General features: G+C 54.6%; 1 protein-coding gene across 4 annotated transcripts; it reads right to left on the bottom strand.

Annotated features, from left to right (window-relative positions):
* Positions 1-32,222: 32,222 nt before the first annotated feature.
* On the bottom strand, positions 32,223-129,160 carry DNMT3A (DNA methyltransferase 3 alpha). Of its 4 annotated transcripts, none has more exons than XM_059660405.1 (23): positions 129,011-129,160; positions 102,064-102,324; positions 93,633-93,737; positions 79,182-79,452; positions 72,787-72,830; positions 72,238-72,384; positions 50,707-50,922; positions 50,284-50,442; positions 49,808-49,915; positions 49,409-49,565; positions 48,948-49,097; positions 48,798-48,842; positions 48,017-48,096; positions 47,438-47,550; positions 47,147-47,330; positions 46,817-46,901; positions 44,713-44,858; positions 43,859-43,949; positions 43,524-43,708; positions 42,443-42,528; positions 40,643-40,712; positions 39,215-39,333; positions 32,223-38,482 (listed from the first exon to the last, which is right to left on the bottom strand). In XM_059660405.1, the coding sequence occupies exons 2-23, from the start codon at positions 102,124-102,126 to the stop codon at positions 38,341-38,343; spliced, it is 2,766 nt and encodes a 921-aa protein (XP_059516388.1). In that variant the 5' UTR covers positions 102,127-102,324; positions 129,011-129,160; the 3' UTR covers positions 32,223-38,340. The 4 variants fall into 4 exon arrangements, with proteins under 4 accessions (XP_059516388.1, XP_059516387.1, XP_059516389.1 ...); XM_059660404.1 differs by lacking the exon at positions 129,011-129,160 and adding an exon at positions 128,472-128,625; XM_059660406.1 differs by lacking the exon at positions 129,011-129,160 and adding an exon at positions 128,472-128,625 and having other exon boundaries at positions 43,524-43,672.
* Positions 129,161-134,304: the final 5,144 nt, after the last annotated feature.

The raw sequence follows: 134,304 nt of genomic DNA, 5'->3' as shown, positions 1-134,304 counted from the left end.
AAGATCTAATGTAATAATAGAGGAATATGCAAATTAGCCAGGATGCCGTAACCTCACGACCAATCTACAAGCCATGGAGAGCTACAGGAGGGCGGGGCATCGAGCTATGAGCGGCAGAGAGCTACCAGCAGCGGTGGGCAGGGTGGCCAGCTGAGGGAAGCGGCAACGAGCTACTCACGCACGGATTCGTGCGCAGGGCCACTAGCATAATTATAGAAAGTATGATAAAGCCATACAAGGAAAGACTTTGCAGCCCATTCAAAATAATGAAGTATATATTCATTGCTAGACATAAAAGATGACCACTATATGTTGTTAGGTGGAGGAAGTGTGACAAGGTATAGATATAAATATAGGTCATGGTGGAGCTAGAAATAGAGATGAAATGGTTATCTACTGCTGTATCACAAATCGCCCACCACACGTGTGTTTGAAACAACAACATTTCTTTTGGTCACGATTCTGCAGTGTGGTCAGGGCTCAGCAGAGCCAGCATGTCCCCAGCTTGGCATTGGCTTGGCCAGCTCACAGGGTGGACAGTTCCCTCCAGCCAGTCACTCGCATGACTGGTTCCCGGGCTGGGGAGACTCAAACAGCCAGGGGGCTCCTCAGACACCTGCTCCATGTGTGTAGCCCTGTGGTGTGATGTTGTCAGCGCAGCAGCCCTAGAGCAGCTGGACTCCCACGGGGGCTCGGGCCTCCCAAGCTTGCATCTGGCAGTGATTGTCCTGCCAGGCAGAGCGGGTGGCTGGTCAGCAAAGGCTTCCCAGAGAACGGGATGCTGAGCTGGGCTGAGCCTTGATACCAGGTCACCAGGATGAAGAGCGGAAAGGCACTCCAAGCAGAGGGAACAGCACATACGAAGGGCTCAAAGCAGAAGAAACCCCATAGGTTCATGAATACCACACCAGCATGCGGTGGAGGGAGAGAGAGAGAAGACTGGGGCAGTCAGAGATAAGAGGGGAGAAGGTGGGGACCGTTTAGGGATTGAGTCAGAGGAGCAATAGGCCCATGTTTCTATGGCAGTGAGGTGGATGATCAGGGGGAGGGAACCTGAGACAGCAAGGGACGACCAGAGGCCCAGCGCTCTGCCCCAGACCGTCCAGCCAGAGTGGGAGCAGTGAGGGGAAGATGAGGCAGAGGCAGGGTCATGAAACACTACAGAGGCGGCGTCAGTGCTGGGGAAGGAGTCACGGACACTCCCTGTCTGAGGTTGACGTGTCTGTGGGTGCTGCAGTGCAGTTTGTGGGTGAGAGCACAGCTCTTGGAGCCAGAGTGCCTGGTCCTCACCCCGATCAACCACTGCCTGGCCATGCGGCTCTAAGTGAACTCCCAACTTCTCTACACTTAGCTGTCCATCTGGGAAATGAGGGAGTGATGGCACCGACCCCTGTGGCTGCCATATGGATGAAATTATGTAATACTTGTAAAACTTAGAGCAGGCCTGGCCCTCGTTAGCCCTATAGAGTGCTAACCCTCATCTTATTATTACGAAAGTGCTGGCCCCAAGGGCATCCAGCCTAGAGAGGAAGGAAGGAAGGAAGGAAGGAAGGAAGGAAGGAAGGAAGGAAGGAAGGAAGGAAGGGGAGGGGGAAAGGAAGGAAGGAGACATGAGCACACACAGGGTGGGCAGGGTGGCTGAGGACTTCACTTGGAGACCTTGAGTGGGAGGATTCCTGGGGCTGGGGCGATGCACCTACACCTGGCCGCGGGCTCAGGGCCAAGGCTGCTCTCGTCATCCCTGCTTTTCACCTTTGCGTGTTTAATTGGAAAAGCGATGTCACCAGGGTGTGAGTGCGTTACCACAGCAGGTGGAGCGGTGGCCTCCTGCGAGGGGCAGAAGGAAGGGCTGGTAGGACAGCAACAAGGGTGGGGTGGCCAAGAGCGCAGCCTGGGGAGGAGGGCCACCTGGAGGGTGCCTTGCCCTCAGCCTCCAGGCACTGGGGCCGGGCGACAGGGGACATCTCACCAGGAGAAGAGAAGACTGAGGGGCCAGGCTGCCCTATGCCTGCCTTTGGTCAACCGGGCTGAAACCAGCACCAGATCACGCCTTGGAGGTCAGGTGAAGGGATGGGCGGGAAGGAATCCCAGCTCCATCCTGGCCTGCCCTTCTTCACTCTCCAAGTCTCCAAGCCAGAGGGCTGCCAGCTCTGACAAGTCAGAACTGTCCTTTCTCAGGTGTCCTGGGGCCGAGCTGCGACCTCTGTTGGGGGGAGCACTCCATTCCTGCTCTTGTCTGGGTCAGAGCAGCCCAGGCCTGCTCAGCTGGTGCCCCTACCTGCAAGGGTGCAGTTCCCATAGTCAGTGTATGGAAGGCCCCTGGCAAGGTCCCTGGTACAGAATTGGAGCTCAAGTAATGTTTGCAGAGAGAGGGTGGGAGGGAGGGAGTGAAGAAGGGAGCCCCTCTTAAGCCTCAGTTTACAGAAGCTCATGATTCTCTAAAACTCTCCCCAAACTTCCTCTGTAGGATATATGAACCCAAAGCAGAGAGGTATCCCCTGATTACGTTGTATCTGAATTAGAAATAGCCCAGCATCATCTGCCCCTGTGTGTGTGTGTGTGTGTGTGTGTGTGTGTGTGATGGGATGGTGGGGATGAGAAGGGTTGAAGGTCAGCCCTCCCTAGTTGCAGTGGCCCAGGAACCAGGGGCAGCTTTGGGGTGGCTCTGGCTCCCCATGATCCCAACCTAAGTCACTGCAGGCTTCTTGCCTTCCATTCACCTCCTTTCAAAGATAAGGAGGGCGGACACTGTGTCATTCCACAGGTAGGCACAGAGATGGCTGCTACCTGCCCAGGGTACGTGGATGCCGAGGAGTGCTTCCTGAAGGGGCCAGAGCAGATGTGGAATCTCCAAGGGACAGGACAGGGACCCCGCCCCAGGCAGACCAGCCCGATGTGGCAGAGAGGAGGGTCCATGGGAAGCGTTCAGTTGGGCAAATGAGGAGACCAAGGCTTTGGGCAGGGGCTTTCTCTCCAGGAGTGGAGGGGATAGAGGGCAAAGGAGGGAGAGAGCCTGGAGAGGAAGGAACGAGCTGAGTGACCCTAGCGGGGGCAGGGGGGGAGCAGGAGGAGGTCAGAAAGGGCCATGGCCAGGCCTAGGGGTCTTCCTGATGCTGGGAAGAGAGGGAGAGGGAAAGAAGTCGGCTAGGATTTAGGTGTGGGGCTGGGGAACAGACTGGGAGGACTAGAAAGCGGGGGGGCGGGGGGGGGGAACCGCTGCACATGTTGACTTTGAAGCAGCTACTGTTCAATCTGCTTTCTGCCCAGTGCAGGCCCCAGCGGGCGCTCACACAGTGACAGCTCAGATGTTATGCCCAGAACAGAGGGAAACCGTCGCTGGGTTCTGTGCAAGGGGGTGATGGGACCCAGGACGATCCTCTGAGAGGTGGCTCTGGGTACCTCCTCTGCAAGGCAGCATCGATGGGACTCGGAGCGGATGTGGCCGTGAAGCAAAGGGAGGGTGTAAAGACGGCTCTGGATTTCTGGTTTGAGCAACTGGACAGTGGGTGGTGCCACTTAAAGACATGGGCAAAGACTGAGGGGCCACAGGTTTGGAGAGGGAAGCGTGAGCTCTGTGACCTTGGGCAAGTTGCTGAACTTCTCCGAGTCTCTCTGGGGACATTCAAAGCTCCACCTCACAATGCTTAGGAGGGCTCTTGCAAGACTCGTGGGCAGGTGAGGAATCCTAACTGCGGTTAGAGTCTTGACAATAGAAACACTCAGAATTCCTCTGAGGGGAGCCTGATGGGATTGGGGGACAGCTGTTCAGCTTGTCTCCAAAAAGGGACCTGAAGCCTGCAGCATGGCAGAGGAGAGGGTCCTGGCGCCCCAGGTGGCCCGGGAAATGGGGGTGCCACTGCCCGCCTGTGACACACACACTCCGAACGGTGGATCCTTTCGCCCAGCTTCCCATTCAGTCTGCAGCTGGGCCCCTTCGCTGACCTTCAGTTTGACCCCAAGGGCAATGAGGAATCAATTTGTGCAAAGAATGAGAATGAAAGCGATTACAATTGACCTTTGAATGGGGTTTTAATTTGCTTTACTGCAGCCAAAGGGGCCTCATGAAGAGACCCTTGAGGCTTCTTTTATCCACGAAGCGAATGCGCGCATTAGTGCAAGCACCAGGGCAGAGCAGGGAAGGCCGGGGAGGGGGGGGGGGGGAGGGGGGGGCCCAGAGTCCACGCCCCTCGCAGGAAGCAGCTTTCAGCCCCTTAGGGTCCACGGCAGAGTCAGGAGTGGAGGAAGGGGCAATGGGATACAGCCGACCTGGGCGCCAGCCCAGCTCTGTTGACAGAGGGCCTTGGGACCTGGGCTGGCACCCTAGACCCTGGCCGAGCCCCCCGCCCTCAGTCTCCTCTGAGCACTGGCAGGGAGGGGCATTGTGGACTAGCTGGTCGCTTGGTCCCTTCCAGGCCTGACTGCCTATGGTGGTGAGCTCAGTTCTAGAGTCAAGCTCTATGGTAGAGCATGTGCCTTAAAGTAGGGACAGCACAGCCTGCTGTGCTGAGGACCTGAGCTCTGGCCCCGGTCTCTTGGGCCTCTTTCGTGCCCTGTTTTACTCTCAACTCCTGCTCTAGGCCCCTCACTGCCAGGTCTCTGTTCTTTCCAATTCCCCGAGGAAGCCATGGGCTCACTTCATGAGTTACCTTTTCTTCTACTGGGCAGAGCCCTGCGGGCAGCTACATGGGGGGCCCAGGTGGCCTGCGGATGGCCCGCCCCCTGCAATTGCTTCTCTCCACGGGGCCAACTTCAGTATGATACCCTGTGAGTTTATATTTATAGTCCTGCATTAACGTCAGGTTCTCTTCCCCTGCGTTCAATACACGAGTGTGAGGTCACATGGAACCACTTGTTTTCTCTCAAAACCACTCCCTTATCCTAATTCCCTTCTTCAAAGTGAGGGCTTGTTCCTGTGCAATCAGAGTGGACCTCCTGGAGGTGGGGTCTTGGTGAAGATGTCAGAGACATTAAGGGTACAGTAGGCTCTCCTATGAGATGTCCCCGCAGCCACTCGTTCCAGACAGAACTCTGGGACCAGCAGCCACCGTTCAGATGCAGTGGTGGCCATAACATCCTTTTGTGGAGAAATGCCTTTGTTCGGGCCTCCGGCATGGCAGCTGCTTTTCCAGAAGAATGAGAGCTCTCCAGTTAGGGTAGAGACGGGGAGCGTGACGCGGTGGCCAGGAAGGACTGGTCATGTACATCCATTAGTGATCACGGGAGAGGCATTCAGAGGCCCTGGAACTGCCCTCCTTCCTCCAGACCCAACAATGGCTGCGTGGAGGGGCTTGAAGTGGCCTTTTTACCGAGCACTTAGCTCAGTCCCTACCTCTGAGCCCCGCCCGTTGGGTGCCCATCTTCCTGTTCAAAGGCATGGAGCAGCCAAGACAGTGGGTCCAATCAGCCGGCCTGAGGCCCAGAGAGCCCACACCTGCCCTCACTCCCGTTGCCCCAGGAGAGTGACGCCAGGTCCAGGCAGAGCTGGTGCGCAGTGACCTGCTCCCCGGCAGCTCCGAGAGCTCATTTCTCCCATAAGCACCCAAACCTGTGCACGTGTGTGTGTGTGTGTGTGTGTGTGTGTGTGTGTGTGTGTGAGAGAGAGAGAGTGACTGCTCCACAAGGAAAGGGAAACTTTTAAAATATATTTTTGTTGATTTCAGAGAGGAAGGGAGAAGGAGAGATAGAAACATCAACGATGAGAGAGAATCATTGATCCACTGCCTCCTGCACACACCCCACTGGGGCTGGAGCCCACAATCTGGGCATGTGCCCTGACCGGAAATCGAACTGTGACCTCCTGGTTCATAGGTCGATGCTCAACCACTGAGCCATGCTGGCTGAGCTAGGAAAGGGAAACTTTATTGAGGCCCCAGGGTCACGGTGTTCAGGCAGGAAGCCACCCAGTGGGCCCAGGAGGTGGTGGAGGGGCCCTGTTTACCCCTTTTCTTGGGGCTCAAGTTGTTGGTGGGGCCACACGTGTTGTAGCAGTTGATGGAGGGGGAAGGGGGGTTTGCAAGTGGGTTTCACACGCGGCAGATGGTCTAGTCCCAGTTGTAGCTCTGACGGAGGGAGGGATCGATGATGCCACCCAGCAGGAGGAGACACCAGGTGCAGGGTGGGCTCTTTTTTCTGAATATTGCTGCCTGAGAGGTGCGGCCATCCTCCGGCCAAAAAATCAGGCACTGCTGGTCAAGCGGGATGCCCTCCTCGTCTTGGATTTTAGCTTTGACATTCTAGGTGGTGTCACTGTGATCCACCTTGAGGGCCATGGTCCTGCCAGTCAGGGTCTTCCCAAAGATCTGCATCTCTGCGTCTGCTGCGGATGCCAGCGGATCACCCCTCTTTGAAGAGCTTTCCAGCAATATTTCATTTGAAGCAACATTCTCGTGGAAAATGGTCAACCAAGGATTTAATCTTTAGCCAGACTATCTTTCAAGAATAAAGATGCCTGGCCGGTGTAGCTCAGTTGGTTGGGCATCATCCCATGCACAGGGAGGTTGCCAATTCAATTCCAGATCAGGCACATGCCTGAGTTTCTGGCTCTGTCCAGTAGGGGGCGCGCTGGAGACAGCCGATCAATGTTTGTCTCATTGGTGTTTCTATCCCTCTCACTTCCTCTATAAAATCAATAAAAACATTTTTTAAAGGTATTTGTTGGTGTTAATCACTAGAACAATAACATACAACTTCCTAAATGCCACAGAATGAGAAAGAAATAATACATCTAGTGGAAAATTTATTGGGTATGTATAACATGTATTTATGCAATGTATGAACTATAAAGTAATATGACAAGCCAAAATAAAATAAATATATTCATATATGTAAATGGACTCGAATCATCTTTAAAGAAAAATATTTTTAGACAGGTTTAAATACTTCAATTCAGTGCTGTATAAATAAACACAAAATGGGGAGATTTGGGAGGAAAATTGATTTTTAAAATTGTGGTATATTCACAGAATGGAGTACTACCCAGCAATACAAAGGAATGAATTCCTAATACATACAGCAGCATGGCTGAATCTCCAAAACATTTTATTGAGTGAAAGAAGTCAGGAGATATCGTACGTACCATATGGTTCCATTTAAATATGTTTTTATTAATTTTTTTTAGAGAGAGAGAAAGGGAGAGGGAGAGAGAGATAGAAACATCAATGAGAGAGAAGCATCAACATCAGTCAGTGCCTACTGCACGCCCCTCCTGGGATCAAGCCCACAACCCTGGCCTGTGCCCTGACTGGGAATCGAACCTACAACCTCTTGGTGCATAGGTCGATGCTAACTGAGCCACACCAGCTGAGTCCATAAGGTCCCATTTATGTTAGATCCTTGAATGGGCAAAACTCATCTAGGGTGAGAGAAGTCGGGTGAGTGGCTGCTCCTGGGATGGTGAGGGAGTTGACTGGGAAGAAACGTGAGGAACTTTCTGGGGTTCGGGACATGTTCTGATCTAGATGGGGGGTGGGGGGTGGGTTACACAGGTGGGTGCATTTGTCCAAAGCCAACAAAGGCGCACTTACCATGTGTACCATCCACTCTGCACCCCCATGTTAAAGGGAAGGGTGGCCACGTTTGCCCCAGAATCTGAAGTGTAGCCCCAGCAGAGCAGGGCAGCCTCCCCTGCACCAGCCACCCCAGCAGCACCCACCTTCCGTCTGTGGGATGGGACCCAGGGCTGCTGGTGGCCTGGCCTGAGATGGGCATGGAGAGGACAATGTCCTCAAGGGGCCCCGTCTTCAGCGGAAGCCAGTGGGAGAGAGGCCTGCGGCTCTCTCTCCCTGACAAAGCCATGGCCTGTGTCGGGCAGTTGCTGGCTCCATTCCGCAGGCCTCAGGGGGAAGGGGACGGGGAGGGAGGGCGAAACAAAGGGGGTGGTCACGTCTCCATCTTCTCGCTCAGCTTTGAGCTTTGAACAAGCTTGAGGAGCGGAGAGGGCAAGTGTTTTGCTCTGCCCCGGGTTGAAGAGGCAGATTTCCCAGATGGAGCGGCGGGGGGATGAACTCGGGGCGGGAGAAGCTTTCAGAGAGCGCAGGCAGGGGAGCCATTTGCCATTGTGCCGGCCGGCCTTCAGCCCACGGCTCTCCAAGTGAAGTGGATGGAGACAAAGGCCCGGAGCCCAGTGACTCACAGCCCCACGTGTTTTAGACACGGATGATGGCCAGGCCAGGGTAATGGATGGGAAGGTCGCCTGGGGATGGAGGGAGCAAAGAGGGAAGCTGGAGGTGGGGGTGCCGCTCTGAAGTTCTCAGGGGACCTGGGGTCCCTTTCACAACCGGCCTGAGGGACCTGCTTGACTATCTGGAATGACAGACTCAAAACCCCAAGGCTCGCATGTGGTTGGCAAGGTTGCACCCTTCATAGTCAGGGGAGGGTAAAGGATGGTCACCGTCCCGCAACCCTGAGTCTGGGCAGAGCATGTGGCCGAGAGAGTTCAGCTGGGACCAAGGCCAAGAGGGGGTTCTCTTACCCACACCCACCCCTGGGGACAAGGCAGGGCCAGCAAACACACCGACACATGCCTCCGTGTGGGCCGTTATGCCTCCGGTAACAGTTTATTCTGTTCACCATGTGCACATATAACTTCGGTGGGTTTTTACATTTTTTAATATATTTTTATTGATTTCAGAGAAGAAGGGAGAGGGAGAGATAGAAGCATCAGGGAGAGGGAGAGATAGAAGCATCGATGAGAGAATCACTGATCGGTTGCCTCCTGCACGCCCCCTACTGGGGATTGAGCCGGCAACCTGGGCACGTGCCCCTGACCAGAATCGAACCCGGGACCCTTCAGTCCCCAGGCCAACACTCTATCCACTGAGCCAAACCAGCCAGGGCAACTTTGGTTTATTTTTTTTGAGAATTTATTTTAAAGAAAGAACTCTGCAAAAGAGTAGATTGTAGGAAGCAAGCATGGAGGCAGGGACCCCAACAGGAGACTACAGAGGCGTTTGGTGGTGGCCAGTGTTGGCCCTGCAGGTGGAGAGGCTGACGGGTTTGAGGTTTATTTGGGAGGCAGAACTGAGGGGACTTCTGATGTGCTGAGGGGCCAGGAGGTAAGTGCGTTAGAGAACCGTCCCCAAGGTCAGGCTTGAACAATTATGTGCCAATTACCAAGACAAAGGCTCCTGACACACTGGGTGTGAGAGCCCTTCGAGGCGCCCCCCTCGGGGGAGCCTGCAGAGGCCACGGTGAGAACCCGCAGAGGCTGCTGGGGTCGTGAAGTAAAGCGCAGACTCGCCGAAGGGCCCCGCCATCCAGTCCCGCGTGCACATGCAGAACTGAGAACATACCACACAGACACTGCGCAGATGCTCACAGCCACACTGTTCACAACAGCCGAACCGTGGAAATAACCGTGTCCGTTCACTGGCGAATGGATAATCAAAATAGGATTTATGTTTATGGTGCACAGTGCGACTTTATTTGCACACAAAGGAACAGGCTACAGTATGGATGAACTGAAAGCCGCTGTGCTCAGGGAAAAATCTGACGCACAAAAGGATCTGTCACATGATTTCCTTTCCAGGAAACATACAGAATAGAAAATTCCATCAACAAAATGGATTGGCAATTCTTTTTGTTGTTGTTGCTAATCCTCACTCAAGGATATTTTTCCATTGAATTTTAGAGAGAGTGGAAGGGAGGGAGAGAGAGAGAGAGAGAGAGACATCAATGTGAGAGAGACATATTGATTGTTTGCCTCCTGGACACAGGATTGAACCTGCAACCCAGGTGCGTGCCCTTGACTGGGAGTCGAACCCATAACCCTTTGGTATGCGGGCCAACGCTCTAACCACTGAGTCACACCAGCCAGGGCTAGATGGCACTTCTTTAGACCTGAGGGGAAGGGGTGACGCGGAGTGGCCGCTCATGGGCACAGGGTTTCTGTTCAGGATGATGGAAATGTTCTGATTATACAGTGGTGATAGTTGCACAACCCTGTGAATCTACCAAAAACCACTGAAATACACACTTAAAGTGGAGAATTTTATGGGCTGTGAATTGCATCTAAAAACAAAAAGCCAGCTGGCTGACTGAGACTGGAGCGGTCAGAACCAGAGAGTGAACCGAGGGAGAGTCAGCACAGAGGTGACATTTAAAACCAAGGGACGGAGAGGCACACCAAGTTAGCACGCCGAGCGAGCGGGAGGCAGCGGGAGCCTCGCGCCCAGAGAGGCGGCCACACTGAGAGCTTGGGAGGCAGAAGCGGGGCCCAGGAGGGGCGCGGAGAAGGGGAGGCCGCAGCGGGGGTGCGGGGACGAGGGGCGCGTGGAGTCGCGGGCTGCAGGCTACACTTCCGATCCCGCTCTTTGGAATTCTGGAAAGCTGCTGAACTCAAAGCGAGCCGGCGGTTCCTCTTGTTTGCACAGGAGGCTGTTTTTTTTTTGAATACAACGATGTGCGCAGTTCCGTTAGGAAAAAACAGACTGTCATCGACGATGCGCTGGCCAAGATGCTGGGAAACGCACACGCGCCCCGGAGGCCGCAGTAAACGTCACGCTTTTCTCTTTAACCTCAGCGTCTGTCCCCAGCTCCCCCCCGGGCAGCGCAGCCGCCACCGCCTGGCACGCGCCCCCGAACGACGGGGCAGCTGCGCACGGAAGTCAGGAGCGCACGCGGGCTCTTGTCCCGGGTGGCGACTGGACGGGGGCTCTCCAGCCTCGCGCTCCCCCCGGACCCGCGGGCTCGCAAGGCCCATCCTTCGGGGAAGGGCCGGGCTGGAGTCCACCCTCGCCGCCCGCACCGAGCAAGCCCCAAGGGCCCCCACGCCCCACGCGCTTCAAATGCGCGGCGAGCCCCAGTTCACCGGCCCCGAGCCCCCGCCGCGTCCAGACGGCCAACCCTGCAGCGGGGCCCGCCCCCGCCCCCACGCGGGACCCTCCAGGTCCCTCCCCGCCGACCCGGCCGCACACAGAGGCGGAGGTGGCGGCCCGGCCGGGGTGAGCGGGAGGCACTCGCCGCGATGCACTGACGATGGCCTCGCCCAGCACCGCGGCCCCCGAGCGTCAGCGCCACCGCCTCCGGCCGGACGGGCGAGCGGGCCTCGGCCGGACGCCCGACGGCTGCTCCGGGCGCAGCTGGGAACGGGAAGCCGCGGGTCATGTGACTTTCCTCTCCGCGAGATCGGCGAGGCCGCCGCCTGCAGCGCCACCTGCTGGGGCCTCTGCGCAGTGCCGCGTGCCCGTGGGCTCGGCTCCTTGCTCCCCGCCCTCCGCTCATTCGTGGTTCATTCATTCTTTCCACCATGGTTTACTGACAGTCTCCTCTGTGCAGAAAGACTTCAGGACTGGGGGTTCGGCATAGGAATCTCTGGGCGGCATTTGTGGTCATCGCGAAAGATGGAAGCCACAAGTGTTTACCAGCAGGGAGCTGATGAAATCAACTATGTCTGTCGCTAAACGGGAATACTATGCGCAGTAGAAAAGATGAAGTTCTCCATAAACTGATATGGAAGGGTGTCCGAGAAACGTTTTCAAGGAAGAAATGCAAGGTGCAGCCTATGTATATATAATGATATTTTTGGTGTAATTGGGAAAATAAGACTGTGTGTACATATATGCAAATGTGTGTTATATTTGCAAATGTGTGTTATATTTGCATAAAGAAATACTAGAAGACTAATAAAAATGATTCCTTATGGGGGGTAGGAAAAACTGGGTAGCCGGAGGCAGGAATGGGAATGACACTTCTCTAGATACATTTTAAAAATGATATAAAAAGGTATCTTTATTGTTGAAAATATTACAGATAACTCCTCTCCCCCCAATTACCCTCTCCACCCATGTACACCACAGAAATTGGCGAACACTGCAAATCAGCACCCTTTTTTCCCCCAGAGAGCCGTTTGTTAAACATGTACCAGCACACCACTGATAATGCCGAGTTCAGAGCATTAGAATGAGGATTAAAGAATATTAAATTAGATTAAGTGAGGTAATGAAAGGCAGCATACAGCCTATAGAGTTAGAATAACTGATCCTGATACCAGACCCTCTGCCTATCAGCTGTGTGACCTGTGCAAATTGCTTACCCTCTCTGTGCTCCATGTACTGTAAAGCGAAATAAAACTTATCTTCTGGGAGAATTGTCATGAGGAGTAAATGAATGAGTCCACACAAAGCTCTTGTAATAGCGCCTCGGACAGCATTACCATTCAGTAAATGCTCGTTATTACTTCAGGAACATAGCGACGCTGGTTCACAGTCAGGGGCTCCATTTCTCCTCTGAACTTAGGGTAAGGAGACCACCCTTATTTAATGTTTTCACTGAGGAGGCATTTTCTGCTGGAGTCAGTCCAATCATGTCCAAAGTCCTGGGGGTGCACACTGCCCCTTGAACATTGTCTAGGATCAAGTCAAACACATGGAACTAAGGGATCATGTGCTCAGACACAGGGGCCCATTTGCAGGTCATGTGTAAAGGTCAAGAACCCCAGCCATAACCGGTTTGGCTCAGTGGATAGAGCGCCGGCCTGTGGACTGAAAGGTCCCAGGTTCGATTCCAGTCAAGGGTATGTACCTTGGTTGCGGGCACATCCCCAGTAGGAGGTGTGCAGGAGGCAGCTGATCGATGTTTCTCTCTCATTGATGTTTCTAACTCTCTATCCCTCTCCCTTCCTCTCTGTAAAAAAAAAAAAATCAATAAAAAAAACCATATATATATATATATATATATATATATATATATATATATATATATATATATATATATATATATAAAGGTCAGGAACCCCAGAGTCCTTGCAATGTGGGTGGGGAGGACCTGGGCAACAGATGAGACCAGCCCACGTGTTTGCTATATACAAGTAGCTGTAGTGTCAGAAAGATTAAAAAATTCTCTGACATCAGAGCTGTGCATCCTACAAGACTACTCCAGTTTTAACTATCAGAAAACTGAGGCCCAGAGAAGGAAAGATCACAGTTAGGAACCTGATTTTAAATTGTAATTTCCTTAAGGACATGGGGCCATTTCTACTTAAATCAATACAGTCATTTTGAGCAAATGAATTGGTAAGTATGGGAACCCTGAAATTTCATCTCCGAGGCATCCGTTTCCTTAGCTTTGTATTTGTGTAATAGGATAACAGTTTTGGACAAAGAAGAAAATGGGTGCGACACATTCCATATGCTTTCACTGCCCTGATTACCGGCCTCATAGCGTCTTAAAATGCCAGCACCTGGGCCTTATCCACAGGACACGTCTGCATTTTGGCCAAGTCAGTTACAGAGCCAGAATTTTTCATTAGGTCACTGGTTTGCTCATCGTCACGTAGAATATCCGAGCTCCAGCTGCTGGGGTGTCCCTAACTCAGGGATCCCAGTCCCACAGAGCCAGCCCCAGCCCTACAGCTCAGCCCCAGCATGGACCACGAAGGTGGGGGTTCTCTTCTTTAACAGAATATACATGAAGAAATAGTCACGGTGTCACCATCTGATGCAAACGACAGTCTAAAATGTGCTCTCCATCCCAGGTTCTGCAGTCTTTGTAGCAGAAGCGATGCCCACTGCCGATCTGGGTTTGGGGCAGGGAAGACAGGGCCTTCCCATTTGGACAGGGGAAGACAGGAGGCTGCCCATTGGACGGACTTTGCAAATCCAGGCAGGGCTTCATTCCCGGTCACCACCTTCCCCATGGGCTCCACTCATTGAAACCATTTCTCATTCATCCATTAGAATGAAGGTCAAAGGGCAGGCTCCTGGGAAAGTGTGTGACCTTTCTGGAAGCCGGTTTCCATCGGGTAGGGAGAGGGCATCTGCAAAGGGCGTCAGAGATACAGAGAAAGCCCCAGCCACCATCGCGCATCCTGAGGCCCCGAGTGGTTTCATGTACCACCACCCAGAGTGAAACGTGGACCCTTAAATACTGTCCTGGCCATTGTGCCTTCAGCTTCGTGCTTCAGTGCACCACTCATTATGGCTCTTCTGTTTAGTGACTCGAGCATGTCCACCTTCTTGTTCCTCCACGGCAGCATCTGTTCACTGTCTCCTGATCGTTTCAGGTGGCAACTTGACGTACAAGACCTCCTGCCGGGGCCGCGCCTACCGAGTGTCCAGAGACAGGTGAGAGCATGTAGCCCCCTCCGGCGTGCAGCATGACTAAGAGGAGGTGCCCCGGGGACCTGACGCCAAGGTCCCCTGTGTCTCTGAAATGCTCTGTCCCTAGGGGCCTAAGGTGAGCGTGTATATTTTCATTTACTTTATAACTGCTCTCCTCTAGATTGGCTCTTTCTTAACCACAGTTGGAAGTCTTTAACCTTAAATAGGGGGACACAGGTGAAGGGTCTGGAGCTAATTCTTGGGGAGTCGTTCACAGGAGAAGCAGGTGTGCCTGTGGCCTCTGTTCCATTTAATGTGAAGACTTAGGAACTACTGGCTTAAGACACAACCAAGGGTGACTAAGCTGTGTCTGACTGGGGGTGTCTGGCCCACTGGCAGATAGAGATAAGAGAGAGGGTCCCTCATGGCGGGAGGACGTGGGGGGTGAGGGGGGTTCACGGAGGGGAGAGCCTCTCCGGGTGGACAGTGTGGCTGGGACGAGGTCAGGATGAGAAAGCAGGCTGTGTGCACACTGTCCTGTCCAGCGGCCCAGCATCCTATGCATGGTTCTCACAGGGGACTCTTTTTCACTGAGCACGTTGACAAGTGCATTTCCCCACCACGCTGTTACTAAAGACGGGCTCCGGGAGAGACAGGGCTGTGTGAGTCAGGCTCTGCCCCGGGTGCTGATGACACAGCTGCAGGGTTTCTGAAATCTTCAAAGAGAAAAAACAAGCATCATGTGACCCTGGCTCCTGGCCCAGCCCCCCAGGCCAGGAGAGGAAGGAGTTGGCCAATACAATCGGTATTAGGCCTGCTGTTTACCCAGAAGATCTCGGTGGAAGTCACCAATAAGCCACTCAGTTCCTGCTGCAGAATGCCCGTTTCCATGGACACCTGGCCTCAGAGTCCTCTCACCTGTCTCTGGACGGCTTCACACTCACTTGTGTGTCTATGTGTGCGTGTGCACACTGGTGCCGTATAGACAAAGCGTGCAGTGACAGGGGAGTCCCAGGTCACTCTACAAGGCTGTGTCCTTCGAGTTGCATTTAGCCAGGACCCGTTTCTCAGCCTCCTGCAGCCTGGCAGGGACACAGGCAGCCACAGGGTGGCCACAGCTGCTGGAGGAAGTAGCTGCGGCCTCCTGGTGGGAACTGGCTACCTGCTCCCTGTCTCAGGGATGCATGGCGATCTCCCCTGGCTGTTGAACCAGCCTGGAAGGGACCTGAATGACTTAGGAGCTGACTAACCACCTAATTCATTCTGCATATCCTGTTTCTGGCTGGCACAGCCGCCAACTGGTCCCAGGTGTGACCTGGTTAGAAGTGGAGGTTGGAAACCCCAAGGCCACTCACATACAGGAGCAGTTTTTGTTTTTCAGACTAATTTGACTGTCTGTTCGGCTTCAAAAGCAGTTAAATGTGTTGAAATCTGTGCACGTTGGCTTCAGCATTACTAGCTGGCTAGATCTTCAGGTTACTTTGTCTTTTCTCTTTAATTAAGTCCATCACATAATAATGTAGACACTTGGTGAAAATTCCAATAACTGTCTCAGTGATACCCATTAAGCATGAACTTTTCTTGTGCTTAGGTTATTTTTTAATTAGGAGATTGGAAACAGGGGGCTAATTTACTCCAAGTTATCTATACATATAAAAGGCTAATATGCAAAGTGTTCCCTCAGGAGTTCGACTGGGAGACCGATCACTTGCCATGATGAGTGCTGACCACCAGGGGGTGGCACAAAAGGAAGGAAGGCCCCAGCTGGCAGGCCCCGATTGGCTCTGATTGCTGGCCAGGCCTAGAGACCCTACCCCGTGCAAGAATTTCATGCATCAGGCCTCTAGTTTTATCAATAAGAGAACAACAACTAGCTTTGTTTTAAATGATAAAAGGGCCTTTGATATCAAGTAATGGATACACAGCCAAGTTCCACTGGCTCAAGCAGGAAGAATGATACCGGCTTATGTAACAGGACAGACTTGTGAGCCTGCTGCACGCACAGCTGGTTCAGGGGTCCCAACCGCAACAACTGCTTCTCTCCATTCTCGAGTCCTTGGCCGTCTTTGTGGTTTGGACTTTTTCCTCCTCTGCTACAACCATAGTCAATAGATACGGCAGAAAAAGACAGTTGATCAAAGGCCAAATTTCTTATGACTCATGATCACCAGGTAAGAGAGAGCTGCCCCTCACTCTGAAGGTTGGAAAGAGCTGAGGACCACCTGGCCCCCTGGGGTCATGGGAACACTGGCTCAGGGCCCTCGGGGTGGGAGGAGGGCCACCTGGCTCCTGGCTTCCACCATGGCCCACCTTGGGGAGCTTCACACCCTGGCTGCCTAGGTGGGGTGCGGTGGGGCACACTCAAACCTCTGCTTCCTTCCAGGCCCCAGGGCCACAGAGCCAGCGAGGTGGGTTTCAGGCATCTGGGGTCTAGGAAGGTGGCCCAGAAGCTGCCAGGAATGGGTGGAGTTGGAGTGATGGCTGAGGCCAGGGAGGATGGCGCTGATGGGTGAGATTCCATCAAGCGAGGCCTCAAATGCCGCAGTCAGAGGGCTGATTCCATTGGCCAGGTCTCCTGCAGCTCTTCTTTTTTTAATATATCTTTTTACTGATTTCAGAGAGGAAGGGAGAGGGGGAGAGAGAAGAAACAAGGCTAAACATCATGGATTACTTAACACCCTGTACTGTGGATGGGGCTAACATGCTCCACACAGCTGCACGGTTGTGTGAACTCCATGGTGTAACTATGCCCTCCGTGGCAGCACAATTCATGCTACAGCTTACAGTGTCCGAACCTGAGGTGGCCCGACCCATCATCTTTTGTCCGGACCATAGCCTTCTCCCACGAGAATGGATTACAAGAAGCAAGCGACCTCTTTACACTGGCTCTAGAACATTTGTCAAAATCAACAGGGGTGCCATAACTGGATTGCCTGAGGGATGGATTGGCAAATGGCTGAGGACTTGATCTCAACATGTGACTGGATAAAAATTAAGGGTACTGTAGGACAAAACCTCGCCCAATTATTATCAGTTCTCTTAAGTGAAAAGGGTGTCCATGTTCCAAATTTACCGATCATAATGGGTGGGGCCCTTACTCACAGGCTCCCTACAGCCTCAGATGACCGTGCTGGACTTGCTGGAAGCCTAAATGTAATATCTACTCATGTAGGATTCACAACCAACTATTTGACTGATTTCGCGAAATCGCCAAAGGACTATACCATACACTTCCAAGCTGCTTTTCTGCATGGATTGAACATCTTCTCTTCTCGGTTGCATTACGGTGTATTGCCTGAACAAACCTATTACTTAACACTCTCTGTAACAACTGCACGAGGGAGATTCAAGAAGATTTCTTCTCATTGTCCAAACCTCCAGTCTACAGAGGGATTCCAATTGAAAATCTATCCACACAGGCAGAGACAGGACCAACCAATCGGTATGGTGACCCGGCAATTGCAGCAAGTTTTAAGCTAGGTGTAGAATTATTCATGTCTTTACACCAGGAATCCCATGAGCTAAACTCTCTTCTCGATTCTGGCCAATCACCTCGCCACCTAGAAAGGTTCTCACCAAGTCATCTATCACCACTACCTGGCCACTTGATTATAGTTTCATTCTGGTATGCGGGCAGCTTGAGAAGTTTAGTTAAATCCGTCTCATCTTATTTGAAGGCTGTGTCTTACATCCCTGCCTCATCCCCTACACTTAGGTGGACTTGGGATGTTCTTTTCTCCTTGACGGATGCAAACCAAGTATTTGATCTGGCTGCGAAGGTGGGGGTGTTAAACAAGTTACTACCCATAGGGGTGTCCTTCAGAAGTACTTTAGTTGCAAAATTACTATTAACTGGATTAATATACAAATCTCCTGGGATAACTAGAGTCATGAGGTGAATGAAGCTAGATAGGATTGAACGAGATGTTGCATCATCACCAGACATCAATTCTCTTATAGGAATGCGGGAGCCTCTAGTGAGGCTGAGAAAATGGGAGGGTGATATTAAGGAAACTATTGCATTTATTGCAATTTATTAATTGTCAAATGCATTCCTCTATTCACTCCATTCCCATTCCCCTATCACAACACTGGCATTTATCTTGAAGCATCCATCTTATATAAAAACTGCTGTTTGAAATTTTAACCCTCTATTTCTGGCTTCTGTAAAGGCTTGCTGGCTTAAATAATAAGGAAAATAAGACTGCTCCCATTTTCAGAGAGGCCATTAAACCTTCTCCAGACGAAGTTATCAGTGCTGGCACCAGGCCAAGCCTTTGGTCGAGGTCTCAAAGCCCCAGCACATAGGGCCCTTTAAGAACTTGCAAAGGGAACCAGAAAAACCCCATATTGGGGAGACAAAGAGGGTAAGATAGTATAAATACAGGAAACTTCCTGCGTGATTTCACCCAGAATTTGAGATACACTTTCCTCTGGTCCTGCGTGTAATAAATGTAACTCCATCTCTCTAAGTGTTGCTTGGTTCTTCTCCGGTTTTTCTGTAAAAATCTCATCTATTAAAAGCCCTCATAGTACACACAGGAGGGTAGAATTAATTGTTGCTCCCAAGGACACAGCTATTGAAGTAATTGTTGACTTACGCCATGTTACACGTGTTGTTGTACATACATCTGGAGACCCGACTGTTCTTGAAAAAGTTGAGTTAGGAGATCTTTGTCGGGCTGTATCAGCAAATTTACTGTCACAATGATCATTAGCAACTCTTAAGTCCGCCAAATCCTATTATGATCATTCGGAAACAATTCCAGGTGCAATTTACTATAAAGCAATAGATGGTATTTTTAGTATTCAAGGACCATGTGGAGGGTTTCACACAATGTGTCTGGTAGAGAATCAGGCCCCCACGGATCTCAGGGAAGTTTGCTGTAAACCTCATCAGCCTTCGTGCCTATGCCTGGCTGTTTGTCCAGTTTCAGAATCGTTCTTTAAGTTAGTCGTGATGCGTGCGCATAACTGTTGAGAGGCCATTGAAGAATTTCCACTTTACTCCGGAAGGTCAAGAAGAGGAGAAACTGAATGGTCAAGGGAAGTAGGAGGTGAAACAGGATTGAGTGATTCAGTTTATCACCTTCACCAATCCCTTGAGCTTATCCGTAGGGCACTAAGTATTACTTGTAAGCCCCAATGGTCTTATTATTTACAGGAAACTAATGGTGGGCTGACATTATCGCTGTATAAAGCGAATCCATGTGGAGTCAGTTATCTCCTCAATCATTCTTATATATGTTAAACATGTGGATTTATCTTGTTTGGCTCGCATTCTGTAAGTGCCCTTCCCTGTGATTTAAGGGGAAAAAAATCACAGCTCAGGGCCCGGCAGGCAGCAGGAGCTCAGACAGCACTGTCAGGCTTGCCAGTTCTCTCACGCTCTGCCCTGTCCCCAAGCCTTGCTTCCCTGAGCAGTCCCTACCCATCCAACCTGTGTGCGTCCTTGGAAACGCTCTGGGTCACACCTAAACAAGAGAACCCGATGGTGGGCCTCAACCTCTAGTAGGTGTGCAAGGCGGGCTCTTGAGAGAGAGCTAAACAGATGACAGCCCCATCCTTGGGCCACCTTTCTGGTCTGTTTCCCAGCCATTTAAGAACTGCATTCACATCGGCAAACTGCTCCTGAGAGAAGCAGCACTACAGTACGCCTGCCTCCCGGCATCCTCACCTCTCAACCCTGCTGCCAATGCCTGCCAATTAAGGGTGGGGTTTTTTTTTTCTTCCAGTTTTCTCTTTTTAATATTAAATTTAAAAAAATATTTTTATTGATTTCAGATCGGAAGGGAGATAGAACCATCAATGTTGAGAATCATTGATTGGCTGCCTCCTGCATGCCCCCTACTGGGGATCGAGCCAGCAACCCGGGCATGTGCCCTTGACCGGAATCGAACCCGGGACCCTTCAATCCTCAGGCCAACACTCTAGCCCAGGGGTGGGCAAACTTTTTGACTCGAGGGCCACAATGGGTTCTTAAACTGGACCAGAGGGCCGGAACAAAAGCATGGATGGAGTGTTTGTGTGAACTAATATAAATTCAAAGTAAACATCATTACATAAAAGGGTACGGTCTTTTTTTTTTTAGTTTTATTCATTTCAAACGGGCCGGATCCGGCCCGCGGGCCGTAGTTTGCCCACGGCCGCTCTATCCACTGAGCCAAACCAGATAGGCCAGTGGTTCTCAACCTTCCTAATGCCGCGACCCTTTAATACAGTTCATGTTGTGGTGACCCCAACCATAAAATTATTTCCGTTGCTACTTCATAACTGTCATTTTGCTACTGTTATGAATTGTAATGTAAATATCTGATATGCAGGATGTATTTTCATTGTTACAAATTGAACATATTAAAGCACAGTGATTAATCACAAAAACAATATGTAATTATATGTGTTTTCCGATGGTCTTAGGCGACCCCTGTGAAAGGGTCGTTCGATCTCCAAAGGGGTCGCGATCCACTGGTTGAGAACCACTGAGCTAGGCCTTTTCTTCCAGTTTTGTCCAACTTTTAAAGCTCTCCTTTTTAAGCTATCTACACAATGCTAAAGCGTGTGTTGGGTGTTGGTGTATAGAGTGTGCCACGCCAGCACGACCAAGGGTGATCCCGCGTGGGGAGGTGAAAGAATCAAGGAAAGACAGACAAGAGAATAATAGCTGGGTCTCGGTGGGACCCTGCTCCCTGATGAGGAGACAGCGCCAGCGCCCACAAGCCGTGTCTTTATTTTATAGCAGATGCCACGAGGCAGAGCAGGGGCGTGATCACGTTGTTTACAGCATCCTCGTGAGCTCCAACCCTACTCAACTACATGCACCTGAACTCTACCACAAAGCACGTGGGGCTACGTGTTCGGACCATAGGTTCAAGCTTACAACCACAGCCGTTGGCTATGATTGAGTTGGGAGGGCCCTGCCCTCCAGCTGGGACTTGCACGTGTCAATGAGAGGACCCTATCCTTTCATTAGTCCGAGGCTTAAACCTGGCCAAAACACCATACCCGCGCCCCACAATAGAGTATGTATTTCTATGTCTTTCTACAATAAGCTTGCCTGCCGTTGTTAGAAACTTGTATTCCTACTGTATTTTTAAAGTCAGATTTTTTGCCAGCCTCTATTGTCCATTGTTCCATACTAACTGCTTCCCTAGTTCTGGGTTCCTGCCTTTGGTGCCATCAGTTGAATGAGTTCTCTCCTGGCTGCTTACTCCCCTAGATGTTCCTGAAGTTCTCATGTCTGCTCTCTACCCAGGAGTCTGGGGATCCAAGAGGCATTTGTAGCTCCTCCATGGAAAGGCATGTGGTTGGAGATGAGGGAGTCAAACCTGGAGCACAGCAGAGGAGGTGATTTCTTAAATTTCTGTGAGCTGTTGTCTGGGTTTCTATGTATGTGTCTGGCTGGTTGAGTGTCATTGTATGCATGTGTATATGCACCTGACTCTGTGTGTGTGTGTCTGCCATTGTCCATAGGTGTGGATGTGCTGAGTGGGGTGTTTTTGTCTTTCTGTGAGAAGAAGAGGGCCACCTACTCATAACATCTTAGCTGAAGTCCTGAGGAAGATGCAGAGGGGATCCCCAGGGCCGGTGGAGGGAGCAGGAAGTGATCAAGGACTGAGCCCTGGGAGTGCGGAGTTTAAAGATCGGGCAGGGAAAGGACGATGAGCCACAGTCAGGAAGGCAGAGCGAGAAGTGAACAGGTACGGAGGAACGTGTGGCATCATGGCAGGAATGAACTTCCAGAAGGCTGGGGTCAGAGGTACCTGGGAGAGCTGAGGCTGAGACGTGCCTCACGGATTTAGCCCAGAGGAGCTAAAAGGCTGCAGGGGATCGGGCTAGGCCTGCAGGTGGACACAGGGCCGGTGGGGCTGAGCAGGTGTGAGTGGGTCAAGGCAGAAGTGCGGCCAATTCTCCGAGAAGGGAGGGAGGAGAGCCAAGAAGTCGCCAAACACAGACAGGCCTTTTCAGACAGGAGGAGAGATGTAAGTCAGGAGGCCGCTGACCTGAGCGCACAGACACCCCACGGAACACACGGAGAGGAAGACAGGACACGCGGGACCCAGGCAGACACCAGAACCCCTCACCCATATCAGGAGCAGTTCTCCTCGGTCCCGTGATTCCTATAGATCCCACCCACAGGAACTAAGGGGCATTCAGACATATACACACACAGAGGTCGGCAGAGGTTTGAAAAACACCTAGATAATATTCTTCAGCCCTTAAAGTGAAGGAGATCGTGTCATCTGCAGCAACATGGATGGCCTTTGAGGCATTATGCTAAATAAAGCCAGACAAAGAGAGAAATTCTATATGAACCCACTTATATGTGAAACCTAAAATACAGAAAAACTCAGACAGAGATGAGTGTGTGGTTGCTGGGGTGGTGGAATGGCGGTGGTGGTGAAAAGACGGATACAAACCCCCCGTTCTAGGATGACTAAGTTCTCCGCGCGGCTACGGTTAAATGAGCACAGCTGTAAGGTCTATCTGAAAGTTGCTGAGGGGGGCGGGCAGCAGCGGGGACAGTGCGCGGGGCTCAGCGCCCCCCATTGGCCCGCAAACAAAACAAGTTGCAGGTCCCCGCCGCGGCCCGCTCCCCTCCTCCTGCTCCGGGGCTCGGGGTTCCGGCCGCAGGAACAGGGGAGACCCGAGGACCACTGGCTCCAGGAAGCTTCCCTCCAGAGCAAAGCGCCCAAGATGCGCCCAACCTTCAGCTTCTGCCTCCTCCGGCGGCCAGAAACACGCCGCCCCGCGCTGCCGCCGCCCTCCCTCCGCTCCTCCTGCGGCGTTGGCCGCCGCCCTCCCTGCAGCCGGCCCTTTCCAGCTCCAGACCCGGACGCCCCTCGCTGGACCTCGCCCTGGGCTCTGCTCTCCGCCCCTCCCGCTGGCCCCTCCGCCCGCTCGGACCGCGCTCCCCGGCTCCGCTGCCTCCGCCGAGCTCGATGGCCCGTGCACCTCGCTCTTCTCGGCTTCCTTCCGGGCCCCCTGCCCCTTCCAGGTCCGCAGTGCCCTCCCGCTGCCCGCACGGTCCGCACGAACCGCCTGGGCTTGGCAAGCCCGTGACCTGGTAGCGAACACTCCCCCCAGGGCTGCTCTCGGCCTCAGCCCCACCGCTCGGCTCATAGAGCTTTCCAGCTCCCCAACTTCCGTATTAATGGCGGGCCATGCCTCGGCCTTTCACCCGCGCCCTGCGGACTGCCCCGGCCCGCCGCCCTCGCTCTCCCACACCCGCGGCCCGGCCCCCTCCGGTTTCACAGGAAGCGAACTAGAAGGCAGGGCTTCCACGGAAGCAGCAGGGCTGCACATGGCTGACTTAGATCCCTTGAGAAATTTGTTAAGTCTCCCCCAAGGTTGGCTTTTCTTTTCTTTTCTTTTTTGTGGTTTTTGAAGAAATTGACTTGAGAGAGAGAGAGAGGAAGCGAGAAAGAGAGGGGGAGCGTGTTGGGGGCAGTTCCTCATTCAGGACTTGACCCCGCTGGTTGCAGGAAATTGGAAGAAAACCCGGGCGACAGCAGGTGGAGGGGGCATGCTTCATGGCGAATAAGCAGCCCACGAACTGGCTGGTCGGTGGCAACTTATAGACGCGCTCGAACCAGCGCGGCCTCGTGCGCCATTAGCATAAGCAGGTTACGTAAGGGTGCGCCTGCGCAGAACGCGTATCCTCCTGCCGAGTCACTGCCCTCCCGCACGTGCGGGGCAAAGGGCCTTTAACGCAGTGCAGCTGTGTCTGCCTGCTGCTCACCTGCCTATGGCGAGCAGGCCTTGAACCTCTGGGTACTCTGGTCCGGGAGAAACAGAGAAAGAGAGAAACACAGATTTGGGAGAAACATTGATCAGCTGCCTCCCGGGGGTCAAACCCTGACCTACTATGTGCCCTGAGCAGGAATCAAACCTGCAACCTTTTGGCGTCGGGGAGGAAGCTCTAACCAACTGAACCACCCGGACAGGGCCCCGGGCGTGTTTTGTTGTCGCTGATTGCTCTTGCTTTTTCATAGGGCTCCTTCTGGGGGTGGATGTGTAACCCAAAGGCCCAGGTGAGATGCATAAACCTCTGCCCTGGAGGAGCTCACCTGGAAAGCCATGTCCCAGGTTCTCAGGAGCGAGTCACAAGAGAGCCAATTCCGTGCCGGTAAGCAACATCACCCTTGTGTGTGGGCTGGTTGAGTTTCTAGTCTAAGGACCTGATTTTTGCCACTTGATGGAGGTTCCTTGATTTCTGTTCTTCAAACACCTTTTCTGCCTGAGACATCAATTATACAGGAAAGGATATTGACAAATGTTTAGCCAAATGCCGCACCCGGAAGAAATAATTTGTGTGCCCATATCTCTCAATTGGGATGTCAGTCACTTTCCTGTATCGCCAAGTGTAGGTAGTTACGTTGTTAGTGTAACATAACCTATCCTAAATTGCCTAATTGACGTTGAACAGAATGTTTAATATCCTAAGTTTTAGCATGGTGAAAGTTGATCCTTTTTCCTAATATTATTTTATATTTGCAAGTCCTTTAAAACAAGTGCATCCTGGTTTTTAACTTTTTGGAATGAATTAGAGAATTTAAATCATCAAGACAAATAATAGAGCAAATGAACTTCACCTGCTTCATTATTTGGGTTACACTACCTTCTTTATTGGGGAATTCTGTAAATGACATAATACAGTAATTAATAAATAGTAATACAAGAATACACTCTGTGGCTCTCGTACTCACAACTGTAAACCTCCTTGAGCCCCACACTATATCTTTTAAAGCTGGTGTAAGTAAAGCAACTCAAAATGCATACAAGAATCGGCAGAAAGATCAAAAGAGAGACCAAAAATAGACCCAACTCTACGTGGAAATTTAGAATATGTGGGGGAAATGGATTATCCAGTAAATAGCATCAGGAAAATGGCTGATCATTAAAAAAAAAATTAAATGTGGATCCATACTTTTCTCCTTCACATCAAAATAAACTGCAGGCAGATCAAAGATTTAAATGTAAAAACTGAACCATGGAAGCATGAGAAGAAAGCATGCATATATTTCTTTTGCAACGGCAGAGTAGAAAAGCATGATACTGATTCCATAAACCATGAAGGAAAGATTAATCTGATTCTAAAAAGTTTAAAAGTCCTTCACAGCAAAAATAAAGCCTGCTGGTTGGCAGAGCTTCAGCCAGGTGGCCATGCCCTTGGCCTCAGAATCGCCACAGCCACTGAAGCCCACTTGTCTCACACGTCCCAAGTGCCGCCACCAGGCCTCCTCCGCGCTCAGTGGCTGTGGTCTGCGTGAGTAACAACAGGAACGGGGAAGCCCACAGCATCCTCAGGGGAAAAGGTTCCATGTCAGGTCTTTCGGAACTGGACCTCTTGTGAAACTCCCAGGCCCGGCACCCAGTTGTCTCGTGGTTTATGATTTCTCAACGACATATGCACAGATGTACAGCAATATTCTCAGGAAAGACAGAAAATGCTATGTCAGGAATGGACGCTCACACAGACTGGGAAGGAATGAGGGAATCAAGCCCTCGCCAGAGGGATTTCAAGAGTGCAATAATCGCTCTAGCCAGTTTGGCTCAGTGGATAGAGCGTTGACCTGCGGACTAAAGGGTCCCAGGTTCGATTCCAGTCAAGGGCACATGCTTGGGTTGTGGGCTCAATCCCCAGTGAGGAGCGTGCAGGAAACAGCCAATCAATGATTCTCTCTCATCATTGATGTTTCTATCTCTCCCTCTCCCTTTCTCTCTGAAATTAATAAAAATATTTTTTAAAAAAGAAAAGAAAAGAGTGCAATGATCCTTCTGATGTCTCCTTTCCCTGTGAGGAGAGGGTCTGTGACTGGCGGATGCCAGTACTGGCTCAGAGCCTCCGGCGGGAGACTCCCCATGGGGTGAATGCAGGGAAAGAGACAGAGAATGAGGGAGCCCCAGGGCTTGAGCCGGCTCTGTCCACCTACTCCACACTCTCACAGGGATGGCCTCAGCGCCAGGTGGGAGCCTGCTGGGCACCTGCTGAGCGAGTATTTGAATGGGATGGGTGCCAGCCACCCCAGATCTGGAAGGGCATGCAGACGGGCCCCCTCCTGGCAGGTGCACTACCTGCCTCCTCCACCGTTCACTCCCCATGCCCGACCCGACCCCTGATCAGCGGGAAGTACAACTCGTTCCCGCCTGGGTGCACGAGGTCCAGGGGGAAGGCTGCTCAGACTCCCCCTGCGTCTCTGAGCCCTGGACCCCCACCCTCCTGGCCCTGCCTGTGCACCTGCAGCTACAGGAGGTGGTCCTCCAGCCAGCCCTCCCGCGGAGCCTTCCTCTAACCCTCAGCACCTGCAAGCCTCAAATCCACGGAGCAGGGAGCCACGAATTGGTCCTCGAACAACCAGGAAAGAGGGGATGGCTTCTCAGAGGAGGCAACGTCTGAGTTGGGTCTCGAAGCACGAAGGGGAATGAGCTTCATGTCCACGAATGGAGAAACCAAGATGACAGTGGCTTGCCCAGGTCCCACAGAGGCCGACCTGGGTCCCTCCCTCAGAGCTCAGAGCTCAGAGCTCAGAGCTCGTTGCTCACAGGGTATCAGCCTGGGAGACATTTTCAAAGGATTTGTCAGTCGTTGGGGAAAAATCCAGTGTGCAGGGGCCTTGACTCCCTCTGCTGGTGCCAGGTGGTTCCTTTCTAATAATACCTGGGACCAGGGCAGAGATGCAGGCTGGCTGCTGCGGTGACTCCTCTCTCGCCTGGGGAGGCTGGGCTGCTAAGGGGAGGGTGGGAACCTGGGTTCTGCTCAGCGGGCTCCTTGGTCGGCCTGGGGGACACTCATTCTCCTGCCCCGCTCCCATTTGACACGAACTGCCTTGCTTTCCCTGTTGGGCATTAGGGTTCTGCACGAACAGGGCTGCCAGATGGAAGGGAGACAGGACAGAATATTTGGGACATACTTAGACCAAATAGGATGTACTAAATAAGAGACACTTGCGCTGAAAGGTGACCTGTTGCTTCTCTAAAATTCAAGTTTAAGTAGGCATCTGGTATTTTATCTGGCAATCTTAACTGCAAAAAAATTTTTATTTTTTTAAAAAAATAAAAACAAAGCTAAACAAAAATAATAAAGTGAAATATAAGACGATTTTAAATCATATTCAATAAACTATTAAAAGTTAAGATGAAATATTAGAAAGAAAATGAAAGAACACACCACCCGCGGGGACGCCTGCGCCAGCCCCAGCCCCATCGCAGTCGCAGGATGGCGGGGCCTCCCCGGCTCTGCGGCCTCGGGCTCGGCGGCCACTCGCCCGGGGGAGTGACCCAGCGGCAGCCGCCCCGGGATCGGACCGCCCTGCTGTGCCCCAGGTGGCGATCGCCCCGGAGAAGCGGGGGCCTGTCACCCGGCGCCCCCACCCCCAGGCGCCCCCGGACCGCGGCATTTCAGTCGCGTTGGAATGGAGGCCAGGGTGTCGAGAAACGGCTTCCTGCCGCTCGGAAGGGAGCGCCGGAAGGGAGAGCGAGCGAAGGCTGTTTTCAGGAAAGCCTCCCCCACCCGCCCCGCCTCCGCCGCTCCGCTCGGTGGCGCTGGGAGAAGGGCTGGGCGCCACCGTGTCGCGGGGTCCCAGGAGGCCCGGAGGCCCCGCGGGAGGGGGCACAGGAGGCAGCGCCGCTCGCTGAACTTTCTGCCCCCGCGTCCTGCCATCGAGTCCCGGGTGGCACTGTGTGGGCGGGACCGGAGCGGGTTCCTGGAGTGTTGCCTACAAATCTGAACGCGCGAGGCACGGAGAGCGTTTTGGCTGGCGCGGAGAAAAGCCTGTCTGTGCGTTAGAAAAGAGGGTAAGAAAGGCATCGTTCCAAAACCCGGCCAAGGCAACACACACAAAAAGAAAACCGCCGAAACCGGTTTGGCTCAGTGGATAGAGCGTCCGCCTGCGGATTGAAAGGTCCCAGGTTCGATTCCGGTCAAGGGCATGTACCTGGGTTGCGGGCACATCCCCAGTAGGAGATGTGCAGGAGGCAGCTGGTCGATGTTTCTGACTCTCTCTCTCTCTCCCTTCCTCTCTGTAAAAATTCAATAAATTAAAAAAAAGAAAACCACAGACCAACATCTCTGATGAGTGCAGATGCAAAAACCCTGAACAAAATACTAGCAAATTAAATACAACAAGATAGTCCATTAAGAAGACAATACATCAGTATCCGGGGGGTTCATTCCAGAGGCACAAGGGTGGTTTGACATTTGCAAATTGATCGGTGTAATACATCACATTGACACAATAGAAAAATCATATGATCTTATCGATGATGCTAAAAAGCATTCGATGAGACACAGCATCCATTCATGATTAAAACGCTCAATAAGCCGAAACCGGTTTGGCTCAGTGGATAGAGCGTCGGCCTGCGGACTGAAAGGTCCCAGGTTCGATTCCGGTCAAAGGGCATGTACCTGGGTTGCGGGCATATCCCCGGTGGGAGATGTGCAGGAGGCAGCTGATCGATGTTTCTCTCTCATCGATGTTTCTAACTCTCTATCTCTCTCCCTTCCTCTCTGTAAAAAATCAATAAAATATATTTTAAAAAAAAACAAAAAACAAAAAACGCTCAATAAAATGGGTATAGAAGGAAAGTGCCCTCCCCATAATCAAGGCCACATACGGCAAACCCTCAGCTCACATGGTGAAACACTGAGACCAGGAGAAGGACGCCCCCTCTCGGCACGCTTACCCCACTCGGCGCGGGGAGTTCTTTTTTTTTTTTTTTTTTTTTTTTTTTCCATTTGAATAATTCTTTTTTTTTTTTTTTTTATTGCTTAAAGTATTACAAAGGGTATTACATATGTATCCATTTTATCCCCCCGCCCTAGACAGTCCCCTAGCCTCCCCTATCACCCAGTGTCTTATGTCCATTGGTTAAGGCGCGGGGAGTTCTGACCGGAGCCGTTAGGCCAGGGGAAGAAATAAAATTGGGAGTGAAGGAGTGAGAGTGTCATTTTTTGCAGATGACATGATTCTGTACATAGAAAACCCTAAAGCAGCGGTTCTCAACCTGTGGGTCGCAACCCCTGAAAATACATCCTGCATATCAGATATTTACATGATGATTCATAACAGTAGCAAAATGACAGTTATGAAGTAGCAACGAAAATAATTTTATGGTTGGGGGTCACCACAATGTGAAGAACTGTATTAAAGGGTCGCGGCGTTTGAAAGACTCACCATCTTTGGCCAAAGCCCTGAGCTCAGCAAGGGCCATGGGTTGGCATCTCTGCAGACAGGACTCCTCTCCTCCCCACCCCGACCAGGCCACTCTCCCACACATGTGCAGGGGTTGGGAGCACCAGAGGCCACATGCTTGTCAAAAAATAAAACCCAGGTTTCTGGTGAGAGAACAGAGGTTCAAGGCCGGTAGCTGAAACCTGCCCAAGGTCAGACAGGACTCGGATCCTCGAGCTCTAAAAGCTGTGTTCCTTCTTCTGACACAGTCCAGGCACCTGGGACTTCCGTTGAACATGAAGGACTGACTGAGAGTTGAACCCAGCTGTGAAAATTGCTGCTTTAGTTGTCCACCTCTAAGAGGTCACGGGCCCATAACCACCCACATCTTCAGGCATGTTCCTTCCAACCCAGCTGCACCCCCTCACAGGGTCCCAGTTGAGAGGAGGAAAAGGTACCACTGAGGAGCTGTGGCCATTTAAAATGTATTGAAGCATGACTGGCGTGGTTCAGTGGTTGGGCATCGACCTATGAACCAGGAGGTCACGGTTCGATTCCTGGGCAAGGGCACATGCCGGGTTGCAGGCTCAATCCCCAGTGTGGGGCATGCAGGAGGCAGCCGATTGATGATTCTCTCTCTCTCTCCCTCTCCCTTCCTCTCTGAAATCAATAAAAAAAATATTAAAAAAAATAATAAAGTGTGCCCTGACTGGTTTGGCTCAGTGGATAGAGCGTCGGCCTGCGGACTGAAGGGTCCCAGGTTCGATTCCGGTCAAGGGTATGTATCTTGGTTGCGGGCACATCCCCAGTGGGAGATGTGCAGGAGGCAGCTGATCGATGTTTCAAACTCTCTATCCCTCTCCCTTCCTCTCTGTAAAAAATCAATAAAATATATTTAAAAAAAATAAAATAAAATAAAGTGTATTGGAAAGGAGGAGAAAGGGCTCTTTGGGGTGAAGCCAGAACATCCCAGGGGAGCCCCAACCCCTTTGGGTGTGACTTCTTTATGGCCCCACCTCCAACATGCACTTCCTCCCCTCCCTGCAGCCCCTCACATAACACCCACATCCCCCAGGAATTACCCACTATGTACAGCCCTGCTATGTATGACTTCCGCCTCCCTCTCTCCTTGATGCCACTCAAGACCCATCGAGTCAACCTTGCTGAACCCAAGGAAGCTGCTCTTGAACCCACAGGCCTGGCCCTGGTGGTGTGTGTCACCTCTTCCCCAGCCGGGCGGACTGGGAGGCTGGGACGACCCACCCGGGCAGTCTCCGTGGGCTGTGGACTGGTCACTGCACAACTGCCTTGGCTCCTGCCCAGCCCGACCCTTCCCTTCTACCACCAAATGACGCTTTGTTTCAACGCAGAAGTTCACAGGGTGGTTTTTCTGGCCTCAGGAACTTGAGGGCACCCCCGTCTCCTCAACCTTCAGGTAGAGTCTCTAAGATCCCGCCTGAACGCCTTTCCTCCCAGGCTCCCCAGGCAGGCACGCCAGGTGAGCTCATTTTCAAAGTGGCCGAGTGGTGTTGCTTCCCCACTGGGGTTAACACACGTGTCTGAACTGGGCCAAACTGAAGACGGTGTTTCTTTCGGAACAGAGAGTCTCAGACCTGAAGAGAGACTGTCTGTGTTGGCCACAGGGAGGGAGAAAGGCAGGCAAATGTGTCAGGAACCACCCAAATGTTCACCTCCTGTGCCCCCCGAAGTCTCATCTCTGGGAATGTACTAGTATCTTAAGGAAAAAATACAATTTATAAGGGGAAACGCCAACACAAAGATCTTTATTGCAGCTCTATTTATAGCTAAAATAAAACGCATAGATAGAGAAACAAACTTCCAACAAGGAAATGCCATGCAGACATTAAAGAAAATTCTACATCAACACTGAAAAATATTAAGAAAAAAGTCGGATGAAAGTTAAATGTACATTTACAATTCTGTCAAGAAAAATGCCCATGAAAAAAGCCTGTTATTTTTTTCCCCCTCAAAATTTCCCCTTTGAATGTCTTTCAAAACTGCCAGCAAAGTGGGGCCGCCCAAAACCTCCCCCAAATCTAACATAGTGAAGAAACCTCGAACAGCCCTCCGTTCCGTTCGGGGACGAGACGACTGGCGGATCCTGCTTGGCACTTAGGGGACAGACAGACAGCACGGCACGCCCGGGGTCTTAGAGAGGAGATGGGGGAAGTGCCCCAAGTTTACACGTGCGCACCCCTCTCTGGATGGGGGCGACAGGAGAATAGTGACTGGCAGGCAGAGTCATGAGGACGAAGGAGACGTTGTGTATGGACCCAGGCAGTGAGAGGACCCCCTTGAGCAAGGCCAGCGGTACCCCACATGGCTGTCCAGGGCTTAATGCCCTCGGGGCGGCCCCTGGCCCCCCTGGCCAGGGGTGAAAAAGAAGCTTTCTGCTGCGGGGCTGAATGGGCCGATTTCTGCAGACTGGCGGCCTCATGCAACTCCCCGAATCATCCCCACCCTTGGGCTGGCCCTGGCAGTGTCTGCAAACACTTCTCGATTCTTCCTTCAGACCAAATGCCTCTCCGTTTCAGGGTCTCTTGCACAGCCCAGACTGTCCACCGCCCGGCTGCTCTCCCCTTAGACACCCTCGTGTGTTGGGGAAACCAAAAGTCCTCCAGCTCCTCCGACCAAGACCCGGGCACAGAGCCCTCTCTTGGCACTTAAGGGACTGAAAACTGTCGCTCATCCCAGGACAGAATTCGATTTTCCGGCAAACGTGTCTCCCTGTAACTTATCTCTGAGCTTCGAGTCAACCACACTGTCCTTTTTCCACCCCGTTCGCAGTCCCTACTGAACGTTCAGGCAGGTGATGTTTTAAAGGGGAGCCGCATCCTCTGGGCCCAGAGCTGGTGGTGAACCCTCTGGAGACGGCTGCGAGCAGCCATGTCAGGGGAGAGGAGACGCGAGACAAAAGGACATTATTGCGGCGCTTGTTCCGTTTTTTCTTTTTGCACAAAAACAGTCCATTTATTCAAGTGTTCTCCAGCACAAGTACATTAGAAAGGAGCTTTATTATATTCTTCTGGGCACAAAAAAAAATGTGATGAAGGCGGAACTGACAGACTTTCTACATCGGCTGTACGCACTGACCTCTTTAATTATTTCATAAACAGCTATGTCACGAGCATCACACACAGAGATACAACAGGACACTGGCGGCCGGGCTGGGCACCCGCTCGGGCCCCTCGCACACGCCCCACCCGATGTCCCAGAACCAGACTGTGAAATGTACATTATTATTGTCAATAAATAGAGAAGCAACCCTAAAAAAAAAATAATAATACAGTGGTGAAAGGATGCTGGAACCAGGAGAAAAACAATGAAAGGAAAAGAGAGGAACTGAAGAGAAAAGGGCAGGCGAGGGCCGGGGCGGGCCGGGGCGGGGCGGGGCGGGGCGGCAGTCCTGCATCGAGCCGCGTGGAATGTGGAGTGACAGTGCTCTGCCAACGGAGCCAAAGCGAAATCGTCTGTAACAGGGAACGTTATTACCAAATCAGCTACGGAGTTTATTCTTCAGTATGAATACATGGTTTCCCACAAATAAGCACCCGCTACTTCAATGCCTCAGCTAAAACACATGAAATCGCTCATTTAGTTTTCAAGTACAAAGTTAAAATGCCTTTTTAATAATAATATATCAGAGTAAAATAATAGTCTCTTTTAAACTTCACTACAAGAAAACAAAACAAACAGTCATTGTCCAGACAGCAGACTTAATTTAACAATATATATTTTTAATAAAATGTTTTTAGCACCTTGTTGAGTCACCTCCTCCCTCTGCGTATTCTAAGGAATTTCGGCCTTTTCTTTTGGTGGTGGTTGGTCGTTGGGTTCTAGGGCTGTGCGGCCAAATCAGTCCGTGAAGTGAAATGGGACTAAGGTGAGGCTTTCGATCCCTGCTCACGCCCTCAGGCTCGGGGCTGGAGGCCACTGGACGGGGGTTTGAGAAAGCCGCCCTCCCACGCCCCTCCCGGGAGCGCGTGGGGGGGAGATTTCCAGTTTCAGGAGTCCTTGGGCCTCCGTTCGGGCGAGTTAGCCGGTCACAACTAGCAGAGGGACCTTCCATCCTTGTCCTGGCTGCTTGAGACCTGGTATACGGCCTCCCCCAAACTCCACTGCCTAGAACAGCGACGAGCAAGCGGTCCCCGACCAAAGGCCGCCTCGGCTGGGTCCCTGCAACACACAGGTGCGGGGCGGGCTGCCCTGCTTCCCAAAGACCCCGCCTTCCTTTCCCGAGATGGAAAGATTCGAGAGCTCCTGCCGGACAGCGGAGTCCATCCTCATCTACGCCCTCTCTTCCCGGACCCTCCACACACTGGCCTCAGAGGGAATGGCCAGCCCTCCACACACCTGCCCATCCTGGGCTGGGGGAGGGGCTCGCTGCTTCCCGCCGGAGGCAGGACAACTCCAGGGTCACCTCTACTCACAAGGCCTGGGAGCAACCGGACCGGACAACAGATGACAAATTCAGATCAAAACGGGGCCTGGCTGGAAACTCAGTTCTCACCCAAACCTTGGCTCTGCTGCTCCCCTCACAAAGGAACTGCCTGCCCTCCTCAGACCTCAGTGCCCGTCAGGCCCCAGGGCCCTCGCCCACAGCTCCAGGGGGTGCCTGTATGTTTCCCGGAAAACGACCTCTGAAAGATACCAGGGCCACAGCGACTCTGCACCAAGCAGGGTGGCGACAGGCGCTCACAACCACCTCCAGCATTGACTCCACGTCTACGTCTACCATCAGAGATGTGAGGACGACCGGTTCCAGTTTTCCTACGTCCTTTCCCAGGCGGCCCGCTGAGCTGTCCTTCCTGCTCCTGTTCCAGACCTCCCTGTGTGGAGATGGTGGCTACTCCCACACAGGCGTCCCCAGAATTGCCGGCTAAGCGGGAAGAGCAGGGAGCCAGCCCTCCGTGAGACGACTCCCGTGTCCAACAGTCTTCCCACTGGGTCTGCCTGTCCTGACCTACACCTTCGCGACCCACCAAAAACCACACGGGCATCTCCAACAGCCAACCACTCCCAGGCCTGTCCCCAGAGCTCCGAAGTCCTGCATCCTCTCCCATGAACTTTGCTAACACGATGTCCAATAGCAAGAAGGCTCTGGGGTCTGGACAGAAAACGGATAGGAACACACCACTGTCACCTGCCAACGGCAAATCCGCACCTGCTGCTCCCGCAGCCGGTTCCACGGGGCAAGGGGTAGCACCAGCCAGCCTGAGGCCAACAGGGCCCAGCACTGCCTGCTGGAGACCAGCTTCCTCCTCAGGCCTCGACCGAGGGCTCTGGGGCCCTGGCAGGAGCTGGGCTACCTCCCCAGACCTCTGGCATCACACTCCACTTGGCACCTGCAGTAACTGGGAGGCATCCTCCTCAATCTCGAGAAGCCTGGCTTTCAGGGGTAAACGGGCCTGCTCTTTAGAAAGAAAATGCCACGGGAACATACTCCAGCATCTTCCCTGGGCCGTTTGGTGTCTCCTGCTCCACTGCCTCCACCCTCAGCCTCATCCACAGCAAGTGTAACAACCCCACTTAATCCTCGACCACCGGCCTGTTGGAGCACAGCTCCCCTTTAGCCGGTAACCTGGGCCTGCCCCCAGAAGTCCCCCTATGGTTGGAAGCGGAGTAAGAGCATCCGGGCACGGCCAAGTGGGCCTGTCCCCAAGGTCCGCTGCACGCACCACGTTCTACTGCGGGACTGAGCCCACGGGGTGGCTGGTGATGAACCCTCACCCCCGCGAGGGGCACCTGGTCCATCCTAGGGCCTCGTCAGGCTGCCCCGCCGGGAGGAACATGCGCTCTTAAGGGTCGGCCGCAGCGCACCTCCCTGAGCAAGCTGGCCGGCCGCGCTGATCCTTGGGCTTGCCACCTCCTTGGCTTCCCACACCACCCCTCGGGTGCAGCCTGGGCCATGGGGGAAGGCGAATGCCTTCGCGTGAGCGGCGGACAAAGACCCAGGAGAGCCTGCAAGCTCCAAGTGTCTGCATTGGAAGGCCGCGCCGTCCTGACACTGGGGGCTGGGAAGACCTAGCACTGGCCAGCGGGGGAGGGAGCACCTTGGGCTGCTGCGGCAGCCCTCCTCCCCCAGCCCTCCTAGTGGTGCTGGCCGTCTCCAGGTGCAGAGGGAGCGGCTGGAGCACGAGGAGACGGGTGAGCACCAGTCAGGTACAGGGACTCCAGAGAGGGAGGGGCAAAGGTACCCCTCCTGGCCACTCCAGCCCCCTGGGGGCCCATCACCACCTGCCACCACAGAGCTGGCGGGAAGCAACTGGGTGTGATCTTCAAAGCCAATCTGACAAGGAAATGAGTAGACTGGGGTCCAGAACTAAGCACCCCTAAAAGGAGCAGGACACTGGCTACCGGCTGTGAGCTTACTCCTGAGCAATGAGCAAGGGATTCAAAGCCTTGGTTTAATTTTGTCACCAAATTACTAATTTGCTTGATTCAAAACATGTGGTTCCCTGTCCCATTTTTTTATTTTTACTTTTATTTTTTGAGTGGAAGCCCCTTGGCCAAGACAGACCTGGATGTAATTTCATTTTGGTTGAGGGGAGAATAGGTAGGGGGAGCTGAGGGCTGACTTTACTGGTGCCTAGAGTTGCAGGTCAGTATCACAGTTGCTAACAGAAGAGTCTTTTGACATCACCAGGGGCAAAAGAGAGAGCACGCTACCTGCTAGAGGAGAGCACCTGCTAAAATAAAACCTCCTCCTTTTCCTGCCTTCAGCACCGAGCAACTTCTGGGATTGACAGTCTACCTGCAATCAGGGCAACAGAGGTAAAGAGCTGCAGGGCCGACTCCACAAAGTCCTGACTCCTGGGGGAGTGGCGGGGTGCTCCCTGGCGGTGTGAGTGCATCTGTTATGCATCGGGATGGACATGTTCCTGTGTATGCGTGTGGGATTGACTGGTGTGGGGCTTACGTCTGCAGCGGGACCCGAAGCTCAGCCTCCTGAGCCCCACTTCCCGGTCCCCACTCCATAATATCTCTTATACATGACCCTATCTATTTATATAGTGCCTATCACCATAGGCCGTTTCTAGGGATGCGAACTTGGGACCATGTGCTTGACAGCACACCTCCCAGCCCTGCCGGTCCCAGGAGGTGCCATCCCCCCTCCCATTATAAAATATATATCTCTATATGCCACATATCTACACCCCATCTATCCAGGCAAGCATCCGCCCATTGGGCCCTCACCCTGGAGCCGCCACTGGCGTCCCGCCTACTGCCAACACCAGGCTGCTCGCCTCGGTAGGAAGCGGAACCAAGTGTTGTGCACTTGGGGCTCCGGGTGCTGCTGACTCAGGTTAAGAGCACAGCGATCACCAGACCAAAGCACTAGAAAAGAAATACACACCACTCCAATCACACACACAGGAGAGAGACGCCGGCCCTCCCTCCAGCCCTGACACACACGCCTCCAGAGGAGGGGAAGTAGAAGAGAAGAGGGACGCACCGGAAGGCTGGCCTGGGGGACTCCCGGGCCGCCCACCTGTCGCTGCACCTGGTGGCCCACCTGGCCCGAGGGGTGGGGAGCCAGGGCACCAGGGCCACCCCTAGCTTAGAAGCACCCTGCTCCCCGCACCTTGGTTTGAAACCTTAAGGGGAGGGGGGTGGGTTGGGTTTTTGTGTTCTTAACGAAAAATCTGAAAACAAACATAATTATAACCAGAACCATAAGAATAATAATTATAACGAAAGGTGTCGTCAGCCTCCCCGTATAAAACTGCAGCCTTTGGAGATGACCAAAAACATCACATTCCAGGGCCAGAAGCCACCTTGTGCACAGAGGGCGGATGGTGGGGCCTCATAAAAGAACACACAAAAGGCGACTTTAGACAGGAAAGCACCAGTACGTTTTGTATGTTTTTTTATTCGCTCCAGGTGGGGTTTTTAACGGTCACTTTCCCACACTCTGGATCAGTTCTGATCCCACCACGGGGAGCCCTCAGATCGGCTAATGTGAAAAACTTGGAAGGGAGACCCCTTATCCTGCCATCTTGCTGAGGGAGTCTCCTTTTTTTGGGAGAGAAAAAAAAAAATCAAAAGGTTATTGCGTGATCCTGGATGAATCCCGCTCTCAGCTGTCCACGGTCCCGACCACCTCCTCTCACCCCCTTTTTGGCAGGGAGAAGCAGGGCAACGCGGCCCCCAAACCGTCCTTCACCCCCGTGGCACGCCAAGGGGAAAAGCCACCTGGGTGGTGATGGACCTTCTCCCCCTCTCCATCCTTGATTAAAACCCTTTGCGCATAAGGCAACATGGAAGCTGATGTTTTTACTCATCTCGCTGTTTGAAAGCACCATTATGAAGTCAGGTTGTACAGTAGTTAACAGTACCTTTTATATATATATCTCATATCTATCATATATATATAAACTGTAAACAAGAGGTAACAGCGGCTCTAGAAACTGGTTTTCTTCAAGGTTCCCTGTGTGGTAGGCACCTGAAATACTGTATAAAAGGGTCTTGTGGTTCCTCTCCCTGCTGCTAGTTGGGCTCTGCTTCGCATGACCAGGAATGGTGCTAGCAAGACAGCTCAGCGGCTGGGAGGGGTCTCGGCCTCCTGAGTGTGTCTCTCCTTTCCGCCCCCTGCTTGTGCTCCTATCTGATCAGGCTAGAGACAACAACAAAAAGATATATAGTAAAAAAAAAAAAAAAAATCCAATACCAATATATAAATTTCCATAGAATTTCCTTTTTTTCCTTCTCTCTCCGCAAGGTATTGTTACTATGTTTTGTTGTTAATTTTTGCTGCAATAAACCCTCTTGTTTCAGTCACAGCAAGAAACAAAAACCCAAACAAACAGAAAACCCCTCTGAAAAGAGTAGAAAACAAAAGATCTGACCAAAAAAAAGGGGGGGGGGAGGGGCTAGGGAACATGATATTGTTTTTAAATAGGACTAAAGATTAACATTGAAAAACCAGATGATGTCCAACCCTTTTCACCAGGCAAAGCCCTCCGGTGTTTCCGCCTCTGGTTTTTGTTTTAAATTCCTTTCTCTTCTGGGTGCTGATACTTCTTTCCATCCTCATGTTCTTTGTGGTTTTTTTGTGTGTTTTTTTTTGTTTTTTTTAACTGTATCACTACCTCAGTTTGCCCTCATGTCCCTTACACACAAGCAAAATATTCCTTCAGCGGAGCGAAGAGGTGGCGGATGACCGGCACGCTCCACGACCGGCCCAGCAGTCTCTGCCTCGCCAAGCGGCTCATGTTGGAAACGTCGGTATAGTGGACAGGGAAGCCGAACACCCTGGGGAAAAGAGGCAGAGGGCGGGGTGAGCGCTGGCGCATGGGATTCTGGGGGATCTTCGCTCCTCTGTCACCCACTCAAGACTCGGACAGCCCGCTGCTGTCTGTGGATTTGAAGCTAGGTAAGATAACCGTGGCCGAGAGAGTTACGACACGGTAGAAGCAAAGTCAGGATTTGTGAGAACACCTTCAGGACAAGGCGGCACCTGAGATTTAGATCTGCAGTGGGCACCTGAAGTCTGAAAGTAATGACTATACACCCCAATACCTTCCCCCCAAGAGGGAGGAGAACTCTTGTCTGACTCCACGCCCTCCAGGAGTTCCCGCCTGCTTCTTGTTTGTGTAAGTGGTCTGGCTGGCTAAGTGGCCGTTACACTGAGAATGAAGAGGTCATCTTGTCCCTGAGTCCAGCTTGCACCCAGTCAGGGTGCTCAGGCCGGAAGGCCCACCTGGTCCTGTGCTGCCCTGGTTTGTGAGGCACCTAAAGGAGCAGCACGAGATAAGATGCTCCTGAGCCGCCGTGTTTCCTGGAGCTGCAGGACCCCCGGGACCCAAGGCCCCCGTGGACTGATTTCTAGATGCCTCACTGTGGGACCATCCTCAGGAATCGGCCACGTCAGGAAATGCCTGGGTACCCACTGCTCAGGTGGCATCTGTGCAAGACGCCAGCCTGGCCGGGAGAGACCCCCTCCCGCCAGGACAGCCCCGTGACCCCAGCCCAGGCCTTGGGTACCTTTCCATTTCAGTGCACCATAAGATGTCCTCTTTCTCATTCATGAAGACGGGGAAATGCTGGTCTTTGCCCTGCTTTATGGAGTTCGACCTCGTGGTGATGGTCCTCACTTTGCTGAACTAGAAGACGAGGAAAGAGGAACGAGCACTCATTCGCTGGTCATGCATCTGCCACGTGTGCCAGGTGCTTGCCAGGGACTGGCCAAAGTGGGCCTCTGCAGCCCCCACTGCCCTGCTCTTCCTCCTACTCTGCGGTCACCCCGCCATCCTAGTCCAATCCTGCCGGCCAAGGGCTGGAGATATAGCAGCTGGAGCCACTGTCCTTCCTAAGTCCTCCAAGAACTGCTTCCTTCATAAGAGTAGTGACTTGCAGGCAAAAAGATGCCAGATCGCTCCGGCTCAAGATACACAATTGCCGAAACCGGTTTGGCTCAGTGGATAGAGCTTCGGCCTGCGGACTGAAGGGTCCCGGGTTCGATTCCGGTCAAGGGCATGTACCTGGGTTGCGAGCATGTCCCCAGTAGGAGATGGGCAGGAGGCAGCTGATCGATGTTTCTCTCTCATCGATGTTTCTAACTTTCTATCTCTCTCCCTTCCTCTCTGTAAAAAATCAATAAAATATATATTTAAAAAAAAAAAAGATACACAATTGCTGGTCCCTGCTCTCAGGGAACCTGATGCCTGGTGCACGCACTCGGGGAGATTTCTACAGAGTGAAACGGAGCTTCCACATCACAGGAGAGTCGCTGCTGTGGAAACTCACGCAATAGGTCCTGGCCAAAAAATTTAAACACCCTTGCAGAACTAGGGACCTTGGCAAAGGTTTCTCAGTGTCTGCCTCCCATGGGACACCAAGCAGTGCTTAACAAGGGAGGGCAGAAGGCCAGCAATGACTTCTGATCTCTCTCTCTCTGCCTTCCAGACCTTCCTCTAGATCAGAGGTTCTCAACCTTCCTAATGCCGTGACCCTTTAATATAGTTCCTCATGTTGTGGTGACCCCCAACCATAAAATTATTTTCGTTGCTACTTCCTAACTGCAATGTTGCTACTGTTATGAATTGTAATGTAAATATCTGATATGCAGGATGTATTTTCATTGTTACAAATTGAACATAATTAAAGCATAGTGATTAACCACAACAACAGTATGTAATTACATATGGGTTTTCCGATGGTCTTAGGTGACCCCTGTGAAAGGGTCGTTCGACCCCCAAAGGGGTCACGACCCACAGGTTGAGAACCGCTGCTCTAGATCCTCCCCTCAGGCCAACTGCATGAATGACCCCGTATCACCCCTAAATTGCACCCCCCATGCTGGCTGCACCCAGAGCTCTAGAGGGCAGGCTCACAGCCCTGGTGGCTGCTCTACCGCATCCCGCCCTCTGCCCTTCTCCCTACCGCCCAGCAGAGGGCCCCGACGCGGCTCACCTTGGCTATTCTGCCGTGTTCCAGACACTCCTGCAGCTCCAGCTTGTCATTCACAGTGGATGCCAACGGCCTAGGAGGCAGAACAGAGGAGGTGACAACGGGACCCAGGAGGACAGGGACACACCGGGCAGTGCTGACCCAGCAGCCATCTGACTCACACAGGCCAGCAAAGGGGGTCCTGTCTCCCACCTTGTTGTAAGCCCTTCCCACCCCCCAGGAAACACACACATACACTGCAGCCACCCGCGGACACAAATCCACCAAGTATTAACCCTTGAAAGGCAAATTCAAAAGTGGCCTCAAACTACAAATAAGCATGTCACACCTGCCCAGAAGGGGGAAAACCCAAATGTTTTTATTTTTACATCAGTTATTTTAACCGAGTTTTAAAAGGATTCAACAAAGCAAGCTTCGGGGGGCGACAGAATGCTGTGTATCTTGATTATGGTGACAGTTACATGGGTGTGCACACTGGATGGAATTCATTGAACTGTGCACCTTAAATGTAAGTTAAAAAGACAAATTTTGCGCAGTCCCCTGAAGACTAACATTCTGTGACTTCCCAGAGGGCAGACCAGATCACTGAACACCGCCTCCAGCACAGGCCTTTTCTGACCTTTAGAAATACTCAATGAAGGCTTCACTGAGCAGTCAATGTCTCAGTGTGGGAACCTCGGACCCGCACCCAATAGCGCCTCCAGGCTCCTCTCAGCTTATGCGTGCATACGTACACACACACACACACACACACACACACACACGCACACGCGTCTCTACCTGGTCCCACCTGGTCTCCCCGCTCCTCCTGGAAGCTCAGAGTTGTAGAATTTTAGAGTTGGAAGAAACAGGTGGGAATAATTCCCTAGGATCAAGGTGTGTGGCTTCATGAAAATGCTAGACTATACTGTCCTGTCCATTTTCCCAACACACACATCCATCTTGGGAAATTTGGGGGGACACTCAGAGTTTTCAGATCAGCTGCCCCACTGGCCCATCTCCTCCCCATCAACAAGCCCTTGCAAAAGACAGCAGCCCTGCCGAACGGGGACGGGCCTGAGGAAGTTCCTACCACTTCATGCAAATGACAGAGAGGGAGATTACACAGCTGAGGCCAGATCAAATGATGTTTCCAATTTGCAAGTATTCTCCAGGAGGCTTAGAATCCACTCAGAACATTCTGGAAAATATTCCCTCCATAAGAGATGTCTGGAGTGGGTGGACCTCACGCTGCTTTTCAGCTGCTTTCAACCAGAATCCCTCTCCTCACAGGCCCTTTATACAGTGCAATTATTGCACAGAAGAAATGAAATTTTCTTCATTCCTGGATATTAAAATCTATCCGTGTGACTGAATGAAGAGCATCCTTCCAGCAAAAGACCTGGAACCAACTGAGTGTGGACAAGTGAGGCGGGGCTTCAAACCTGCAAGGCGCTGCTTCAAGATTCCCTCCCTGGACCGGCACATGGTTGGGTGTGGGCACCTCCTTCCCACCCCAACCCCTCTCTCCATGACTTGACCTCAGGAGACTGAAGACATCGCCCGTGTAGGAGAACCTGCAATTCAACTCAGCAGCACGCCGGTCTCCCCCTGGGAAGGGCACACTCTTAACGGGCCTCCTTTCCACGCTTGGTGTTGGTTTCTCGGGCAAGTATTTTCTCTACCCTGACGCCCCTCCCTCAAGAACAGGGCAGAGCTGGCCCGAGAAGCCCACTCGGGACGCCCACTCGGGACCCCCGCTCCGGGCTGTCCTGCCTGCAGACGCCAACCCGCAGCCATCCCAGGCCCGGAGCTCTCACCAACCTGTTCATACCAGGAAGGTTCCCCCAGAAGTAGCGGGCCCTGTGTGCGGCTGACACTTCTTTGGCATCAATCATCACAGGGTTGGACTATAAAACAGGAGGGAGATTAACGATGAGCGAGAGAGGACCAGGAAACGGCGCCAGGAATTTCTGCGAGTTCGGAGCCCAGAAGCCTCAGAGGCTCAGGCTTCTCTCTGAGGAGGCCACACGCCGGGGCGGCCTGAAGCCACCAGGAAAAGCCAGCATGAGACGTGGCCACATTCCACCAGCTCTTACCGGAACCTCAGAGACCAGCACATACCAGCGGAACATTCTGTGACGATGGGAATGTCCGCTGTGTGCACTGCCCACCAGCAGTCCCTGCCCACCCGCCGCGGGGGGCTAATGAGTACCTGAAACGAGGTGAGTGTGACTGAGGAATTTTAACGTTTATTTAAGTATCACACGTGGCCAATGGGGCTTTGTGAGACAAAGTTCCAGCAACGGTGCAGATGTTCACTGTACACCCCGATTGTGAGCCAGACAGGCAACTCGCAGTGACAGAACAGCAGCTGCGATGTTACCCATCCCGAGGCCGGGAGCGTGGGCTTGAGCTCCCGGACCGCCCACCCCCGAGGCTGCCTCTGCACAGAAACCCTCTGTGCAAAGCTCAGACCGGGCTCGGTGCTGAGCCGGGCCCGCACTGAGACAGGTCCTGTTTCCTTCCCAGGTGTCAGAGAGCATCTGTCACAGCTGCTGAGGAGTGAGCTGAACCATTGATTCTGCCATCTCCTAGGCTCCCCCCGAGAAACACCACACAGAACCCAACCCTGGGAGTGGGCCCCCCACCCCCTTTACACTCAGGTCTTTCAAGCCCTAAGCCGTATACCTCCCCCGAGAGAGAGACCCCGAGTTCTCTCGGGGGGACCTCTAACAATGCTTCCTCCCCATCTCACTGGGAAGCCCCAAGCTTCCCAAATGGGCCCTTTGCAAAGCAGAAGCCCCCAGCCCCCCGCCCCACAATGCAGATGAGACAGGGACAAAGCGGCTGTCCAAGGCGGAAGCCGTTAGTGAGCCGGCCAAACCAAGGGTGCTGGCTATACCTCGAGAAATCGTGAGATGTCCCTCTTGTCACTAACGCCCATGGCCACCACATTCTCAAAGAGCCAGAAGAAGGGGCGGTCATCTCCCTCCTTGGGCCGCGCGTCATGCAGGAGGCGGTAGAACTCAAAGAAGAGCCGGCCAGTGCCCTCTGAGAGGCGGGAGAGAAAGCCGTCAGCTGGGCTGTCTGCAGAGACAGTGGTGTGGCTAGGGCACGGGGCGGGTAAGGGAGGGCAGGGCCAGTGGGAGTAGCCTTCCCAGGGCAGAAATGACCGAGTAGGAAACCTACGTGCAGAAGCACCAGCCGAGAAGGCGGCCAGGCGAGCACGGCACCTACCGTAGAGTCCCTTGCGGGCAGGGTTGACGATGGAGAGGTCATTGCACGGACTGCCCCCAATCACCAGGTCGAACGGGCCCCACTCCTGGATCTGAGAGGATAAAGGGAATGTAATCGGCTTACTGTCCAGAGACAGAGACAGAAAGAAGAGAGAAATTATCTGTGAATTTGGCAAAAAAGTGCCTGGACGCGGGGAGAGGAGACCCGGCTGCTTTGTGCGCTCACCACCTACACACATTCATGCACATAGACTACGCACACGCACACACCCTCTGTGCAGCCATGGGCCAGGCCCCGAGGCCCTCCGGGCTCAGTTTCCTCTACAATAAAGTGGAGGGTCACAGCTGGATAATCGGAGGCCAGCAGGGAAGCCAGTGTTCCCAGCAGGGAAGGCAGCCCCTCGCGAGAAGGCTGACGTGAAGGTGCTGTGTGCTCTGCACACTCTGGGCAGGGTGTCTGCGCCATCTCAACGCCCGTCAGCATTCCTGAGGGCCCAGAGTCTCAGGGGTAGACACAGATACCAGAGGGCAGAGGGTCACTTAGTCAAGACTCCGCCGGACACCCTGAGAAACGGAGGCTGGTAAAGCTGTCGCCAGAAGTATGAGGACAGGCACCTCACCGCCGTCCTAAGCGCTCAACTAAAAAGGGCCCTGCAATTAGCCTGAGCCCCAAATTCCCATTTCACTCTGCCCGTGAGCCTCAAAACAAGGAGGAACACAGAAGAGGGACAGGAAGAGAGGCTGGGAAAACAGGGAAAGGAAAATAAATGAACGAAACGCAAGGGGGCTGGTGCTGCCCCAGGAGCTGAGTGCGAGGTGCAGAGAAGGCGGGACGGGACCCCAGCACTGACATACATGCTTCTGCGTGACGCTGCGGACGTCCCCGACGTACATGATCTTCCCCTGGTGCCGCACCATGCCCACCGTGATGGAGTCCTCGCACACCTCCGAGGCGATGTAGCGGTCCACCTGAATGCCCAGGTCCTTCAGCACCAGGAGCCCTGCGCCAGCCGGAGAAGAGCGCGGTCACCTCCGGCAGCAGGTCTCGGCCGGGAGCCCTCCGGCCAGCCCGACACACGCGTCAGCGATGGCCTGAGCCCTGCCCTGCCCAGGAAGCTGCCTGAAATCCTCCGAACCAACTGAACATCAATGACAGAGACACTGAGGCTGCTTCATGTCTAGCTTGATCTACTTCAAAGGTGGTCAAAGGCCAGGACAGACCAGCCGGACAGGAGGCGGTTTCAGGATCCAGGGAGAACAGCAGCCGAGTTTTGGTGGCCTCCTCTTTGCTGTGTCTCCATCTTTCACACACTGGTCCTTCCTTATCGCTTCTTTCCCCCACACAGCTCATCCTGCTGCAACTCTCCCCATCCTTCAAACCCATGCTACCTGCTCTGAAAATGTTTCAGCAACGCCCGCCCCTCCCCTACTCCGTCAGCCCCCAGCACCCTGCATCCCTCTCCACCTCATTAGAGCAGTGAGTATTCCTAATTCAGCTTTTCTCTTGGGCTACGAATGTCTTTAAGACGGAGTAAGAGTATGAGGGCTCATCCCAACTCACTACAGGCACTTCCTTACCACAATCCCTCACCAGTGCTTGCTGAATTAACCCTTTGCGGTCCAACGTTATTTCTGGAATTCAAACAGTCTGGTCCAAATTAATTGACGGGATTGAATGTTGAACTTTTTAATGTTCTTATTGCTCGACGTTGGACCTGCTCCTAGCGCCTGGTCTGTCGGGTCAGCCGCGAGGTTGGACCGAAAAGGGTTAAGGCAAGGAAACAATGAGAACAGAGCTGGCAGCTTCAGGAGAAAGAGGCTACTGTGCTGCCTTTCTTTCCCCTGCGCCCAGCAGACCCCCACACCAAGGAGCTTCTACAGCCTCCTGAGCTGCGACAGGGTCCCCGAAGGCCTCGAGGTTCTAGCCTGTGAAACCAACGCTGCACACGAACCTCTCGGTTTATAGAACATGGGCACCGAGATGAAAACATCAGACAAACATCTGGTGTGGGATGCCACCCCTATGCTGGCCCTCTGGCCAAGGTCCAAGGGCTCAGACTGTCCATCTCCCTCTGGTCACATGAAGGCAGGTTCTGAGGAGAGCGACTCCCTTCGGAGGAACGGAGGAGCCCAGCCTGGGAGGAGGCCCGAGGGGGAGACAGATGTGTCAGTGCCACCTTCCGCGAGGGCTGTCTGGCAAGGTCAAGAACCACATGAAGAAAACAGCACCTACAGTGACCCAGCACGCCCTCAAAGACAACGGCTAACGTACAGAACAGAACGAGTGTGTATAGGGAGGCCTATCACAGCACTGCTCGCAACAGCGAAAACACTAGTCCCCGACCCACGGAGGATTAAATTAATCTCGGTGCTTTCACTCAATGGCACCTTATGCGGCACTTACAAATGAAGAATGTAGTTCTCTACTGACTGACATGAGAAAGTCTCACAACATCATAACTGAAAAGGCGAGTTACAACACTACACATTTTACCGCCCCTCTGTTTTATCTATGTACGATTACATAAACGCACACACACAAATCTAACACGACATTCACCAAAACACTAATCACAGGCTTAGGGGCAATTTAGATATTCTCTGCTCTCTCGGTTATAGATTGTTTTTTTACTGCGACTTCAAATGAAAACACAACACAAGGGCCATGTTTTTGTTTTGGTCGCCGTCTGCCCTTTGAGGCTTTGTGAAAACCGCCAATGACCTCTCAGTCACGCCGTCCTCGGCCGGGAAGCTCCCCCCATTAAGGAAAGTGCCCACCGGACACGCTGGTTTGCCACTGATTTTACTTCCCAATGAACAGTTTCCCCTGCAGGGTGAGGCTTTAGCAGTGGTGATGCTCACTACGGTTCTGTCTGGTCAGAGTTGAATACACGCATCCCCCCCAGAGCTGCCCGTCCCAGGAGGAGGGCGCAGCCCCTCTCGGACCCGTGCTGCTCACCTGTAGCGATTCCGTCAAACAGAGACAGCACCCGGATGGGCTTCCTCTTCTCGGCTGGGACAGGTGGGTAAACCTTCGGAGGGTCCTAGGCAGGGAGCACAACAGGCCAGGTGAGTGCCTGGGCGTGTTCCCAGCTCTGCCCGCCCTCCCAGCCCCGTGAGCGTGATCGGCGTTCTGACCCCGCACAGCCAGCGCGCGGCTCGGGCACCGCTGCTCATCGCCCGGCCCCACGACCCACGGAAGCACCATCGCTTCAGCTGGTCCGCCCTCCAGCTCCGGCAGGTAGGAGTGGGTGCAGAGAGTTCAGAGCAGGCCCAGGCCGGCACTCACAAATTCCTGGTCGTGGTTGTTGGCGAAGAACATCTGCAGCCGCGAGGGCCAGTCGTCCCGCCTCCGCAGCAGCCCGTAGGTGCCCTTGTGCCCGCACATGTAGCAGTTCCAAGGGTCTTCTTTAATGGCTGCCTGGGCGGCGCCGGGCCCCACCAAGAGATCCACGCACTCCACGCAAAAGCACCTGGAAGGAAGCCCAGTGTAGCAGCGGGACTCCCAGGCCCAGGCCAGTCCTGGATGGAGCACGGCTGGGCAGGTGGGCAGTGGGAGCCCAAGGTGGGGGCCCCTCACCTGCAGCAGTTGTTGTTCCCGCACATGAGCACCTCACGCCCCCCACAGCAGATGGTGCAGTAGGACTGGTAGCCGTCGTCGTCGTACTGGTACGCGCACTCCAGGAAGCAGTTCTGGAGGGCAGGTGGCAGTCAGACCCTCCGCAAGCCCCGGGAACCCTGACTCAGCCCTGGAGACATGACCCTGCCACCCATCCAACCAGGGTCTGGCCTAAACCACAGATCGGGGAAGGGGCCAGCAGGTGTCCTGGCCCCAGCAGTGGACAGCAGCAAGGAGGCCTGGGCGAAGGCTGGGGAGGGAGCGGCACCCTTTGCCCCTAGCTCTTCCTCTGGGCCCTGAGGGCGCAGCAACCCACCCGCCAGTCGGCTTGTCCTCCTCCCTTCACTAGTGCCTGGGGGGTGGAGTCCACGTCTGGGGACTGGGATGGGTGTTACAGGAGGAAGACTTTCAGGAGGAAAAATAATGGCAAGTCAACCTTTGAAGCCCAAATGTCTGTTTATTAGAGCTTTCTGCTTCCGCAGCTAACGCTGGGTCACAGTCAGGCCAGGGGGCAGGAGGTGGCATCCCCAGCAGCCCTACCTTGCAGTTTTGGCACATTCCTCCGATGAAGAGAGGGTGTTCCAGGGTGACGTTGAGGCTCCCACAAGAGATGCAAATGTCTGGAAAGCAGAGAAAGCAGAGTGAGCGGCACTGCAGGGCCCCCTCTTGCCTCGGACCAGAGCCAGCTCCAGGAAAGCTACAAAAAGGGGGCGTGCTGGAGCTGCCTCGGGCAACAGGGAGGCACTGGGGCCCCGTTTCAGAAGCCCTGTCCTCTCTCAGAGCATCGATGCCACCATCCAGGAGTGGCATCATACAGGGACAGGAACCGCCAAGGAGAACGGGGCCCTGCCCTGGGTATGGGGGTGGTCCTTGGCAGACCTTACGTCCTGGGCCCCTGCCCCATCCTCCCCAGGCCTGAGGGCCCTGAGCCTGACACACCATCACTAGGCCAAGGGAGACAGACGTGGGATGCGAATGACCGCTGGACGAGAGAAGGTGATGAGAGATGTAAGGCCAGAAGGTCAGGTTCAGGCAAATTCAATCGAATACAAGAGGGGCTCCCCTCTGGGGCCCACTGGAGTGCCCCAAATCCTAATACCAGCCGACACCATCGACAGGTCGGTCAGATTCTGGCACCAGAAGACAGACGTGTGTGTGATGCAGGCTGGAGGTGGTGACACATGCAGGACTGACCCTGTGACTGAGTACTGATGTCCCAGTCCAGCCTTTCTCAGCAGCCATGCCTCTGCCCCAGGCAGCCCACTAGGAGCCAGCCCCCCTGCCCGTCCCAGGGAGTCGGTGTCCAGTGCATTGGACTCACCCTCGATGTTCCGGCACTTCTGCCGCACCTCGTACACCAGCCGCTCTGCGGAGGGAGGGAAGCCCAGCATCAGAGGAAGCGAGAGGGCCTCACCCACTCCTCTGAATGCCAGCCTCGCCGCGCCACTCTCTCCAGAGCCAGGCTAACTACCTCTTGTGCGTTCGTCGATAATCTCCTTCACCTTGGGCTTCTCGGTTGTGCTCTTCCGGGGCTTTTTGGCTGGTGGGGGTGGCGCATAGGCAGCTGCCTCGGGTTCAACCCACATGTCTGTGTAAACTTCTTTGTAGGGGTTCTTCTCCTCTGGATGGGAAAAGCAGGGAATGAGGTCACGGTTCCCAGCTGACAAGGAATCCCAGCTCCCTCTCCTCCCCCATTCCACCCATAATGGGGTGCAGCCTGGTCCCCGCCATGTTCCTTGCTCTCGACTCTCTGGTGCCAGCAGGCCAATGGGGAGCATGTTATTCTGAGTCCCAGAGCAGTACCACCCTACCCGACCCCAGGGGAGGGAGACCATGGCCCATCGATGGAGGCCTGGGCAGCCCTCCCGCAGCATGGCTTCCGCAGGCCTGGCTGGCAGGGGCCAGAAGGCTAGGCTGGGCCCCCGTGCTGACCTTCCGGTGGTTCCAGGCCCTTGGGGCCAGAGGGCTGGAACCCTCCGAGGGCCCATTCGATCATCTGCTTGTTCTGCACCTCCACGGCCTTGGCAGTGTCGCTCTCATCGCTGTCATGGCACGCTGGGAACAGCTTCCCGGCTCGGCTGCTGGCCACCTGGGGGGCGACAAGCATGGAGGGTTGGAGGGACAGGCTGGAGGGCAGGCTCCCAGTAACAAGGGTGGGAGAAGGTGCAAGGAAGGGGAGGATGGAGGAGAACGCCTGAAGAGTGCAGAAAGGAAGCGAGTAAGATGGGGGTAAGGAGTCCACAGGCCTGGCAGGCGGACCCTCTGCCCAGGTCTAACATCTGCATCTCGGCTTCGAGGCCAACTAGCGGCCGAACCCCCGAGGGCGCTCACCTGCAGCACTTCGTAGATGGCCTTGCGGTACATGGGCTGCTTGTTGTAGGTCGCCTGGTGGAAAGCGCTGCAGAAGGAGCTCAGCGGCATCAGCTTTTCCACACACACCTGGGGGGGACACCGTGGCCCTCGTTTCCCTCCCGCACTCATCGAGCCCCACCACGCGCCTGGCAACAGGCAAGGCTGGAGGCATCAGCACCCGGCCCCTGACCCGGAGGGGCCAGATGCATCAATAAATAACTGCATGGTGCAGAGGACCTGAAGGCACGTGGGAGGGGCTTCCGGGGAAAGGGTTCCCAGGAGGCAGAGACTCAGCAGGCATCCTAGCTGTGAGGCACCAGTGCGACCTCATGATCTCCTGGGCTTCCACTCCCACACACACCGAGTGGGGGCAAGCAGAGCCCACTTCTCCCACCCAATTCCAGACCCTGCCCCGCCAAAACCGTAGGCCTTGGGACCGAGACCCCATAACTCACCACTGAGAACTTGCCGTCTCCGAACCACATGACCCAGCGGGTGCCTTCAGCTGCTCGACTCCGGCCCGTCATCCACCAAGACACAATGCGGCCTGGCCACCAGGAGAAGCCCCGCAGTTTCCCCCACACCAGCTCCCCAATGCCAAAGCCCCGGCCGTCCTGGATCCCCAAGGAGCAGAAGTCATTATACAGCAGTCACGAGGCCCTGCCACCCTCATCCCCCCACGGCAACCCCAGCCCTGGGCATCTGAGGGTCAGGGCAGCCAGGAGGGAGCTCCATCTGAATGGACCAAATCAGAGCCAAATTGGGGAGACGAAGAGGCCTGGGATCAGGTGGAGAGAGGAGAGCAGGATGGGGCGAGCTGGCAGTGGAGGGACCCAGGACAAAGCTGGACGAGGCAGCTGAAGAAGCCAGCCGCTCACCTCGTACTCTGGTTCGTCATCGGCTGCTTTGGTGGCGTTCTTGTCCCCCGTGTCAGCCCCCACAGGCTCAGGGGTGGTGGCCACAGTGGGGGACGCGGGGTCAGTGGGCTGCTGCACTGCAGGAGGGCTGGCCTCCTCCACCTTCTGAGACTCGCCGGACCCCTGGTTTTCTTCCACAGCGTTCATTACTGCAATCACCTTGGCTTTCTTCTCAGCCTGGGGAAACAAGGGACAGAAGTTACCTTGGCCTCTCCAGGAATCAGCAAGGCCACCTCACACTCAGGGCGCTCCTCGCAACCTCTTTCTGGGCTGGAGACAGTGGTGGGAGGTCAAGGGCTGGAGAGAGTTCTTCCCTCATCAACTCAACTGGCCTGCCGTGGAAAACAGAGAGATCCGAAGTTGAGAGGCAAACTCCAATCATCTGGCTCCATTCCAGCCTTCTCCTCTGCCCCTTAGGAAATCTTCCTTCCTGGTCTGATCTTTCCCAGTTTATCACCATTATCATTCGCCCACCCTCTGACGTGGAAAGGCTAATTCTATTCAGATCTGAAACGTGCACCTTCGTTTAGGCTCCATCCTCTCCTGTCATATTTCCCAGCCAAGAACTGGACTTCTCACCCTTTTCTCCACAATTTCCCTGGGCAGCCAGGAAATCTGTGTGGCTCCCCGACCACGATTCCAGTTCCGTTGTCGGGTCTACTATGAGGAAACCAGTGCCATGTTTCCTTCCCCACCTGCTGGAGCACCACGCAAAGCCCCGTCCGCGCTCACCTGCTTCCAGGCTGGAGTTCTTAGGATTAAATCCACTGTGCATTCTGTTACCAGACTCACCCCTCCCTTCTCTGTGTGCCTTTCAGATCCATATATAAGTACACTTATTCTTTCAACACTTTCTTACTGAGCACAGGCATCCTCTCTGCCATCCCACCGACAAACCCAACCAAACCCAACCACTGTCCTAGTTGGACAGCCTCCAACCTTTCATCATGTCAGACTTCATCTTTCAGACTCTGCCCCATTCCTTCTCACCACCTGCTCCCCAAGGTGCAGCCTACAGGGGAGCATGAGATCCTGGATACACAGCTCTGAGGGCCGGCCAACCTCATCTCACCCCAGCTACCGAATCTAGAACACGTGGCCCTCAAACTCAGGGCTCCGCACCCATTCCCACCACACCAGGTTCGGAGAGAAAATCCCATCCATCTGCCTTTCAATATGAGGCTCTCCCCCAGAGCTTATGAAAAAGAAAAAAGCATCAGAAAGCACCATGGACCACAAGAGCTCTAAGCTGGAAGTCAGAGCATCGACATCTTTCTTAGCCTTGCAACTCATTAACAGCTGACCTCAGAGCAGCCCCTTCTCTTCTGAGTTGCTCCAACCTAAAAAGGCATTTAAATGGAAGGGTTTCTGCTAACCTTTTCTGACTATCAAGAATTCTAGGGATGCACCAAAGCCTGTTAATGAACCCCCAGATCACAGGGTTCCAGGTTAAAAACCTTGGTCTTAAACGCAATGGTCTACTCTCGTCGATTCATTTCATTCAATCCTCAAGTCTTTGTTTCTGGGCCAATCGGCTTCCTGTAATGATCCCTAAAACACTAATGATAGAAGTCCTAGTTCTTTCTCTGACTCAACAAATTCTAAAATGGGATCATTTATTCTTTGCCCACAAATAGCTGGGAGAATGAGGTGGAAGAACGCAGAGTCATTGCTCATACCACCCTAGCCCCGTTCTCACCTGGCACCTGGTGGAACTTTGTCCTCTCCTTCCTACTTTCAATTATCCACCACCACCCCCCACAAGGTGTGACGGGATGGGCACTCAACCCGAGGCGGGAGGAGGATTCTCCTCCAGAACCGTCAGCTGGGGGAGCCGACCCCGGCACCAGGCCCCTTCAGATGAGCAACATGACTAGCTGTTCTGCTCCCTTCCCTCTGCCTCCTCCAACTTCAGTCACGTTGACTGATCTAGACCAGGCTGCTACCCTATGACCCAAAGACCCTGCTCACAGGTGACAGGGCCCCTCAACCAGCACAAGGTGTGTAGGGAGCAGAGGGCAGCAGGGAGAGGGGCCTTCTGAGGGAAGGAGCTGAAGTCACTTCCACAGCAAGCAGCAAGGGGTGGGCGGGTGCTGGGCTCCCCAGGTCTAGACTGAGGAGAGTGGGTAGAGTCGTGCCTGACACCACCCTTCGTCCTCCCCCACAGCCCCTTTGTCTCTCTTCCCCACCCCCCCACCCCCCACAGCCAGTTCCTGAACATTATTCTTCCCCCACAACTTCCCCCAGCTTGTCAGACGCTGCTGCTGACGGCTACGAAGCGCCCCCAACCCACTAGGTGCAGGAGAACACGCGCCCGAGACAGTTTTTGGCAGGCGGCGGAGGAGGAAGGGGGCCTCCATCGTGACACGGCCAGCGGGGGCAGGGGAAGGAAGAAGGGGTGGGTTAGCAGCAGGAGGCAAGAGAAAAGGGGAAGAAGGGGCAGAGACGGTGGCTGGGTGGGGGAGGGGCCTCATTAGAGGAGTCTGCCCAAGGTAGTGAGGGGATGCCTTCTTTCCCCACGTTCACTCTCCCTGGGGCAAACAATGGGAGAAAGAAGGGTTAACTGAACCTTGGCATTTGGGCTAAAGGCTCCTACCCTCAGATCAGAACACCCCACTCCAGATTGGGCCTGATCAGGGAGATACTACACGCCCCGCCCCCCCTCCCCACCACCAACGTGGCCCAAGGAAGCCACTCTGCCTGGAAAGCCACTGGTAACCCCACTCTGGGGGAGCAGGGCCTCCCGTCCAGATCTATCTCCTCCGGCAGCTGTCCCACTTCCACCCCCCTCCAGGCTGCTTCCTGTTCCAAAGGTCAGAGGTCTGGGCGCCCATGCGGACGCCCTGCTGGTGCAGCAGATCCTGGGCTGTCCCGCGAGCCTCACCGGCCTGAGCCAGGCTGGCCCCCCAGGCACCCACTGAGGTCCCACACCCCGTGTCAGGGCTGCACTGCTCCCTCCATCCCAGCACCGCTGCTTCCTGGCAGCCTGCCCGGTGGCTCCCAGGGACACGCAGGAGAAGGAAACTCTCCCTCTCACGAGGCTGCAAGGTTGGCAGGGCCTGAGGGCAGCATGGTCCACCAGCCAGGAACACGGGTCAGCAAGGAAATGCCAACAACCCATCTGCCAGCCAGCTCCGCAAAAGCGTGGCTCCCAGCCCACAGCCAGGCTCCCGGCGCCCGGCGCGGGCCTGCTCCCCGGCGCTCAGACCCCTGCCCCCGGCTCTGCAGGGCTGCTCGTCCTGGCCCCGGAACCCCGGGCCCCACCTGGGCGCAGCGAGCAGCGGGGCTGGGACTCCGGAGGAGGGAGCGGGCGGGACGGCAGTAACTTAGCATCTCACAACTCGGGCCGGGCAGGGGAGCCGGCTCGCGCGGGCCAAGGAGGCACACTTGACTCTGCCCGGCCCCGGCTGCGGCGGCCCAGAGATCCTCCCACCGGCCCTGCCGCCCTCCGCCCCCGGCCTCCGTCCAGGAACCTACCCATAAGGCCAGGTGCAGCCCCTCCGCCGTCCGGCTCAGGTGTGATGCCCGGCCCCGGAGCTTGGTAAGTAGCTGCCCGCCTGGGGGGAGGGGAAGGGGGCGATGGGGCTGGGGGCGGAGGGGGCCGGAGGGAGGGGGAGGGGGTTGGTGGGGGGGAGGGCTTGAACATTTTCTTTGTCTAGAACTCCAGGTCACGTGGGGCCCGCTGGAGTGCTTGGTTGGCTGCGAGAGGGCCGGGGGAGGGGGCCGGCTCTCCCGACGCTGGCGGCGGGCCAGCCCCTCTCCTCCCGGCCGAGGGGCGCGGGGCCCGGGGGCGCGGCGGGGCCTCCGCGGGTTCCCAGGGCCGGCCCAGCCGGGCTGCAGGCGGTGCCGCCCCTTCCTCCCGCCGCCCCGCCCCGCCCCCGCTCCCCGCCCCCCAACTCCGCGGGAGCCCCGCTCGCGGCCGGGGGCGAGGCGGGGAGCCCTGGGGCAGCGCTGCCGGGAAGGGGGCAGCCCGGGGGTGAGGTGGGCGCGCAGGCGAAAGGAAAGACGCGGTTCGGGACAGTCTGCGAACCAGGAGAAAGTTGTTCAAAGTGAGTCTCAGAAGCGCACCGAAAACAAGAAAAAAAGAAAGAAAAAAAAAACGCTTACAGACGAGCGAAGCAGCCCAATAAGTTGTAGGGAAACTGCGAGCGCACAGCGGTGGACGGAAGGCGCCCGCACGAACGGAGAGCGTCCCGAACGTGGCGGGTGCGGGTGGGGGTGGGGGTGGGGGCTCCCTTCACACGGTTGGGGGGTGGAGAGGGGCGCCCTGAACAGCGGACCGAGCAGTGCAGGCTCTGGAAACCTCTTCCTGGCCAAGTCACTGGGTCCCCTAGGTCGGCCTTGAATTTCTCCCTTTCTTGTGTGCAAGGCTGGGGCTGGGGGCTAGTTCAAAAGTAGAGTAGCCCCCCCTTATGCGGGGGCGGAACTTTGTCCAAGACGACACCCCTCCACCCCCCACCCCCGAAGGTGCCTGAAACCTTGGCTACTACCCAACCCTATATATACTGTTTTTTTCCTATACGCACATCCCTATGATGAAGTTATAAATTTGGCACAGTAAGGGATTAACTACTAATAAAATAGAGCAATTATAGCAATAGACTTGTGAATGTGGTCTCTGGGAAGATCACTGGCCCAGCTGGCGTGGCTCAGTGGTTGAGCCTCGACCTATGAAGGAGGTGATGGTTCGATTCCCCGTCAGGGCACATGCCCGGGTTTCGTGCTGGGTCCCCATGTGGGGCATGCAGGAGGCAGCCGATCAATGATTCTCTCCCATCATTGATGTTTCTGTCTCTCCCTCCCTCTCCCTTCCTCTCTGAAATCAATAAAACCCTAATTTTTAAAAGAAATATCACTGTACTCACCCTTTTTCTTGTGATGACATGAGATGATAAAATGCCTCCATAATGAAATGAAGTGAGGTGAATGACTAGGCATCGTGACATAGTGTTAGGCGTCTACTGACCGTCTGACCATATATATGTCAGAAGGGGGCTCATCTGCTGTGGGTAATCCTGGGTCATGGAGCTATAACAATGTGGATGGCTGGGGAAATTTATTATTTTTGGACTGTGGTTGACCTTGGGTAACTGAAACATAGAAAACCAAACCCCAGATGAGGGGAGAACTACTGTACAGCAATTCCTCCCTTCTCACCCATCTGCAGCTCAAGACTACATTCCTCTTCTTCGGGAGCCTCTAGCTGGAGCTTCAAGGTACAGCCTAAGCCATTTCAAGCACCCCCTTCTCAGCAGAGGCCCCAGGAGGACAGACACGCGAGGTACTGACAGATTCAGCTAGATTTGGACAGACAGGAGAAAGCCATTGAAAAGCAAACATCTGTAAAGGTGACTGTCATCAGTACCAAGCTCAATGGGCCAGGGTGCTTAGAAGCCACCAGAACCTGGGTAGTCTGGATGATAAGTGGGGTCAGAGAGGTCAGTGCAGAGCACAGGTGGGATCTGAAGGAGGAATCAGATCTGGAATGAGCTAGGACAGGTGGAGAATAAGAGATGGTAGTCGGGAGGGGGGAAACTTGTCCACCTTCCACCTCCAACCCGACTAAAGCTAAAAGGTGCAGAGAACGATGCCAACAGCTAGATCCCATGGCAGTGAAGCGTCCCTGCAGCTTTTCTGACAAGAGGAGATAGATGGGTAGTTGGGGAAGGTTAGTCTGGTTTCCATTTGCAAGACAAATAAATCCGAAAGAGCAGAGGAGACAAGGTGAATGCTCCCAGGGGAGGCTGTCTGGCCAGTGGCACTTGTCAGAAGATCTGGGCTTGGAATATGGTTCCATCAGGACCTCAAACAAGCCACTTAGCCCCAAAAAGCCCGTTTTCTTACTTGCAAATTAGGCGTGACGACACCTACCCTCCCAGGCCCTGGAATACCAGCATCTCTTGAGGATCACCTCCTGCCCTGGATGCCTGGCTTCCAGCCACCGTCAGCGGGGACATACCGGCTGGAACCAGTGCCAGTACGATGAGGTCAAGAGATCTGCTGCGAAGAAGAGCCCACCATCTCCTGGGGCTCAGCACCGTTCTGAGCAAGCGAGCCCAGAACAGGGAGGAGGACTCCAAATCGGAGTGCCTTCTCCAAATAATTCTTGGGGAGTACAGACTTCCCTCTCCCAACCCCGCTGAGACCCAGAATCCATGCAGCGAGGAGGAGCCATTCGACAAAACACAGACCCTTCTTTCAACCATCTCTCAACTCAGTCAAAATATCTACGTAGTACATTTCCCAGGAGATTCCCCAAGCAGAGATGAGCAGCCCTGAATTCAAACCTCTTGCCTGCTCCCACCCTTTATGGGGTGTAATATGACTTGCTTAGCTGCTTCTCTCACTGCTGCCTCCTCAGCATCCAGGCCCTGTCAACAGGCCACTTTAGACCTCACCCTAGGCCTCCTCTCAAAATGAAGTCTGTCTTCTGGCTTGGCCGGCTCTTTTTAATAACACTGCCTCATCTATGGCATCTCCCTTTCCATTATTACATGGCTAACCACCTTCGCTTCTACACTCTGTTGGTGTTGGGGCTGCTTCATCCAGGACTCAGAGTGCCAGAACAGACCACAGCCATCAGTTTCACTTTCTCTTGGCTAACTTAAAAACTAGCCTCCCTCCAGCTGCCAAACTTCCTCATTCTCATTCTTTAAAATTAAGCTCACATCTTACGTCTTCTACACAGCTCCCACCTTTAGCAAAAGGAAGCCCAAACTCAAAGGCGTCCCCTCGCAACCGAGGGTGCCGTCCCTCTCCTGTAGCTACGGGGCAGAAAAGGTTTCCCTTTTCTATTCTATCAGAGAGGTGTGCCTCTGTGCTCAGCGGGCAGACAGACCCCAAAGCAGAAAAGATGCCAAGATCTAGGGCAAAGGGGGCTTTGGTAAAAGGTCAGGAAATACCCAGGGCAGCCTTCAAGGACTCTTAGGTTACATTTGTCCTCCACCTTCCAGTGTAACCCTCTCAGGCTGACTACTGGGGTAGGTCTTTTGATTGAGATAAAGATAGTCAACCTAAAAAAAGCAGGGCCATGTAAAACAGCCAAGTTCTTGAAAATGTCATAGAAAGTATGTTGAAAGGAGGAACTCCTAGAGGAAAAGAAGATCTGGTGGATGTCAAGAGCCTAAAAGAAGTGTTGGAGAGGAAGTATCCAGCATGGTCCAAAAGAGAGGGTGACCTGAAAGAGAGGGCACGTTTCCTGTTTGGCAGGCAGGGAGCAGTGACTCAACAGGCCTGCTGAAAACGGCTCTTAAGGACACCTGACTCTTCGCCCTGATCCTGTATTCATCAAGCAAACTTCTAACTTTAATTACATTTTCCAGTGACTCTGATACCAGGAAGTTGCCAGAAACAGCAGGACAAAAGCAAACAAACAAACACACACACACACAAACAAACACAGCAGGACAAGTACAGGGATCTGTGTGGCAGGGACACGTCCTGTAATACGTTGGTAAATTTAACATTCTGGTATATGTAACCCTCCCGCATCTCTGAAGAGCATGATCATGATGAGTGCCGTTAATTTGACTTTCCAGCTCACAGAACTGACATGATACACAAGGCCATGATCCCCCGCCAAAGGGCAGTCATTTCCCCCAGTTCAGGTGGGAATGCCATGACTGCCTAAGTGGTTTTAACTCCAAGTCCAGCGTTCAGTTCATGCTCTGTCATAAAATCCAGGGCTCACAGGATGTGGGTAGGTTATCTTACTTCCATCAAACCTGGCATTTACCACCTGGCTCCCTTTACTCAAAATCAGAGAAGCCACAATCCCTAGGAAGCCATCTGCAAAGCCGCACATTGGGGAGACACAGTATGTTTTCTGCCCCCAAACATTCCTACTGACCTCAAGGCCAGGGAGACCTTATCCTGACAAAAGACCATGAGATAAATATGGATGTCTATTCTGATCCTGTCCTCCCACCTACAGCTGGACAGCCTCAGAGCTACACACTAGACCTCTGACTACCTCCTGACTACGTCAACAGTCTGTATGGCACTCAAGGCCCCCACAATCCACAGCACTTACGTCATGGGTCACGCTCCCCACATCTGTCTGCCTACTTACTATTCCCCAAATATGTGGGGGTTTTGTGCCTTTGCTCATACTCTCCTTGCCCCTCCCCTTCAACTCCCACCAGCCAAATCCTACTTATCCTGGCCCACTTCACCATTACCTCCACCATGAGCATCTCTCTAGACCTGAACTGTCCAATAAGGTAGAAATAATTCAGTTCCTCATCTGTACCAGCCACATGCCAAGGATCCAGAGCCCCCTGGGGACGGGGGCTCCTGAAGATGGCACAGGTTTTAGAACATTTCTATCACTGCAGCAAGTCCCTCTGGACAGTGCTGCTCTGGCCCTCACCCTCACCTTCCCCCTCCTCCTCCGTGCTCCCACAGCACTTTGTAATGCCCTCTTTGCACCTGCCAATCTTTGCCTGTGCTAAGGTGACTGTGTACTCATCTTTCTCCTCCACTAGATTAAAAATTCCTAGAGGGCAGGGACTGGGTCTTACTCAGCTTCATGAGGAAGTGGTGTGGACAGCACTCCTTGCGCACTTAGAGCAGCGGTTGCCAACCGGAGGCCCCAAAGGCTGGCGACCGCTGCTGTAGAGGACTAAGACAGTGTATGCTGACTGAAACCCACCTTGTCTCATCCAGAATCCACCCGCCAAGTTCCTGCCGGGGGGACAGATACTTTCCATAGCAAAATTCTACAGGGGCTGGGAGGGCCGGGTCTAGGGCTCCCCAAAGAGGAGGGAATCTTTGTTTTCCTACTCCCCTGCAGTCCACATGGCGGTTGCAGGCAAATGACCAGGACTGAGCTGCTCCTGGTGAAGCTAAAAATAGCCGCGGAGCCAACAAGGAGTTAGCAGGACTTGTTGCTAAGGAGGCCAGGGGCAGAGAGAGCCACCAAGCAGCGAGAAAATATCAGACCTGCACCCAGAGAACAGCGGCCATGGTGGGGGGCGGGCACTCGAAGTTGATAGGGGTCCAAGGCTCCCACCTGGAGATGGCCTGACTTCTGGCAGCGCCTGACTAATGCTCTAAGTGGGGCAAATGTTTCCTCTGTCCCTCAGTAACCCATCTCCATGGAAACCACCATGACTGGGGTGAAGTACCAGCCCCTGGAAGGAAGGCCTCTGCCTAGAGCTGGTTGTTATGGCAACATCCCCCCTTTCTGTCACTCTTTCTCTCTGCTGGCTTCTCCTGTGGGGAAAGGTGGGGGCCTGGTCTGGGCTGAGCCAGCATGACCAGGGAGCACCTGCTTTCTGACAAGAGTCACCTGCGAGGGGCTCTTCAGAAGCTCCTGGGAGCCCAGGGCGGCCAGTCCCTCCTCGGCACAGAGCCGAGCTTCCTTTTCTTCCCGCGAGGCTTCACAGATCGTCTTGCCAGAAGCATCCCAAACTCATTCAGGTTTAAAAGTATCAGGATCACCCACAGAGGTTTGTAAAAATATAGATTCCTGGGCTCTCTAAGGTGATCAGCAGCTTGAGTAGGGTCTAGGGATCAATTAAAACCTCCCTAGGTCATCCCGATACTGGCCAGGCGTGGAGACCACTAATGGCCTGGCTGTCTCTGTCACAATGAGGAAACTGAGGCCTAGAGGGATTGAGCCCACCCCAAGGGGCAGAGCCATCAACTGAAGAGGAAGTGGTCTGGGGAGAGGAGGCGCAGGCAGGAGATGCAGAGGGAAGCGCCCTCTGTGCACAAGCCCAAGGTGAGGCCCCATCTCCTGGGCCTTTCCCTCCTGCTTCCCCTTCAAGCCAGAACATGCTGTTGCCTTGACACTGGATTGTGATTTAAAACCGAGCCTTTCGACAAGCTGTCCCCTATGGCAGAAAGTGGAAGGTGGAGAGAGGGGCCGGGCAGTCTGGTTCCCAGAGTGTATAGAATGGTGGCAGCCCAGGCAGATGATTTGGGCTGAAAGAGAAATCCATCCTCTTTCGGAGGGAAAGCAAAAGGGTCACCATGGCAACCTGCAGTGCGCTAGCCTGGCTGGGCTCCTTGCCATCACCCAGGAGAGGTGCAGCATTTAGGCAAACACCATGGGGCAGGGGGGCCCCACCCACCTTGCCAGTGGAGTTTTAGAACCTGAAGAGGCCATGCCCTACCTTGGAGCGCACCTCTGAGCCCGCCTGAAACACCTGAACGCCGGGGTGCAGGAGCACTGGGCAGCACGAGCACCTGACACAGCCAGGCTGGGCGAGGACACTGAGGAGGTGGAGGACAGGGTGGGGGAGACGGGCCTCCACCTTTCTGTTACCCTCAGCCTAGCTGTGTGCCCAAGACCCATCCCACATGGAACCAGCCCCCATTCAAGACAGCATGCCATTGGGTAGTAAATTATGTGCTGGAGATGCTTTCTCCGCGTGTGGAAGGGAAGCTGGGGAGGCCAGGATCAGCAAAGGCAGTGAGACCCAGGGGAGGGAGCCGGTAAACAAGGGATGGTGCCACCTCCCAGGTCTCAGGCAGGAATGGCCAGATCTCATATCTGCAATTGCATCTGCTCCCCGGAGGATAAGCAGCACAGGCCTGTTCCAGACGGGGGAGGCTTCTCCGCAAACCCCACTCTGCCCGCACTTTCACAGCCCGGAGCTGCGGGGGGGTGGGGGGGGGATGGTCCACCTGTGGGTGAGGAGGTGCAGGCTGGGCAGGGAGTGGGGTAGGGGAGAGGGTGGGGGTGCTGCAGGTCCCCAGACCTCACTTGCTTCTGACCAGGAAAATCAACAGAAGCAGTGGCTGCGAGGTCCCAGACTGCTCAGGGTATGGCCGCTGATGACAAAACCTTCAGTAAGTGCCTAGCGGCCTAGCCTCTTTGGATCAGCTAATGGGACCACAAATATCTGCTGAGTATTACAGATAAGATCAAAGGAAGCCAGTGAGAGGTGGAAAGAACCGTAAGACAAGTTTGCTTGAGGACGCGTCTCTAGGAGAGAAGTGATAATTTCATACCTTCAGGGGAGGGGAGATGCCCGTCAAAAGGAACCCTGTAACCCCCCCCCCCAATGGCCCTGGGCTACTCTCCCCTCCCCTCCTCCACCCTGTCGCCTGGCTCCAGGAGTCAAAGGGAGGGGCTCAGGGACCACCATTCAGATGCAGGCCTGCAGACCCTCTCAAGTTTCAGGGTCCGAAGAGAAGACTCAGGAGGCGCTCAGCCTGCGAGCATTGTGGTAAACTAGCCTGGAAACAGCAGGCACGCCTACCATCTCCATCCCAAAGGAAAAATTTGAATTCCTGTACCAGGTCTTTTCCGGCCTTCTGCCCCACCCATGTTTGGACTGGTTCCCTGCCCCCCCACCCCCTCCGTCTGCCTGCCTTAGAGCCTGTCCTTCCTGGACTCAGCACCGAACCTTATATTCGATCACCTGGAGAAACACCTGGGCCAGGGCCCTTCACCAAGTTCCAGACCTGAGCACTACAGAGCAGGGCCCAGGCCGGGGCAATGACAAACCTCCCAGAGGATCCCAGTGTGCAGCGAGAGCCCCGCTGTGGGCGACCGGGGGTGTGTGTGTGTGTGTGGGGGGGGGGGTTGGTAGCTGATACAGTAATTGCATCTTTGGGGGACTCCTTTCTGTGCAGGATTTGGCGGACTTCAAATCATCCAAAGCGTAAGTGTTCTCAAACTTTCACAAGAATCGTCTGCACCGGGCAGAGCTGCCTTTCCTGGCTACAAAATCAGATTCTCATGGGTTCTGCCCCCACTGGTTCAGACCGGGCCTGGGAGTGCGCCTTTTCGCGTACTGCCCAGTGCGATGGAGCAAGACACAAACCCACCCTGTAAGAAACACTGAATTCTGAGAGGATCTTCGGTATGTATAAGACATGTCCAACTCAATTTGTTTTGTTGATTTTTTTTTTTGCCCCACAAAGTTGCCTTTCAAACAGCATCTAGGTTCAAAAAATACAGAAGTGACTGAACTGCTTTATTCCTATTTTTACTTAATCCACCTGAGTTGGAAGTGAAAATATTTATACTGCCCATCCTTGACTAAAGATGAATGGGGCAAGAGTCATATATGCATCTGTGAAGGATATGAAAGAATGGCAAGTGGGAAAAGTGGTGAAATTCACACACACACACTCACTCAGTTGTTAGGGAGGGTATAAATTGAAAGGTGAGGGACGAGGACGGCCACATAGACTTGATAGACTTGGGGGAGGGGGTTAGAAAGGGCTCCACCGAGAGGTGGAAAGGGGAACTTTAGCTCCCCAGCTCCTTTTGGAGTCTCTCCTGGTTGCCAGCTGCTCCCAGACACCCCAAGTCTCTGTCCCTCCAGTCCTGCTCCTCCCAATGCAGCGGCTCTCCTTGCTTCAGCAGTTCCCTCCCTGCACTCAAGCCCGCACTTGCCCTCCACGTCCATGACTCCTTTTGAGCTGCCTGCTCACCCTCTCCCCATGGACAGCCGACCTGCCGGCTTCTCAACAGCAGCTTGTCCAAAACCCAACTCAAAGCCCACCCGCTTCTAAGAGAACATCTTCATGATGGTGAGGGAGGCAGAGAATTCTTAGACACACACACACACACACACACACACACACACACACACACCCCAGTAAAAGGGGGGAAAGGGTAAACTGGATTTTATTAAAATTAAAAGCTTTGGCTCATCAAAACACACCCGTAAGAGAATGAACAGTCCGTGTCACCTTCCTGTCCCAAACCTGCTTTCCCTCCGCCGTTCTCTAGTTCAGTAATGATACCCTCCCCCACGCCACAAACACCAGGCAGGTTTCTCCCCGTCCTTCAACCAGAGACAAGGTCTACCACTTCTATCAAGCCTGACTCCCATTACCCGGACCCTCAAAGCCAAATGCAATGCCCTCCTAACTGGTCCTGCTTCAAACATCCCCTCTCTGGGCCCCTTACAGCGCTGCCAGGGTTATCTTCCTATTATACACACGCCGTGCTCTCACATTCCAGCTCCCTACTGCACAATGAAGCCTAAATTTCTCACTATGACATGGTGACCTTTGACAATCTGACCATCTTCCTTTGTAGTTTTATCTCTTCTTTTATTTCCTCCCCAACTCCCACACCCTAGTTACCAGATCTCTTGCTGTTCCCCAGAAGTTTCATGCCTCCTTCTATTTGTCCTCAGTGGTTCCTTTCCCTGAAATGCCTTCCTCATTTATTCCTATTGGAATTCTCAAAGGACACCTCCTCCAGGAAGCTTTCCAGGAGTTCCCCCAGAAGTTCTCTGGCCTCTGACAGTGCGGCTCATGGCGAACATTCTGAACACTCCCACCTCCTCCACTAGGCAATGTGTGCCTCTAGCACAGCGTCCAGCATCTCCTCCAGCGCCAGCACCGTGCTGTATTTAGTAAACACTGAATTCAAGTCTGTTAAATCCTTCATCTCATGTATTGGCTCCTTAAAGAGTCAGAGTCCAGCCTACCACTCAATGCATGAACACCCCAGGGACCTCCCTGACAAATGGTCTGGTTTTGAAAGCAGAGAAAACATTACCATTGTATCTTTTCCATTGTCTGCCTCCTAGAAAGCGCTATGAGAACGCTTCTAAAAGTTGAACTAGCTCTAAGCGGTTTGGCTCAGTGGATAGAGTGTAGGCCTTTGGACTGAAGGGTCCTGGGTTCAATGCTGGCTAAGGGCACATGCCTGGATTGCGGGTTCTGTCCCCAGTGGGGGTCGTGCAAGAGGCAGCCAATCAGTGATTCTTTCTCATCACTTATGTTTCTATCTCCCTTCCTCTCTGAAATCAATTAAAATATATATATATATACACATATATACATATATGTGTGTGTGTGTGTGTATATATATATATATATACATATATATATATATATATATATATATATATATATATATATATGACTAAATATGCAAGAAATCTTGAGGTGCTCTAGACTCCAAACTCCAGTCCTGCCCGCGACCTCTCCACAGGGATCTCCACGTGGCTCTTAGCTCCTTGCCTCGGGGAATCTTAGTTTCCTAATAGTAAGGCAGGGACAAGGTCGGGATAAATACAGTTCTTACAATCATTCCGGATCATCTGTCGAATGACAAAGAATTATACAATTTAATGATGCGTTTGATGGCAAGGGAGAACAATCCACGAATGGGGGGAGTACAGGGCCTCACAAGCAGTGGGACATTCTTCCCCAGGGATTTTGGGGCGTCAGAAGAGGCAAGCGGAACGGGGCAGGATTGACTGGGAGGTCGGGATTTCCTTATAAGGCCAGCGGGTCTTAGAGTAAGGTGAGCTGGCTAAAGCTGAGTTGGAGGGCTGTGATTGGTGTATGTTAGCTTTCCTTGTCAGGTGTTCCCCATAAGTGATTGTGACGTGGGCCGGGCCACTGGGGCGGCCTCCATTTCGTGGGTCCCGAAACATAAATTAACTGGATCACCGTTTAGGATTATGGTGAGAAGGCAGTGCTCTTGGCACAGTGCCTGGCATGCGCTAGGTGCTCAGTGACGGCCGTCCCCTTTGGCCCAGTTCAGGCTTGGCTGTGGCCGGCAGCCGGATCCTGGGTGAGTTACTACCACCCTTCCCGCCACTTGTTTACTCACCACCAAAAAATGGGGGTTGTTCTAAGAGCTTTTCTCTTAGATGAAGTGATCACTCCAGTGTGCAAACAGCCCATCCACTTAAGAGACAATGGGCGCCTCACTGATGACAATTTCACAGGCGTCGGAAAGAAGGGCCAGCAGCCCTGCCAGCACTGCTGATTGCAGGCTGTCACTGGAGCACCTCTGAAACGGGTGCAGCCTTTGGGTGAAGTGCCCTGGACTGTCATGCCTGCTCCAAAGGGCACCTTCTCTTTGAAGGCGGATGCTGTTTTTGAGGCCGCCCTATACTAGTTCAGGTTTTCGTTAGTTTGTGTGGCGAGTGAGTGAAGAGTATCCGCCAGTCAGAATACCCTAAAGCTGCTACTTTACATAATTTTGCTAATAATCTGGTTTTAGTCCTTAATGGTCTACTTTGTGCTGCCATGTCTCATGTCTCCTACATACGAAAGCCCAGGATATCACACTTAATTCATCTATTCCCGAAGCCCCCAGCACAATGCCCCCTACCCAGCAGGCGGGTGGAGATGGCTTATTAAATGGAATATAGCGCAGCAGGAGCTGACCCGCTGGACTTTCCCAGGCTGGTCTTCCCAGGGCAGACAGGAAGCACAGTCTGTTGAGACTGCAGGGCTATAAAGCAAGAGGAAGCAACATTTGCTCAGCTCACAGAAGCAACAGCGCAAATGGCCAATAAACATATGAAAAGATGTCTAGCCTCACTTATTATCTGGGAAATGCCAATTAAAATCATAACAAGATGCCATTTCCCACCCATTAGATTAGCAAAATATTGATGTTGGCAAAGGTGGGAGTCTTCTCATACCCAGTTTATAGGAGCATAAATTGGTGCTGCCCTTTTGGGAGGGCAATTTGGCAGATTCTGTAAAATGCAAAATGCACGTTCCCTTGGACCCAGCATTTCCCTTTCTAGAGAAGCACAGATGCACAAGGAGGCACACGCAAGGATGTTTACTGTTGCAATGGTTACGCAGTAAAATATTGTAAACAACACAAATGCCCAGGAAGAGAATGGTTAAATAAAACCATGGTAATCCATATGGTGGAATAGAACAGTAATTACGTGACTAGACTGCCCAGACTTATTATAAGTGAAAAACCAAGCTGTAAAATGAAACTACGGTGTGGTTCCACTTAAAAAAAAAAAGGGAGGGGGGACAACAACTGTGAAGCAAAAATTATGTATTTACATACACACATGGATGAATAGAAAAAAACATGTCATATATACTCCAAACTGATAGCATCAGGTACCAGTGATGGGAGGGGAGGGGTTTTTACAGTAAGAACGTATCTGTGTAAAACTTAAAAAATTTTAAATTATTTTTAAAAAGTATCAAGCTGCTATGATATGCTAGTCCGGTGCTAGGAGCTTTAAATGTTATGTATGACCTTATGAACCCACACAACTCTGAGATTATTCATTCATTCAGCACATCTTTCCCTCGTCCCTCTGAAGGCCAGCCCTGGGGGCAGAGGTGTTCAGAGTGCCCGCACAGAACAAGCCGGGCTAGGGAGAGGCAGGAACCAACGGTGAGGGCTGCTCTCCTGGAGGCGAGACGTGCCTGGGAGAGCAGAGCACAGCCAAGTCTAGCCACAGTGGTTAAGTGATGCCTAAGGCCCCACAGCTGGAGGGAGACTGGGTCCGCATTGGAACTCGCCTCCAAAGGCACCCTTGCCTTCAGGAATGTGAAGGATTCTGCTGGGCGGGAGGGAAGGGGAGGCTGGGTCTGAATGTTGGGGGAGGGGAAGGGAGAAGAGCCTATATTTGGGTCACATATTATCTGTTATCATCACGACTTAATTTGTATTAAGCATCTCCTATGTGTAAGGATGCACGAGTTCCTCCCTTCCGGTTGGGAGCTAGGAAAGAGACCAGTTCCTAGACCCGCAGGACATGGTATCTTGCCTTGAAATAATTTAGAATCGTGTTGGGGTGCGGACATCACTGAGAGAGCCATACCATCACCGGGCTACAGCTGAGCCCTAAAGCCCGAAGGGGACCAATGGAGTCCACAGCCCCTCCCTCTGGCTGGATGGCCAGTCCAGCTGCTCGGCTGGGCCTCTGCCCGCAGTGCTGAGGACCAATGAAGTAATAGGTGCGAGAAGCCCTTCCTAAACCCTAAGCACTCCCGTGGGGCCTTTTGTTCTGATAATTAGCAGGAAGGGGATCCTAGGACTTGCCTTCCTTTGGGGGGAGGAATTGCCTCACCTTTGCCCTCCCCGCTGCTGGGGTCTAGCCGGTTCTCCCAGGCCAGGGAAGGCTCTCCTGGCTCAGCACAGCGAAGGCCCAGTGGGAACAGCAGGAGCGCAGGGTGAAGAGTGGAGGCACCACCTTACCTGTGGGAGCCTGCCCACACAGGTCCCCTGGCCCCACGCTATTCTCCAGTACACCTGCCAGCACCTCGGGACACCAAGGGCCGAGCTCCCTGAGAAGGTGTCCCACATTCACCAACCTCCCAACTGCTTAGCAACCAATAAGTATTCCTTGAGCCTATTCTCTCTGCCCAGTACCAGGTTGGGTACAATGGGATAAGACATGATTAACACATAAAAAATAGTGCAAAACTACTCTATGACACTGGGTGCTACATCCAACAGTATTATCAGTGAGGACTACAGGGCTGCAGAGAAGGGAAGAGGTCACTGTAGACTAGAGAAATCCTGGAGAGCTTCCTGGAGGCAGCAGCTCTTCAACTCAACCCTGAAGAATGGATAGGAAAGCACAGCATGAAGAAAGGCAAGGAGGAGGGAAGGAGCCTGGCAAATATAAAGGGGAGACTGGTCTCTCATATTAGAGAATGGTGGTGAAGTGGGGTGGGGTGGTTGTGGAGATCACAGTGAGGGTTGAAGCCTAGAGAAACACCCAGAGGATTTCTGACGTGAAAGGGGAGACAATAGGGAGCCACTGTGTATTCTATAGCAGGGCCTGGTCATGATTAAAGCAGTTTGATCCTTAAAAGGATTAGTAAAGAGGTGCAAAGAATAAGAGCTGAGACAGACAGAAGACTGACAATAGCTTCCCTGCCCCAGCAAGAATTCCCACTGCAGCCTTGGGAAAGGAAGAAATGCCCCGTTTTCCTCATCCACGTATTTTAAATTTCATTTATTTTGTGATATTCCATGTCTTCTTTAAAAATATTTTTTGGGGGGGCAGGAGAGTCTGGGGAGGTGGGTAATCAGATGGGCAGAAAAGTAAAGCGTAGCCCTCACTTAATAATTGTGGACTGACTGACAAGGGTGGTCACTGGAAAAGGAAACTGAGCAGAGGAAGAAGGCCTCAGAGGAAAGGGGCAGGTGCAGACAGAGTCTGGTGGGAGCCCCACAGGAGGGCACACAAGCCCCAGCCCCTTCCCGCTGCTCTCAGCCCCCGAGTCCCTGAGTCCCACCACCACGATCTTCCCTCTTGTGCCTCAGAACCTGCAAGCTGTACACCTCTTACTGCAATGCCCTCCCCCTCCCCTCAATCCCAGTGCATCTGCTTGCTGCTGGATGATGACCCCAGGCAGAATAAGTCTAAGTCCCGTGAGGCGTTGTCTTCTGAGGGACCCCGAACCCTCATCCTACCCTGGGACAACTAAGCGTCCTCTAGGCTTCCAAGCAGCCCTGGTATCTTGCACAGCACTCAGATGCGGGGGAGGGGGGGGGCTCTGGGAGTGAGCTCAAAAACTGTGCTCTGCAGGGGCTTGTAAAGACCAGGTGTCTCCTTCCGAGGTGAGGAAATGCAGGCTGGACCTTCAGGTGACACAGCGGGAGGGGAGATGTCTTTTGGGGGAGGAGGGCAAGGCAAAGGATCCATGAGAGCACAGAAGCGGGAAGGGGCTCAAGACAGGCGGAGGTTGGGGGCAGAGATCTGGGGGTGCCACAGCTGAGGGACAGAGGAGGACGCTGAGGAGGTGCAGCCGAGGAACTGGGAAGGAACCTCAGGAACAAGGCAGGAAGGCCTCCGGAGACAGTTTCAGAAGAAAGGGTCAAATGCCAGAGAACCACTAGAGATGGGAGGGAGGAAGGATTCACCCTGGGTAAGCAAGCCGCTTGGAAATCGGGACTGATGGGGACAGTGACTACTCTTTGGTCTGAGGGGAGCTTGGGAATCTGGAAAGCTACCTGTCTCCCCAACATCCTGTTACTTGCAGCTAGTCCTCCCCCAGCCCCCTGGCAGAGCCCCAGAGGGTAAGTGTGGTCTTCCAGCCCTGCCCCACGTGGCAGTAGGAACCTGAATGCTAACCCCATCCCACCCCATTCCCTGTGTGCTGCCTGAGCTGTGGCCAGCGTACAACTCCGCACCCTGGACTCCCCGCCTGAAAATGAGGGGATCGCCAGTTCCGACGCTTGTATGAGAAGTCATGCAATTGTTTGCAGACGTCTCTGGTTATATCCTATGAACAGAACAATTTTACTCGCAGAAATGTAGTTTGTAGGTCTCCATATCTCAAGTCGCACAGATCTAAAATATTTTAAATTAAATCAACTTTTGGAGTTTTTTTCCTGTTAATACTCATTGGTTACCTATACTGGCTGGGTTTACGATTTTCTAGAAAAGCTTCTGATGACTGTGGAAGCTGGGTGATATAAGCTCATGGGGGTTCAGTATACTACTCTCTGCTTCTGTGGGGGTTAGAAAAGGTTCATGATAAACAAGTCTTTAAATTTTAGTAAAAAAAAAAAAAAACACAAAAAAATTTAGTAGAAAACTTAAAATTGAGAAAATGTATCTATTATCTTAACCTTTCCAGCAAGTTGAGAAAAGATCTTTTTAAATTGAGCAGTTTGAGGACTGTAGAATTTCTAGAAGCTTTCTTAGGTCTAAAAGTCCTTAAGTCTAGCTTCCAGCCCCAAGGCTAAGGAAGGGCAGAAAAAGCACCAGGCATACATAACAAGGGGTTAAAAAGCAAAGCCCCGCCCACCAGGGGGTTGGGAGTGGGGCAATTGCCCAAGATCACACGAAATGCTCAGGGGCAAGTCCCTCTCTCCTCCTAGACTTGGACTGGCTGCCCCTTTCTAGGCTCTTCCGGGGAAAGTAATCTCTTCCTTCCTGGACCCTGAAAGAACTGGAAACAATCAAGTCGCCAAACCCCCACCCTGTTTTGACTTTCTCTAGAGTCTAGAGCAGTGGTTCTCAACCTTCTGGCCCTTTAAACACAGTTCCTCATGTTGTGACCCAACCATAAAATTATTGTCGTTGCTACTTCATCACTGTCATGTTGCTACTGTTATGAGTCGTCATGCAAATATCTGAGATGCAGGATGGTCTTAGGCGACCCCTGTGGAAGGATCGTTCGACCGCCAAAGGGGTCGCGACCCACAGGTGAGAACCGCTGGTCTAGAGCAAACCCTGGAACGACGTACTGAGGATCACGCCTTCCTCTGTAGGCCTGGGGTACAGACAGTGAGAGTGAAGGCGAAATGCCCCAGGTGGTGGCAATTCACAGCCTTTCACCTTTCCCTGCCTTCCTCTACTCATCAAACACGCGGGAGAGCAGCCTCACCCACTGCGCCTCCCTGGGCCTCTCCCGCCCCACCGCCTGCCCTCCGCTGCCCTCCGAGGGCTGGCTTGCACCCACTGCACGACCCCCACCGCAGCGTCTCTCAGAAAAGTCACCAGCTCCCTCCATCCAGTTCGTCAGACGCAATGGACATGAATCAATGAATTCAGCTTCCGCAGGGCAGGTGGGCACTCTCCCCGGAAAACCTTCCCTCCGAGACCCACACTCTCCCCTTGGCTTCCTCCCAGGCCCCTGCTCTGTCCCCAGCCGCCACCCTTCTCTAGAGGACCATAAATGCAGGGGTTCCTGCAGCCCAGGCTGCCCTCTGCCCAGGCCCCGGCACCTCAGTATTTCAACAGGAACTCTTGATTCCCAAACCTGTTCCACCCTAGTCTTCCCCGTCAGAGGACAAGGTACAACAGTCACAGCACTCAGGCAGGACCCCTGGGGGTTGTCCTGAGTCCTTCCGTTCTGCTCCTGCAGCCTCCCATCCATCAGCACACGCTACTGGTTCCATCTCCAACAGCCATCCCGGATCCGACTCCCCTGCTGCCCTGAGTCCACTTTAAATCTCTCCTCTGCACAGAGACCTTCAGTGGCATCCAGTGGGCTCAGATTCAACCAACTTTTGGAGGCCCTGATGGCTGGATCCCCTGCTCTCTCTCAGCCTCAACTGGACCCACTCTCTCCCTTACTCATTTCACACTGGGCAAACTGGTCTTTCATTTGGCCAAACAAGTCAGGGCCTTGCCTGTGCTGTTTATCTGCCTAGAACAGCGGTTCTCAACCTGTGGGTCGCGACCCCTTTGGGGGTCGAACGACCCTTTCACAGGGGTCACCTAAGACCATCGGAAAACACATATATAATTATATATTGTTTTTGTGATTAATCACTATGCTTTATGTTCCATTTGTAACAATGAAATTGGGAGTCACCACACCATGAGGAACTGTATTAAAGGGTCGCGGCATTAGGAAGGTTGAGAACCACTGGCCTAGAACATTCTCTCCCACCCAGATCCCCACAGAGCCAGCTCTTCCATTTCTTTAGGTCTCAACTTAAATGTCACTTCCTCCAAGAAGCCTCTCCTGATTACCCCACCCAGAGCAGTCCTCAGTTATCCTCTATTTCAGCCCGTTTACTTGTTTTCTGTCCGTCTCCCCCATCAGAATGTCAACTCCACCAGGACAGGAATTATATATGCAGAGCCTAGTATACTGCTTGATACCGGGTAAGCATAAGCATTCAATAAACATTGTTGAAAGAACAAAGGAACTAGTTACTACCTAAGGATTAAGCAGTCCCCTGAAAGTACCAGAGATTAATCTGAAGGGGAAACCGAGGCTCATCCAGGGCCTGACAACAGCCACAGGGGGTGGCTGAAGCTAACTTCCGGTTTTCCAATAATGTGGGACCAGTTGGGGCACAGACCAGAGGCTCCTCACCTCCCTTTTCCAGCGTGCCAGCCACTCGTCCCGCTTGCGCTTGCTGATGTAGTAGGGGTCCCCCGCCTGGAAGGTGAGCCTTGGCATGGGCCGCTGGCGGAGGCTGGACTCCCAGCCCAAGCCACCCCGGAGCCGGCCCCGGGAGCCCTAGGACAGAGACAAGAGAGACAGACTGGCATTAAGGCGGGCACTGACAGCCCCACTGCAGGGCTGGTTCCCGAGCAGGGGACACTGCGGAGGCACTCACCTCGAACAGGACACAGGAGCTCTGACTCCTGGCCTGAGACGTCAACCCTGCCCGTGTCCTGGGTGGGCTGGGGACTGAGGGGCTGGGTGGGGGCCACATGGGCATAAACCAGGAGGGGAGGGGGGCTAGGTGGCCGCCTTGGGGGACTTCCAACCTCCACACCCACTTCCTCTCCTCCTCAGGGAGGGATGTGTAAAGGGGCCACGGCCACCTCGGGCTCCCCTCACACACTCGCCAAGGCTGGCTTTCGTCTCCTAGAGTCAGGATCCACAGGGCCCCTGGGGGTTGAGGAAAACACTTGCCTCCATTTTCATAGATTCGATGTTGGTCTCCTTCTGTTCTTTGCCTGTGAAGAGGGAAGAGCAGAGGGACGGTCGGCAGAGTTACAGGAGTGGCTCAGAGGCCCCACCTTGCGCCTGGGGTGCCTGCCATGGGGACAGGAGTCCTCCAGCCGTTTAGTGGTTCCTGTGTCAAACCTGGCGGCCCACCATGTGCCTGGCACCACGCTGGACCCGAGGACTCAGGGCATGGCCGGAGCGGAGCAGGGCCTGGGCCAGACAACAGAAGCAGGGCTGTGGCTTCTCGCCCATGGACTGTCCGAGGCACACAGAAGGGGCCATCGAGAAACGCCCCACTCGGCTCCTCCCAGCCAGCAGAGCTCCCTTCGGGAGGAGGGGGCAGACTGCACAGCCTCCCGTGGCCCTGGAATGGAACAACTGGCTCTGTGCGCGGGGCCCTGGGCAGGGGAGCAGTGGGGTACGGGGCCACTGGAGCAAGACTGTGGCAAAGCGACTTCATTTCTATGAGACTCAGTTTCCTCATCTGGGGAATATAAAGAGGCTGGAGATGATTTCTAAGGTTTTCCCGCAATTCTCCGTGTTACGGTTCTATTATTAACGTGTGCTTCCATACCCCATTCCCCTCCCCACTCTCAGGTTCCTGAGCCCAGCCTTTATTCGATGAGATCTCTGTAGCCGCTCCTGGCCTGTTTCCTCACTGAGTGAAGGTGGACACCCCTTCTAGAAGCGTTAGGTTATTGGGGACATTAAATGTCTAGAGCAGGGCTTGGCATATAGCAGGTGCTCCCTAAAAGTTAGTTTTGTTCCCCTTCCCTAAGGCAGCAGTTCCCTGTAACGCCTCACCTGGATCCTGACTCCAGTTCCTGGGGGAGGCTCCCCTGGGGGCAGAGCACTACCCGGGCCCTGCCCTGCTCCTGGCCCCACCAGAATATCCCCTGGTCCTCCCTCCCAGGTGCCAGGTCCCTGGCCCAGCACCACCGGTAGGGGCCCTGGCTGTGGCGTTGGGTTAACGATGCCCTCCTGAGCTTCCCACAGGAGGGCAGGGGGCGCAGCCCTCCTCTTAGCTGGGCCCAGAACGCCTTTCTCTGGAGCCAAGAGTACCGAGCGTGGGCCCAAAGGCAGGAAGGTCACCCAGGCTGGCTCGTGGTAGCTGGGTGGTGGGGGCGGGGAGAGGGCAGCTGCGGAGGGGGACACACAAAGAGCCCCAAACGGAAAAAACAGCCCCCACTGCAGCTCCTGAAGCGGAAACCAGCCACAGCGCTGAAGGCCTCGAATCCTCAGCCCCCAGAGGATGCAGCTTTCCCTCCTTCTCACCGGAGAGGACGTGGGACATGTCTGCGTCTGCGTCTGTCCCCGGCCCGGCGCGCCGGGGCAGTTCTGGGTGACAGCGGACCCAGAGCCCCGGGGGAGGGGAAGGCAGGGCCAGCACCTGCAGGAGCGAGGGGCGCCCCGCCAGCGTGGACACCGAGGACCACACGCGGGAACGCCCCACCCGCAGAGCTGGCGGCGGAGGGCGGGCGGAGGGGCGAGAGGGAGGAAGCGCGTAAGTCCGCCGTCCGTGGCGGGGCGTGCCTGGTGCGCGCATGGGCCCGTGGACGCTTTGTACGAGACGGGCTTTTTGAGGTTGGTCTCACCCGGCCTCTCTCTCTCTTCCAACGCGTCTCCTTTTGGCCCTCTCGTCTCACCACTGCGCGTTCCCCAACATTCCCCCCGGTCTCCCAGAGCGGGGCTCCCCATCCTGCCAGCCGGGCCCTCCTCCCCCGAAGTCCCTCCTCCTCCCCCGAAGTCCTCCGCCCTCTCCAACCTGCAGTTTGCCCGGCGAGGCCTTGCGCCGCCAGAAGGGGGCGCCCGCCCCCGGATCTGATGCACCCTTAGGACCTCAAACGTTTCCTACCCGGGACCCTCCGTGACGTTCAATCTCCGGAAAATCATTTATTCATTCAAATGAAAGGAAGCCAGCCGCTGAAAGAAAAGTACTGCAAGGACGACGGAGTCCATCCTCCGGCCGCTAGGTTTTGCCGGTGGGGAAACAGGCCTGGGGAGCGGCATGACTTACTACCAGGGCTGAGAAGGCAGCTCACTTTAGACTGCACCATCTCCCCAGATGCTCCCCTCCCGTGATCCGGCCCCATGGGCCCCATGCTCCCCAGACAGAATTCCTCTTCCTTACATAGTTTCTAACTGCCTTCTTCCTGGATTTTCTCCCTGCCGGACTGCGCATGCCCAGTTGAGGGATCCCACACACACTTGAGCAAGCAAAACAACACTGGGCTACCTCAGAATGCTGCACTTGTCCGGGGTCAAGGAGGGTCAGCCGCTCTCTCAACACTCCCTCCGAGTCCATCTGCCCCTGGCCCAGACCCAGGGTCACAGGCTGGGCCAGGTGGCCGCGTGCCTTCCCGGGTGGCCCTGGCAGGCTTGGACGTGACCCTCGGCCTAGGGCATCTCAGGTCCTAGAGGCAGTGGTGGCCAGGGTGCTCCTAACACTGATCTGTTGGCCTGGGGGGGGGGGGGACTGTACTCAGCAGGGGGCCACCCCCAATTCCCTTTCAAATGAACCTAAATCTCCATCACTGAGGGCAGTCACCAGCCGATACTGAGCGCTCAGTCAGGAGAGGGGAGCTCTGTGCTCACCGAAGCTGGTCCTTTCCTAGCTGCATCATCCTGGGTCGGTAACTGAACCCTCCAAACCCTCCATCTCCCCATCTGAAAGTGGGGATAGCCTGCTAGGTGGCTCCGCTGGTTGCAGCATCATCCAGTGCACCAAAAGGTGGTGGGTTCGATTCCGGCCAGGCACACACCCAGAGTGTGGCTTAACGGCCAGTCGTCCAGTCGGGGTGCATACGATCAATGCTTCTCTCTCACATTGATGTTTGTTGTTTCCTCTCTCCTCCTCCCTTCCTCTCTCTCTCAAATAAATAAAACAAACAAACATATCCCCGGGTGAGGATTTAAAAAAACACGGTGGGATCAAAGAGTCTTCCTCCCAGGATCACAAAGATGAAAGAGCACATCCAGAGCAGGGATCTCAAACTGGAATATGCGTTTAACACGTGGGTTCTGATTCAACCGGTCTAGGGCCGTGGTCGGCAAACGGCGGCTCGCGAGCCACATGCGGCTCTTTGGCCCCTTGGGTGTGGCTCTTCCACAAAATACCGCGTGCGGGCGCGCACATACAGTGCGATTGAAACTTCGTGGCCCATGCACAGAAGTCGGTATTTTGTGGAAGAGCCGCACTCAAGGGCCAAAGAGCTGCGTGTGGCTCACGAGCCGCAGTTTGCCGACCACTGGTCCAGGGTGGGGCCTGCGAGTCCGCATCCCTCTCTTCTCAGGTGATGCCAGGTGATGGGTGGACCTCTTGGAGGGGTGAGGAGATGGCACACTCAACACATGAGTCAAAGAAAGCCACTCTGGCACCGCTACTGTTATTACTGTTAGCATCACGGCATTAGCGCTGGGAGTGCAGGCGCCTTCTTAAGGCCACCACCTGTGTGTCCAGGTGGCTCATGTCCTGATTACGCATCATCTCCCCTGTTCCTCCTTCTTTCTCCTGGCTGTTCTCTCAGGATCTGGGGCTCCCACGGTGCATACTGGAGGGTGCCCAGGCCATAGGAATGCTACCGGAGAGCCCCCATTTCTCCTGTATGGGACCTAATGAGAGGGGTTCCAGGAGAGGCAGATGGGGTCCCTGAAGAGAGACCTGGCATGAGGGGACCGAAAAGAAGGCCACAGCCCAGTCCCTTCCTTGCTGGGGCCTTAGTCTCCTTTCTCCTCAGAACCCAGCAACTGAGTACGTGTTCTCTGCGGCTGACGCTAGAACAGTGGCCAAGCCCCCAGGAGGCCACTGCCAACCCCTCTAGGTAGCACCTCACCAGGCTCACTATCAGGCAATGCACAGTGGCCCTCAAGGATCCACCAGCTCTGACCCCTGCCAGCACCTCCCCTGCCTGGGCTGCTGCAGCCACACCGGAGTGCTCTGAGGCCGGATTCTGGAGATCAAGGGAATGAGTGTTTTTGCCCACCATGCTCGGCATGAAGATTCGGAAAAGATCTCACTGCAGAAGTCGCCCTTGAGCATCTCCCCCCTTTTCCCTCACGTTCCTGGCACTTGTCCACCTCCATCCAATTCTGCTACCACCTCGCTCAGAAGAGCCACCCCTCCCCTCTATGTCTGCAGCATTTGCAGCAGCTCCTAAGCACTCATCCTGCCTCTGGCCCCTTTGTTCATTCCATTCCAGGATCCAGATGGCACACTGGTCTTTCCAAAATGTACAGCCCATCATGTCAGCCCCCGGAAGGGTGGCCCTGCCTGCTCCCTCCTCATCTCACGCCCTTCTCCCTCGCTCTTTCCAGGCCGGCCCGTGGGTTTCTGTCAGGCCCCGAGTGCCCTGCTCGCTCCCACCTGAGAGCCCTAGTCCTGTTCTCACTCCCTCCCTGCACACCCCTCACCTGGTGAACCCCTCAGCTTTAGGTGTAACAGCCAGGCCGGCTGGGTTCCTCTGTTATAGTTCCCCATAGAACCCTGTTCATTTCCTCTTGGAGAACTTATCTGTGTTTAATCACACCCTTTCAGTGCGGATTTCTCATGAATGTCTGTCTCTTCAGAGGACTGTGAGGTCCTTAAGGGCAAGAAGCAGGTTTTTGTTCATGAGGATTTTCCCAGATCCTGGCACAGACCAGAGGGGTGTTTAATAAATACCTGTTGACTGACTGAGGAAGGAGCTCCTGAAATCAAATGGAAAGGGAGGTAGGGAAATCCCAAACCAAAGCAAACTCTCAAGGTGAAAAGCAGCCAGAAAGGACTGCCTGGGCCCTGGGCAGCAGCTGGGTGCCAGTGATGGAGGGGTCCCAGGAACCTGGGAGTCAGCCAAGATCTGCCCCCCCCACCCCCCGGGGACCGGCACACGTGGTAGGAAAGGGGGACAGGTTCTGTCCTGCACACCTGGCCTTTTTAACAGGAGGATGGGGGCTACTTCCTTTCCTCCTCTGTTTTACTCCACTTGGGCCCCTTGAACACGCCCACCAAGTGTCAGGACACAGCCCAGGAGGCACTCGGGTGAGGCTAGGAGCCTTGGACAGACAGGTCAGGGCCCGGACCTCCCAGCCACACTGCAGAACAGAGGGGAGAGTGGATGGGCACACCGACTCTGAAACCAGAGACCAGGACAGACTAAAGCCTGGGCCTCCCACTTACAGGTTTGGTGTTTCTGATCAAGTCGCTTCATCTTGGTAAGCCTCAATCTTTTCCACCTTACATTGGGGATAATAATTCCTCTTGAAGAAGATTGTTTGGGGGAGTAAAACACTGAACACGGAGCACCTCAGAAAACGCTTTGCGCATAGTGGGAGCACCACAGACGTCAGCTGAGTGATAGACGCACGGAAGACCCTTTAGTAAGTAAAGCTGAAGTCTCTTCCGGAGATGCTCTCAACCCGGCATGAAGGCGAGGTTTGGATCCGTGCGGAATGAGTTATGCCAATTAATCAATTTACTCATTCCATCATACACACTTGGAAGGAAGACTTTTTAAAATTAAAATGCACATATGCAAAGCAACCTGGCAGGGCTCTGGGAGGATCAAATGTGATAATGTATGAGAAAGCGCCTTGTAAACTGTGAAGCCCTGTACAAATGCTAGTTGTGCTCATTACTGACATGTTTACAGCTCGGTTGGCCCTGAGATCGCTGGCTTAACCTGAAAGAGAAAAGTGGGCAACTTTCCAGGGCTCCAGGGCTAGACCAAGAAGTCCTCGGAGGAAGAAGAGGCCTGGACTGGGCAGTGCCCCAGCCACCTGCCCCTCCCCCACCTGTCACAACCACAGTTTAGTCCAGTCATCTAAACTCTGGTGGGCTCAGGACATCTGTGCTGGGAAGGCTCGCTCGGCTTTTAATGCCCACAGGGCATCTGCTGCCCTTGGGCACCCATGCCAGGGGGCTACAAACACAGTGATCCCCCAAACTGAGGTCTCATGGGCAAGCAAGCAGGCCAGGTGGGGCTGAGGGAAACAGGTGCACAAACAGCCTGATTGGGGGGGGGGTCTAGGGAGGGAGGGGGAGAGCCATCACCCCAGTCCAGCAAATGTTGGCATTCTGCAACCCACTGTTGCCAGGTCTAGCTTTTTTATTTTCTCACAAGAAGCCAAAACTCCAGATTTTTATGTGAAATATCTTGATTTTTAAATATTGGCAACTAATTTTTAAAAAATGTTTAAAATACTACATGGGCCAAATAAAACCTGTGTGCAGGCTGCATCCAGTCAGTAGCCTGCAGGGCACACCTGGGCAAGGAGACCTTCAGCTACCATGTCCAGCCCACGCCTCCAGGGACCTGTTGGGCCCCAAATCTCCAACTTTCAGGTGAGCCCCAAAAAGGCGGCCCCTTGAGCCAGGGACTCACCTTCTTCTGTGGGGGCTCCTCGGCCGTCCTTGGGGGTGCAGCAGCCATTCTCCACGGCTCGGGAGGCTTCGGGCGGGGTCTCGGCTGCACCCTCTCCCTCTGCCGGGGCCCCGCCCTTCTGTCCTCCAGCAGGGCTCCCCTCCTCCGGCTGGGGCTCACTCCGCTTCTCCAAGTCCCCATTGGGTAACAGCTCTGAGGGGCCTGAGTCCTGGGCCATGGATGGGGACTTGGAGGTCACCGCAGGGTCCTTCGGCGTGTCACTGCTCTCCACCTGGTCATGGAGAAGCACAGAGAGGGTCAGACCAGTGGAATTCTCGCAGAGACTCTGAAATTCTGGTGGGAACTCTGTCTGTCCAGATAATTTTGTTCGCATAAACGTTCATGCAGTTTTGCATTTTGCTCATACGTTCACAATTTTGCTCTGTTTCAAGGGGTTTACGGGCTTGACTTCCTGAAGTCAAGGGATCTATGGACTCCAGCTTAAGAAACGGGAGAAGAATCCAGCCAGGTTTGCCAGCTGGTTCCACAGCCCAAGCTGCACCCCACACATACACTCACTGAGGTGACATAGCCTTCCCTCCCCCGAGCCTTCTGCAGCCTCCCGACAGCCCTACTTTGAAACGGGACCCCTCCGCCGAAAACCAGCCTGCGCTGACCCAACTGTTGTGCCAGAGCCTCCCAGCTCTCCCCGGGGTCTCTAAACCCAGTGACTAGCTGCCAGGAGGGTCAAAGCCCCCCCCCCCCAGAAGCATTCCTCTGAGCCCCCAAAGCCCAGCACATTCTTTCCCTCAGGTTTGGCCCCCACGGGTTCTCCCAGGTGCTCAGACCCCAGGACAGCCAAGGCCCCGCCAGGCAATTCTCAGTCTGTACAGCACACCCTCCCCAGCGTGTGGCCCCAGCTTCCCCCTCCAAGAGGAAATGCAATGCTTCCTCCCCAAGCACCTAAGAACTCCCTACAGGTAAACTATCAATAACAGTTTGGCGAGTATCTTTCTTCGACTTTTCTTCCTATGTATCTACATGTATAAGTTACATGTGTAAGTTACATGTATGTTATGTGTGTAAGTTACATGTTTAAGTTACATCACGTGTAAGTTACATGTTTACACACATGTACTCACACACTGGTCCAGAATTGTTCTTTCTAAAGCAGCGGTTCTCAACCTGTGGGTCGCGACCCCTTTGGGGGTCGAACGACCCTTTCACAGGGGTCGCCTAAGACCATCGGAAAACGCATATATAATTACATATTGTTTTTGTGATGAATCACTATGCTTTCATGATGTTCCATGTGTAACAATGAAATTGGGGTTCGCCACAACATGAGGAACTGCATTAAAGGGTCGCGGCATGAGGAAGGTTGAGAACCACTGGTCTAAGATCTCAACTCTGAGCCTGCTATTATTTGGTGACAAACCCCCACGGGTGGCAAATAGAAACTAGGGCCTTGGGAGAAACAATAAAAATAAAAAACAGGACTAAACCAGGGTCCTCCTTGGACGAGCCTGCAGACACATGGAGCAGCGCGCGCGCGGAGGGAACTCCAGGCCCCTGGCCAAGCTGTTCTCCTGGCTGTGTGGCGGCCTGCTTCCAGGAAGAGCACCTCCCATGGAAAGCTGCAAATGTGCGCAGTCCTCAGCAGCGGGGGCGGGGAGGCTGCAGCAAGAGGAAGAGCAGGCCTCCAGCGGAAGCGGAAGCGAGAATTCCACCACTAGGTTTGGGCACTGAGGCCAAAGCCAGCAGAGCCAGGAGGTCAGACGCAGGAATGCAAGTGGAGCAAGAGGCCGTCTCTCTCCTCAGCTGCCGCCCCACACACGCTTTCCAGGACTCGGATGGATTTTCCCCACCTCCCTGCGCAAACCCACAGGGCTCCCCAGCCTAGAAGGCCCTCCCTGGTGGAAGTCCTCTCACCCTCAAGGCTTTCTCTTATGTGAGGAAGTCAGTGGCCCAGGCAGCCTGGAGAGTGGGGCACGCCTGGGCCCCCACAGCCACCCCAGGTCTGGCTGTGCCAGGCACCACAGAGCTACAAGCGGGGACCCCCGGTGGGGGGAGGGGGGATTCCCGCGGGCCCACTGTGTGGGTCACAGCCAATTTCTCACCATGGCCGTGTTCTCCTTTCCTCAAGCCACTTGCTGCCCCACAGACACCTCGAGTTGGGGTAGGCCCCTGGCCCCAAAAGCTGCTCAGGACAACTCTGCTGTCATTCACTTCCTGCCTGGGAACCACATGGCTTCTTCCCACCTGGGACTCTTCCTGTTGACTGCCAGCTCCTTAGCACAGACAATCAGGAGCACCTGTTCCGAGACCTCACACAGCCAGGCCCCCCCACCCCCCCACCCCCCGCTCCCCGTAAGCTCCCCTCCCAGGCAGCCCCGCAGGACCCTGTCTGAGGCAGTGCAGACGCTCCATCCCCTCAGAGGCAGGCGGATGAGGAGGAAGAGGGGCTACTCTGCACAGCTCCAGCCCCAGGGTTAGCAGCTCCCCTCCCTGCTTCCCAACCGGGCCATTCTTCATGCCCATCCTCTCTGGTCCTGGGTGAGCCTGCATCCCCAAAGCTCTGGGATTAGGGGGAGCTACTGATTCCTGCTGTGGACCCCTTTGATCCACCTTACACACTGAGAACCCACCCTGAGCCCCTCACCGCCCTCTCTTTGGGCCCAGGGTCACCGGGCAGATCACCAAGAGGGAGGAAGGAGGCCCACAGGCAGAGGGACTGAAGCAATCCTTCAAATCTCTGGGGAGGAGCTGGGTGCTCCCCAAAAGGGGCATCACAGGCGAGAAGAAAGCATAACCCACACCTGGAAGCCACTGAGAGCGGCGACCCCAGCCAGGCCTGCACGCTCCTGCCCCCACGTCCACGCCTTCCTCTCAGCTGCCTCCTCTGCTCTCCTCTCCTCTCCCCTGTCGGTCCCATCAGCTTGTGCCTCTTGGAGGCAGGACCCTTGCCTGGTTAGACTCAGCATGGAGTGGGGCTCCTGGCAGGTGCTCCCTTGCGGCTGAAGGCCGGGTGCAGAGCGAGAGCAGCCCGCTCATACACTATGGGGAGTCTCCACTTCGCTGCATGTCAGATCTGGCTGTTAAAAACTCTGTTTTTGTTTGCTTTTATTTCTGTAGTTGCCTTGAAAGGAGACACAGCACACCCTGAGACATTCGTTTTTCCCACGGGGAGAGGAGGAAGGAGCAGCAGAGGCCGCTGGCCCTTTTAGAAGGCACCAACCACCTGTAGGTGACAATTTCATCTTCCTTTGCTTCTCACCAATGAGGCTGGGGAGGGGGAGGGGCATGACAGCGACGAGCACACTCACTTCTCTCTTGGGTGGGTGGGGGCAACAGGTTTGAGACAAGCGTGATCTTGTCGCCCACGTGCACCTGCCCATGCCCATGCCCATGATGCCTCACTCTGGCTCTTCAAACCCTGCCGCCACCTCCTGGGGGCCCTCAGAATTTGGGACAACTGCCTCCTGCTTCTCTGTTGCCTGCCACCCACCCTTTGAGCTCCTCCTTGAGCAGCTTATTCCAACTTGCTGAAGGCAGTGGTTCTTAATAGGGGGGTGTGTGGGGGGGCGATTTTGCCCCAGAGGGCATTTGGCAATGTGTCTGAGACATTCGTGGTGGTCACACTGGGGTGGGGCAGACTGCTGGCTTCCTGTGCGTAGGGGCCAGGCATGCTGCTAAACACTCTGTAAGATCCAGGACGGCGCCCACAACAAAGAATTATTCATTCAGCCCAAAATGTCAATGTCAAAATGCGCTGTTGCTGAAAAGCCCTGGGCTGAAGGTAGGGGCACTGACCAGAGGCTGCCTTTTTTCTAAGGACCATCTAAAAAACAACTTGAGCCCAGTCGGAGTGGCTCAGTGGGTTGAGCTTCATGCACCGAAAGGTTGCCGGTCCAATTCCTGGTCAGGGCACATACCTGGGTTGTGGGTTGGATCCTCAGTCGATGAGCGTACAGATAGCAACCCATCAATGTATCTCTCTCACATCGATGTTGATGTTTCTCTCTCTCTCTTTCTCTCTTCCTCTCCCTCTCCCTCTATCAACATGTCCTAGGGCAGCCGTGGGCAAACTACGGCCTGCTGGCCGGATCCGGCCCGTTTGAAATGAATAAAACTAAAAAAAAAAAAAGACCGTACCCTTTTATGTAATGATGTTTACTTTGAATTTATATTAGTTCACACAAACACTCCATCCATGCTTTTGTTCCGGCCCTCCGGTCCAGTTTGAGAACCCATTGTGGCCCTCGAGTCAAAAAGTTTGCCCACCCCTGTCCTAGGGTGAGGATTAAAAAAGTAAAGTTAAAAAAATCTTTAAGAAAATACTGTGATAAAGTATACATAACCTAAAATTTACCATTTTAACCGCTCTCAAGCGTACAATCAATTCAGTGGCACTGAAGTACATTCACACTGTTGAACAACCATCACCACCATTCACTCCTCTTCAGAACTTCTCATCATCCCAACAGAAACTTTGTACCCATTAAACAACTCCCCACACCCTGCCCCCAGGCCCTGGTAACCCCTGTTCTACTTTCTGTCTTCGAAGGAACATTTTATTTTTTTTTTATTTTTTTTTTTTCCGAAGGAACATTTTAAAGTCATCTGCCCGTCTGTCTCTCTCACACACACACACCTGGGAGGGCTCAGTGCGAGGCCCTGGTCTTTGGACACCTCAGCCTCACCCCGCCCCAGCTGGCAATGCCCCAGGGGTGGCAGGCTGCTGCCCCCCCCCGCCCCCACCCCCCGCCTGGCCCCAAGGAGTGGGGTTAAAGTCCACCCGGCGTTTCCCTGTCTCCCAGCCCCTGCGTGCCTCGTGTGTTTACAGAGCACATCCTATCTCATTATAGCACTCCCCACACTGCTCCTAATTATTTGTTTACGTGCGTCTTTCTCCTAGACAGCGAGCTTTGCCTCATCTCTCTTCTCATTTCTCTCCCTTCCAACCATCTCCCTACAGCTCCCAGGACCGAGCACAGGACCCAGCGTAAATATGCTGATACGACTAATAGATTTCATTGTCACGATGCTCCTGATGGGAGGGAGTGTTCCGCTCACTTTCCCCGGGGCACAGGCCCCGAGGCTTACCTCGGCTCACACACCTTCAGTGGTCAACTTCCAGATGGACCCAGGGACCCAGAGGCCTCTGGAAGCGGCTCTTGCTCTGGGCTGAGTCTCAGGAAAAGCCCAACCTCAAATCCCCAGGGTTCCCAGGAGGAAAGGAGGCTTTGATGGGCCCCGCGCAGGGCCGGGGGAAGGCTGCCGGCTGTTTTCCTGGCAGCAGCCACTGCAAGGTGAAGCCCGCGGCAGAGCAAGCAGGAGCCTTCCGCAGGAAACCTGTCCAGGCCAAAGCCAAGTCCCCAGCCTCCCCTCTGCTGCAAGTCTGGTCTGAACCTCCAACCCTCCCCCCCTCGCAGGTGAGGCGCTGTCCCCCTCGGTGGGCAGAACTCGAAGGCTCCAGAGAGGGAAGTGACTTTGGAGAGGCTCTGGACTATAGTTATATTTACCACAAAAAATTAAAGCCGGCAAATAAGAGGTAAGGGAGACAGTGCATGGGGAACGGGGCCCGGGCATTTGTGGGTGCAGGAGCCCACTCACCTGGGCCCAGGGGTAGAGGGGGAGGCCCGGAGCCCCTGGAGGTAGAAGCCAGGGTCCTGGGTTGGCTCTGGGCGCCTGACTCCCCTTTTACCCCGTGATGGGGACTGCGGCTGAAAGGGGTCTTCTCCCTCTGACCCCAGGCAGCTCTGGGGAGGGAGGCCCAGAGGCCAGCAGATGCAGGGATGGCCCTCCACCTGCCCGTCCTCGGCCTCCCCTCCCCCTCCCTCATGATACTGCCATTGTGCCTTTAAAGCCCTTGGCAGTGCTCAGCTCTGTGCCAGCCGGGAACCCTGGCGTCAGGCCAGTGTTGGCCTCTTGATTAAAGCGCCACACACACACACACACACACACACACACACACACACACACGCTGTGCACCATCGCCCAGAGGTACCCGCCCACCCCACAGGCCCGAGATGCCACAGGGGGATGTCAACGAAATCACAGGGCCCTTCCACTCTCACCGAAGCCGATTCCAGCTCCCTGTCTCCTGCAGGCCCATCAGCCCCCCACCAAACCCTGGATTTTCCCAGGTTGAGTCTAGTTTCAGAAAACAGCCACGCAGTCCGCTGAAGCAGGGCAGCCCTGCCCCACAAGTGCTGGCGCTGGGCCCCAGCGGCCCCTCTCCTCTGCTCCGGGCCTTCCTGCAGCCCCTCCCTGGCAGCCCTCTGATCTGACTGGCGGAAGTGGCCTTGAGTCAGGGAGTGCCAGAGAGGTGCATCCCACGGCTCCTTCCAAGAGAGGTCCCAGATGCCCCCTGCCCCCCGCCCCCTCCAGCCTCCTGGAGCGAATGGAGCCAGGCTCCCGTACTCTGGAATGAGGAGTCTGACCCCTCCAATTTCCTTCTCCCTGGTGGAGCCGCTAAAAGGGCCACGAGTGGGGTCAAGGGACCAGAGACTAAAGAGCAGAGACCAAAGAGAGCTAACTCTGGAAAATCTGGCCACAGCTGGGCACCTCTAGGTCCTACTTCCGTCACCATTTAGCCTGGGAGCTGCCTTCCCACCTGCCCCTGAGCTCTCTCCACCGCGCCCTGCCATCTCTCCACCGCGCTCTGCCATCTCTCCACCAAACTCTTCCATCTCTCCACCGCGCCCTGCCATCTCTCCACCAAACTCTTCCATCTCTCCACCAAACTCTTCCATCTCTCCACCGCGCCCTGCCATCTCTCCACCGCGCTCTGCCATCTCTCCACCGCGCTCTGCCATCTCTCCACCACGCTCTATCATGCACGTACATGTGTGTGTGTGTGTGTGTGTGTGTGTGTCTGTGTGTGTGTGACTCAAGTTCAGAACGTCAGGGCCCAGCAAAGCTTTCGAAGCCAGTCACTCTGTCCGTGCCCCTGCGGGTCATGGCGAGAAGGCACATGCCTAGTGAGTGGCCAGCCCACTCGGGGTTCCGCTTCCAGCAGGGACACCTGTCCACCTGGAAGAGGGCCTGGCTGTGCTCTTTGAAGTCAACCTCAAAGGATTTCAGGGTGAGTTGAAGGTTCTCTTACAAAAGCCATTATGTATAGAAGATGCACGTATTTAAGTAAATCTCTTGAAATTCTCGTTTTCCACCTCTACCATCCATGCTGAGGGTGACAGGTTTGGTAAGAAGGGAACGCACTGGGGAGATGGCGCTTCCTCTTCTGTGCTCCGTGTACCTTCCTGAAGTTTCTCATGGGTACCTACCTGCCCCCTCCCCCACCTCAGCACTGGGGTGTGCTCATCCTGCCCCACCCCTGGGACATGATTTCATGGCTTTAATCACATCCCCTCTCGGCCTTTGTCTCTGCAGACTCCAGAGTCATAATCTCTTTCGTCTGTTCTCACTTGGCAGCCTTGCTCCCCCTTGATCAATTTAGCTGGCCTTCTCTGGAGCTTTTCCAACTTGGTTATATCTTTCTTAAGGTGGCAGAACTGAAACACAAAATTCCCTGGGTGAGGATGATGAAAGAGCCCCAGTGTCAACAGCCCTGCCAGAGGCGTGTGCTGGCGAGTACCTGCCCCAGCAGGAGTGGTGCAGGTGCAGCCTGCTCCAGAGCAGCCTGGAGGCTGGGACCTGGGGGGAGGCCAGGACCTGAGGGGAGATTGGGACCTGGGGAAGGCTGGGACCTTGCAGGGAGGCTGGCACCTGGGGAAGGCTAGGACCTGGGGAAGGCTGGGACCTGGGGGAGGCTGGGACCTGGGGAAGGCTGGGACCTGGGGAAGGCTGGGACCTGGGGGAGGCTGGGGCCTGAGGGGAGGCTGGGACCTTGCAGGGAGGCTGGCACCTGGGGAAGGCTAGGACCTGGGGAAGGCTGGGGCCTGAGGGGAGGCTGGGACCTGGGGAAGGCTGGGACCTGGGGGAGGCTGGGACCTGGGGAAGGCTGGGACCTGGGGGAGGCTGGGACCTGGGGAAGGCTGGGACCTTGCAGGAAGGCTGGGTCCTGAGGGGAGGCTGGGACCTTGCAGGGAAGGCTGGGACTTGAGGGGGTGAGGCTGGGACCTGGGGAAGGCTGGGACTTGAGGGGGTGAGGCTGGGACCTGAGGGGGCAGCTGGGACCTGGGGGGGAGGCTGGGGCCTGAGGGAATGACTGCCATTAGCTGGAGGTGGCCCTGGAATGTGTGACACTGGGGAAGGGGCCAGGGAGGGATGAAAATATACAGGGATTTTTTTTGAAACAATAAAACAGAGACTTGGGGACTTCACTGAGATGCCCCTCCCACTGGCAGTCTGGAGTGGCCTTCCAAAGGGCCCCTGACGAGTCTGCTCCCTTCCGACGTCTCGGTCTCTGACAATAACCCTGGCGCCATGTCTGAGGTCTGGAAACATCTGTTCTCGCCCCTTCCTCTCCCTCCTCTGGAGCGGCCGGCAGCGCAGGCCCTGCCAATTCTGCCCCCCGACTGCTGTCCCAGCAGGCTCTGGGGGTGTCTCCTGGCATCACCCTCCCTCCCTCTATCTCCCTGCATTCTTCTGTGCTCAACCCATCCTGCTCAGGGATGCCAGAGCCAGCTTCCCCAACATGCCTCCCATCACTTCAGGCCCCCACCCCTCAGAATCCTTCCAGACACACACAGCACACTTTGCAGGGGACACAGCGCAAACCACCAGGCTGCCTTGCAGACCGCCTCTCCCGCCAGGATGGAAACCACTGTTCTTAAATGAAACCCTATTCCACTCGGCCTTCGGGCCTCCCCACTACATGTATCCACGTGCTCATTCCCCCTCCACACTTCACGCAGGAAGGTCCTAAGGTAGGAAAGCCTCCCACCTTTCCATGGACTTCGAAGGTTACCCCCTACGAAGGCCCAAGCCCACATGTGTTCGCACTTGACGTCCAGCCCACAGGCCAGGAGCTTCGGTGCTGGAAGCCATTAGTGGCTGCTGATCTGCCTGGTCGGGTGGGGAACGAACAGGTGAATCTGCAGGGCACAGTCACAAAAGTCTCAAACCTGGTGAGAAAGACAGCCCCGTTTTCTTCACACCTTCAAAAACATGGTAAGGCGGGCAGCAGGCTCACGAGGGGGCGGGGGGGGGGGGGCGGTGCGGGGAGGGGAACTCCGGAGGGGCTGGGCCCAGGAAGGACTCTTTCAGAAGTTTGTGTGTGTGTGTGTGTGTGTGTGTGTATGGTTTATGAAGGAAATGCAAGTTAACATATCAGCACCAATACCCCAGGTAGAACTCAGCTTCATTTTCACTTCACAGACTGCCTTTCACAAATATTTTTATAGTGAAATGTCACGACTTTGCTACTGAGTGCCTCACACTGTGCTCTGACTCCTATTTCTTCAGACGCCCACCGGGCACTGCCCAAGACACGGGACGCTCTGCGAATGTGCGTGTCATCCTGGCGCAGGGGCCGTGCTAGCCTCCTGTGCACCCTCCCCGTGTCGGTGTGTGCGCCGCCGAAACGAGCACGCCTGCAGGAAGTGTGCATAAAAACAAGAGGGCACCAAGCCACCGAGCCAGGGTTCCGGGGGCGAGCGAAGGAGCGGCTCTGACCTGGACACAGAGGGGATCTGGGCTCTGTCTTAACTTGGAGATGAATCAGAAGGTCATGTCAGGTCGGAAGATGAGCCGGCGCTGCAGACTCCCAGCAGCTGCGTTACCCGGGACCCGGCCGGCTGCTCCGCACGGGAGGGTTCCCTGCCTTCCCACAGTCCGAACCCCGTCTTTGGCTCTGAAGTGGGGCAGTTCTGCCCTCTGGAACTCACTCACTCAGGCGTCATGTTGGAGGTTCGGCGTGGAGTGAGTAACTGCTGGCTCTGGGCCGGCCTGGCTGAGCTCAGCGCCTGCTCCCAGCCCCTCCTGCCCCTCCTCCCCCTCCCTGCCCTCCCCTTCTGGGTTATTCTTAGCAAGAGGTGACCTCAGGGTGCTCCCACTGAGCAAAATTAACCCTGGAGGGAGTTGGTGGGTATAAATCTTCCGTGAGTAAGTACGTAGAGCTACTAAAGAGGCCATGAGCCCGGAAGGGCTGGTCATCCCCTAGAGGGTCTGCTGGGCCCCGGCAGGAGCCCTCCCTCCGGGTACCCCAGCTGTGAGCAGCGCCAAGGACAAAGGCAGTCGCAGGGCTTGTCTGGGCTTGTGACCGGCAGGAACCTGCCTCGGACATCTTCACTCCGTACTCTGCCGTCCTTGGGAGCTGGCGAACAGGAAGATGCCTCTTCCGCCCACCCCCGCCGCTCACACCCACACGCAGGCTCACACCCTTGGCCAGCAGAGACCAGCCCAGCAGGCCGCTGTCCCCTCCTCCCTGTCATGGGCACCGCCAGCCCGCAGGCCCCGACTTCAGGTGCCAGCTCCCTTCCTAAGCCCCGCCCTGCCCGGCAGCGGCTTCCTGTTTCCTGTTGCCGGCTCTGATCGAGAGAGAAAGCCTCTTGGCTCTGAGGCCAGTGCAGCGGACGAAGCCATGCCCGGTCTCCGTGGGCCCCCCTCTCCCTCCTCAGACGGCCACAGCCTTACCCATTTCCTGGTGGGCTCCCTGGTATTTGGGTCAATCGCCCTCCTCAGTTATATTTTCTCTGTGTGCTTTTTGGACCAGATCTACACACTTTTCCAAACAGCCCTGCGCTCACATATTAACAAGTAAAATGCTGGACACCCAGTTTTCGGGGTGGCGTGACCGGAGGGGTGAGGAGGGACGAGCGCTGTGGGCTTTGCGGCTGGGAGGTGTGGAGGCCATCCACTCTGAACCTCAGTCTCCTCATCTGAATGTGAGGAAGGCGGCGAAGCGGGCCCCCATCTCTCTCTCACAGGCTTGCCGTCAGCATCGCCCGAGTCACTGTTGGAAAGGCCTTTGCAGGCATCAGGGGTTGCACAGCTCTGAGCATTTATTCAGGTCTCTGTCCTCAGGGAGGTGGTACCCAGTGCTCTGCGGCTCAGCTCAGTGACTACCAGGCTGGTGGCACCAAACATCACATCTCGTGGAAAGCCAGGCTCTTTCCACCTGCTTTTCCAGCTGTGGGGGGTGAGAGGCTAGATTTTTGCCTTTTTTTTTTTTTAATTCCCAATCCATCAAGAAATGTAACTTTTGAGAAATACAAAATCATGCACTTGGATGTGGCCATAGTATCAAACTGATATAAAAGTTTCTAAACACTTATTCTCAAATTGTATAGAGACAGGTGACAGCACATGTCTTTAATTTCTCGGTGTTCATTTTGATTAATTTTACAAACAGTTCAACAGGGAGCATCAGTGTGGTTCGTGCTGGCTGAGCTGGGCTGCCTTCACAAGGCAGGCTTGACGGGCTGGGCTCTGGGGCAGGCGGAGAAAAGAGAAGGCTGGGAAAGACGCTTGATGTGTTCAAGGAGCAGCAAGAAGAGGGGGTTTCTGTTTCTGTGGCAAGAGGTGGATACTGAGCACCAGCACAGGGGCAGGAGAGACCCCGTGGTGAGGAGCCAGATGGAACATTCCAGATCTTGTTCCATAAGAAACAGAGTCCCTGGAGATTCTTGAGCAGAGATGTGCCACGGGCTGTGTTAGGTAGAATTATGTGTGGTCTCCTTTCTAGCTTCCTAGGTTGAAAGCTAAGTCTTATCGATCTGTGCGGCCTCCCCCACCCTGGTAGGTGCTCAGTAGGTATGAAGTATTTGTCCTGGGGGAGGAAGGGCTGGGGGTTGGGAAACCATCCTGGGGTCAGGACTGGGTGAGGGTGCAGCCAGGAGGCAGGTGCAGGTGCAGGAGCAGGAATGAGTGGGAGGCACCCAGAGCAGATAGGCCTTGGGGGCAAAGATTTCCTAACCTTGGGCCTGGGAGGGATATCGAGGACACTAACAGATGTAGCTCATGCAACCTTTGCACAAATAAAGAGCCCAGCCGAAGCCAGGCTTTCCTCTCTTGCTTCCCAGCACTTCTCCCTCTATTCCACCTGTTGGGACCCGAGCCCAGCTCCCTCCCCTTTCCAGCTTAGCTGGATGACACACACTCAGCTGCTCAGGGCCACAGCGGCACCAGGTCCCCAGAAGCCTTCCCTGCTGTGCTCCTCTGGGGGGAGGGAGGGAGGCGCCAGGTCAAGCATTTGCTCAAGCACAAGAGAACCAGATGGCCTGTAGGTCCAGGGACCAGGGGTTGACTGACCTCTCGCTGTAGCATGAATTTCCTCCTCGGCTGCCCAATCCCCTACCCCCGCCCCGGGCCCTGCTGTCCAGGAAGCGCTGTGCTGGCTGCTTTCCTTGGGGTCAGTCTTGCTCTGCTTCCCCGATGTGCAAGGGGTCCTGTCCCAACAGCTGCCTCGGCCTCACGCCTTCCCATCAGGCTTGCCTTCCCCACGCTCTCTCTCCTTTCCTGGGGCCTATCTTGAGGTGTCATCTAGAACACGGCCTGCGCGTTTGGGATCACTTTGCTGATGCAAAGCACCACCGGAGTGGCCAGGGCAGGTGTGACTTCTGGCCACATTGTACCGACACGCAGAAGCTCAGAGGTGTTCCGGAACCTGCCCAGGACCACACAGCTGGGCTACGGTCAACCCAGTGCTGTTTCTTCTGTCAAACTGAGGTTGCTGTGGCCTCCTGAAGAGGAAGGTCTGGCCAGCAAGGACAGGACAGATCCCTGTTGAGCACTAGCTCTTTGGTGACTGAATCCATTGAATTCTCCCTGGGTCTAGGACAGCGGTTCTCAACCTGTGGGTCGCGACCCCTTTGGCGGTCGAACGGCCCTTTCACAGGGGTCGCCTAAGACCATCCTGCATATCAGATATTTACATGACGATTCATCACAGTAGCAACACTACAGTTATGTAGTAGCAACAAAAATAATTTTATGGTTGGGTCACAACATGAGGAAGTGTATTTAAAGGGCCAGAAGGTTGAGAACCACTGGTCTAGGAGGAACGCATGCTTATCATCTCTGATTTTTGGAAGGGGGACCTGGCTACCCAGGTGGATTTAAACCCGGTCTGCTGGACTCCACATGCAGACTGTTCCTTCCACACTGTGCCCTGTTCCAGGCTGGAAACACATGACGCGCACTGCCCCTTCCCCACTCGGCCGTACCCCTCTCACCTCTCGTGTGTACATCTCTGGACACATTTCCACACACCTCCCTCCTGCCCCCGGGCCTGCACCCCACCTCGCAGTGACATACCCTCCCGCTGGCTCCAGGGGCTCACAGGGAGGCGTCAAAGGGTTGCAAGGTCTTCATTTGCTATAGGTGGGGGCCCTTATCCCCAGCACCCAGATCGGGGACGGTGGGTCATGGGCACACGTGCAGGTGTGCAATCACGTGGTCTCTGACTCAGCCTGGATACCCACCCACTCCAGCTGGCACTGTGCCCGCCTTCTCCCGCTAGGTGCCCTGTGGGTGGAGGTGAATGGAGGGGCACCCTGGGAACGCACCCCAGGATGCAGCCTGGAGTCTGCTGCAAGCTGGACATTCCTTTAAAGTCCCCTGTTTTATCTTTCAACTTCATGTGAATTTTTCATTCCAGGACATAAAATACTCATGTTTACGTTAATATTAAAATGCCTAAAATTAACAGTTAAATGCCTTCATTTCTACCCCCTCCCATCCCCTTCCTCTCCAAATCTTCAAGCAGAATTGGGAATGGAGCACTTCGACCATGCAGGTTCCCCAACCCCAGGCTCTGAGAACCGCCCTCCCTCCCTCAGCTGTCTCCTTTCACACCAGCCCTGGCGCTGCCCAAGGGGAGACTCTGCTCTGCTGAGAGCATTTCCTTGAAGGGCAGTCACAAATCCGGAGCTCTGGCTCCTCTCCTTACCTTCCTGCCTCAAGTTTCCCATTCGCAGCTGGAAGGGGCTAAAAGAAAGGAACCAGCTGTCTCTGGTGCTGGCAGATACTCATTGCTCTGCCTCAGTTTAAGGCATAGGAAGGCAGGCTACAGCCCGCAGGCCTTGCCCTCCAGAGCACTCCTCGTCGTGCGCAACCTGAGCCCCTCCCAGACTCGGGGGCAGCAGCACCTGGCTGCCTGGGGCTTGCGGGCAGCCTGTGCCTACACTTCCGTGGGACTTAACCAGGACCCAGTTCTCCTCCCTTACACAGGGCCTTCTTAGCCTGCATGTCTTCCCTACTCACTCTGATCAGACCCCCTATCTCAGTTCCCATCCTCCGGTCCTCTGGGTGGGTGTGTGGATGGGGAGGGCGGGGCCAGTGCAGGCAGGTTAGGCAGAAGCAAGTTCTGCCCTGTCGGGATTCTTGCTGCCCTTTCAGAAGGAAGGCGGGAGTCAGGGGCCTGGTTCAAGTCTCTGCTCTGCCCGAACCCACAGTTTCCATGTAGAAAAGGGAAATCGTGGGAGTGGTTGAGGGGCTCAAAGAATGGAGAGGCGACCACATCGCAGTGTCTTCACATACCCAGGGGCCTGCAAGACACCCATCACTGCGTGTGTGCGCGTGTGCGTGTGCGTGTGTGCGCTGTGGGGGTGCCAGGACACTCACCAGGAGGTGCTTGCGCTTTCTCCCAGGCCGCCCCACCTTCCGTGCAGTGGTGCTGGGCTCCTGCCGCTCCTCCTTGCCACGCGCCTCCTCCTGCTCCTCTCCCTCCTGCGGGCACAGACACAGCCTGTGAAGCCACGGCTGGATCCAACAGGCCTCCTCCCCGTGCCACCCCCACCACAGCCCCACTCCCGGCCTGTGCCATGTGGTCCCCCCATGGCAGGGATGAACGTCAACCCCTTCTGCCAGGAAAAGCTTGAGCCACCCTGAGCGCCTCATTTAAATATACCCTCGGGGGGCTTAGGGGCAGCCCCAGATACCCCGTGCAAATGCAGCTCTCCCTCCTGGTGGCCACATTTCTGAACTGCAGAATCACGACACGCACTGACAAAGATGGTGTTTTTGGATATGAATTTATTTATATGGAAGAAAGTCTTACACAGTACAAAATTAAATTAGAGGTCTATTTAATGAATCATCTTTATTGAAAAGAATAACATCACAAGGAAAGCAATATTAAATTTAGTAATGAATACTGGCAGTACATGCAACACTTGGAACGAGGACTAGTAGGCAATGAGGCCCTTTGCAGATGCTGTAAATATAATAGATCCTGAAGGGTCTGCCATGTGGTGCTAGCATTGCAGGTGCCTGTCACCTCCCAGGGTCATCTCAGGGTCAATGTTCTGGTTCACCTTGACCCCCCTCAGTTATTATTATGAGGTCCACTAGGCAGCCAATGAAAGAGGTGACTGAGATCAGAAAGACCAGCGGCTCTGGAGGGCTGTGTGGAAGCATGAGCATTTACAGTGATTCCAGTGCCACGCGTGTAATGTGGCCGTTCACACCGTCAGCCTCTGTCCCTCCCTGCTCATCGTCTAGCGGCACACCTGCTGCTCACCTCTCTGCAGGCCCCACCTGGGCAGGCCGTGCATGTGAGCATGTGTGTGTGAGTGTGTGTGTACGGGGTGCTGTGGCTATATCTCTGCAGACCTGGTACTCAGGCGGTCCAGACAGGGCTCTGCTGGCCGGAGAAGCCAATTCGTTTCACTGAATTTCACAATCACAGGCGGGCCCTGGGAGGCCAGCCAGCCAGCTGGCAAAGGCTGCACATGCTTCTTGTCCCAGGGGGCCTGGGCAAGTGGCTGGCTAGATCTATCAAGTTCATCCCCTCTACTCAAACACCAACTTGAGACATCTGCTCAGCGGATGCTGGGTCAGGAGCATCCGGTGTACGTTCTGAAGGAGCACGTACGTCTGTCTGGCTGGCTGGCTCTGGGGGCGGGCTTGGTGGGATGCATCTCTCTTGGAGAGATGGGTACCGTGTCTCGGTGTGAGGCTCCTGGGACAGCTGTGTGTGGATGTGTGCACGTGAAGGCCGGTGTGTACCTTCACCTTGGTTTGCCTGCATGCTTATAATTTTACTGTGTGTGTGTGTGCACACTTGCTCACATGTGTCAGTAGCACACTGCACAGTAGGGCAGTGATGGCGAACCTATGACACATGTGTCAGAGGTGACACGCAAACTCATTTTTTTTGGTTGATTTTTCTTTGTTAAATGGCATTTAAATATATAAAGTAAATATCAAAAATATACATCTTTGTTTTACTATGGTTGCAAATATCAAAAAATTTCTATATGTGACATGGCACCAGAGTTAAGTTAGGGTTTTTCAAAATGCTGACTTGCCGAGCTCAAAAGATTCGCCATCACTGCAGTAGGGTATGTAGTGGAAAGACCCATAGGCTGAGAATCAAAATACTTAAATTTTTATTCTAAAGGCCTCACTTCCTGGCTCTCCCCTGGTTAGATAACCTCTCTGAGCTTCAGATTTCCCGCCTGTCTAATGGAAAAAGAATAATACCATCTCCACTTCCTGTAAAGTGTAAGAATAAAAATGAAATAATGTATGTGAAATGCTCTGTTAATTACAATGTACCGTAGATTTGAGAGATTATTATCGCCATAGTCCAGCTCATCAGAATGAGAAGTTGTATGTGACTTAAAATAATCCATCCAGTGAGCTGAGTTAAAATGTAGGTCAAAGTGTAGCCTCAGACATCGAGAGAGGCTGACGGTAGCTCCCTAATCTAACAGGCCACCACATGTGAAGGTGCTTTGAAAGCTCTAAAGAGTTACATATGTAAATGTAAAGTGACATGATTATATTTAAGCCTGGAGAGCACACTGGAGTCATAATGATCAGAGTGGCACTGGAGCCTCATGCATGGTTGCACTTGTGCAGGCTAGCGGATTTGTACGTGTGCCTCTCTGTGTGTATGAACTCATTTATTGAACACCTACTGTGTGACAGTCACACATCAAGTATTTTTGAGTGCCTTCCCTATGTCAGGTGCATCAGTCTCGGCACTGGGGGTGCCAAGGTGAACAAGACACAGTCCCTTACCTCAAGGAGCTGGTGGCCTGGCTAGGACAGTAGTTGGCAGTTGCAGTGCTGGATGGTGGGTGCCAAAGGAGAAGGACCTATGAATTCATTCTAAGTGGGGGATGGGAGGAGGAGGTCCAGGAGAAGGGAATCCAGGAAGTAAGCTGGAAAATTCAAGGTCTGCTGGCCAACCAGAGGGAAGGTAGCTGGGGTGGAAGGAAGGGTCTATGCCAAGGTGCCAGGGAGGGAAGCAGCCCGCTTTCACACCTGGCGCTGTCTGTTTGCACACAGGTGGGAGGAAGGCAATGGAGGGGAGTCCCAGGCTGCTGGCCAGATCCTGAGGGGCCTGCCCTCACACGGGCTACGGAGTTCGGCTTGATCCTGTGGGCTCCTGGGAGCCCTCAGCAGGGGCTTAAGCTCTTCGAGGGACATAATCAGCTTTGCATTTTGGAAAGGTCGCGGAGCTCCAGTGTCCCTGAGTGTCTCCCTGCGGCAGTTGCAGCCAGATGGCGGATGTGTCTGTCGCAGTGAGTGATGGCTGCATATGCAGGGCCCTGCGCTGGGGTCTGCATGGGGCAGGAGGGAGGACGGGGCAAGGAGGGAGTGATGCACTTTTTGAGAATAGTTCTGGTTGGGATGTGCTGTGGGAGCGGAGGAGGTTAGCCATTCTTGAGTGAGTATCACATGTCAGCTTCCCATATTGATTACCTCACTTAATTGTAACATGGCTGTGAGAGAGCTATTATCAGCCCCATTTTGTAGGTGAGAAAAGCGAGACCCAGAGAGGTGAAACATTCTTGAAGTTATTTGTAGTAAAGGGCAGAGCCAAAAGTCCAGCCCGCCTCTGCCCTCCCAAAGCCCACCTAGGAAGAAGTTCAGCCCCTCCTGCCAGTTCCCAGTGGAAGGGAACTAATTAGTTCCCTTACTTGACAGATGAGGAAACCAGCCTGGGCTCAGATCTGTTCCTGCTAAATTCGTTACTGGTTTCCAGCTGCTCCAAGTCCTGTGGATCAGAGTCTCCCCTTTCAGAGTATTAGCGACGCTTCCTAATTCGGTGCTACTTGCAGATTTGATAAGCATATTTTAAATTCCTTCGCTCAGCAAAGATATTGAATGAAACGGGTCCCATGTCAGAGGCGAGAATGAACCCCTGGCTACGCCCTGCCTCCTCAAGGGACGCGGCCCCGCGCCACCTGCTCACCCTTCTCGGTGGCTTAGCCCCTGGCTGGCCGTGTGAACAGTCAGGGCCGGAGCACCAGACGCCGCTTCCCTCTTTGCCCTGTGACTTATGACTACATCGAGGAAGAATGATATGTTGACCGAGAACAACATGCTTTTCACAAAGCCGTGCTCCAGGGCCTGAGGGGAAGGGCCTGGCGTCACTCAGACGCGGGTGCGAGTCCTAACCCAGGCTCTCGTGGACCTTTGGTTTCTTAAGCACAGCCCAGGGCTGCCCGAGGCCTGAATGCTGGTCCAGGCATAAAGCACCTTGCCCCACAGTGGCCTGAGGCACAGGCTCAGTCCACGGCAGCCTCCCTGGGGATCCCCACACTCTCAGCCGGGTCGGGACCTGGACAGGTGGCGTGGCATCAGGGCATCCCACCCCTTTCTCCTGGGCTGAGCTGAATTCAACAGGGAAACAAGGCGCTGAGCACATGTGGCCTCAGGTGAGGAGTAACAGTCCGGCACATGGCACAGGGCCCCCCAAAGGCTTTCTCCACGTGCCGACGGGAGCTGGGGCTTGCCGGTCCTGAAACGTCAAGGGCCTTTGTTTGGGACCATTTCTGCATGGTAATCAGGGTTCCTTCTTCCTGACCAGATTAAGTAATAAAAAGTAATAGTGCCTAATTTATAGAGCAATTATAAGAATGAAACAAGAGAATGCAAGTACAGAGCTTCAAAGAGCACCTGGCAGATCATCAGCACTGAATGCATCTGGGCCAAAAGAGATTGGGAAGCAGCGAGATCGGGATCCAGCCAGAGCCGTGGGTTCCTGGCCAGGCACTGATTCATAACATGGGTATCCGAGGAGGTCCTTCCAGCCCTGAGGCTTGGAATGCTTGGTCCTCTTTGCTGTTGCCTCTGCCCCTCTTTCTCCCCTCCACACAGGACCTGGTGCCCTGCCTCCCTAATCCTCTCTAAGCCAGGACCCAGATTCCTGGCCTCCCACCATCTCCCCTAAGGCTAGCTCCCCTCGCTCTGCTGTGGCCCACATTTACTCAGCTGACCCACCCTGGCCAGAGCATAGGAGCTCAGACCCCCAAAGCTTGCCTCCTCCCAGCTTCCCCAAGAAGCCCCCCATATGGTTGGGAGGCTGCAGGGAGAAAGGATGCTGGGCAGGTGCTAGGGAGATACCACATACACAGACCTCTCCGTGCACGTCCAGCCACAGCGTGGCCACCTCAGCCCGTCATCCACAGCTCTGCACCCCACCTCCTGATCCTGGGCTCTGGGATTGCTCTCCGGTGAAGGGGTCTCACCCCCTGTCATTTTCGTCTCTATTTTATCCGCAAAATATTTCCTGAGCACCTACTCTGTGCCAGTTAGGCCCTGGGGCCCTGCCCTCCACAGGCAGCAGTGGGGATGGCTATTATCCACACCGGTATTTCTCAAACCCCCTACAGGACTGGTTATAGCATCGATGGCTGGGCCCTTTCCCCAGAGTTTCTGAGTCAGCAGGTCTGGGGGGGAGGCCCAAGCTTTTGCATTTCTAACCTTTCCAGGTGCTGGTGTGGCTGGTTTAAGAATCACATTTTTTAAATCTATAATAATAAAAGCGTAATATGCTAATTACACCGGACATCCTTCCGGAAGACCTTCCCGACAAAGCCAGGGCTGTAAGAGAAGCCCGGGTCCCGGGTGCCAGAGGGAAGCTGGTGCTGGCAGCTGGGGGAAAGAAGGCCTACTCTTGCACGAATTTTGTGCATCGGGCCTCTAGATATTATATGTTTCAAGTGTACAACATTATAATTCGACACCTGTATACATTACAAAGTGATCACCCCCAAAAGTGTAGTTGCTACGCATCACCATATAAAGGACCCCCCTCTCCCTTTTGCCCACCCCTCAACCTTTTTACCCTCTGGTAACCACCAATCTGTTCTTTGAGTTTTTGTTTTATTTCGTTTGTTCAGTTTCTTTTAAGATTCCGCATATGAGTGAAATCATATACCTTTGTCTTTCCCTTTCTGACTTATTTCACTTAACATTATACCCCTAGTTCACTGCAGCGTTATGTACAATAGCCAAGAAACAACGTAAGTGTCCATCTATGGGTGAATGGATAGGAGCCACATTCTGAGGACCACTGGTTTACAACAATTTATAATTCAAGGCAGAGTAAAGCAAGGGTTTCGACCAGAGAAAAGGAGAGACAATTAGGAAAAGAGCATTGCAGGCAGAGGAAACAGCATAAACAAAGGCCTGGCAGCTCCAGGAAGTACAGGAGTGAAAGGTGCATGGAGGCGTGGCCTGGAGGGCAGCTGGAAGGGCACGTGGGGCCGGGCGGTGGGGGGGCCAGCGGGTGGCCACACCCCTCCCTCTGGCTCCCAAGCAGTCGCTTTGTGCCAGGTACCCTTGGCACCTCTGCCAGGCTCCTTGGGCTCCAAGCCCATCTTCCCCCTCTGCAGCAACAAGGCGCCCCTGCCCAAGGCCTGGCTTTCACAGGCTGCTGTGGCAGCTGTCAGTGTCTCTACCCACCCTCCCTGGGCAACTTCCTGGAGCTTCGGGAGCCAGCCCAGAGGTGCCAGGGAGGTGTTCCAGGTGAGCCAGCATGTGAGCTGTGGGCGTGCTCCAGCCCCAGTCTACCAGCTCGCTCTATCTGCACCGGGATCTGGGGCTGGGTATGTGTTTGTTGCCGCTTGAGCCAGAGCAGTTACTCTGGGTGGATAATAATAGCAATCGTAATCCCTCATAATTGGACCAGACTTTGCTGTCTGCAGGGCACTTCCATGCCCATGACCTCATCTGACTTCCGCAACACCCTGCAGAACAGGCACAGCTAGAGTTACCATCCCCGTTTCACAGCTGAGCAAGCGCAAGCCCAGATGGCCGGAAGTCACATCTCCAGAAAGTGGCATCCTCGGGCTGGGACCCGGGACTGCCGACTCTTCACCCAGGGAAACATCTTTCTCTGTTCTGAACTGTCTTAACCGAGCACCCCACCTGCTGCTCTCCCCGGCAGGGCCAGCGGCTCTGCTGCCCAGGGCAGCCTGGTCCAGTACCAGGAGGAGTCTGGCCCAGCTGTTCCCACCTTCCCCACCCGTGGGGGGCAGCTGACCATCAACTGCAAGTACATGGACACAAAGCTGTGTCAGCACCAGTCAGGACATCGGACCAGGGGAGGAGGGCCAGGGTCACCTAATCCAACAGAGAAGCAAAGCCAGGCTCAGGGAGGACAGGGAATTACCCACGGCCGCAGCTGCCACTCAAGAGCACAGGTGGCCACAGATGGCCGACTCGGTGGCGGCAGGGTCTGGGTCTGCTGCTGCCTGAGTCCTGGCTGGGAGTCGCCCGGAAGACCCGTGGGTAGCCTGGACTCCCTGTTCCTTTTCTGTGGGGACCAGACGGAAACGACCTGTAGCCCCCGGAGCCCGGCCCGGCGGGCCGCACAGGCACGTTCTCTCCAGCTTGTTGGGTGTGCGCTCCTCCATGGCACTCAGCGGGTCTCCAGGCCGGGAAGGCAGGTGTTTGGGCTTCATGCTCCGGTGCATGCGTGTGTATGCGTGTGCGTGTGCGTGTGTGTGTGTGTGTCCATACCAGGACCCACGCAGGGGGGCTCTGTGGGAAAGGCTCTGATCCAGGAGGCGGGAGAGCAGGCTCCCATCTGGACCCACCACTAAGCTGGGCTCAGCTTCCTCATCTGTAAACTAGGGCCATCTGTCCTTGCCCCACTTGTTCAAGGGTTGTCCCTAAAGGACCAAATAGATGGAAACCACCCAGAAAACAGAAACACACTGTACACTGAGCAAGCCCAGGAAGGAGGGGAGCAGGGAGCAGGGAGCAGGGAGCAGGTCGCAGAGCTGCCCCGACAGGGCTGGCAGAGCTGCCACTCCCCCAGGTCCTCAGGGCCCACACACCCAGTGCCAGGTGTCCATGCCAATTCCAGAAAGACGCCTGTGCTCCACGAATATCCCCGGATACCACCAAGAACCACCCTCCCTCACCCCTGCGCAGGGAAAGAGGAGCAGGCAGAGGGAACTGTGGGGACCACGGCATGACAGATAGGGCACCCCAGGAAGGCCAGTGGCTGGGACAGCTTTCCCAGAAGGGTGGTGGCAGGGTTTACTATTCCACTGATGGAGGGGGGGTTGTCTGTGGGTGACACAGCTTGGTGCGGTCCCAAGGCAGCCTGTCGGGACCCAGCAGGGACTCCCACCAGTTTGCTGTGAGCTCCTCTATCTGGTGAAGAGGAAAACAAGGAAGTCACCAGCTCCATGGGCAGAGGTGCCACTTGCTCGGAGCCTGGGGTCAGGGAGGGGGACAGGAAATCACCATCTCCATGACAACTGGTGTCACTCCAGCACGTGGCACACCGCAGCCCTGTGCCTGTCTGTGCTGGAGGCAGCGCCCTCACACGGCGTCACATCTACCAAGGCCCCTGAACTTGTCCTGGGCCTTCCAGAAGCTAGTGGGCACCCTGGGGAAACAAGCAGCTAAAACAGGTAAAGTGACTCACCTAAGGACACAGCTAGTAAAAGGCCAATCCCCAAAGGCATCCAGGTCTGGGGGCTCTGCCAGGCAAACCCAACAAAGGCACAGACCTAGGATTTGAACCTCCGCTCACACACCACGCGGGAGAGAGGGAGGAGGAAGGGGGGAGGGGGGAGGGGGGAGGGGGGAGGACTGGGTCCTGGATCCTGACTACCTGGCTCCAAGTCCCACTCCACCCCCAGGATCGGCCTCTGCAAGTTCCCAGTCCTCAACTAGGCCCTGGGCGGAGGCTGAGCGGCGCGGTCCAGCGCTCAGCCCATCTGAGCCCTTGTGAGCGGGAGGCAGGCCCTCCCCGGCCTGGGCTAGGAGGTTCCCAGCAGAGCCAGCTGCTCACCTTGCGGTCCTCCTCCCGCTCCAGGGCGGAGCTGCTGGTGTCCCCGGGGCCGCTGGAGGGCATGGCGGGCAGCTGGGCGGCGGGAGGCAGGCTGGGGCTGCGCGGGGCTGGGGGGCGGCTTGGCTTTGGGGAAGGGACGATCGTAGTCTTTGTAGCCGAGAGTTAAAACTTAGACATAGATCCGGGCGGGCGCGGAGTGAAACAGGCCGGTGAAACTCTGCCTCAGGCTGCCGGCGGGTTTGGGGGTTCCGATGGCTCCACCTGTTGGGGGAGAGAAGAGGAGTCAGTGGGGCAGGGCACCCCCATCCAGGCCCCGCTGGTCCCACCCCCGCCTCCAGGCTGGGCCCGCAGTCCCAGGTGCTGGCCTGCGAGGCCTGTCCCTCCCGCCTCACTCCCTTCCCGGCTCACCAGCAGCTCAGCAGCCTAGTCCTGCCGAGAATGGGGAAACGGAGGCACAGGCAGACGCTGCCTGGCTCCCGTCAGGGCCCCTTCTGCCTCCGAGGCGGCACCAGCCCCCCGGGTGTCCGCGTCGCTGTGGCCCAGTGGGAGTCACTTCTGGGACTTCCAGCTGCCTCCCGCCTCCTCCCTTCTCTTCATTCACGACTTTGAACGCTTCCCACACCCCTCCCACCCCAGCCGCCCCCTGGGAAATCCCAGAGGTCCCCAGCCCAGCTACATTTTCCTTCTAATCTGTCCTCCAAGCACGCCACCCCCACACCGCTCCCACCCCACGTGGAGGAAGTGAGCAGCAGTCACAGGATGTAGCGAGATGAATGTCACCTTGCTTTAGGACCAGCGCTCGCTCGGGCCTGCAGAGAAAGCTGGGGTTGGCTGGGGCTGTGGGCTGAGGCCTAGGCCTGCAGCGCTTGGGGCCAGGACCCCGGGTGGGGAGAAGCTACCCACAACCACCGCCCGCAGAGGGAGGCTGTGAGACCCCTCGCTCTGCCACCCCATCTGCCTTCAGAGACTGGTGGCCTTGAGGGGGGCCCTCCGAACCCACACAGCTGAATTTTAGGGGATTTTCATCCTCCCTGTCTCAGGTGTGGGCCTCAAGCCAGTGAAATAACAAAGCCGCAGGCCTCCGCTGGGGGTGGGAGTGCCGCAGACAGAGTTTGCCTGCTCCCCACCCACCAGAAGGCGAGTGGGCCAGGCCCCTGCTCCAGAGAGCCGGCCAGGGCCGGGGCGGGGATTGGCAGGAGGACAGGGGAGGCAGGCTGGATGGGGCCCACCCACACCCTTCCCCTTCCAGTTCCTGCTCTGCTTCACGGGGCTCCCCTCCCTCTAGGGCTTCTCCTCCCTCCCCCTCCAGCCAGGCGCCTGGAAAAGGAGGAAGCAGAGAAAGCACAGGCTTGGGTCTCTCCAGGGCACGGCCCCTTCCCCGGGGACAAACCCCTGGCTGGGAGGTGGGTGCCCAGTCCTGGCTCTGCCCAGGGTGTGGAGGGGAAGCTGGAGCTGGGGGGAGCCTCTTAGGACCAGGACAGGGGTCCCTGTCCATTAAAACCCAGATACAGGTGAGCCCTAGGAGCCTGAGGTGTAAGGCACACGTCCAGGCTCGGCCCAGAGCTGGCGCAGTGAATGTCTGCTCCCCAGCCCAGGAGGGTGTAGATGGCGACAGTGAGAATAGCTCCATGTGTCCGGCGCTGTGCTCAGCACTGACAGCCATTCCTCCCTTGGGCAGCTCCTGGTATTATTACTGCCCCTCGTTTACAGTTGAATTTAGGCTCGAAAAGGTTAGGACTTGTTCATATTGTGTCAAAGCAGAAGCTGGGACCCAGATCTCTCTTTCAAGCAGCTCTGTCCCCCAACGTACACCACCCACGAAACGACTCCTGGGAGCCCACGGGAGAACTGGTCCAACCCAGAACTCCATGAGACTTCCATCCACGGTAAGCCAGCGAGTCCCACTCACACCCACTCCGCTGATTAGCTTAAACACCCCCAATCCCCCCACATCAAAACCTTCCAAAGGGTGTGGACGCTGAGAGGCAGAGTCTGGTGACAGAGAACACTGAGCCGGGAGTCGGCAGACGTGCGTTCTAGTCCTGACTCAGTTTCTCTGGCCTGTCACCTACCTCATCCATCAGCTTGGACAGCTGGACTAGATCTACAGGCATCTCCTCCAGCCCTGCCAAGCTGAGCCCCAAGAGCCCCCGCATGGGATCTAAGGGGTAAGAGGCAAATACTGCTGCCCTGAGGCCAAGAAGCACCCAGGGGCTTCTGTGAGAACAGCACCTGCAGCGAACCTCTGGCTGCCCGTGAGGAGAGGACGACGAGGGAAAAGCAGAGCATGGCAAGGTGTTGCCCCCGACCACGGCAGACACTGGACAGGAAAGAAATGCTCTTCCCTCCTCCCCGCCCCCATCCGAGCTGCAATCACTGTCCTCACAGCAAATGCAGCTGACATGGCCGATCTTTACGTTCCTCTGTGTGACTCAATGGAACAGACCTGTCCGTCAGTGTCCTGCACCCAGCACCACCTAAAACCATCAGCATGTGGCCAGGCAGGCCGTGCACTGCACCTCTCCAGGGCCTGCCGCGGTGGCCACGGTCCAGGCCTGGACGCGGTGCTTCCCGCCTGGCCTTAGGAGCTCCCCTTTTTCTCTCAAATACCCCTGCCAAGGGGAGGGATCTGCTCCTGGTCCCACAGCCCCAACACAGCGGCATGTGTCTACCATGACAGCTCTTTGCCAGGCACGGCCCTGCTGCTCCTGGCACTGAGGCCTCCTCCACACCCACGCCAAAGGCTGCACCACAAAAACGCCACCAAAGAAAAATCCTTGCCAAGACCCTACCACCATGAGAGGCAGCCTTTATTTCCTTCCTTGTACCGCTAATGTGCAGAGTGGCCATGAATAATGCTTATAACCACAACATAAAAACAATTTTTTAAGGAATCCCATCATGAAAATATTTTGGTATCACAACGGACAAGGTCACCATCATCACTAGTTCAATCATAAAACTGCTGTGGAAAAAGAAGTGGGATTTTGACTATACATAACCAATTTCGCGACCTTCTAAATCCAACTTAGTGGAAAGGGTTTTTAAATAAGATGTAAAGTTACAGCGTGGGCTGAACAGAGGGGAGACACCACCCACGAAATTCCAGAATCTGGAAAAGCAGACTTGCAGCGGCCAAATTTCAGGCAGCACATGCAAACTGATTTATAACAGAGTCCATAACAGACACCTGATGTGACAGCACCGGTACTTCCGGGACCAGGGATGACGAGGATGCATGTGTGAAAATAAGATGATGCAGTAAAAGAAGTAGAACCCCTACATCCACCTCCCCCAGATGTCTGAAGGGTTATTCCCTATAGAGCACAAAACAGAGGGTCTTTGCACAAAATGTCGACTAGCCAGTTGAGAGTAAAGGTAATATGCCAAAACCAAGGAGATGAAGGTTATAAATGGGATGTTGTGTTTACCGGCTACTCCCCCACTGGGCTCCTAGAACACTGGCAGCAAAACCCTTACCTTCTTTTCAGTCCAAGCGGAAAGGCCTAAGGATACATATACTGACACCAGAACCCAAGTGGTGTCCAACTGGCTCGTGTAGGTCAACCAGGGGACCTGCAAGTCAACAAGCCCCACCATCACGCTCATATCGTCCCATCAGCTTTTTAGTCCCTTGTCCTTAACTTTGGAGGGACAACCAAGGACCTCTAGACCAGCAGTCACCAGCCTTTCGGACCTCACGGACCACCAGTTGGCGACCACCGGTCCAAAGGTTTTTCTTAAACCAGTGGTTGCCAACCTTTCGGCCCTCACAGATCACCAGTGGGCCGTGGACCACCGGTTGGCGACCGCTGCTCTAGACATGTAAGGGAAGACTCTAACTTGGAAGATAAAGGCCAGGACCAATAAAACCAAAACCAAAACAAACAAAACACACTTTATGCACAGAGACAGTACTACATTCATGAAAAAAGAATGTGATGCTATTAAAAAAGAACATTCAGAGAACATAAAAGTACTCTTAGAAATAAAATAAAAAAATGTACTAGTTGAAATACAAAACTCAACAGACGGAGTAGATTAAAAAAAAAATAAGCCCTGAACAGGTAGCTCAGTTGGTTAGAAATACCCTTGAAATTCTGAATATAATTCTCTAATTAGAACTCTTTACCCAGCCTAATGATCATTTAAGTGTGAAAGTAGAATAAAGAGATTTTTCAGGCACTCCTTTCTCAGGGAGCATGGGAAGATGTCCTCCAAGAGAAGGGACGAAGGTGAAAGAGGCCAGAGAACATGGAAGGCCGTGGTTCGGGTCTAAGCAGCTTGACTTAGGGCTCAGGCTCGGTCAGTGCTGTCAGCACTGTGGACCCTCCCAATGAACCTCTTTTCAACCCGACAGGTGTCACTCACTGTCTGTACTCGGCTATCTGGACACAGGGACCGGATGGACTTGGATACTGACAGATACCCGTCCCGGGTGATGTGCTCCAAATGGGGAAGCAAACCACGCGAGAGGAAGACACGAGATCCAGAAAACAGGAACTCCAGCCAGAAGGAGGGCAAAGGGAATGGTAAGGATGACCACAAAAGGAAGTCACAGAACAGCAGTGACAACGTGCAGAGAGCAAGAGAATGGGCACCAAAAAAATGGAACGGAAATATATAGTACTTGACATGACTGGCCTTGTGGAAAGCCATGCTGACAGCTATTAGAAGGTGTAGCAGGAATTACCAAGAAGTACAAAGAAAATAAAGCAAAGGAAAACACAAGGGAATTATTAGAGAAAACAAAAAGGAAGTCAACTATTGTAGTACTCTATAAGGCTCAGCTGTTACGTTAGTGGATTTAATGCAAATAACAGTTGCATTATTTGATTTAACAAATACACACACATATATACACATGTGTGTATGTATGTGGGTGATACTACATAGTATATTAATTTCCTATATGCTGCTGTTACAGATTAGCACAGAATTCATGGCCTAAAACAACACAAATTTGTTATCTCGCAGTTCTGGAAGTCAGAAGTCCAAAGTATTTCTCAGCCCTGGAGACGCCGGGGGAAATCCATTTTCTCGATGCTTTCAGCTTCTGCCGGCTACTCTCATTCCTTGGCTCATGGCCACCTTCCCCCCTCATAGCCACGACGGCCAGTCTTTCTCTGCATCACTCTGACCCTGTTCCCTTACATCTCTTTCGCTGCCTCTCCTGCCCGTCTTTCACGCCTAAGGATCCCTGTGATTACACGGGGTCCACCCAGATAATCCAGGATAATCCCATCTCAAGATCCTTAATTTAATCAAAGTACCTGTTGCCATATAAGGTAACATGTCCACAGGTTCAGGGGATTCGGCTGTGGCTGTCTTTGGGGGGCCAGTCTCCTGCCCACAACATGCTTACCTGTATACTAATATATGCGTAAAACATTTTGGAAAACACTGTTAGGTCCCTGTGAATAGTATGCCTGTGGGAACTACATAGGAGGTTGGCTGGAGAGCGGAGAGAGTGGCCACGTAAGAGAACCACATTCTTACTTACAAAATAGGAAATGGATGAAAAGTATCTAAAATGGAAGAGTCAAAAGATAGACACATTACTCAGAAATGTAAGTGTAAAACTGCGAGGAGAAATAGTTAAGAGGAGTTGCCTCAGAAGAGGACGAGGGTGGGAGTAGACAACGAACAACTGCATTTGGTGAAGAGGTGTTAGTACGATTTGACTTCTCAAATTATACGCGTGTACGACTGTGAGGAAATAAAATTAATTTTTAAAAGAGAGGATAGGGATGGGAATGAGGGCTTACACCCCACTGCAGTCATTGTTTGGGCGTGGCCTCCATCCTCTACAGGAGTACAGCTCAGGCCCTGCCATCTCTGTTGCTCTATGAAACCATCACATCCCACAGAATAACCATTATCAGCTCCTCACACCCACACAGAGTTCCGTCACCAGCTATAAAAGTTGTACCTCCTTCCCCACCCGCCCCCCTCCCCCCTCACGAAATATTTAATTCTTGCAATACGTCACTTCCAGCCCCTGCACAGCGTGATGTACCTCCCTCACATCCCTCCCAAACTGCACCTGTGCATGCCACGGCTGCCTACATCCCTAACCATGACCATGGCTCACGCATTAGCCCACCTCAGACCAAAGGCCCACAATTCAGCCATCTCCCAGAGCCTCCAGACAGCCCCTGCCATATCCGCTTCCACGACACTGTCCCTACATAGTCCCACCTTCCTCACCAACACCAACCCCATCGCACCTCCCAAGCTGATCACCCCAAGTCTCAACTCCAAGCATACTCCAACCAGCAACAACTAGATTGTCACCCCACAGTCTTACCTCAACAAGGGCTCAGAGAATTGCCTTCTTCCAGAAACAAAACTGTCTGAATCCTTGCTCCACCAAAAGCGGTCCTGATGTTATCACCGTAAGAGCCCTTTCCACTCCATCTCAAGTCCTCTATCTGAACTGCTGAAAAATACTGACCATCTCTTAGCAGGTCCTCCTTCTTCCCTTTATCTGAAGTCTACTTTCTCACAGTGGACTTCGCTTGTTTAAGTCTATCTAGTTACCTTCCCCTCCTTCCCATGGGGGTGTTGGTTGGTTGTGCTGACCCCACCCCCACTTCAGTCAGAGTGAGCATGTGACCAAGCAGGGCCAATCAGAGGCCTCCCGGGGAGGCTTTGGCACAATGGAAAGATGCTAATATGGTAGGATGTGAGTCAGGAGCTGCTGGCTCACCTGAGAACAAAGGGATGAAGACAGAGGGATGGAAAACTCAAGTCATTGTCCCTCCCTAGATCTAGCTGTACCTGGAGGCAGGGCATCTGTCAACCTCTCACAACGTGAGTGAGCCTGTGCCTTGTGGCTGACAGTCCTGACTCATATGCTAATCTCAACCTCCATAAATCCTCCCTGCGAGGCCCTCTATGTGGGTTCAAGTCCTGGCTGTTGTGTGATTACTTATCATCTGTGTGACCGGAGGCAAAACTGTGCCTCAGTTTTCTCAGCTGTAAAATGGGGGAAATAAGAGTAGCCACTTCATAGGACTGTTGTGAGAATTAAAATGAAATGCATTTCAATGCTTACAAGAGAGCCTGACACACAAAAACAGACTCCATCAATTTGAACAATTAGTAGTTCCTGACTAACCAGCCCACAGCTTTCCCTTCTTTCTTGAAAACACTGGAGCGCCACGAGTGCCCGCTGCTCAACCAGGAGTGTCTTTATCACGCTCCCCAGACATGCCAGGTCCTGTGAAGAGCATTACAATCTCAACATCTCGTTCATGCTCATGCCAACCCTCTGAAGTGGGTGCTATTTTTATCCCTGTTGTCCAGATGTGAAAAAATGAGGTATAGAGAGGTTAACGGAGCTGCCTAAGGTCACCCAGTTAGTGAGAGAGCCAGATACAACGCCAGGTCTGTCCCACCCCAGAGCCCAGTTTTCCCCTCCAGCACGATCTCTTACAACTAGCATGTGACTGTCGCAGCCACATTAACTTTGGGCATGGATTGGTCAGACAACAAAATTTTCAGTCAGTCTCCCTTTCCTGGTTAGGTCTGCCATGGGGACAAGAGCCGGGGCGGTGACAGGCACACAACCTTACAATCAGTGCCCAGCCCAAGGTGGGAATCACCCATTCATTTATTCATTTGCCCATTTACTGATCGCCTAACAGGCGCCAGGCACTGTGCTAAGGGACATGCATTGTCCTATTTCATCCTAACAATCCTGTGAAGTAGGTTCTATTGTTATTTCATGGGAGACAATGAGGCTTAAAGAGATTTATTACCTCTCCAAGGTAGCCCGGGTAGGAAAGTCCCAGGGCAGGATGAGGAATCCAGGTCTAACGCTGGAGTCTCTACACACGTGTCAGCACTCAGCCAGGGGTCAGCATGCTAAGCACAGACCCCAGATCATATCTGTGCCCTGATGTGACACCAGCCCACAGATAACAGCCTCCTGGCTGAGTTTCCTATTGAGCTTGGGAGGAGTTACAAATGAGCCCTGTGGGTGACAGAGGCAGGAGAGTATCTGGTGCCCATGTCACCCAATCATCTGCCAGGGCCTGGTGAGCTGGGGGCCAGCAGAAAGCTGAGGGGAGACACCAGGGCCTCTAGACGGAGATGTCTATCCGCCACAGCCTCTCGGTCACAAGACGGGGGCTGGATGAGGAGGAGGAAGAGGTCTCAGAGACACTTTCCGACAGCTCATTCTCTCTCAACGCGAGTGAGATGCTCATCATCATACCATTACCCTGACTTTCAGAAACATCCCTTCCACCCAAACCACCAGCTGCCCATACACCAAAGCCAACCCAACAATCCTGCCATCCTCTCCCCACTTCAAAGCCCATCTGTCTGGCTCCGGAATCACAGTCGGATGACGTGTGGTTCTTCCACCCCCCTCGAGGCCAGGGCACCGCCAGCGTTGAGTATTTTTGGTCACACCAAATCTGCTGCCGCGATGCTGGCCACACTGGCAGCGATGAGTTGAATCAGACTCTTCCGCTCGCACTAAAGGTTACCATGACACAGCCCCACAAGCGGAGAGGGGAGAAAAAGGTTTAAATCCAAAATAGATGCTGGTAAGGAGATGACGCTGTTCTTGGGAGCCAACATGAGTAATACAGCCTTGCACAGAGGAGCATGTGTTTCTGAGGGTGGCGGGTCAGGAGAAGCCCTGCCGTGTATGTGTATGTGTGTGTGTGTGTGCGCGTGTGCGTGTGTGTGAGCGTGCGCACGCGCGCTGTGGCAGTCAGGTGGGCTCCCCACGCCCTGGGAGTCAGGGGCATAGGGTGGCCAGGCTGGCAGCCCCTGTGAGAATCAGCCATGTGGACCCTGGTGGGGCCTGCTGTCTGAGGCAGCCACGAGCATGGGTCTGATTCTATCCTCCCCTGGAGGCAGCCCATGGTCTACACCTGTGCATTTCTCTGCTTTTCCAGCGTCTTTAAAGAATGGTCCGTGCCCTAACCGGTTTGGCTCAGTGGATAGAGCATCGGCCTGCGGACTCAAGGGTCCCGGGTTCAATTCCAGGCAAGGGCATGTACCTGGGTTGCGTGTACATCCCCGGTAGGGGGTGTGCGAGAGGCAGCTGAATCGATGTTTCTCTCTCATCGATGTTTCTAACTCTCTATCCCTCTCCCTTCCTCTCTGTAAAAAACCAATAAAATAAAATAAAATAAAATAAAATAAAATAAAATAAAATAAAATAAAATAAAATAAAATAAAATAAAATAAAATAAAAAAGAATGGCCCATATCCGCCAGCTGCAGAGCCTCTTTACTTACCTGCCCCTGGATCTCTGCATCTGACCCCACCCCTTCCTGTATCTCTGAATCCTCTAGGCAGTGGTTTTCACCTTGGCTGCACATTAGGATCACCTGGGAATCTTTTAAAAATCCTGATTTCTGGGCCTCATCCTCTGGAAATTCTGTTTCTTTGTTATGGGGTGGGGCCACAACATTAGTAACAAAGAAACAGAATTGCCGGAGGATGGGGCCCAGAAATCAGGATTTTAAAAAGATTCCCAGGTGATTCTAATGTGCAGCCAAGGTTGAGAACCACTGCTCTAGGGGCACTGAATGTTGCAATCCCCAAAGGGGACTCAATGGTTCCACTAGAAGGTAAGTCATCCTCTTGGCTTTTCCTGATCCCTTATGCCACTGAACCAACAGACAAAAACAGGAGTTACTCTGCCGGCTGGAGTGACTGATCCTGGCTCCCAAGGAGAACTGGGTTGCTGTACACACCAGAGGCAGGGAAGACTGCCTGGAACCAGGAGACTCTCTCAGCTCCCTCTCAGAACTTCCACGCCCAAAAGTAACATTGGAAAATGGAAAACTACAGAAGAAGAAAAAAAAGGAGGGGGAACAACTGAAGATTCAGATCCTTTGCGAATCAAGGTTTGGGTCATTCCGCCAGGTGAAAGAGGCCTGACCTGCAAAGGTCCTGGCTGAGCACAGAGGAAAACAGGATGGGTAATGGGAGAGGGAAGCCCAATGCTGAATGTGACCTTGTGGACAAAAACAGAAATGAGACATGTAGTAGTTTTGCATATTTTCTATTACGTGATATATATGTGTGTGTTTATTTGTACACGGTAACTGTTTTCTTTTTCCTCCTTCTTCCCACTATTTTATATATCATGTTGTTGGAAGTTAAGTCTAGAACTGAGTCTAGGTAGAATATTCAGTGGGGCTGTGGCTGAATTTTAGAAGTTATTCATGTAGACAGAGATTGACAGAATGATTGGTGAGACTTCTCATTTAGGGAAAAGGAAGTTAAAGTGTCCTTCAGTAAGAATAGCTGTGTCTTGACAGGTAGAAATATAGCTGTTTTGTGGCTATAGGGGAGCTCACACGTGTGTAAAACAGTGCAGTGGAAGCTGTGTGCCAAAGCAGGAGGCTGCACCAGATCATTTATTCACCCTTCATTGCCTGCTCTGTGAACACAGACAGGCCCTGCGCAGATTTCTCCTCTGCCAGCTGGCACATGAAACTGGCCGCAGAGGGGACTTTATTCAGATCCAGTGTGTTCTCTTGGAGGGGTCCTTCACTGTATACAACCTCTCCAGGAGCCAGATTCTGCTGCCTCGGTGGCTTCCCCAATGCCCAGGCCTGTCCTGCCGCAGCTTCTCCAGCACCAGGTTCCTGTACCACGCAACTCCCATTGCCAGCTGCTGCAGTGAGGGCACTTCTCCAGCACTAGGCTCCTCTGCCACACACAGCTTCTCCAGCACCAGGCTCCAGCGCCACGCACAGCCTCTCCAGCACCAGGCTCCAGCGCCACACACAGCCTCTCCAGCACCAGGTTCCAGTGCCACACGCAGCCTCTCTAGCACCAGGCTCCAGCGCCACACACAGCCTCTCCAGCACCAGGCTCCAGAGCCATACACAGCCTCTCCAGAGCAAGGCTCCAGCGCCACACACAGTTTCTCAAGGGCCGGGCTCCAGCACCAGGCTCCAGCACCACACACAGCTTCTCCAGGGCCAGGCTCCAGCACCATACACAGCTTCTCCAGGGCCAGGCTCAGTGCCACACACAGCTTCGCCAGTATCAGGCTCCAGCGCCACACACAGCTTCTCAAGGACCAGGCTCCAGCACCAGGCTCCAGCGCCACACACAGCTTCTCCAGGGCCAGGCTCAGCGCCACACACAGCTTCTCCAGGGCTAGGCTCCAGCACCACACACAGCTTCTCCAGGGCCAGGCTCCAGCGCCACACACAGCTTCTCCAGGGCCAGGCTCAGCGCCACACACAGCTTCTCCAGCACCAGGCTCCAGTGCCACACATAGCTTCTGCAGCACTAGGCTCCAGTGCCACACAGCTTCTCCAGTATCAGGCTCCTGTGCCACACACAGCTTCTCCAACACCAGGCTCCTGTGCCACACACAGCTTCTTCAGAGCCAGGCTCCAGCGCCACACACAGTTTCTCCAGCACCTGGCTCCAGCGCCACATAAGCTTCTCCAGCACCAGGCTCCTGTGCCATACAGCTTCTCCAGCACCTGGCTTGTGCAGTGTGACAGCATGTCACCCAACACCCGCCTTGGGTAGTTTAGTAGCACTGTGCTCCAGCGACATACTTCCTCATGAACAACTTTCCTTGGGACCCAAAAGGATGGATTTCCAGTGAGTTCCAGAGTACAGGTTTCTAGTAAGTTCTGCCAACATGGCACCACAGTGCCTTCCCTGTCACCCAGGCAGCCATGGCCACGCCCTCTCCATGAAGGTCAGGATCTCAGGCCGGGGGAGGGCCTCTTCCTCGGGCACTCCATGGCAACCCTGTGGGTCGTGGCTGCTCTCATACACGCCGCTTCTATATTCTTCGCCATTCTTTTTACTTCTTACCAGCTAATCGCTCACACACCAACTGTTACAGTTAATAAGCCTTCATATTACACTTTTCCTGTTCAAATCGCCATGTGGTTTCCGTCTCCTGAGCGCACCGACTGACACAGTCGCCCCCAGCCTCAAACAGCCTATTTCCACCGCAAGGTCCTCGAGCTCAATTCAGCGTCCTTGCCAGGTAATCAGCGCCCGCTTCAAGCACTCTCAGCAATCACGCACGGAGTGCCCTGCGGAGCCAGGCACGGGGTGAAGAGACCCGGGCTCCTGGAAGGTCACAAGCAAGCGGAGTCTTTGGCTCTCCCCCGGCCCCGGGACTCCACTCGGCTCCAGGCTGTTGGTTCTCTCCCACCCGTCGGGCTCCTCTGCTCTGTCTTCTGGGCGGGCTTCCATCTCGCTCCCACGACTGCACAGTGGGCGCCCCTCACGGCCACACTCTGCCTTCAGCTATGCCCCAAATTCTCCTCCGCTGAGCTATGTGGGCGGAAATGAATGCAGCCCTCCTTCTGCAACCCCTCCATCTTTAGTTTCTGGACATCTCTACCTGGGTGACCTGCAGTCACCTAAAATCCTCCTCTCCTAGAACCAGATGCCTCAGTCTCTTCTGGCTTCTCTCTGTGTGGAAGCAGCAGCACCCTCCCCTCAGCCGCCAAAGCCCCAAACTCCAGAGAGAACTAAGGTCCCACCTGCTCTCAGTCCCCACCCTCCATCGGACACCTGGACACCTGGCCATCCGGCCTCTATTCCGCCGCTCCCTCCAGGCCCTTTGCACCGCAGGTCTAGAGCTTGGCAGTTACTCTGCCTCGGGCCTCGCTGCCTCTGGAGTCTCTATGTGCACCCAAGCCTTTCAGCAAGGCTCCCTGCACACAGCTTCCCCAATCAAAACCCAGGATGCCCGATGGAAATGTTCTAATTGATTGTGCTGATGGTGACACAACTCTGTGAAGGTGCTAAAAATCATCAAATTGCACACTTTAAATGAGTGAATTGTACGGTATGTAAATTATATTTCAATAAAACTGTTGTTTTTTTTAAAAAAAGGGAGGGAACTATGATGCCAAAGATGTTCAAACACGGTAAAATCTAAACTCTGGTCTGGCCCTACACCCCTATACCAATGGCCTCAGCAGACTGCTCAGACCTTGCCCCCCACCTCTCCCAGATGACCCCATCATTCCAGGCCAGGCACTCTCCCCCAGCTTACACCCCCTCTTTCTACACTTGTGTCTACACTCACACCATTCTCTCCTCCAGAGGGCCCACCAGTCCCCTTCTGCCCCTTCCTTTAGTAACCCCCACCTCCCTCCATCCCTTCTCAATACCCACCCCCCCCAAGGGCTCTTTAATCATCTCTGTCCTGTGGTCACTTAGCTTTTCATCTGTATGTAGTTGTGTCTGTTTCCCCAAACAGATGAGGTTAGAGTTCATGTCTTACACCTTGCTGCCCCCTAAAGCTCAGTGCTTCTCCCCCTCCTGCCCCGCCCCTGTTGCCCCTATTCCGGGTGACCCTGGAGGCAGAGAGGACTGTGTGAAATCACTCCCAGGCAGCTGCAACAACCCCAGCACAGTGCTGCGGTGCCTAGAGTGACTGCCCACAACCCCCATTCTAGGGGTCGCTTGGCAGAGTCCCCCAGGCACTGTGCCAAAGGAAAGGCCCTGGGCCAGGAGCTCCTAGGCTCCCGCTTCACCTTGCCCAGGCCAGGATGTACACCTGCTGTGGGGTGTGCAGGCCCCCCAGCGCCCAGGTGTCCCAGCATGAAGGGGATATGAGGGTCCTAGGTCAGGGTGCCAGTGGATCACAGGAAGCAGGGGGCTGGCCTCCCACCCCTCCAGGCCTTCGGAGGCTGAGTCCCTGGCCAGCCTGTGCATTCTCTCCCCACACCATCCCCGCATATGCTTCTCCCACCTGCACCTTTCCACCCTCTTCCCTGACCAAGTGACCGCCCAGCTGACCCACGCCCAGGCCAGAACCAGGAGGTTCCCCCAAGCGTCTTCAGGACCTGGGAGTCGCTGTGGGAGCGCAGCCCCTCCCTGCCCACGAAGGCAGGAAAGAGTCTGCTGCCATCAGAATTACACTCTGGTTGCCTTTCTCCTCACCCTCTGCCCCAACCGAACCGAACCAAACGGTTTGTGGAGGGGTCAGGGAAGGAAGAAGAGCCCCAGGGTACTGGGCAGCACATCCCAGAACCATGAGCCCCTGGCCCAGCAGCCCTGGTGCAGTTCATCTACCCCTTCAGCCCTAAGGAGCTTCAGCTGGACCCCACCTCAAGCCCTGGCTCCTCCACTCAGAGACGCGGGCCTTGCTTTCCCAATCTGTACAATGGGGTGAGTGGGTGCGTACCTCAGAAGTCTATCTGAGTTGAGTGTTTAGCACAATGCCTGGCACAACTAACCATCAGTTTTTTAAAAAAAGTATTATGTGTTTAATCAGGGCAGAAGGCCAGTGAAGTGTCCTTAGGAAACCTAGACTCCGGCGAAGGCCACACCCAGAAGTGGCTCTTGGTCGCTCCTGGGAACAGCTGCTGTGGCCTGATCCAGAGTCCCCTCTCTTAGCTCATGCCCAGAGCCTCCTCTGACACCCCAGCCCAAGGCCCCTTGCCACCACAGTGGGTAACCTCTTTAGCAGAGCCCTTAACCTGCCATCATGGCTGTAGGGGCTCTCAGAGCCACAGACGCAGATACACATACAAACACACACAAACAGACACACACACACACACACACACACACACACACACACCTCAGGCTCCAGGCTCCAGGGGAGGATTCCAGGCAGGGCCTCCCCGCACATGCGCCGCACATTTCACCGACGGCATGGGCCAAAGAGGCATTTGGAAACCAGCTTGGGAACCTCATAACCATTCATAACATTATTCTGAGAGAAAATACAAAACATTGCCCTATAAACAAACATTTGCAATAGAATTCCTCCAAGACTAGGAATTGCCTGTGCTAGAAAACTACCAGAGCAAGAAGAGAAGAACCACATAAAGTTAGTTTGCCTTTGCAAAATTAATACCAATTACAAAAACATTTATGTGAACTGCTTACCATTTACACTTAATTACCATGCAACACAATTATGTATACCATTAGGGTATGCCAGGTTAATTAAGCTGTACATCTCAGCTGATTATCCCCCCACGCCCTCAGTCCATATATGCCCAGCCTCCAGAGGGCTGGCCCTGTGACGGGTCTGTGCACAGGTGTGTACAAACCGGAGAAATGGTTTCCACTCAAATCGACAGTGGTCCCCACCACGCCACACCCGGCCAGAGACGGCCTGACTCGGGCCCAGGCCTTCTTGCCAACACCACCACGAGTGGCCTGCTGAGAAGCCCGCTTCCCCCAGGCCTCCTCTGGAAGGCAGAGCGACTTCAAAGGTCTCCCCAGGGGCGTGGCTACATGTGGCAGGGCCACCCTACAACCCAATAGCCACCACATGTGCCCACTCACAGAAGAAGCTGGCTTCACTGTCCAGACCAAGGTGACCCCAAGCTCATTTCTGAGACCCCTCTAGGGCCCTGCACCCCTTTCTCCAGCACACTGAGCCAGCTGTGGGGCAAGGTACCAGCTGTGGCCCACCCAGGCCGACAGGGTTCAGAGCCTCCCCACCTCTCCCTCTGCTCCCCACACAGCCATCGATGGGCAGCTCTGCACACACCACCCCCTTTATTAAAAAAAGGAAATGACCCCCCCACACACACACACACACACTAATTCCCATTTAGCTTAGCAGATGCTATTCAAATACACGGGGGTTATCCAGGTTTGGGAACAAGAGTCGATGGAACATGACAAACGGACCTTCCCAGGAAGGAGGAGCTCGGTGACCGGGGCCAGGCAGGCCAGGTCTCCCGGGAGGCAAAGCAAGCAGCAGATCAGTGAGAGAAAGAAGGGTGTGTGGGTGTGCGCCTCCTCGGTGCCAGACTGGGAGCACGCATGGCTGAACTGTAATCCTCAAACACCTGTGAGGCCAACTGCATAAGGATTCTTTTAAACGAGTGACATCAAATACCCAGGTTTAGTGCAAGAAGCAGTGTTTGAAACAAGCAAACAAGCAAAAACACCAGCCTGTGAGGTTAGCTCCACTTTGCAGATGGCAAAACTGAGGCTAAGAGAGGCTAAGTGATCTGCCCAAGGATACAGTTAGGAGGGGACAGGGCTGAGGGGCCATGCTACCTCTTGATCCAGTGATGCTGACCTGGCTCAAGCCATATTTTCTAGAAATTCTTTCGAAACTGCCTTTCCAGCGACACTCGAAAGACTGATTTCTATTATAGAGGAACAGTCTTGTTTCTTTCTTTTCTGTGTGCTTACCCAAACTGCTGCCCTCAGCTTATCCACACCTGTCTCAGTGGGCCTGCCTATCAGTGGAAGGTGGACGTCCGTGTGGTAATTCACACACCATTCTCAGAGGGTGACAGAACATGCCCCAGGTCGTGCAGCTGGGGGTCTAGGCCTTGCTCCTCATTGCGGGGAGCCCCTGAGAGGCCCCAGCTCAGGGCCCCAAATCATCAACGCCTCTCATGCACATGGAACACACGCCTGCTTAAGTCACTTCCCTGCTCAGAAGTCTCCGCGGGTTGCTTCCCGTTATGGAACAAAATGTGCCTGTCTTCCTAAGCCACCACGCTGCACCCTGCCCCTCCCTGGCCTCCACCTCCAGGCCTGGTGACAGGCTCTCTCCTTCTGCCAGCCTGGCCAAACCCAGGCTCCACGGGCAAACCTTACAGCCCTCACGTCTCCACCCCACTCCCTCCTCCCACGTGAAGCACTCCCAGGTTCTCGAGACCTCCCCCAACCTGTATCCTCACCGTGGATGGCATCTCCACCCACGCAGCTGGTGAGCCACAAACCAGGCCCCATGGGCAAACGCTCACTGCCTTCAAGTCCACGCTCCACTCCCCCTGACTCGCTGTACTCCCCACCCCTCAGCTGTTCCTACAGCTCTGCTTCCTATCTGCCTCACAGAGCACCCTCCTCCATGCCCACACTGCGGCTCCCTGGACTTCTGGCACTGGCCTTCTGCCTGGGTTCCCTGGCCCCACCTTTACCTGTCCAGTTTCTCTTCCTTGATGCCCCAGGATGACCTTTCTAAGATATAAATACGAGCATGTTTCTCCAAGCCCAGCACCTATCAATGGGTAACATCCCAGCCTTCCACGGTCCAGCTCTGGCCCAGTCCTCCAGCCTCGCATCCCACCGTTCCTCAAATGCCATCACTCGAGCCGCATCAGGTCAGAAAATGCCCTTGGCCACCTGGCTAACTGCTCCCCACCCTTCAAGACTCCACTCAAGCGTCACCTCCTTTAGAAAGCCTTTCCGGATCTCCCTTTGCCCTGAATGAGATGTCCCTTCTCAGACCCTCCCCTCATCGCCCCCCCCCCCCCCAATGCTGCCAGATCTCTCCACCCACCAATGATGTAATGGTTGCCCTCTCTAGACTCTCACCTCTGCTGTGGGCTCCTTGAGGACCAACTAGTCCCTTTCATCTTTGTAGCCAGTGCCTGGCACATAGTAGGTCTTTAGCAAAAAGATGAACTTTATTTGTGGGTTTGAAGCAAGGGACCTCCCACGAGAAAACCGGAGAGCTGCCAGGCCTGCCAACTCGGGGTCCTTGCATCTCACCATGATGAACCCCAGCTCTCTGAGTCCAGGCTGCGTGGAGGGTGTTGACAGAAGAAAATGCAGAGGCAACTGCCCAGCCTCACTGGGCTTCCCAGTGGAGCTTCCAGTACCAGGCAGGCCCTCAGGCCACCAGCATTTAGGCTGGGACCCACCAGCCTGTGAGAGGATGGCAGCAAGCACCACATTGTTGCTGGTAATAAAACCATTAGGAACGGGTGGTGTAGTGTTGCCAGCTGCTAGCTGTGGTCTGGACCCTCCCATGCCTCTAGGCCAGGGGGCAGAGCCAGCTCTGCCAGCAGCAGGCCCAGAACCCAGAGGAGAAGCCACTGCTGGCTCTGGGCCCAAAGAGACCAGAGGGCAGGAAGGGAGAGGGCTTGGGGGATCTGCTGGGTCCCCAGTGAGAGACTGACGAAGTCCATCCAGACTAAAGGCCCAAGATCAGATGGCCGGGGCTGGGGGACTCAGACCAACCAGCCAAACCCTGGCTTTACAGAGGCGGGGATGGAGGCTCCAAGGCTCCTAAAGAGTGAGGAAAACGACAGGCAACATTTGTGGGCTCTTATCGTGCACAGGGGCCTTCATGGGGGTCATCACACACAGTCCCTAAAGTCACCCTCGTGCAGTCCTGTCATGACCCCATTGAAAGAAAAGGAACTCAAACCCCCTGAACACCTACTATGTGCCAGGCAAAGTGCTGTCTGTTTTCCTAACATATTTCATTTGATTCAGGTAAGATGTGGATACTCTTCTTATCCTTGATGGAAAACCTGCAGCTCAAAGATGTTTGTCTCAAAGTAACTGATTAGCAGTGGGGAGTCCACGGAGGGGCCAGCTCTGTGCTTGCTTCCATGCCCCTGTCCTTCTATTTCTCTTCCTACCTTGTTCCAGGCCAGGGCTAAATAATGATACACACCCTTCCTCATGTCATATCCAACAGGGGCAGCCTCAGAGGGAAAAGCAAGCTCCTAGAGCAGCGGTTCTCAACCTGGGGGTCGAATGACCCTTTCACAGGGGTCGCCTAAGACCATCGGAAAACACATATATAATTACCTATTGTTTTTGTGATTAATCACTATGCTTTAATTATGTTCAATTTGTAACGATGAAATTGGGGGCCACCACACCATGAGGAACTGTATTAAAGGGTCGGGCATTAGGAAGGTTGAGAACCACTGTCCTAGAGCGTACTCACAGGTGGGGACTGGGCTGGGGGAGGGGGCTGTGGAAGGGGGAGGTGGATGCTGTTGCCAATCAACAGGCAGAGGAATTACTATCTGTCCCTCCTCACCTCTCCACCCTGTCACCTGGGTCTCTGCCACCTGCTCATGGCCTCAGATCACAGAGCCGGGTACAGCTTGAGCCCACATGCCCGATGAATTCCCCAGGCATCCCTTCCACTCCCTGGTGGAGCCTCCAGAAATCCCATTTGGTCCTCCATCCGTCAGCCTATGCTCCATACCTGGCCCGAGCCCTGGTCATACCTTCAGTTCCCAGGGAACCATAGATTGAAGCCTTTTGGGAAAACCCTCAATGATTTGTTTCCCATCCTGGATCAGAACTGAGAGTTTCAAGTCACCATCCTATAAAGCTAACTTGGTCCACTGCCCTGGTATGTACCCAGGTGCAGCCAGCTGCCTGCTGGCCACTCTCGCCCAGTCCCTCCAAGCCCAGGCCTTCACTTGCAGGCCTCAGTGTTTGCAGTATTTCTCCCTGCAACCTTCCCAGAGAAGACAAGTACCTGAGCAGCCCTACCCTTGGCTGTCAGTCTCCAAGCCAGTTTTTTATCCATCATAGAAAGAATCCATCCTCCCAGCCCTAGAGTGGCTCAAATTTTCTTCATGTTCTTATCCAGAAGCTTTAAAAAATGTGATTTTATTTTTGTTGTTGTCATTAACAGAGCAACACGTGTGCATTGACAGTTTTTCAAAGGTTACAAAGTACATAAAGTATACAAAGTAAAAGGCAAAGTCTTTGCTGACAGGTTTGCTGTGTCCCCCTCGAGATGACTTTTCCTATGTATGTACAGCCTACAAATGTATAGATTCGTATATATTTAAAGATTCACAAAAACAAGACTATACTCTGCATGTAGTTTTTTGGGGTAATCCAACCTCATATCATGGACATCTATGCGTCAGAATAGACATGCTTACTACCCCATTTCAAAGGCTTTGGGGAATCTAAACAGATCCCCCTTTATCCATAAATTTATTTATCCTTTCAGAATCTATAATTCTAATCACACAGGGCCATTCCTTCCAGAGGTCCCTTCCCAACAGGTCTGCTTGCCGGGGCCGCTGGAGGATCCCACCCCTGGCACAGGCCCGAGCACCCTCACCTGCTCCTCCCTGGGTCCTCTGGGGAACCTCTGGGGGGAAGCTTGTCGCAGGTCCCCCGCGTGGGCGTTCCCCGACATTCACTATGCCTGGGCCCACATGCAACCCACAGTCCAGTAAGCCACAGATCTGACCCCACCACCCCACAATATCCCTCCTAAGCATCTGCTAACCTTTTCAAGTGAGGACCACTGGCACACTGGGATCTAGCTGATCTATTAGGTCTAGAATACCTTCTGCACCAACCCCCTGACCCACCTATACAGTAACACAACAGTAAGAGCACAGAATGAGTCAGGACGCCCAAGTTCCAGCTCTCCAGTTACTAGTTGTTTGAGATGTTCCTCTCTCTCCTCTGAGCACCCAGACAGGACAGCTAACAACTGGCTCAGAATTAAAAATGACCTTGACATTTGAAACAGAGAGGGAAGATCAATAGGGATGACAATGAGCAGGGCCATGACCGCAAAGAGAAAATAGGAACCTGGTAATAGATGCAAATAGGCTGAGAAGCAGTAGGGGTCAGAGGGGACCACAGCAGGATGGGGATGGGCGATGCTCAGTTACAGTTAAAAAAAAAATTCCACCCCCCCTGGGATTTGGCTAGGAAAGCCCCAGGCCTCCGCACCTCCTCCCCCGCCGCTGTGCTCCAGACAGGCCTGCGATGTGACCAGCAAGGGAGATGTGGCCTGTCCGGCCCTGACCACTGGCTGTCCTTGTTCTGGGCTGCCAGGCACCTGCAGCCACACCTGGGGCACAGCTGCCAGGAGAGGGCACATCCCTTTGGAGTTGAAGGCTCAGTTCTGCCACATGTGAGGGAGGGAGGCGGGAGTGCAGGGCAGAGTCAGGTTCTGCACCCCCATTCACAGCCCCTTGCAGATATATTCTGGAAGCCGGGGCACCTCAATCTGGGGGAGGGGGTGTAAGTGGGACATGGACACCATGACGCAATCACTGGCAAGCAGACTTTACCCTGGCTGGTGTTCCCCTTAATCACAACCCCCCAGGGTTGGTGCAATTTAAACCCTGCTCTGTTTCTCTCCAAGTCTGAGCTCTTACGCTCTAGACTACAGACTATAAAGGAAGCATCAAGATTCTAGGCCAACAGCTCATTGGCCCCTTCCCCTCTCTTCCTTTCCTCCCTCTGTGCTGTCCCCACCCGCCCCCGCAAAGCCACCACAAGCAGGTCAGTTCAGGGTGATTCTTCATGGGCCACATAGGAGTTACAGAGCACAGGGCCCACTCTCCCCAAATCAATCTAGGGCCTCCGCCTGGCTCTCAGCACACCTGAGGCTCTGTCTCCCCAGTGGCTCCCCAACACTCCAGCCGCCCTATCCCCAAGTGCCTAGCTTCATCCTCTCAGCCTAGAAACCGTCCCTCTGTGTTGAAGCCTATCTCACATACCACCTCCTCCAAGAAGCCCTCTCGGATCCCCTCAGTTGGTTGTGACCTGTCCTTTGAGCACTTTATCTCTCCCTGCCCTGTGACCCTGGTTTGTGGTCAGTAGTTGGGCACACCTTAAACTCACTTTGTGTCCCCTCAAAGCCTCGCACACAGCCTTGCCCACAGGAAGTGCTTAGTAAGTCTCTGGAAACAAAGATACTGCACTCAGAACAGAATCAGAATAGAGCTGAAGCTGCGTGTGAGGGACTGGAGGTGAATACAAAGACAGCCTGTTGACAATGCGACTTGTTAAACTCGGCAACAGATTGCTAAGTGGCTCTGAGCAGCCGCCCACCTCTGAAGATTTTTCAATCAGAAGCAGCATTTTTGTCATCCGTCCAAGATTTTGCAAAAGAGGCAGGAAGGTGGACAAGACTTCTCAGGGCACTTCCTGCCGTGCGGGTCCACGTAAGCTGCCCACATAACGAAAATAATCACGGCCAGCTAACACCGAGCACTTACACTCTGCACATTATCTCGCTCAATCCTCACGACCTCTGAGGACAGCCTGGTCTTATTTCCCTGGCACAGGTGAGGGAGCTGAGGAGGAGTCAGTGGCCCCACATCCCACAGCTGGGAAGTGTCAGAATGCAGCTTCTTCTGACTCCTTGGCCCTCACTTCAGAGGCCTTGAAACAGGCTTATGTCTAAGCAAGTCGGATTTGTGCCCACTCGGCTGCACACAGTACACACAGAAAGATGTGTACACAAAAATATGCACAGGGGACCACGTGCACCACACCCCGTCCTGCCCACACACTTAGCCAAGTGAAGGCAGGCTTGGCCACACACACATAGCCCCGACACCGCAAGGATCTCAGGTTTTGTAGTTTTAGGGAATAAATTCGTCAAAGACAGAAATGACGGAAAACGAGCCCTCGGCCCTCGGCATTTGAGTGGAGAGGAATCTGGCACCTTAGTTTACTACTGAAGTCCGGCAGAACAGCAAAGCCAAGCACACAGGCCCAGAGACGCCCGGTCTCAAAGGGCAAGCGGGCTCCAGACAGGCCCCACTGTCTATCACATACGGGAAGGGAAGTAGAATAGATTCCTGCAGGCCATGCCTTGGCCCTGACTATTGCCTGTTCCCAAGCTAGAGGCCAGCGATGCACCCACCATCAGTGGGGCATGGGGTGGGAAAGGGCACATGGGCACCAAGTCAGGGGCCCCAAGCCCACACAAGGAGAAGGGAGCAGGAAGTGCAGAGGGCAAGGAGCATGTGACAGGCTCACAACTGGCCGTCTGGCCTCAGGCTCAGGGTAGCACTGGAGAAAGGGGGCCTAGTCTCGCATGCAAACAGCCCCCAACCCGGCTCCAAGTATTCTCAGGGCTCAACGTTCTCCTTCAACCCTAAATTCTAAGGCTTGGATTCTAATGGTAACATTTCAGGCCCAAGGATGGGGAGAGGGTGGTCTATTTTTCACTCCATGAGAGAACCAGCAAAACTGCTCTCAGAGCCCTAACCTGTCTGGCTCAGTGGATAGAGCGTCAGCCTGCGGACTCAAGGGTCCCAGGTTCAATTCTGGTCAAGGGCATGTACCTTGGTTTCGGGCACATCCCCAGTAAGGAGTGTGCAGGAGGCAGCTGATGGATGTTTCTCTCTCATCGATGTTTCTAACTCTCTATCCCTCTCCCTTCCTCTCTGTAAAAAATCAATGAAATATATTTTTTAAAAAACTGCTCTCAGAGTCCCCTTTTTATTTGGTTCCTCCCCCCCTCTCCACGCCCCAAGGAGCCTTGAATATACTTGAGCCTAAGGAACTGGCCTAAAAGTAGGCGAAGGCCATTCGGGGAAGGCGGAGCAACAGCAAGCGAAGAGAGCACGGCCCCAAACCCTCCGCCACTGGGGAGAGGACAGGGACTAAAAACAGATGTGCAGCAAGCTTCCCCGCCACTCAGCAGACGCCCATGGAGGCTCCAGAGGGGCAGCGCAGAGGCAGCCGAGGCAAGGTCCCTGTCCCATGGACACCACAAACTGGGAAGAAAGAACACAGGCAGAGCAGCAGCCCAGGAGAGCTGTGCAGGGCACCGGCTAAGTTCCCCCTTCCTCCCGGCGAGGTCTCCCTGGGCAAGTGTTTTCCAGCTGGTCCTGTCTTTTACAGACCAATGGCACCGATGTGTGTGACTGTGATCGCAAAACATTCATGAGAGACTCAAGTGCTTACTCTAAACTGGACCTGGGAAGAAACCTCAGAAATTATGCGCACACAGAATCACACACAACCCCCGGAAGGACACGCACGTCTGCAGTCTTACACCAGAAGCTGAACTTTTCTACCCCAAGCATGTCAAATCCGGCCGTGGGTTTGACATGCTTGTGGAGTCAGACGTGACAAGCCTGTGTCCTGCAGGGTGCCCTCCCCTCACACCACCTCTGCTTTCAAAGGGCCATCCCCCCAGGGAGAGGGGCTGCTCTCTCACAGACCTCCTCCCCCGGGAAGCCTTTCTTGATTACTGTTGTGTGGTGGGAGAGAAAAAAAAAAAGACCCCCCTGCCCCCTTTCCTGGGTCTGCAATTCCACCATGAGAATCAGAGCCATAGAATTTAAAAATTGGAATGGACCTTTAAGGTCCAGCCCAACCTCCACCCCACAGAGGAATCCTGTCCATAGACACCCTGACAGATGGCCACGGTCAGTCGTCCTCTCCTCGGCGTCTCCAGTGCCTGGGGAGTGGTCCTTGCACTGCGGACTTACTCCTTGAGTCTAGAAGGAATTCACCGTTTCTAAGGTGGGCCTCCTATGGCAGGCAGGCCCAGGCGCCTGGGATGGAGAGCCAACAGAGCCTCAGTCAGCCTGAGCCTGGAGCTCTGCCTCTGGTAAGCAGCTGAAGACAAGCACCCAGGAGCGGACAAGGGGCTGGAGAGGGAGCCCAAAGAAGTGGGGCCCGGAAGGGAGGCAGGCAAGCGCACACAGGCTCACACTTTCGCAGAGCTAGCTGCCTGTCAAACAGCCCAACCAGGGTCTCAACGTGACCTGGGGGCGGAGGGGGACCACCTCGCCGCAGAGACCAAAGCTCCCAAGCCCAGGCAGCTCCTGCAAACCACCTGGAGATGGCCCCTGCCACGGAGGGGGCAGCCCAAAGGGGGCCCGCCTGACAGCTGGGCTCCCCCAAATCCCACAGGCCAGTCCTCACACTCCAGCGACGACGCTTAAGGAGAAAAAGCTTCCCCGGCTGCAGCTGTCACATCTGCCGGGGAGGGAGGAGGCACAACTGCGGCGCAGCACCTGATCCCAGGATCCCTTCGCAGCCGCCAGCCCAGGAGGCCGGTTCAGCCGCTGGCAGCCCGGGGTGAAACCTGAAGACCGAACAGTCCCCCAGGGATGCTGATGGCAGCCTCTGGGCACGGCAGCGCAGCGAGGGGCAAGCTGGGTCACAGGGCAGAGGGCGCGTCTCGGGCGGGCTCCGTCCCCCGCTGGCTGGCGGGGAGGAGGGCCCAGTGGTGCGCTTCTGGGCTAGGGCCTCCCTCCGGCCTGCGCAGCCCCAGCTGCCCAGCGGGGTGCAGGACGCCATCTTAGGTCAAGGTGCAGCCACGGGGGGCTCCCCTCGGGGGCTGGGAAGGGAGCCCCTGAGAACTGACGGGCCCCATTCCCCACCCAAGGCGCCAACACCTCCTCAACTGGCTTTGCAGTGGCGAGAGAAGGCGGAAGGACGGAGGGGATGAGAGAGAGGGGGGAAAACAGAGGTGGGGTGGGAAGGGAGTGGGTTCCCCAAGAAGGGAGGCTCCAGGAAAGCCAAACGAAGTTTGGCAGCCGGAGGACGGCGGGCCCCAGCGATGAGGGGTTGGGGGAGGCGGGGGGGGGGGGGGGGGGCGGGACCTGGACCCAAGCCAGCTCGGTCCGCGCCGAGGGGGAGGGAGGACAGGGCGGCCTGGGGGAGGGGAGCGGGGTGAGGGCGGGACACGGACCGGGGCCGCCTGGGCTCCGAAGCCGTGGACTCCGGGGGACTCCGGGGCGTGGGGACTTGGGCCGAAGACCCCGATCTGCAGCCGTGCAGCCGCGGGCGGCCTCGTCCTTCACGGGGCCGACGCGAAGCTTTCAAGGACACGTCTGCACCGGCCCGGCGGGGGTGCGTGTTCGTGTGTGCGGACGGGGTGTTTCTGCTGCCGGGGCGACCCCGGACGCCCCCACCCGCGCGCGCGGCTCCCGGTCCGCCCCGCAGCTCCCGCGGCCCGTGTTCCGGCCCCCCCTCCCGGCCCGGGATGTTCGCCCGCCCCCGCCCCGCCCCCACACTGCGGCGCCACCGCCTCTGCCACCGCCGCCGCCCGGCTCCCACGGCCCGCGGCGGGGGCAGGGAGGAGCCAGGCACGGCGTGCCCCCTCCCGCGCACTGACCGGCCTGCTCCGGGGAGGTGTGCCCCCCGAGTGGCGCCCTCCCCACCCCCGTCGCCCCTCCCGGATCCACTGGCAACCCACACCCCCAGCCACAGGTGGCCGGAGGAGGATCGCGGCGCCGTGTTCCCCGGCCCGGGCCCCCGATTACCCCTCGGACCGCCCCCGGGGGCCTCCCGGGTGCCCCTCCCGCCGGGCCGAGGAGGGCCGGGAACCGGGGGGAGGGGCGGGGGGCCGGGTCGTGCCAGGCTGCCATTTTCTGCCGCCGCGGCGGAGCCTGCGCGGGGCCAGGCCCCCGCCCCCTGCCTCCGCTCCCTGCGGGCCGCGGCGGGAGCGGATCATGCCCGGTCGGGGGTCCGCGCCCTCTCGCGCCCCGGCCGCAGGCCCCAGGCGGGGCTCCGGGGCTGGCGCAGGGCCGGAAGGCGGGGGTGGCGGTCCCGAGCCCCTGCGGCAGCGCGGAGCGGGGCACCGCGGCGGAGGCCAGCGGTGGCGGAACCCCCCCCCCCGCCCCCCCCCCCCGCGGCATTGTATAGACTTGAACTTGAGCCCGCGGCGGAGCGGGGGCGGGGAGGGGGCTCCGCGCCGGGAGCAGGCGGGACGGGAGGGGCGCCTGCCCAGCCCGCGGTGACATAAACAAACCCTCAAACGCCCCGCACCGCCCCAGCCAGCCTGGTCCGCCGTCTCCGCCCGCAGCCTTGGCCCCGCGGAGCGCCCGGCGCCGAGTTGCTGGGGTCCGGGAGCGTGCCCCGAGCCGGGCACTGCCCGCCGCCGTGCCCCCCAACCCGGCCTCCCCTCCTCCTCGCCCGCCTCCGGGCCGGCCGCCCGGACCGCCGGTAGCGGCGCCCATTACCGTGTGGCCGGTGGGGTCAGGCCGGCCCGGCTGCGCGCCCTGGTGCTGCGGCGCCGCGTCCTCTGGTCTTGACGCCGCCGCCGCCCGCGCGCCCGCCCTCCCTCCGCTCGCTGTCGCGCTCCCTCTCTCCGCCTCCTCCGCCGGGTCCCCCCCTCCCACCACTTCTCTCCGCCTTCCTCCTTCCCTCCCTCCGGCCGCCCGCGGGCCCAGGCCTCCGCCCGCTGCTCGCCCCCCGCGGCCGCGCTGGCCAGGGGCCCCGGCGCTGCGGAGCCGGCCCGGGAGGCAGCGCCGACTGGGGGGCCCTGGGGCGCCGCAGCGGGAGCGGCCTGGGCGCGCGGCCGGTCCTAGCGCCCTCGGTCCGACTTCCTGGCCTCTGCGGGCCCGCGGGGGGTCCCGGCACGCTGCTAGGCGGAGGGCTGGACCCCCAGCACCCCGACCCTGCTTGGCCTGAGCACCTCGCCTCGGCCGGGCTCCGGGCCCCTCCACCGGGGCCCCGACTGCAGCCACCACCCACCCACCCCCGCGAGGCGCTCTGCTACCTGGCGCAGCCTCGGCGCTGGGTCCCCGCATCCAGCACTGGCCGCAGGGACAGCGGCCCCTCCTCTCCTGGCCGTGTCAAGTGCCTCCCTCCCCGCAGTCCGCGGAGCCCCCAGCCGCCTTCGCCCTGCAGTTCTCCCGACCTCCACCAGAGCCCACTGCACTCTGCCCGCTCAGCACCGGGCCCGGGGACAGCAGCGCCAGCCCCTCCGCCGCCGCTCCCACCCACCCCGCCACCCCCGCCAGGTGCCGCGGGCCGGTGAGGGCCGCCCACTCAGCAGGGCCAAGGTCGGGGCGCCAGGCCGCTACAGGGTGAGCCCCCTCGAGGGGGGTGAGCTCCCCGTACCTGGAGGTGTCCAAGTAATGCCCTCCGTTGGGCAGTGGAAGACCGAAAGATTTCACGGAATTGGAGGTTGAACTAAATGACATTGACGATCCCTTCCGGGTCTAAGATTCTGTGCGCACCTACACACAACCTCACATTTACCCCGTTGTCATGGGGGCTGTTTCTGTTTCCCACCGAGTTCTCAGGACGCCATGTTTCTGATTTGGGGCATCTCTGTCTACTTCCAACAGCACAGTCACCCTCCGCTCATCACTCTCCCAACTGCCACTTTTGGGGCTTGAGGCTTGCCCCCCCCTTCTCTCTCCCTCCCTCTTCGCCCCCCTCCCTCGGCTTCTGCTTTTATCGCCACCAGCCATCTCCCGCTGTGCACCCCCATTCCACCCAGCACTTCAGCTACATGGAAGTGCCCTGAGCTTCCTGACCCAAGACATGGTGTGCTCCCTTCCCCAGGCACCCACCACCCCACTTGTGGGCAGGGGCACTTTCCCTTTCCCCCACCAGCATCACCCCTTTGAGGGTCACAGGAACAGAGTTACCAAACTCTTTGGGACATGGAGCTGACCTTTCATCCAAGAGGTTGTCCTTCTAGAAGCCCATGAATGCTTCCAGGTCCTTTATTCCGCCCCACTTCCTGAACCTCGAGATCAGGGGCCACTCAGCACACAATTTCCGGGCCTTTTCCAGGGTCACTGCACTCAAGTGGTCGCCCTATGCCACGATGTTAAGCCCTGCTAGCCATGATCTCCATCTATCCAGTTCCAGAGATTCGCCATGGTCCTTCCATGCGGACAGGGACCTCATCTGTCATCTCTGCAGCCTAGCACTCAGCGCGTAGTAGGCTCTCAAGAAATCTTGGTTAAATGAATATGAGCATCGCAGGCCCTTGCCACCTTGTCTTTGATGTCAAGATGGGCACCCACAAACACCCTAAAGCAGTGGTTCTCAACCTTCTGGCCCTTTAAATACAGTTCCTCATGTTGTGACCCAACCATAAAATTATTTTCGTTGCTACTTCATAACTGTCATGTTGCTACTGTGATGAATCGTCATGTGAATATCTGATATGCAGGATGGTCTTAGGCGACCCCTGTGAAAGGGTCGTTCGACTGCCAAAGGGGTCGTGACCCATAGGTTGAGAACCGCTCCTCTAAAGCTGGGCTAAGGGGACGATCCTGTTTAGAAAGATGGCTACCATTCCTCTCCCTTCCTCAAGGGCGCATATAATATTGCCTCCGAATAGCAGCGGCTGTTCAGTGAGCCTCTCCTATGCGCCAGGCACCTGAGTTGGCATTTCCCCCTTAGTCCTTCCGAACCCTCCTGGGTAGTTTGTATTATCCTCACTCTACAGATAAAGACACTGAGGCTTAGTCAAAGCCACACAATTGGGAAGTGGTAGAGCCAGGATTCAAGATGGGCAATGCAAGTTTCTATTCAGTAGAACTATTTATGACGAAATCACTGGGGGCCCATGATGTGTGTGACCATGGATATCTGTGTTGCTGGGGTCAAGCAGTCCAAGCTGACCATGTTAGGGCGTTTGTGTGAGAAGCAACCATGTGGCTACAGGCTTGGTTCCAGAGCCTGGCCCTGGTGAGGTTGGCAGGAGAAGGACCCTCCAGGCGGTCCCGAGAAAAGGCATATCAGCGCTGGCTAACCCTAGTGGGCCTCCCTCACCACACATCACACTGGGTCCGGCCTAGACTGGTTTAGCCTTTGGGCTCCTCTACCTCCCTCATTTGTGTCTGCCCTACTGTGGCCTGACCAGAATCAACCAGGATTCTAGACCATCTGGGTTAGGGGCAGGACAGGCTAGGTTATCCAGTGGTAACAAACAACCCTAAGTCTTGGTGACTGAAAACTATAAAGGTTCTGTGGAAAACAGTATGGGATCCCTCATAAAAAATAAACATATAATTACTATGCAATCCAACAATTCCACTTCCAGGGGAGAGAACTGAAATCAGAGACTTGAGTAGACCCTCGTGCACCAGTGTTCATAACAACACTATTCACAGCAGCCAAAGGGTCAAGACAACCCAGACGCTCAACTGCTAAATGGATCAATAAAACGTGCCATTACACAACACTGGAATGTTATTCAGCCTGAAACAGGAAGGACATTCTGACACACACGACAAAATGGATGAACTTCGAAGGCATGCTAAGTGAAATAAGTCCGACACAAAAGGACAAATACTGAATGAGGTACCTAGAGAAGTCAAGTTCACAGAGACATAGTAGAACAGTGGCTACCAGGGACGGGGGGGAGGGAGCAGTAGGGAGTTAGTGTTCAGTGGGTGCAGAGTTTTAGTTTGGGAAGATGAAAAAGTTCTAGAGATGAAGAGTGGTGATGGCTCACCATATGTGAATATACCTAATGCCTCTGAACACTTAAAAACAGTTAAAATTGTATATTTTATATATGTTTTACCATAATAAAATAAAGCATAGTAGAGTTGTAAAATTAAATGTATTAAATACATTATTAAAAACATAAAGTTTATTTTCTTGCTCCTGTTACATGCCTGTGGCAGTCTGCAGAGGAGTTGAGCTCATTGAATTTTCTGGGACTCTAGCTGACAGAAGAGCCACCCCCTCAAGGAGACCCCTGGAGAGTATCACACTGACAACAACCATTTGTCACTCACTGGCTGGAACCAGTCACACAGCTCCATTCAACTACAAGGACCCAGGAAGTAAATGCCACTATGGCCCTCAAAGTAGGGAGAATCAGACATACTTAGCAACCAGCACCAGTGACTAGCACAGGGGTCCTTCCAGCTCCTTCTCCAACAACATGTTCCTATGACAGCCTCCACCCAGGGACTCTAGCAGAAGACTCAGTCCCCACACCTCTGACGGAGATGCCCTTGGCCTCAACACCCTGCTAGACCTTATGTCCTCCCATCAGTCAGCTTCTGAAACCACTCCACTTGCCTTTGCCACACCTTCTCCCTGACTTCCAGGCCTGGCTCACCTACCCCCCTGCTCAGTGACTTCAACCCTACAGCGACTCACCACTCAGGTCAACTTATGCCCTGCATGTCACACCCACTAGGAGAGCTACCTCCTGGCCCATGGTCCATGTAGGCTCTTCATCTCTACCAAACGGTGATACGTACTTGCTCTACGTTTCAGGTACAGTGGTTAGGGTAGTCAAGACTCAGTTGCAAGTGACAGAATCCCAGTCTAAACTGGCTTAAACAGAGGGATTCAGTAGTTCAGAGTTTAGACAATTGGGAAGCCCAGGGTTGGGGATTCAGGAATGGATAGATCCAGAGCTTGCTCTCCATCGCCCTCCTCTGCTTTCCCTCCTATTTCAAACAAACTACAAGATAGTCTCAGGGCTAGGGATTGCTCAGCCTCTGAAGGAATCCCCAGGAAGCCGTGACCATGTCAACATGAGGCTGGCCTTCCCCAAAGAGAACTGCTTCCCTGCAGGCCGTCAGGCACAGCCACAGAGGACAATGAATTAGAGATTCTCCCCGAAGCTGGACCAGGACCTGGCTCCACTGTGGAGAAGTGAGCCCTGGCCCCCGGGGCCAGCGGCACGTGGTGTAGGCCATGGACTGGCAACCCGAGTGCTCTTTCTCTTCTCCCCTCTTCCAAACTCAGCCTTCAATGTGGATAATCTAATGTCTCTTCATCCTCATAGGCTTGGTGTTTTTGGGATGATTAGATTTATAATTCAGCCACCATTACAGAGAGTAAGAAGCCACATTGAGAGAGATGCACATCGCTCAGACATCCTGAGTTTAGAACTAACTGGTCATGACTTGGATTATCTTCCTTTGGGAAGAAGGGTGACTGCATTTTTATTGTAGATGGCGTGGGTTCTCTATTTTAGTAGGCACATTTAAAAAATATCTTCTTTATTGAGGTGAAATGCATATGACATTAAATTAACCACTTCAAAATGTACAATTCAGTGGCCTTCAGTACATTTGCAATGTTGTGCAACCAGCACCTCTATCAGGAAGCAAGACATTCTGAAAGTGCCTACCTGGGAAAGAAGGCACACATGGATGCACGCCCTATGCCTGGGGGTGCTGGCTGGATCTGTCGGACCCAGCGCCACCTCCTGCACCCAGCTGGGCATGTGATCCACGCTATCCTCTGGCTGCAGAGCCTGGTTCAGGGTGGGCTTGTGACCAAAGCCAGGACGATTTAAGTGGCCCTCGCCTGTTGAAGGGCCTCTGGAGTGCTTCCGGTTTTTAACCTCAGTTAGGAACCTGAGGTCAGGGAGGGGTTGTGAACCAACTGGCTCCAGGGTACACAGGCAGCATATGAGACAACTGGCATTCAAACCCTGGTCTGTTTGCTATAATCATGTGGGGCTATTGGTAGGAAACCTCAGGCAGGTTCAATGGCAAATATGGAGACTTGAGAGTCACTGACAGTCTGACATTTTGAGAGTCCCGTTAAAGGAAGGTGAGTCTGAAGCAGAGCGCGCAGCTCAGCGGTGAGCAGATCTGTGCTCAGCTCCCCCAGAGGGTCTAGGGAAGCGATGCGCTGCCTTCCAAAGGGAACATCTATTGCTGACTGAAAACAGGAATGACGAGGAGAAACATTCACTGGTTTAGGTTGTTATAGTAACATCCAGATAAAATATATATTCAGGGGCTGGAGGAGAAGAGGAACTGCACACAAATGAGCTGGTGGAATGGGGAACACGACGGGAAGGAAGTCACCACAGACATGGTTCTGACTGCTTGCTTAAACCATGAACGAGGGGCTTTCTCTCTCTCTGAGGGGTGTGGAGACCAGAGATGCTGGGGTGGACCACAGTCTGGGGTGGGCAGAGGTGATGGCAAAGCAGAGAGAAGGGGGTTCAGGAATCCGTGTCAGGAATCTGTGGGTGGCTTAGTGGGTTCTCTGGCTCCGGGTCTTTCACAGGCTGCAGTCCAGGGGTCTGGCTCCAGTCATGTGAAGGTCTGACGGGGGAAGGAT

The sequence above is a fragment of the Myotis daubentonii genome, chromosome 12, assembly GCF_963259705.1.
Source record: "Myotis daubentonii chromosome 12, mMyoDau2.1, whole genome shotgun sequence".
NCBI lineage: Eukaryota > Metazoa > Chordata > Mammalia > Chiroptera > Vespertilionidae > Myotis > Myotis daubentonii.
This window is presented reverse-complemented; position numbering and strand designations above follow the sequence as displayed.

Bases quoted from the DNA above. Each gene is read 5' to 3' on its own strand.
- DNMT3A (XM_059660405.1), bottom strand. From the start codon at position 102,126: ATGCCCTCCAGCGGCCCCGGGGACACCAGCAGCTCCGCCCTGGAGCGG. The intron at 79,453-93,632 runs GTGAGTGTCCTG...CTCCATGACCAG, and splicing joins GAAAGCGCAAGCACCTCCTG to GTGGAGAGCAGTGACACGCC. The intron at 39,334-40,642 runs GTGAGCCGCGTC...CTCGTCTTCTAG, and splicing joins AACACGGCAGAATAGCCAAG to TTCAGCAAAGTGAGGACCAT.